Source organism: Callionymus lyra, chromosome 7 (assembly GCF_982586985.1).
Source record: "Callionymus lyra chromosome 7, fCalLyr1.hap1.1, whole genome shotgun sequence".
Lineage (NCBI taxonomy): Eukaryota > Metazoa > Chordata > Actinopteri > Syngnathiformes > Callionymidae > Callionymus > Callionymus lyra.
In genome coordinates, this window is record NC_141824.1 from 10,001,963 (window position 1) to 10,121,238 (window position 119,276).

The window sequence follows — 119,276 nt, forward strand, 5'->3', positions numbered from 1 at the left end:
ACCGGATTACTCTCTTCCTCCTCCTCCTCATTTTCATCCTCCATGTAGTCCAGACCTCGCTCAAGCTCATGTGTGCCCTCCTCCTCCTCTTCTTCCTCTTCTCCTTCGTCCTTCTGGTCCAGTGGACCCCAGTCCGCCAGCTCATCGTACGCCACGTTCCTCTCATCGAACATGTCCTCGTCCTCCTCCGGCTGCTCTTCGTCGTCTTGACGTTTGATCTTGGTGAACTTGTCCAGCTCGTCGAAGACCGACTGCAGAGTGGCCAGGTTCTGAGGCGTGTACTTCTCCTCCACGTTCTCGTTGGTGCGCTTGTAGGGGTTCCTCTCGTCCCCCTCATCGTCCCCCTCCTCCTCCTCACCTTCGCCTTCCTCGTCGTCCTCGAACATGAGCGGCAGCTTCTTGTGAGGCAGGATGTTCTGTGGCTTGGTTCCCGGTCTGGAACCGAGAGACGGGGCCGGTTTGGAGGCCTTCTCCGTCTGCTGGAGGGTGCTGAGGACCGCCTGGAGCAGCTCCTCGCTCTTGTCCTCCTGTCCTTCGGCCTCTTCCTCGCCGGCCGGGTGAGACGCCAGCCTCATCATGGCCTGAAGCTTCTCCCCGTCGTCCACAGGTGAGGCGTCATACTCGGCGCCCTGGTTTGTGGCTGCCGGGACGCCGGACTCCGCCCTCTGACCGAGGCTCTCGATGTACTCCAGGGCTTTCAGCATGTCCGCATTAGGAGGACGGCGGACGCTTCCCCTCTGGGGGTCTGACTCACTTCCCCGCAGTCTGTGGTCTCTGAGAGTAGCTCCGTGAGCGAGGCGGAGGAGGAGGAGGAGGAGGAGGCCGGCACAGCAGACGAGGGAGGGGTTTCCTCTGACGGACTTGCAGAAGAGTGACGCCATCGTGATGCCTGGAGATGAGAGGGAAGGAGGGACACGTCAGTGGTGGAAACATGATCACATGATGACTAAATTAAATCTAGTCAAGTAAATCTAAATGCAAGATTTCAATGCTGCGGAATATGAGAGTTTTCTGAGCTATTTATTTAACAATTATACAAGAAACCAATCAGATAACAATTAAAATTATTGATTTTTTCCGTGTCTCTTTATTTTTCATTCACGGATTGGGATTTGCATTTTTTTTGTGCACACAGAAAAATTGGAAAGAATAAATTTAATGACGGAGGATAATGACAAACGATCACTCAAGCATGTAATTATTTAATTTTAGAATTCAAAATATATATAATTTCTTAAATAAATAGTAATCAGAGGCCAGATCATAAAGAAAACAACTAACCAACCGTATTTTATTCATATATATGTACATATATATATTTATTGTGAGTGTAACCCTGACAAAAATATTCAATTAAAAGGGGTTTTCTTTAGTTTTAATTAGTATTATTGTATTATTATTATTATAATTAAACGGTCTCTCTATCATTGCCCCCTGCTGGTCACTGACGGGAGTGGCACCATTGGAGGCTCCAGCACAAATCTCATTAGTCTTCAAATTGCTTCTCCGTGAGTCACAGCCCTGGTTGTCACGGTAACCCGGTGGGGCTGATGTTTTTGACGGAGCTACATCCCTTTTGAAAACACATGAAAATATGTTTTAACCGCAACAGAAGACACGGTTCTTCGTGTCCGTGAGGAAATAACAAAACACTTTTATTTTTTTGTACGAGGAAGAAAGGAGCGAATTAAAAGATGAAATGACAAGAATAAGAATTATAAGGGTTTAAACGGGGTTTTTTGACTTTTTTTCTTGGTTCTGGGTTAAATAAAAAGGTGCCATTATATATAAATAAAGTGTAAAAGTGGGATATAAACACGAAAATAAGGCTGAAGACAGAACAAAAGAAGATCTTCGGTGCATCAGGTTGTTCCTCGAACACAAAGAAATCTCCTCTTAAAAGTCTCATCACGTGATTACAAATAAAAACCCGCCATCAGTGAGTCGAGAATGATTTTTTAAATTCCAAAGAAGTCTTACCTTTGAGCAGGAGTGCGAGGGTTGCGGGTTCCTCGGCGGGTCTGATCCAGCACCGCGGACAGCTCCTCGTTTATTATACACGCCACGTGACTCGTGCGTCACCGCCACACACGCGCAAGTTCACCCGAGTCAGAAAAAAAAAGGAGGAAAAAAAAAGAAAAAAGAAAGAAAGAAAAAGTGTTGCTGGTGTGAAAGGAAAGCTGGTTCTGACCCGGGTCACCACGTCTCAGCAGAACTCCTGGATTAGAACTTTCTATTTTTATTTATTATTGTTTCTATCTTTATTATTATTGTTTCTATTTTTATTATTAAATGGTGACATGTGATGAGTATACAACATTTAAACCGTATAATATCTATATATCTACATATATAAATACAAAAATAATATATTTATAGAGAGATAGAATGAATAATATTTAATTATTTATTTATATGTGTTCCTGATGTCAGCTGCTGTGTTGGACGTGACGTCAGAGGCGTCGCTGTGATTGATGCTTGTTATGAAAATTGCGGCAGAGAACGGCAGACGATGACTCACATATGGTTTCAACCGGAGAGGGGAGGGGGTCAGGATGAGGGGTGATGGGGGGGTGGGGGACTGCAGAAGTGTGTGAGAGAGAGGGAGAGAAAAAGAGAGAGAGAGGGAGAGAGAGAGGAGGAGAGGAATCAGGGCTTTTAACTAAAGCAAGTGCGCACTCTAATATGGTTTCTGGCAGCTGGCGTCGTCTGGCACGAGCGCCTCATCTTTTCATTCATAAAAACTGAAATCGTGAGTCGCATCCAAGACCCGAGCTCGTGTCCTGCACTGACCTTTGTTTCCTTCCTTCTTCTGTTCAAGAAAAACCACAACAACGACAACAACAGAGCCTGAAGTAAAAGATACAAGAACATCTGCCTCTGAGACTCACAATCATAACTTCGTTACTAAGAAACTCCTGGAGGGAGAAAAGAAGTTAAAAATAAATAAAGCTCTGAGGGTTCGAAACGTCTCTCGTGTGTTTTAAATCAAACAACGTGGTGATGATTTTACTGCGCAATGTTCTACAGTATAAGAAGAATAAAACTAGGACATGATAGAGAAACACATTATTTTATTATATCTATTGTTTAACATTGTATTTTAAAGGCATGTGGTTCAGAGAAGCTCAGTTTTGAAGATACAATGAAAAAAAAAACTGTTTACATTTACAAGGAGTTTTAGTGACAGACGAAGCATTTTTACTTTTTTATTCAGTTATTTTATACTTTTGATGTTCTAATATTCCAACTTAAAAGCTTTATTTGTCGTAGTGGATGGTTTTTATCTTGTTACTGTAATTCCTATTATTCCAACTTTTAAATGTATTATATTCCAACTGTTAATGTTCTTATATTCTGACTTTATTACCGTTTATTTTTCAAAATTCTAGCATCATGGCCACGTTTTGCTCATTAGCTTAGCTTTTTTTTAATTACAGTTACAGTTTCATACCTTGATAGCTTAGCATTCTTTATCAGAGTAGAAGTTTCTTACCTTTTTACAATAAACCATAATATTCCGACATTAAATCTTGTATGTACATTTGTATACATCTTGCATCCTCTCGTCCTCAGTCATCTTCTGGCATTCCATTGGCCAGAAGTTAATATGGCTACTTAGCTTAGCATTCTTCATAAGTTTCTAACTTTTATACTGTAAATAGTGACACTAAAAACAGCCTTTTTTCAAGCTTTATCTCGCACTACAAAGAGAAGAACAATGTTGACTGTAAATGACTTTAATCCTTTCTTCACACACATAAAAAAAGAGCAGGATCTGTCAGAGACTCGGAGTGGAGCTGCTGTTTCAACACAGAGGTAGAAAGTAATCAGTTATAATGACCGGATTGAAAATATTGGTCATTTCTGCTTCTTTAAAGGATAGTTGTGCGTCTTTGTTTCGTCACAGTCATGTCGTCTGTCGAAGCTCGTACAGTAACGCGTGGACGTCTCCGTCGGACTAATTATTCTCCCAAATGACACACAATGTGGCGCTTTTGTGCCGATACCGGCGCGAGCTGTCGGGCTAATTGCTTGTGGTCGTGTCCACGGCAGGATTACCGGTAAACAAAGACCAATTACAGCTCAGTTCCGCCCACTCGGCTTCAGTCTCCTCAGGTCACGCAAGAAGTTTCTTCCTCCTGCTTATCAATTTCCTGGTCTTCCTTCCGGCAGCAAATGATCGTCTGAAGTCAGGTTTTCTTTGCTTTGGTTTGACGCCACCACAGGTCGACGTGTCGCTTCGTAACGAGATTTTCAGTCACTTCAATTTAAAGCTCACGGGTTTCACTGTTAAAGAGAAGATGTGATCTATGAGTCAAATCTTAAATAACTTTTGTGTTTGTTCTACTCATGAAACCATGTTTTGACATTGAAATTAACCTCAGCAGTGATAATGGTGGAAAAAACAACAACATCAAAAATGTCCCTTTTTAAAGAAAATAATTGTTCAAATTCTTCACAACTCTATAGTTAAAATGATAATGTTATGTTCAGCCAGTCTGCTGACGCTAGAGGTGTATTGGCGAGAATCTGGCGATACGATAAGTATCACGATCACGATACATTGCGATACTGTAGTAACAAGAATATATTTGTAGTATTGTCAGAATTTACAGACCACTTGACTCTTGACGAAGTTGTAACTGATTTAATTTGTTTTGAAACCAAAATATGTCCAAACATTTGCTTTAAAAGCTGCTGGAGTCACTGTATCCTCTCGTCCTCAGTCATCGCCAGGATCACAGTTCATTTGTTATTGTATCGATACAAGGATGTGTATTGGCAAGAATCTAGCGATACAATACATATCACGATACCAGGGTCAACGATACGATATACAGTGATACTGTAGTAACAAGTATATATGTGTAGTATTGTCCAGTACTTGACTCTTGTGTTGCAAAATTTACAGACCACATGACTCTTGACCAAGTCGTAACTGCTTTCATTTGTTTTCAAACCAAAATATGTCCAAACATCAGCTTTAAAAGCTGCTGGAGTCACTGTATCCTCTCGTCCTCAGTCATCGCCAGGATCACAGTTAATTTGTTATTGTATCGATACTAGGATGTGTATTGACAAGAATCTAGAGATATAATACATACCACGTTACCAGGGTCAACAATACGATATACAGTAACAAGGACATATGTGTAGTATTGTAGAGTACTTGACTCTGGTGTTGCAGAATTTACAGACCACATGACTCTCGCTGCTTTCATTTGTTTTGGAACCAAAATATGTTCAAACATCAACTTTAAAAGCTGCTGGAGTCGACTGTATCCTCTCGTCCTCAGTCATTGCCAGGATCACAGTTAATGTGTTATTGTATTGTTACTAGGATATGTATTGGCAAGAATCTAGCGATAAAATATATATCACGATACCAGGGTCAACAATACCATACACAGTGATACTGTAGTAACATATATATAATTGTAGTATTGTCGAGTACTTGACTCTGGTGTTACAGAATTAGACCACATGACTCTTGACGAAGTCGTGACTGCTTTCATTTGTTTTCAAACCAAAATATGTCCAAACATCAGCTTTAAAAGCTGCTGGAGTCACTGTATCCTCTCGTCCTCAGTCACTGCTCGTGAGATTTTTATTGGCCGGAAGTTTAATTGAAGCACAAAAATGAATGTTAATTGTAACATATGAATAAAATATGATTTATATACTGTATGTTTGTATATATATTTTAGTTTAAAAAGAAAGAAAATCTATACAGTGCCGTTTAATATATATACAGTATTGTTAAAAAAGTATTGTGATATCTAAGTGTATCAATATATTCTTACTCCGCCAACTGACAATAATTGAACCAGCAACCTTCAGACTCGCTCGCAGAAGAGAACCTCCTTCAAAGCTCGACACCAACAATTCATCAGCTCCTGAGACTCCATTCATGGTTTTGATGAAGCTAATCCGCCCTTTTTTTTTTTACTTCTCTGTGCAGGAGAAGCGCTGAGGTCATCGTCCTCGTCTTCATCCGTCCACCGGCGACCGACCGGCGGCTCCTCGTCCCTCACGGCTCCGGTTGACAGCCAATAATTTGGCTCCTTAACTCAGGTTGTCAGGGGTTTGGCAGACGTAATGTGCAGCGAGACAGGCGGAGGCCGAGCTTGTGAATGGACCTACAGGGTTTGACGTCAAACACCACCCTCTGATCGATATGTGTGCGTGTGAGTGTGAGTGTGTGTGTGAGCGTGTGTGTGTGCGTGTCTGGAAAGGTGCGACGCATCAGATTTTGTAAACAGTAGAAAATATATTTTGTTTTATTATTATAAATGTTGAAAAAATGCAGAATATATTGAATAAAGCAAATATAGTTATTCATGATTATTTCAATAGTTGAATTAATGAATAAAAAAACATGTATTATTACTGTTAAAAGGATGATCTTTGCTTTTGTATGGATAGAATTTGAAGATAAAATGTGGGATAAAATTAGGATAAATAAAATAAACTGCAGGCGTAAGTAAAAAATAATAATGAATGATTATAAGTGTTTGTTTTGATTAGATAAACATCACATTGAATCATCGAAAACTGACTCTGACTGCTCAAGAAAAGCAAAATTAAAATAAGGAATAATATGGTTAGTATATTTATAAATTCGTCAAAAATGGTAAGTCTTTAAAATAAAAAACGTAAAATCCAGGAAACAATAATGAAACGATAAAAAATGGTATTAAAGAAAAAAAAGGAATTTCATTTCCTGTTTAGTTCACCAATGGTTACAGTAAAAAAGACAAAAATATGAATTTTTAGTTTCAAGATTAATCTTTTAAAGAGACCTCCAGAAATTATCAAATTTATTTCATAACAGAAATAAATAATAAAACTAGAAAAATCCCCCTTTCATAGAAGGTCATGTGATCGCTGCCTGTTGTGAGGGTCAACCAAACAAAAAGATATACAATATAATGGACACATTTTATTTTATTATATTTGTTTTAGCTCAATATAAGGTTGAATTTTGACTTATATTTTCTTTAATTTATTAAAATATTGTCAATTGAAGGCAGTATATAGCGGACGTTTATTTTGAAGGACAAGAAAGACAAAAAAGTATATCAACAAAAAGAAGGTAAGAAAACACGACATAAATATAGTCTTCGGACAAAATAACATTGTTGTGACTAAAGTAAAAAATAATTTAAATTAAAAAAAAACATAGATATTGTCAGAAACAATGAGGGCTGCAAACATACAGTTAGATCTGAACACATCATTGGATTTAAAGCACAAAACTCGGTGCAGATGTAAAAAAAAAATAAAAAAGAAAGAAAACACAAAATGCTGAATCAGCACTTTCATCTCAATTACTTTTTTTTAAATGATTTAGCAGAATTCTCACTCAAGCGTTGGCAGAGATTCTCTCACCGGAGCATCAGAGTGCTCGACGTCACAGCAGACATTATCACCAAGACAAACTGCATGATGGGATTTAAACAAAAAGACCTGCTGCAGTCGTGAGCCAGAGATTCGCTCACTTCTCTAACATTAGCTTCAATTGAAGGGTTTGTGAATTGATTCATCCACTCAAAGTCCAGACTGAGAGAGATGAACTTTTAATTTAAGAACTATAAAGAAATCAGGAAAGAAAGTAAAACACTGAGAATACATCTGCCAAGGAGCTTCTTAGAAACACAGAAAATCCAAGGACACAGTTTAATACTACCTTCAAACTGGCAAAACTCTCAATTTCGAAACGTTTTTTTTTTAAAATGAAAACAATAACATACTTTGTTACAAAAGTTTGTTTTAATGAATTAGTTTTAAATAATACTAGTTTTGAAATGGAAACCTTCAAATCATTCTTAAATCCAGATGGAGCATCAAATAACTATTAAAATCTTTGTAACTGCACATTATCCTTTTACATAAACTGAACTTTTTTCAAAAGAGCTAGTAAAGAACAAGAGCTAGTAAAGAACAAGAGCTAGTAAAGAATAAGGGCTAGTAAATAACAAGGGCTAGTAAAGAACAAGAGCTAGTAAAGAATAAGGGCAAGTAAAGAACAAGAGCTAGTAAAGAATAAAACTAGTAAATAATAAGAGCTAGTAAATAATAAGAGCTAGTAAAGATCAAGAGCTAGTAAATAATAAGAGCTAGTGAATTAAAATAGCTACCAAAGAATAAGAGCTAGTAAAGAATAAGAGCTAGTAAAGATCAAGAGCTAGTAAAGAATAAGAGCTAGTGAAAAATAAAACTAGTAAATAATAAGAGCTAGTAATGATCAAGAGCTAGTGAAGAATAAAACTAGTAAAGAATAAAACTGGTAAAGAATAAGAGATAGTAACGAATAAGAGCTAGTGAATAAAAAGAGGTACTAAAGAATAAGAGCTAGTAAAGAATAAGAGCTTTTAAAGAATAAAACTAGTAAAGAATACGAGCTACTAAAAAATAAGAGCTAGTGAAGAATAAAACTGGTAAAGAATGAGAGCTAGTAAAGATCAAGAGCTAGTAAAGAATAGGAGCTAGTGAATAAAAAGAGGTACTAAAGAATAAGAGCTAGTAAAGAACAAGAGCTTTTAAAGAATAAAACTAGTAAAGAATACGAGCTACTAAAAAATAAGAGCTAGTGAAGAATAAAACTGGTAAAGAATGAGAGCTAGTAAAGATCAAGAGCTAGTAAAGAATAAGAGCTAGTGAATAAAAAGAGGTACTAAAGAATGAGAGCTAGTAAAGAACAAGAGCTAGTAAAGAATAAGAGCTAGTGAATAAAAAGAGGTACTAAAGAATAAGAGCTAGTAAAGAACAAGAGCTAGTAAAGAATAAGAGCTAGTGAATAAAAAGAGGTACTAAAGAATAAGAGCTAGTAAAGAATAAGAGCTAGTGAATAAAAAGAGGTACTAAAGAATGAGAGCTAGTAAAGAATAAGAGCTAGTGAATAAAAAGAGGTACTAAAGAATGAGAGCTAGTAAAGAACAAGAGCTAGTAAAGAATAAGAGCTAGTAAAGAATAAGAGCTAGTAAAGAATAAGAGCTAGTGAATAAAAAGAGGTACTAAAGAATAAGAGCTAGTAAAGAATAAGAGCTAGTGAATAAAAAGAGGTACTAAAGAATAAGAGCTAGTAAAGAATAAGAGCTAGTAAAGAACAAGAGCTAGTAAAGAATAAGAGCTAGTGAATAAAAAGAGGTACTAAAGAATAAGAGCTAGTGAATAAAAAGAGGTACTATAGAATAATAGCTAGTAAAGAATAAGAGCTAGTAAAGAACAAGAGCTAGTAAAGAATAAGAGCTAGTGAATAAAAAGAGGTACTAAAGAATGAGAGCTAGTAAAGAACAAGAGCTAGTAAAGAATAAGAGCTAGTAAAGAATAAGAGCTAGTGAATAACAAAGGCTAGTGAATAACAAGGGCTAGTAAAGAACAATACGGATGAATACATTGTGTTTTATTTCATGATGATTATTGTTTAAGAATTCCTGTTAGAGCGAAACCTTCCCTCCGACGAACCAGATGCATGTTGATGTGAAAGAGTCCCTGGATGCTAACTAGTGTGTGTTATCTCAACGGCGCATCTGTTCAGAGCGGAACTGCTGCCACGATGATATGCAACAAAGACTCCTCGACCACGTTGGATCCTCAAATGTCAGCCCCGAGGTTTATCGCCTTCGTGTCTGTCGTGTTGCTACGACACAAACAGTCGCTGAAATGAAGCGATTCTTGCATGTTTAGTGGAAGATCTACTTGATTCAGGATCAAGTTTAGGGGGGGTTTGGGGGGAGGTTTATTTTAGGAGGAGGAGAAAAACAAATAGTCCCTCACGTGGCGACAACATCTGCTCAGTGACTGTTAAAAGAAAGAACAAAGGCGGCGATCAAAGGCAGCAGATGAACCTGCAGTTCTTGGAAGTCGACGCTCATCCTGGAGATTTGACAGAATGTCTCTGATTTGTCTTGACAGTCGAGAGTCGACCAGAAGTGAAGGAGAAAGTTGAACTAAAGTTGAGGAAACTGAGCGAATTGTTCAGAGCGAAGATGAATCACCTTGTTCTTTCTGACAGAATCAAATAAAAGCATTTCACGCCGACATATTGGATCTAAAAAGCTACATTATTGAGAGCGAAGGCTCAGGAGCAGAGAGAGTTTTGTTTTTATCTTTAAAAGCTTCAGAAGTGTCGGCTCAGATTTAACGTGATCTTTAAATCAACCCACCACATCGGCCGGAACTCCCTTGTTGGATGTTACACTGGTGTTTGTTTCTGAGTGGAAGAGCTTGTGTCGTCATTTGTGTTAAAAAAACAAACAAAGAAATGGAGGAAACAGATATTTTTTTGTTTTTTAAAAAAAATGTTCAATCTTGATTTACAAATGTTTTGAAGATTCGCTCATTCGTTTGGCTGGAGCAGGAATTGTTATATTGTTACATAATTATTTCCTTGATTTGACTTTACTTTTTAAAGTTTAAAAAAAATATATTTAGGAAAAATGTACCTCTGCCAAGGAGTGACAGGGTTTATGTGTTCGCTTGTGTTTTTTTAATAAAGAATAACCTGTGATTGAGTTTTTACAAAAGATTTATAAATGCCAACTAGGTATTATTTATAGTTTATTTATACAGTTAAACTGCTGAAAGTTGTCATATGATTATTTATTTGTGTCATGTGGATATTAATGTTTGTCTTGTGAACATTTATTTGCAATATCTGATAACTTATGTGTATCATGTGAACATTATGCATGTCATGTGATCATTTATTTGTATCATGTGATCATATGTTTTATCATGTGATCATTTATTTGTATCATGTGATCATGTATTTGTATCATGTGATCATATATTTTATCATGTGATCATTTATTTGTATCATGTGATCATATTTGTGTATTATGTGATCATTTATTTGTGTCATGTGATCATTAATTTGTATCATGTGATCATTAATTTGTATCATCTGATCATCAATTTGTACCATATGATCATTTTGTGTATCATGTGATCATTTATTCATATCATGTGCTCATTTATTTGTATCATGTGATCATATTTTTGTATTATGTGATCATTTATTTGTGTCATGTGATCATCAATTTGTACCATATGATCATTTTATGTATCATGTGATCATGTATTTGTATCATGTGATCATTTATTTGTATCACGTGATCATTAATTTGTATCATGTGATCATTAATTTGTATCATGTGATCATTAATTTGTATCATGTGATCATTAATTTGTATCATATGATATCAATTTGTACCATATGATCATTTTTTGTATCCTGTGATCATTTATTTGTATCATGTGATCATTTATTTGTATCATGTGATCATTAATTTGTATCATGTGATCATTAATGTGTATCATATGATATCAATTTGTACCATATGATAATTTTTGTATCCTGTGATCATTTATTTGTATCATGTGATCATTTATTTGTATCATGTGATCATTTATTTGTGTCATGTGATCATTTATCTGTTTCATGTGATCATTTATGTATATCATAAGTTCATTAATTTGTATCATGTGATCATTTATGTATATCATAAGATCATTTATTTGTATCATGTGATCATTTATTTGTGTCATGTGATCATTTATCTGTTTCATGTGATCATTTATGTATATCATAAGATCATTGATTTGTTTCATGTGATCATTTATGTATATCATAAGTTCATTAATTTGTTCCATGTGATCATTTATGTATATCATTATATCATTGATTTGTATCATGTGATCATTTATGTATATCATAAGATTATTGATTTGTATCATGTGATCATTTAGGTTTGTCACCTGAAAAAAACTTAAAAACTAACTTCACGCTTTTTCTCTCGACGAAAACAATGCCGAAGTGATTGAATGACTCCAGATGCACGACATCGTTCGAAACCTGCAGGACCGAGAGTCAAAACACTGTCACATGACATCGTCATCAGCTCCGACAGTTCGTGGATGAAGTGGGAAATTTAGTCGGAAGCAGGAGCAACACTTTGAAACGATCATAGTCTGAGACACGACGGATGAATTGAGGAAGACGTTCTAATCTTGAGATCAATTCAAATAAAATAAAAAAAACAAAGATCTCACTCATTATCCTCCATCACTGACTTTTAAAGGACTTCATAAAAAGGTTGCGTGTTGGTTCAATCCCGTCCCGGCTCATCAACGGTGACGGATCACTGCTTTAATTGCTGGTTAAACTGAGACTAGCGGTTGCTAAGTGCCCGGAGAAAGACAGGAAGCAGCATTAAGGCTGCTGTTGTCTGCTGCATCCATCTGTGACATCCAGCGGGTGAGGGCGGGGGAGACGAAGGGGGGGCAGCGCCAGGATGACTCATAGGTCAGAGTGATGCGAGTGTGTGTGCTGGACAATCACCCACTTTGTCAAACTTCCAGCCAAAAACTTTCAGGTCCTGCTGATGGTCGTAGAATCAACAGGAGCTTCTTTCACGGACGATTGTGCACATTTCTGTTCGAGTCTCATCGTGGGTTCGAGTCCCATGATGCTCGTGACCTTCTGCCTGATTCTCTTTGGGTAAATAATATCATTTGTGATATGAGATTAGACCACAGGAGCTTCTGCAGCAGCAATAATTTACATGTCTGACGATGAGCCACGACATTCTACGTCTATCTATTATTGACATTACAGAACAGACTTTGTTAAGGTCATGTGATCATTAATGTGTATTATGTGAACATTAATGTCATTTAAACATTGTTTTTCCTGTGAAAAGTAATGTGGAAATTATGTTTGTCATGTGATCATTTATGTGCGTTATGTGAAAATTATTTTTGAATGCTGATTTTGTGTTTGATTCTTTTTGTTATCTATGAGTGTCATGTGATCATTTATGTTAATCATGTGATCATTTATGTGTTTTATGTGAACATGATGTGTATCATGTGAACATTATCTTTGTCATGTGATCATTTATGTGTATCATATGATTTTTATGTTTGTCATGTGATCGGTAATGTGTAGCACATGATCATTTATGTGTGTCATGTGAACATGATGTGTATCATGTGAACAATATATTTGTCATGTGATCATTTATGTGTATCATATGATTTTATGTTTGTCATGTGATCGGTAATGTGTAGCACATGATCATTTATGTGTGTCATGTGAACATGATGTGTATCATGTGAACATTATGTGTATCATGTGAACATCATGTGTATCATGTGAACATTATGTGTATCATGTGAACATTATGTGTATCATGTGAACATCATGTGTATCATGTGAACATTATATGTGTCATGTGAACATTATGTGTATCATGTGAACATCATGTGAACATCATGTGTATCATGTGAACATTATGTGTATCATGTGAACATTATGTGTATCATGTGAACATGATGTGTATCATGTGAACATGATGTGTATCATGTGAACATGATGTGTATCATGTGAACATTATGTGTATCATGTGAACATTATGTTTGTCATGTGAGCATTATATTTGTCATGTGATCATTTATGTGTATCAAGTGAACATTATGTTTTCAATGTGATCATTTATGTATATGATGTGAACATTATATTTGTCGTGTGATCCATAATGTGTCTCATATGGTCATTTATGTTTGTCATGTGATCATTTATGTGTGTCATGTGAATATTGTGTTCCTGACAAAAACTGTCATAAATAGCTTTAGAGCTATAAAGTTTCAAGACGGTGAAAAACATGACTTTTACAAAATATAATTTACATTCATTACGTTTTCTTCTGTAATTATTCCTTCGTCTCTTGTTCGGCTAATGTTGACAATGTTTTTGTTTGTTTTTCTTCTTAGCGCGCAGTCATTTTTGTGTGAGGTTGTCATCACCGTCACGAGTGTGTGTCGATACACTGTGGATTCAATCGACTCCTCCGGCATCACCAGTGAAAAAACGGGTTTCACTCGTGTCGCGTCACGCTGAGGCGTCGACTTTCATCACAGCCTCAGTGTCACTGTGAAGATGAGAAGAACCCAGCAGGACATCACTGTGTGTGTGTGTGTGTGTGTGTGTGTTCTGTAGGCAACTTAAACACACACTCATAACATGCAGTAGTGCGACAAGCAGTTACACACAGAGTGTTCAATGGTTCGCTCAGGTGCTGATATCCATGGTAACCAGAGCCTGGTGTGAGAACAGAGCAGCCAGTGTGACACGGCATCACAATATAGTCAGTATTTAATCGGAGGTTCATCACCATCACTGACATACGGGGAACCATTCATCACTTTCGATCGCTTTAGTGATCCGACGACCGGATGTTGACATAACCAGAGATTATTTTGATCACATGATCACATGATAATAAAGTAATTGTAATCATCTTTTTATAAACTTTTTTTTGATTTCGTCTTTTCATCCGTTTTTACAACATCGAAAACATTTATACTTATTAATAATTATTAATATCATTAAATGGTTCTGATGAATTTATGGGTATTTATTGTCACTTAAAATGAATGTAATTTAATTTTCCTTTTAATATTGTTTTGCAAATGTATTTATTTCATGAACACCAGAATAACCAGAGATTATTATAATCACATGATCACATGATAATAAAGTAATTGTAATCGTCTTTTTATAAACAATAATAAATATATATGATTTATTATTGATGACTAAATATGGACTTTGTGTTGAAACCTTTGATCATCTATGTGTGTCATGTGATCAATTATGGTTGTCATGTGACTATTATGTGTGTCAACTTCAATTTTGTATATTAACAACACCTCAGACAAACATGTTTCGCTAAAACATCCTAGATCTTAAAATGTTGGTTTCATTTTGTTCCCTCACTTCCTGTTTGTCTCCCGGTCAAGTCATGGCCACAGCTGGACCTCATGAGTGATCAAGACCCTACTTCAGGGTCCGGACCCGAGTGCCAGATCGAAGATTGTCCTTCACTGGTTTGTAGTTGGTTTTGTCGTTCCTTTCCGTTCTTTATAAACAAGTTTTTTGAGTTCCTTGTTTTTTATTCTGTTTCCATGTTGCCTGATATTTCCTTTGTTTCCTTTTTTATTCCCCTATTCAGTGGACATTTTGTTTTTTGTACTTTTGAACATCTGGACATTTTTGACTGTGGAAATGATATCAGTGTTTCATGAAACCTCATCAACCCATTATTAATATTCATTTATTTTATTATAATAACAACATATTATAAAATTAATATATTTGATGGTTGAACAATAAGGTAAATTGTACCCAATTGCTTTTTTTTTCAATTCATATATGATATCATTATATTATTATTATATATAATTTAATAAAATGAAAGTAATTTTAAATAAATACTTTTATTGTTTTTGATTTCGTCTTTTCATCCGATTTTACAACATTGAAATATTTATACTTATACTTATTAATACCATTAAATGGTTCTGATGAATTTATGGGTATTTATTGTTACTTAAAAATAATGTAATTTAATTTTCATTTGATAATGTTTTGTAAATGTATTTATTTATATTCCGCTAATTATTTCTCAGTTTTTATGAATCAAAATACGGCATATATTCATAGACAGATTAAAGCAACTTTTAAAAAAAGCCCTAAGATGTTTGTAATAAATATATATATAATTAAAAACATATTAACACTTTAATCTGTGTGTATGTTTGACATCAGAAAACTTTAGTAAAAATAAATATGTTAGCTTCTAATAAGTTTAATTAAATATATATATATAGCCATATATATATATATATATATATATATAGCCATTTTTTCCTATATATATATACATATATAGGAATAAAATAGGCAGAATTTTCCATCAGTTTCACAACCAGCAACACCTCTTGTCTCCATACAATGTTGTATTTATGTCTTTATTAAAGCTCCAATTCATCTGAACCCCACAGCGCCCCCTCTCCTGCACCAGATCCATAGTTTCATTTCAGTACTTTAGTACTTTAATACTCCAGGATAAATCTGAGTTTCCGCCTGCATACGTCTCCCTCGTGAGTCCAACCACTTGAGGACTTATGAACGTATTGATCCTGGAGTGTCCTCGTACCTGCTGGAGATGTAACGGCCTTGAGCGTCAGGAGACCAACGTCTTCTCTCACGGCTGCATGAAAGCGCTGATGATGTCACTCACGACTGTCATAGTTCGAGACTTTCGATAAAAGCCTGATGTGTGAGTCTGTCGCACACGCAGACACACAACAGAGAGGCTGTAAAACTGTCTGAACACTGTAGTGTACTTAAGGTCGTCTGAATAAATATTGAAGGTTCAGCCTGACGATACTTTTCTTTGGTCTGAAGTATTTTTTTCTTCTATTCATTCATTCATTTATTCATGTTCTTTCCCAGTTACTCGGCGTAAGAAGCAGGTTTGACTCTGGACTGGTCGACCCTTAATGTTATCTTAACTAGTATATCTAGTCTAATCTAAAAAATGTGCTTATCCCTTGTGTTAACAAATATCAACAAATATGTTTGTGGTATCCCTTATGTTAATTCCGGTCAAGGTGACCCTACACATGTTTTTGGGCCTTAGGGTCAATTAACACAAGGGATACCACAAACATATTTGTTTCCCGGCCTTAGGGTCACCATGAGCCAAGAAAACACAAGGGATACCACAAACCCATTTGATTCCGGGACTTAGAGGCACCATTACCCAAGATAACACAAGGGATATCACAAACCCATTTGTTTCCGGGCCTTAGGGTCACCATGACCCAAGATAACACAAGGGATATCACAAACCCATTTGTTTCCGGGCCTAAGGGTCACCATGAGCCAAGAAACAAAAAGAGATACCACAAACCCATTTGTTTCCGGGCATTGGGGTCACCATGACCCAAGATAACACAAGGGATATCACAAACCCATTTGTTTCCGGGCCTTAGGGTCACCATGAGCCAAGAAACAAAAAGAGATACCACAAACCCATTTGTTTCCGGGCATTGGAGTCACCATGACCCAAAATAACACAAGGGATATCACAAAGCCATTTTTTTCCGGGCTTCAGGGTCACGAGGGTTAAAAAAAAAAAAAATCCAGGATTTTTTAAATCTCATTATATTTGAGTATAAATCTATTACCACATTTTCAAGAACCAATTGTCTTTTTCTTTGCATTATTCTATTTGAAAAATGGAAATGTTTGGCAATTTGGCCTTGGCTCCGACAGGAGTTTGAGTTAAAAATAATCACTGACTTTGTAAGAACCATTACAGAAGCTCTATCACAGTTACAGGGTAGTTTTTTTTTTTTCTTGAAAAGGACAATTTTTTCAAATAATTTATTTGATGGTAATTATACTGTATGTGGAAAAATTGTACATTTTCTTAGAAAATAGATTTAAGAAAAATAAAGTTTGTTTATGTCTCCACCAACATATCTGTTTTTTTGTAAATTTATGCTGTTTTGAGTAAATATTTTGCATCAGCAATAACAGTTAATGATTGTTTTTAATGGAATTAAGTTAAATCATAATTAAAACAAGTAGTTTAAATCTATATTTTTGGTGCAAATTTGATTAATTACAAAAAAGTGTCGATCTATATTCACTTTGACGTGAAAACATGTTTCATGAAATGTACAGTTGATTAAAATATATATATTTTTATTTAGTAAAACTAATGTTTTACTTCTATTTCTTAAACTAAAAAGAAAATTATTTTAGTATCATTTATTTAAATCAAAGGGAAATAATTACATAAAAATCCAGAAAATGATTTTTTTAAATGAATATGTTGGTGTTATTTATATGTCAGAGAGTCATTTTCATCACGAAACAAACATTGACTCAAACAAATGAATTGAAATGATTTTTTAGTGAGTACAAATACAGTGTTTTTCTTCCATGTCTTCTATTTAGTTTGGATTTGTGGATTTTCTTCTACTTCATCACAGGTTTCTTTTTGATATTTTTATCCTTCAAAAGTTCCCCTCATGAGATCAGTTCTCACCTCATGAAAGGAACCCGTGTGGTCCTCTAGTGAGAGACGTCGACACTTCACTCCCGAGACCTTTCCTTTGCAGAGGCGCGAGTCCGATTTCACAGAAAATGGTATTTCGAGAGCTCAGCCAAAGAAATCTTTCTTCTTTTTTTGAGAAGAGCCCAAAAGCCGAGGATAATCCTGAGATCAGCGCCGACTCTGTGTGGAGGCAGCAGAAGTTTCCTGGTTGCCATAGAAGTGGAATTTAACTTTTCTGCAGCTTAGAGAAGGTTCGTCAAACTCAGTCATAACACGGACCAAAACCTTTGAGCAATCAAGCGGGTCGAAGGAAACAATTGTTACCTTTCTGTGGTGAGTGTACTCCGGTTTCCTCCCACAGTCCATAAACATACAGAGGTTGAACGAGAACTTGGGGAAATTGTCCGTAGATATGAGTGTGTGTGTGAAGGATTGAGTGTCTTGGTGTGCCCTGTGATTGACTGGCATCCTTTCCAGGGTGTCCCAAGCCTCTCGCCCAAAGACTCCAAGAGCCCCCCCGCGACCCCCCATAAGAGAATAATCAGCAGAGAAAAATAGGTAACGTCTGATTGTAAAGACTATTTTTTGAAGTCTCTGTATAATTATGGATTGATCGTTCCTTCTCTTAAACACTGACATTTCCATAGGTCAACATGATCATTAATCTAATCTAATATAATCTGGCGGGGCCACATTATACGACTCGACGGGTCCAGATTTGTGAACACGTGAGTTAAAGCTTTGGACAAATATAAATCCATCTAGCTGAGAATTTTTTTTTTCTATCAGCAAATATGAGTCATTTCCAGGAAACATTTTGACCTTGAATCATAGATTAGCCTCACAGTGTGTCAGCCAATCAAACAGTTGTGTGGAGTCCCTCAAGGTTCTGTTCTGGGTCCTTTATTATTTTTTTGCTGTACTTGATTCCCCCTGGGTAAAATCATTCAGAGATTTCCTGATGTTTCTTACCAGATTCTTGCTGATGACATCCAGCTCTACTGCTCTTTTGATCCAACTGAGTCAACTGAGAAAAATCTTGGGAAAATAATGTCACGACATGATCTGGAGTTTATAATCCATGTGTTTGTGACTTCGGGTTTCGACTATTGTAACAGTTTATTTCGGTGTCTCGCCTGCAGTTGATACAAAACTCTTTTGAGCCGCTCTAGTAGAAGAACTCACATTTCCCCGATCCTTAAAACTCTGCCAGTTTCTTTTTTAGAAAAAATTTAAAGTATTGAAGATTCTTTCGATAGTTTCTTTTTGCACTTTTTTGAACTGTTTTGTTGTTATATATATTTAATGTGTGGTTCTGTTAATATATAAAAGACATACTTTTTGCATTGTTCTTGTTAATAAAAACGAATTATTTACATGTAGGGCTTGTTTTTCGGTTTTACTTGTTTTTATTTAACGAAAATGGTATTTGGTATTGAATAATTTCCGAAGAATGGTTCTCGAGTTGAACGTGTTAGTATCATGACTACACTATAAGTCACAAATATCAACCTAACATTAAACCTACTTACAATTTGAGAGTTGGAGACTTTAGAGTATTTATTAATCCAATAAGGTTGTCAAATAAAACACTTAAAACACGTAAAAAAAACAACTATAAATTCCTCATAAACTCAAGTTTCAAACGACTCACCTGCTCCTGTTATTTCGGGGTGCGTCGATGTTTTAGAAAAGTGACATCATCGACGGATGATTCGCTCCCTTTTGTCCCCGTCGTCTATAAATACTCGGAAGGGTGAGTCATAAATCTCAGCTTCTCTTTGAAGGCTGCGTCTCTCCGGCAACATAAACACACTTGTTTTGTCTCGACGGCACGAAAAATAATATTTCATCTCTCCTGTCCACGTAAATGGAAACAGGGAGTTTGATTATGAGCAGGACGCGTGATGGATGTTCCTTAGTGTTTGTTACACGTTTAAACATACGCAGGTGTTTTTATTTCCATCAAGATATGAATCTGACACTTGGAACATTTGTATTCAAGATATCTTGAGTAGCGTTTAAAACTTGTTTTAGATTTAAAAGGGAAAAGTTGAGATTTAAGAACTATTTGCGAATTAATTTTAGGCAACAACAGAAATTTCAAGAAACCAATTGGATTTGTTTTGTAGTTAAAAGTGTTTCAAGGGAGGAGCTAACATGGGATGCTAGCATGGGAAGCTATCATGGGAAGCTAGCATGGGAAGCTAGCATGGGAAGCTAGAATGGGATGCTAGCATAGGAAGCTAGCATGGGAAGCTAGCATGGGAAGTTTGCTGTTTGCTGATGATGTAGTGATTTGGAGTGAAGGCGGAGGAGAAGAAGCTGGAGCAGTGGAGGAGATATATTTAAACGAGTGTGTGACATGTAAAAAAAAGAAAGATATAAAATGTGCAAACGTATTATACACAATGAAATATGCATATTCAATATACAAATTCATTGTACACATTAGAATCTGCAAACTCATTGTACACACAAAAATGTGCAAACTTATTGTACACAGAACAACGTGCAAACTCCCCATACACACAAAAGTGTGAAAACTCACCATACACAAAATTGTGCAAACTCACCATACACACAAAAATGTGCAAACTCACTGAACACACAAAAATGTGCAAATTCATCAGAATCAGAATCAGAATCAGAATCCTTTATTGTCCCGCGAGGGGAAATTCGTTTTAACAACAGCAAGAGCAATATACAAAAAAAAAAAAACACCCAGAAATAAAATATTAAAAAGAAAAGAAAAAAATCTAAATAGAATAGAAAATAAATCTGCACTATATTATATACACAATCATATTTACGAAAATAACAAGAAAGGTGCAGTTAAATAATTATCTTTGTGTGTTCTTATTGTGGAGTCTGATGGCAGCAGGGAGGAAGGACCTGCAGTACCTCTCCCTCACACACCGGGGATGGAGCATCCTATCACTGATGGAGCTCCTCAATGCCCTCAGTGTGTGCTGGAGAGGGTGAGACAAGTTCTTCCTCATGGAGCCCAGCTTGCTCCGTATCCTCCTCCCAGTCACTTCCTCCACAGGATCCAGGGGGCGCCCTAGGACGTAACCGGCCTTCTTAATAAGGCTGTCCAGTTTAGCCCTATCCTTTGCTGTCATGCTGCTCCCCCAGCAGACCACACCGTTGAAGATGGCAGAGGCCACTACTGAGTCATAGAATGACTTCAGGAGTGGCCCCCGGACACCAAACGACCTCAACCTCCGGAGCAGGTAGATTCTACTCCGCCCTTTTTTATAAAGAGCAGCAGTGTTATCCACCCAGTCCAGGCGGTTGTTGAGGTGAACACCCAGGAACTTGTAAGACGTGACAATCTCAATGTCCTGTCCCTGGATGTTCAGTGGTGAGGGGGAGATGGAGGGACACCGCCGGAAATCCACCACAATCAACTCCTTAGTTTTGCTGGAGTTGATCTGGAGGTGGTTTTCCAGGCACCAGTCAACAAAGTCCTGGACAAGTCCCCGGTACGACCCGTCATCCCCGTCCTTAATGAGGCCGACGATGGCGGAGTCATACACACAAAAATGTGCAGACTTGCCGTACACACTAAAATTGTGCAAACTCACACTACGCACAAACTAAACACAAAACCGAGTACACAATCACCAGATTTTGATAACATTTTCCGAAACAAACAAAATCTTTGATAATACTCTGATCGTGGTGAAAAATGTAAGTAAGAAAGTAAGTTATTAAGTAAGTAAGTAAGTAAGTAAGTAAAGGTTATTTGTAAAGACCTTTCTAGACCAGGCTCACAAAGTGCTTTAACAACCAAAAACAATATGCAGTTAAAACTATAAACTATATTTCGTAAACCTTGAGGACGAGCGACGCTAAGTCTGAAAATATCTTCACAATAAAGGTCAGGTTTGTCCGACGGAATTTGTTTTAAGCTCTTTCTGGCATTTCCAACTTTTCCAACTTGTTTGTTTAAAGGTCTCATCATGAAATTGTTTTCCACGGTTGTTTATTTTGGGTCTTTTTGCCCTTTATTGTCATTTATACTAGACCCCTCCGACCAATCACAAGAGAGTAGGCGTGGTCGAGGTGACGTGTTATCTTAACAATCGATTTATTGTGTTAATAACTTTCATGGAGTATTTTAAGTGATAGAAAGTTTAGCTGTGGTAAAAATCCTATTATCAAAATGTGTTTTTCATACAATAAACACAAATTAACGATGCTGGGAAACGAGCCTATGACTCATTCTTGATTTTGTTGTTTTCGTTGAGACACATGCTCAGACGCTTTAATCAGTTTAGTGTCAATTAGATGTAATTAAGTAGCACATCTGAAAGGATTAAAACACTTAAGGAGCCAAGACCCAAAGGATGAATTAACAATGGAAAAAGTTTATAATTAAAAAAAAGTAGATAACAAAAAGTCAAATCACACAATGCCATTATATTAAAAAGTTATTTGCATTTGTATTTAACCTTATAAAAAGAACTTCTATGTTATAAAAAAAATCTATGTATTCTGTCATAAAAAAAATGAAAACAAGAGGAAATAAAATAGATACAAATTGGGATAAATAATTTGAAAACAATTATTAGTTTAATAGTTTTTCCTCACAAGGGGCCACAAATTAAAGTAAAAACCGAGCGCTCTTAAATCACATGTCGTAAATGTTGAAGTATTCCTTTCCAAGATGCAGTAAGAATTCTGAGCCGCTCTAGTAGGAGAACTCACATTTCCCCCATTGGAGATTCTTCCTCTCCAAGATGCAGTAAGAATTCTGAGCCGCTCTAGTAGGAGAACTCACATTTCCCCCGATGGAGATTCTTCCTCTCCAAGATGCAATAAGTCTCTTATCATGACCACGTTTTCAACTTATTACTTTATAAAGTTGCTCTGAAATGTGGGCGAATGAGAGGTTACGAGAGTCCATGATGACGTAATACCGGCTTCACTCCTCCTCCAGCCAGTTGTGATCTCGCCCTGCTTTGTTTATACAACGAGTCCCTTGGAGGTGGAGACTCCCGGGTTTGAGGACGCCCTGTGACAAACCTCGATGCTCGACCAATCACAGAAGGGTGGGCGTGGTCATGGTGAACAAGATTTAATCTCCAGAAAGTATTCAGTGGGCGGGGCCTAAAGATAGTTTATCATAATGTCGATATTTTAATGAAAATAATGGGGTTTTTTTTATCTGTTAACGAAACGTGAATCTTTTTGTAATTACAGATTGATTTTGTAAATTAGATTCATCAAAGCCATTATACACTGAGAGTAATCGAATCATCGTGTTTGGATCCCGTATCAAGGTCATCGCCAACTTTCAACGAGCGAGCACGAGCGACAAACTCGAGCGCTTGCATCAGGTGGTCATGGTAACGGCGTCCACAGGGGGACGTGTTAGCGGCGCTAATGAAGCATCTGAGATCCACTCAGATGCTTCATTAGCGCAGGTGTGTCCACACACAGCCCCGGAGATGTTCCTCCGGTTCCTGGAGAAGAATTCCAGGCACGAGGCCACCTTGGCGTTGAGCTGTGCTTTTTTTTTTACACCTCGAGGCGACACCTCCCACTGAATCTGACCAACATCTCCAGACCCCCCGTGGAGAGAGAGATGCTAAGTCAGCGCCGGAGTCGACCCACGTCCAAGCGGATCGTCGTGAGTCAGACTTTTATAAAAGGGAACAAACAGCTCACCAGGCGAGTCCAGGATTCAACTTTGAACGGAAGAAATAAAGTTAGGATTGGAAAGTGTTCCCCATACTTGTGTTTGTCGCTGTAGAACAATACCAGTCATCGCTTGGATCGAGGCCACTGATGGTAAATAAGTAAGTAAAGTTTATTTGTAAAGATCTTTCTAGACCAGGGTCACAAAGCACTTAAACAGAAAAAAACAATACATGGATAAAATATATACTTTAAAGCCTCAGAAAATCAGGGAAAAGCACAAATAAAAGTGTCTTCAGATGTTTCTTGAAGGAGTCAGTAGATCATCAAACACAGAGATGGTTCCAAAGCTTAGGAGCAACAGTCTGGAAGGATTTCTCTCCTCTGGTCCTGAAGTTCAGGAACCATCAGTAGATTCTGATCCACAGACCTCAGAGCCCGAGCTGGGGTGTAAGTCTGGATCAGATCACTGATGGAAGGTCTGACCATGAATAGATCTGAAAGTAAGAACCAGAATTTTATAATGGATCCTGAAAGAAACTGGCATATATTTTGGTTTTTGTTATCATATTTACATTTAGTTTTTGTTTACATGTTTAAAATGTTTTCATTTACATTTTCTTTTTGTTTCTCTTTTATTATATGTAAACGTTTTTGTTTACATTTTGCTTTTGTGTTAAAAAATAAAGAAATAAATGAACTTTATTCATCATCTTGGAATCAAATTCAGTCGTAATAATGAGTAATTTACAAATGTCAGTTACAGTTAATATAAATGACAAGAAAAAAAAGGCAACTTTATAAACACTTTAAATACCAACAGCATCGGGAAAACACAACAAGAAAACATTTTCACAAACATCACAAACCGCCGCAGGCGTACTACAGCTGGAGGGCTTTTTTTGAATTCTGAGAATAAAGAGATTCTTGTTCAGCATCAATGAATGTCAAAGTTGAAATCAAACTAAACGAAAACACCTTTTCATGAAGTCAGAACAGGTGCATAAGTCCCACATTCCCGTAACATGAGATGTGTACTCGTACTATTAAGTTGCATTGACGTCACTACATATTGATACTCGTAATCCAGAAGGCATGCAAGCGTGATTGAAGACTTGTACTCGTAAAAAAAAGAAAAAAAAAAGCGTTGACTTTACTTTCTAAGTGTAAAAGTACGAGTGACTAAACACGACCTCTTGAATCCGACCCATTTTATCAGTGATTGAGGTGCAAAACAAATCTGTGACTCACACCTGCAGATTCAAGAGGTCGTGTTTCGTAACTTGTACTCGTACACTTGAAATATAAATATAGAAAATATAGTCAATGTTTTCTTTTTTTTTTTACGACTTCAAGTCTTCAATTATGCATGCATGCCTTCTGGATTACGAGTATAAATATGCAGTTACGTCAAGTCCACTTCAAAGTACGAGTACAAATCTCATGTGACGTGTATGTAAGTAAGTAAGTAATATTTATTTATATAGCGCTTTTCCAGACCAGGGTCACAAAGCGCTTAAACAATCAAAAAAATATTCAATAAAGTATATACTTTAAAGATCAAGATAAAACTGATAACGCAACAGGAGTTCCAGAAAATCAAGGAAAGCCTGAACAAATAGAAACGTCTTAAGATGTTTCTTAAAGATGTCAGTATGGGACTTATGCACCTGTTCTGTGTTCATACTTTTTGGGCTTTAATAATATTGGCTTATATTAGCTTAGCAATTTTTTTTTTATCCCTCATAGAAATCTCTGTGTAATTGTTGACTCCCATCTCTGTTTTCTTATCTTATCTTAAACACTGCTTCCTTATAGAGATCACCATATCATATTTAATTTATTTTTATTTTAAGTTAAAAAAAACACCTAAAATATCATTGATTGCATTGAGCTCAATGGTAAAGCAGGTGTCGGATTCGTTTTAAAACACACATTAGGGAAAAAAGTGATGAATTCTTCAAAAATATATCTGGATCCAGATGGTAATCTGGAACAACATAAAAATTCCGATCTTGTCCCTTTAAAATCCGGATTGAAGCCCTTTTCAGATACAAGTAGACACTCGCGTGAACTGAAAAACTTTTTTATTTTTTATAAAATCCCACGCTCGGCTAATTAGAGTCAATCTGGTGTCTTTGAACTCTCGTCTCCTGACTTCCAGCCGCCGTCCCCCCGGACCCGCCGCCAGGATGTAAATTACGCTTTGGCTTCAGTTTCCATGGCAACACTTATTAGGTAAAAGGTTGGTGCCGGTGGTGTACGAGGGAAGGGCGGCCCCGGCGGTGAGTCGTTGGCTGAGAAACACATCTCCAGGGCGGACGAGAGAAACCAGCGTTTGTCTTTCATGTGGAGAGAAAACTGGACGAGAGGGAAAAGTGTAAACACGACGCTTGTTAGCGGCGGCGAGCTCAAGAGTCTGGTTATAACTCGCACTTTTTTTTATTTTCTCTTCTGAATTAACCAATAAAACGACAGGTTCTATTACCTTTCTTTTCTACTGAGAGGCAGATTCACTCAAGCTTTGGACGGAAGTTTTCGATCCGTTTGCAGCAGCTTTTCACCGTTTCTAGTCATGTTTTTTTAATGGAATCCAACGACGACATGAATCTAAAGTGCGACCCGGGGGGCCAATGTGGACCCGTGACTGTAAACATGGGGTCACAGTGAAACAATGAAACTAATGAAGAAACGTTTTGACCAAACGTTTTATTTTGCACTTTTGCAAAACAACAACAAAGTGTAATGTTTCCCTTTTATTTTGTTTTCACTTTGCTTTCTCACTTTTTCAGCTTCTTTTATCCTTGATTGTGTTTTTTCCCAGTTGGTTTTTAGACATTCTGTGTCTGTTTTCTCCCCATTGGCTGTGTTTATTTCCTTTGTAATCTGTGGGGTTTTTAATGGACTTTGTATTTTGTCTTTTTGCCTTCGGTGTTTGAAGTTATTGTTTTTTTGTTTCCAGAGATTTTTTAACCTTTGCAATTTCTGTTTTATTTTTAGATTTCCCATTTGTTATTGTTTCCTTTCCTGCTTATTCCCCCAGTTGGTTTTCAGACATTCTGTGAGGTATTGGACTCTTGTCGATTGTGTTTTTGGACTTGTGACTAGTGTTACTAATGTTATTTTCCCCTTTTATTTTGATTTCACTTTGCTATTTACTTCCGGTTCTCTCCCTCCCTCTCCCCCCATTGGCTGTGTTTATTCCTCTTGTAATCTTTTTTTTCTTGCTTTTTTGCCTAAAGGTTTTTAGTTATTGTTTTTTTGTTTTGTTTTAAGAAGTTCCCCTCTCTGTTTTATGTTTTATTTTCAGCTTCCCTGTTATTGTTTCATTTCCTGTTTATTGAACATACTCTGAGGTATTGGACACCTATTTGTGTGTTGAGATAATGGACACTTATTTGTGGGTTGAGATATTGGACTCTTAATTGTGTGTTGAGCCACTGGAGTCTTATTTGTGTGTTGAGATATTGGACTCTTAATTGTGTGTGGAGATATTGAACTCTTATTTGTGTGTTGAGATATTGGAGTCTTATTTGTGTGTTGAGATATTGCACACTTATTTGTGTGTTGTGATATTGGACTGTTATTTGTGTGTTGAGATATTGGACAATTAGTTGTTTGTTGAGATATTGGACACTTGTTTGTGTGTTGAGATATTGGAGTCTTATTTGTGTGCTGAGATATTGGACTCTTATTTGTCTGTTGAGATATTGGACACTAATTTGTGTGTTGAGATATTGGACACTTATTTGTGTGTTGAGATATTGGACTCTTATTTGTGTTGAGATATTGGACTCTTAATTGTGTGTTGAGATATTGGACTCTTATTTGTGTGTTGAGATATTGGACTCTTAATTGTGTGTGGAGATATTGAACTCTTATTTGTGTGTTGAGATATTGGAGTCTTATTTGTGTGTTGAGATATTGCACACTTATTTGTGTGTTGAGATATTGGACTGTTATTTGTGTGTTGAGATATTGGACAATTATTTGTTTGTTGAGATATTGGACACTTATTTGTGTGTTGAGATATTGGAGTCTTATTTGTGTGCTGAGATATTGGACACTTATTTGTCTGTTGAGATATTGGACACTAATTTGTGTGTTGAGATATTGGACACTTATTTGTTTGTTGAGATATTGGACACTTATGTGTGTGTTGAGATATTGGACTCTTATTTGTCTGTTGAGATATTGGACTCTTATTTGTGTTGAGATATTGGACTCTTAATTGTGTGTTGAGATATTGGACTCTTATTTGTGTGTTGAGATATTGGAGTCTTATTTGTGTTGAGATATTGGACTCTTAATTGTGTGTTGAGATATTGGACTCTTATTTGTGTGTTGAGATATTGGTGTCTTATTTGTGTTGAGATATTGGACTCTTAATTGTGTGTTGAGATATTGGACTCTTATTTGTGTGTTGAGATATTGGACTCTTAATTGTGTGTGGAGATATTGAACTCTTATTTGTGTGTTGAGATATTGGAGTCTTATTTGTGTGTTGAGATATTGCACACTTATTTGTGTGTTGAGATATTGGACTGTTATTTGTGTGTTGAGATATTGGACAATTATTTGTTTGTTGAGATATTGGACACTTATTTGTGTGTTGAGATATTGGAGTCTTATTTGTGTGCTGAGATATTGGACACTTATTTGTCTGTTGAGATATTGGACACTAATTTGTGTGTTGAGATATTGGACACTTATTTGTTTGTTGAGATATTGGACACTTATGTGTGTGTTGAGATATTGGACTCTTATTTGTCTGTTGAGATATTGGACTCTTATTTGTGTTGAGATATTGGACTCTTAATTGTGTGTTGAGATATTGGACTCTTATTTGTGTGTTGAGATATTGGAGTCTTATTTGTGTTGAGATATTGGACTCTTAATTGTGTGTTGAGATATTGGACTCTTATTTGTGTGTTGAGATATTGGTGTCTTATTTGTGTTGAGATATTGGACTCTTAATTGTGTGTTGAGATATTGGACTCTCAATTGTGTGTTGAGATATTGGAGTCTTATTTGTGTGTTGAGATATTGGACACTTATTTGTGTGTTGAGATATTGGAGTCTTATTTGTGTGTTAAGTTATTGGAGTCTTATTTGTTTGTTGAGATGGTGGACTCTTATTTGTGTGTTAAGATATTGGAGTCTTATTTGTGTGTTGAGATATTGGACACTTATTTGTGTGTTGAGATATTGGACTCTTATTTGTGAGTTGAGATATTGGACTCTTATTTGTGTGTTGAGATATTGGAGTCTTATTTGTGTGTTGAGATATTGGACACTTATTTGTGTGTTGAGATAATGGACTCATATTTGTGTGTTGAGATAATGGACTCTTATTTGTGTGTTGCAATAAAGGCTCTTAATTGTGTGTTGAGATATTGGACTCTTGTTGGTTGTGTATTTGGACTGTTATATTAAATACTATCTTTTAGTAATATCTGTGTCCGCTTGAGACTCACACTTTGCATGCACTCAGAAAAATTTGACTAGAAGAAATGGTCCGCAGAATACAACGTCACGGGCCGCAAATGGCCCACGTGCCGCACAAGAACTCTGGGTTATTTTCTCGTCCACTTAAGTTTCAATCCAGTTTTAAAGCAGTCGTGTGTCACTGCGACTATAAACACACCTGAAAATGTGGTTCGAAGACATCATTCGGATTCTTTGGGATATTTTTCTTTAAAAACTCTAAAAGCATGTATTTCCAGCATCTTCTCGTCTGGTTTCCTGTTTGGTGAAGACAAAAAAAAGAACCTCTCACAGATGTTGCGATGACTCTATTAATAACTGCACGCCCTGGTTCTGCAGGAGTGACGCACTAGAGCTGCTGTAATAGCTTTGATTTTCACACTATAATTATCTTGTTTCCGTGACCCAGAAGCAGCAAAGTCTTGTACTTTCAAACAGAGTTTTATACCGGAAGACAAAATATGAAATTAAAAAACATCAGTGAAGGTCAAACGTTATAGTCACAAGTAGAATCGTCTGAATGAGCCGGTTTTATTTTTTTTATTTTTGGTGTTATTTTTATTATTACTATTTTTGGTTATAAGGTTATTTTTATTTGTATTTAACATATAATTGTGTGTTTTTGGTGTCATCAAATTATGTTTGATTTTTTATTTCATTTTTGTCAATATATTTACACTTTGTTTTTGTTTGCATGTATGTGTTTGCATTAATGTTTGATATTTTTGTTTACATTTTTATATTTGTATTTGTTTACAGGTTAATAGTTCATGTTTAGTTTAAATTTTACATTTGGTTTGCATTTATTCTTTGCTTATATTTTAGTTTTGTAAACATGTTTACGTTTAATCTTAAATTTACATTTTATTTACATTTTTACTAAAATGCTTAATTTCTTCTTTTTTATATTTAATTTCCGATTTTGTTTACATTCTAGTTTTTGTCACATGTTTACATTTATTTTGTTATCATGTTTACATTTTAGTTTTTGTTTACCTATTTCCATTTTAGTTTTGTTATCATGTTGACATTTTAGTTTTTTACGTGTTTCCTTTAATTTTTTTTTTATTATGTTTACATTTTTTTTGTTATCATGTTGGTATTTTAGTTTTTATTTTAATATTTAAATTTTGGTTTTTGTTATCACGTTTTCATTTTAGTTTTTGTTTAAAAAATTACATTTTAGTTTTTATTATTATGTTTACATTTTAGTTTTTGTTATCATGTTGACATTTTAGTTTTTATTTAAATATTTAAATTTTGGTTTTTGTTATCACGTTTTCATTTTAGTTTTTGTTTAAAAAATTACATTTTAGTTTTTGTTGTCAAGTTTACATTTTAGCTTTTTGTTTTAATATTTAAATGTAAGTTTTTGTTATGATGTTTATATTTTAATTTTTGTTTAAATACTTACATTTTAGTTTTTGTTAAATATTAACATTTTTGTTTTTGTTTAAATATTAACATTTTAGTTTTTGTCTACATATTTACAGTCTAGTTTTTGTTTAAATATTTACATTTTAGTTTTTGTTTAAATATTAACATTTTAGTTTTTGTTCAAATATTTACATTTTTGTTTTTGTTTAAATATTAACATTTTAGTTTGTGTTTAAATATTTACATTTTAGTTTTTGTTTAAATATTAACATTTTTGTTTTTCTTTAAATATTAACATTTTAGTTTTTCTTTCAATATTAACATTTTAGTTTGTGTTTAAATATTTACATTTTAGTTTTTGTTTAAATTTTAACATTTTAGTTTTTGTTTAAATATTAACATTTTTGTTTTTGTTTAAATATTAACATTTTAGTTTTTGTTTAAATATTTACATTTTAGTTTTTGTTTAAATATTAACATTTTAGTTTGTGTTTAAATATTTACATTTTAGTTTGTGTTTAAATATTTACATTTTAGTTTTTGTTTAAATATTTACATTTTAGTTTTTGTTTAAATATTAACATTTTAGTTTTTGTTTAAATATTTACATTTTAGTTTGTGTTTAAATATTTACATTTTAGTTTGTGTTTAAATATTTACATTTTAGTTTTGTCATCATGTTTTCATTTTAGTTTTTCTTTAAATATTAACATTTTAGTATTTGTTGTCACATTTATTTTGTTTAAAATTTTGTTGACATTTACATTTTTTTCCCCCCAATGTTCACCTTTCTATTTGCATTACATACATTCATTTTTGTTTACATAGACTTTCGTTAAAACGATCATTTTGTCTTTAGTTTGTGTTTCTGCTCACATGTTATGGTTCAGGTGGTAAAGAGACACGCGTGTAGACCGTCATCCTCACATCATCGACGCGTCAAACGCTCGAAGTCGTTCACGTGTTCGACGACATTGGATCCGAACGAGTGTCGACAAAAACTCACATGTGACACAAAAACAAACCAAGACGTGTGACGACGAGCAGTTGTGGGAACGAAGACCAGTGGAGCGAGGCTTGTTACACAGTGTCTGACTCACTTCCAGACTGATTATTGGAGTGTGTGTGTGTGTGTGTGTGTGTGTGTGTGTGTGTGTGTGTGTGTGTGTGTGTGTGTGTGTGTGTGTGTGTGTGTGTGTGTGTGTGTGTGTGTGTGTGTGTGTGTGTGTGTGTGTGTGTGAGAGTGTGTGTGTGTGTGTGTGTGTGTGTGTGTGTGTGTGTGTGTGTGTGTGTGTGTGTGTGTGTGTGTGTGTGTGTGTGTGTGAGAGTGTGTGTGTGTGTGTGTGTGTGTGTGTGTGTGTGTGTGTGTGAGGCCTGAGGCAGGACTCAGACCTCAACATTGACTCCCACTGGGAGACAATAATGACAAACATCCTGTTTTATTGCTGCAGCTCATCCTCGTTTTTTTTTTTTATTCTCACCCTCAACTGGAGCTCCTGAGAAAACAACACACACACTCACACACACACACACACACACACACACACACACTCACACACACACACACACACACTCACATGGTCACACACACGGACCTCTGAAGGCATCACGGACGACTTCCTGGTGGATAAGAAGCAAAGATGCGGTTCCGTGTGTTTGTTCTGCATGAATTATTCAAAGGCCTTTAAGTCGGGAACAGGATTCTGAGCTTCTGAGATACTGGAGAAGATCTCGCAGTGTTTGCTTCACAACTTCCAGGTTCTCCCTGGAGACTTTGAAATCGTCTCATCAACAGTTGGTCAAGTCACCTCCTCCCATGATGCACCTCTCCGGCGGTAGAACCAAGGGATGTAATAACACGAGTCTCCTGAGGGGGTCACTAGAGACGACGGCTCCTGCGACACAACAACAATGGAGTTTAAGATCCTTTTTAGGGAAGAAGTTTTGTCCAGAATTAAACTCAGTTTTAATTAATTTGATCTTTCGTGATGTTCATTGAAGTAGTTGCTCAAAGCTTAAGATCGTAGAGCGCCACCCAGAGGCGAGTCACTTCAAAAATGTTATCGTCTACGTTAGCGACTTTAGCTAAGAGCTAAGAGACGCTAAATTGCAGTGTTACTGTTAGCTTAGCTTGTTGCTATTGGTTTGTTTGCCTTTTGGTACTGGCATTACGTTAGCATGGCGCTACGCTAGCTATTTTGTTAGCAAGTAGTGAAATACTTTAGTTTGAGACAAAAATGTGATTTTTTAGCACCTTAATCTAAACTTCTATTGCATAACATAAAGGAAATATTTATCCTTTTTTTTGTGGTTGAATTTGTGTGAAAACAAAATTGCTTTTATATTATATTTGTTAAAGCAAAGAGCAACAGATACTTTTGTAAATTTGTTCTGATTTGTAGGAAAATAAATCATCTATTCGTTTATTTGGGTTCAGTGATCTTTCAATTTTAACAGTTTCATTTTCTTTTTAATCCGAAGCCATTGATGTGTAATATTCTCTAATAACTGAAAGGTCTGGGTTGTGTATTTTTTTTTTCAAGCTGCTGCTTTTGTGTTGTTCCCTCAAGTGTTTTCTCGCAATGTCACTTGTCGAGAGTTCATGGAGTCTGCGAGAGAAAAGTGTCGGAACACTCGGCGTGTGGTGATCCTGCGAAATGTGAGTTTATAAAACAGTTTCTCGACTGCAGTTGTGTCTCGAACTAAATCTTTTCTTCTCTTGATGTACTAGTGAAGCTTCGTGAGGCTTCATTTTCATGGCTGAGTCGGTGGCGTTTGATAAATGATTTGACGTTTCATTTAAAATAGTTGCTTTTAGGAACATGATTGGGAAGCAAATAGTGCCGTATAGTGGGCTCTGGAAATGAGGCTTCATGAAGCTTCATCAACCAATCGATAGTGAAAGGGAATCCACCAGAAAAGACGTCTTTCACTGCAGTTGTGTCTCAGAACTAAACCTGTTCATCATGTCTTCCACCGTTGACTGGTGTTTGTTTCGATGAAGCTTCATGAAGCATCGTCTTCATTTTCGGGTCTCAGTAAGTTACTTTTTAAAAACCTTTTTCTGGCGCATATAGTGCCATCTAGTTGACTCTGAAAAATGAGGCTTCATGAAGCTTCATCAACCACTCTGTAGTTAAAATGTATCTACTACAAAAAGGAGTGTTACACAACAAGAGTTCTTGATGTTTTCTTGCCTATTAACAGCTAGGGATGTGTCTCCATACATAGTCCAGAACTAAAATTGCTCATTGGTTCTTCAATCTTTGACCGGTGATGTTTCGGTGAAGCTTCATGAAGCATCATCTTCTTCTCGGGGCTTGTAAAATTATGTTTTTAAAGTTTACCTTGAGTTTCATTAAAATAGTTGCGCTTAAGAAAAGTACAGTGTAGCAAAGAGTTCCTGTAAAGATGAAGCTTCATGAAGCTTCATCAACCCATAAGTAGTGAAAAGGAAACTTCCAGAAAAAGTAGTCTTAAACTGCAAGAGTTTTCCTGCCTATTAAAAGCTACAGATGTGTCACGATACACAGTCCAGAACTAAATCTGTTCATCTCTTCTTCCACTTTTGACAGGTTGTGTTTTGGTGAAGCTTCATGAAGCATCATCTTCATTTTCAGGGCTTAACAAGTGGCTTTTTTTTAAATGACGTGAGGTTTCATTACACAATCAACACAATTGTGGAGGAGAGTTGAAGTTCTCTGAAAATGATGCTTCACGAAGCTTCATCAACCTGTCACTTCTTTGAAAAATAGCGAAACAGCAACAATCCATTTGTATATAGATATCAATAACTAATAAACTCTACTGTATAAGAGAACACATTTGAAGAATAGGTTGCTGGTTCGCTTCCAGGCCGAGCCAACTTGTGACCTTTCTGTGGTAAGTTTGTATATTCTCCCCGTGTCGCGTGGGTTTACTCCGGGCACTCTGGTTTCCTCTCACAGTCCAAAACCATACAGAGGTTGATTGAGACCTTGGGGAAATTGTCCGTAGGTATGAGTGTGTGTGTGAATGGTTGTCAATCTTTGCGTGTCCTGCGACAGACTGGGGTCCTGTCCAGGGTGTCCCCCGCCTCTCGCCCTATGATACTGGGATAGGCTCCTGTTTTCCTGCGACCCCCACAAGGGATACAGCAGTAAAAAAAGTGAATAAATGAATTTGAAGAAGACATTTTAGATTCTCAAAATACGTTTTTGTTCCGCACTAACATAGTTACCATATTGTTTTTATCACCGGTTTAGTCTCCAGTCATCACGAGGCGCTCGTTCCAAACCCCTCTCTTGAGTTTGCTCGATGAATCAACCTTTGTGAGGCGTTTTTGGCAGCAGGACTGTGTGAAGAAGCTCAGGGACCATTAATTAGAGATTTATTTACTGACGCCATCAGGCCTGTCGATACATCATAGAGTCTGTGTTTCGTCTCCTCCCCGAGCTTCCGATTGTTGGATCGCTTTTACGTTACGGTTAAAACTGAACCATCTTTAAATGTCACGACGACCGATGCAAATCAACACAATGTTTGTTCCTGAAAATAAACAACTATCTTTCTTTTATGAAGTCGACAAACAAACACTGCCCTCTGCCGGCGAGTCAGACTACAACACACCACTGATATAAACAACTTTTATTCATTCATTTTCTCATCGTTTCTTTAAATAAAAAAAGGTGGTGAGACGAGCACGAGTAAACCTGCAGCAGGTGTGTATGGACAGTGTCTGGAGCTACAACACACACATGTGCAGTCATTCAAGTGAATTCCAGGTTCTTTCTTTTTTGTCTTTCCATCCCTCGGAGAAAAAGAAGAAAAAAAAAACAACAAAATCATTGAGGTCTCCCTGCAGGGTGAGTCATCAAAGCAGAGGGAGGAGGGGGGAGGAGGGTGCCTCACCCCCAAGTGGTGGTCTCGCTAGGAAGGAGGGGGATCATTAGTTTCTGCTGCAGTGTCACAACAACTCCTCAAATTTTTTTTAGTTTAAAATGTGATGCACAGACGTCGTTTCATGGACTCCAGGTGTCGGACAGATGACAGAGCTCTCGCTTTATGGTGGTTCTAAGGCAGGGGTGACAGGTGGACGTCCTCGAGGGCCACGTTATGTACTGTGTCGGGGGACGTCAAACCAAAGAGAGGAGCCAAGGGCCAAATATGATGGGGAAAAATACAACTAAAAGTTTAAAAATTAATAAAAAGATAAACATATAAAATCTAAAGATGCCAATGAAATATTTATGAACCTTTCGGTTTATATAAATATAATTATACACTTAAAAGTATTTTCAGGAGTAAGAAATAATATAAATTACTTATAGTCCTTACATAAAGGACAAAGAAAAAAAGGTGGGAAAGAGGTAAACAAAAACATAAGGAATTTGCCATTTGATTTAATATAATCACTAAAAAAATAAAAAATGTAATTATTACGTAGTTTTAAAAAGTTTGTCAGAAACATCTTCAACTTATACCTCATGAGGGCCCCGGGAATACAGTGAAAGGGCCTCACTTTTCTCATGTCATGTCGTTGGTCAAGATGCGGCCATTTTTGAATTGATGTTCGTATAAAAAGGATAATAAAAAAAAAAAATAGCTGTTTGATTTTAGGGATATTTAAAAAAAACACAAAGTTAATATATTAGTAATATTGAGTTGTATTTGGGCTCATTTGAATTCCAGAGATGAAGATGTATTTAAAAAAAAAAAGGTTGTCGAAATCCCCTGCAGGATGAACTTCAGTCCCTCGTTTGTCCTATAAGCTCTGGTTTCCTCCCATTGTTCACAAACATGCATTCAGGGTGTGACTCTGAAATGTGGCTCCATGATGTCCAGGCATCAGCTATCCTGGCTAGCTGGGACGAAGCGGTAGGGGGAAAAAACGAGCGCCATCTTGTACACTTCAATCTGACGAAGGGAACGTCTGCGGTTCAAGGGATGGATTGAAGAGATTTATTGATGCTCGGCGCGTCCTTGTGCCGCTCCCCGCTGCTCTCTGGCGCCCCCTTCAGGATCTCTTCCGGACCCTCACCCGTGCCGCTGTCAGACTCCTCTTCGATGGCGGTGCGCGTGTCCGCGGAGGAGCACAAGGAGCTGACGCTGCTCTCCTCCGCGCAGAGCGCGCACGCCAGCGAGCAGGCGGCGAGGTTGCCATGGCTACCGCAGAAGGGCAGCGTCACGTGCACGGAAGCGGCGGCGGGGAAGGCCAGGCTGTGCTTCTTCGGGAGCGCGCCCCACTCCCTCTTCTCCTCCTCGTGCACGAGGCGCGTGAACACGTTGGTGCGCCGCTTCTCGCGCCTCTTGGACCGGAAGTAGCCGAAGATGACGCCGGACAGGAAGACGCCGTAGAAGCACATGACGATCAGGATGTACAGGTGCGCGCTCCCGTCGCTTTTTGCCGCCGGCGCGTCCACGACTCTGCGCTCGGTGGAGTTTCCCGCGAGATCCATGTCTCAGGAATGATCTGATAAAAACATTGATTTAATACACAACTTATTAATCCATATTAAAATGAATCAAAACTCAACTAAAAAATATTAATTAAATTTATTTTGACGCAAAAATAATATTTAAAATTATTATTTTGTTCATAACATTATGGACGTGTCTATTATTTGATAAAAATAAAGAATAAAATATGATAATTTTAAAACATTTGCCCCTCGTGACATCAATCAATATAAATAACGCTTTTTTCATATTAGGTTCTTGGTTGAGAAAATATAACTCTTATTTATATTGTTGCTAATGTTTGTCTCCATGTTGTCTTGACCTATTATAGTATATATTTTAAAAGTTTATTGTTTTTGACTTTTAAAGCTCTTTGTGACCCTGGTCTGAGAAAAACACTTCATAATAATAAATAAATAAAATAAACAAATAATTACATAACTTAAATAAAGGTAATTCATTATTTTGCTGTTAATAAATCTAGATTTCATCACTGAAAAATATAGTAATAGTTTGAAAAAATGTGCTTTGAATGATAAAAAAAACATGGTCGGGGATAGTTTTACAGACGTGGAACCATGCAGGAAAATAATTTTAAAATGTATACTAAACTTCCATTAAACTTCTCTCTCACAAGATTTTATTTTTAGTTAAATAAAGCAAAACAATCTGACCGGTGTTTGAATAAACATCGATCAAAATATTAACTTGTATATCATTTTTATAAATATATTATAATATATTTCACTTACATTAAATAATAATTTTAAATAAAATAACAGGAGATAATAGACAAACATTAGACAGATATAGCAGCAAAACATTTAAAATGTTGGACTCACCGAACACAGGGACAAAAACAAAACAAAACAAAAAAAAAGTCACATGTGCTTCTTCTCAGCCTCGAACTTGTGGATCCTCTGGAGTTCTGGTGTCGACGGGAGTTTTATACGGATTTGGGGAGTCGTGAGTCACATGGTGAGTTTTGTGTGAAACATGAGTCCACTGATGGAAACTCCAGAGGAGGGGGGAGGGGGACAAAAATGTGTGAGCTGATGTGTTACAGACACTTGTTTGTGAAAGAAAAAAAAAGATGGGTTTTAAGATAATAATTCAGAAGGTGGAATCAAAACCTCATCAATTCAATATGAGTGAAAACAATAAAAACGTACTGTACTTCATTTTCACTCATTCTTAACCACCTTCCTCCAACAGTTTCACCGCGTCTTCACTCTCTTCTTCGCTTCCTATCTTTTTCCATTGACCCCAAATACTACTAATATATGAGCTGTCACAATATATTTATATATATATATATATATATATATATATATATATATAATAATTACAAAAAATTATCTCTTACTTCAAATATTTAATTCCATACAAAGTATTATGAATATTTTAAATGTATGTTCATAAATATAACAGACACATGTTTGAATTAAAGAATCTCTTCCATTTTTTCCAAAAATTAACTTTTCTTTTCGCTCTCACCGAGTAAGTTCTTCTTTAATAAAAACCATGAAAATATCAATATAAAGTTACCTTTTTTATTTTATTTTTTTAATGACAGAATAAACCAAATACATGTTGCAATTAAAACTGTCCTCTTCACTAGCTTGTATATACAGTATTTTTTTTAATTTTTTTTATTGAATATAACAAATATTTAAAACTCTTCTTGATCTTTCCTCTACTTTCTGTCATTTTAAATTTAAACACAAACAGCAAAAATAAAAATTTGAGGACAGATTATAAAATAAATTATTTAATTCGTTATAAAGTATTCAGAACATTTTACACTCCTTTGATCTTTTCTCTCATCTCTTATGTTTATAAATATAAACTCAAACAGACATAAGATTGAATTAAAAAAATCTCTTCCATTTTTTCCCAAATATTACTTCTCTTTTCACTGAGTAAGTTATTCTTTCATGTATATTTTGTATATTTTTTTAATATTACAAATATTGTAAACTCCTTTGATCTTTGTGACCCTGGTCTAGAAAGGCGCTATATAAATAGAGATTATTATTATTATTATTATTATTATTATCTTTCTTCTAATGTCTGTCGTTTTAAAAATAAACACAAACTGAAATAATAATAATAATTTGAGGACACATTTTCTCTTTGGTGTATTATTCTTTCATTTGACCATGAAATTATAAATCCTGTAAACCAGCAAATTAAAAAATGTAAACTTATATTCAATATTTTAACTCCTTTGAATTTATCTTACGTTTTTTGAATACAAAACTTAATAGGACAACAATAATAATGTGACAACACAAGTTTAAAATCAAAAATCTCTTCCATTTATTCCAAATATTTCTTTTCACTGGACTTCTTCATCACACTTGACAAATAAATAGTGCTCAGACAACTGTACACAGATATGATAGTTAGAGTTATAGAGTGCAAGTTAGATTCTTCAAATAAGGCCACGAGTGTCGCACACATTACTTCTGTCGTCTACATTAAAACATGAGATTCACGGTGAGTGTTTGTGCAGCAGGATGAAGTAGAAAGTCGTGTTAAAAAAAACACTCTCACCAAGTACACGCTGGACTCGCCCTCGGATGACTTTGTAGTTTTGGTATGAGGCGTCCCAGCAGGAGTTTGGAGGTTAAGATGGCGGATGATCAAATAAACAGTTTAAAAGTCCAGAGACTGGAGGAAAAGGTATCTCTGAAGATCAGGTGTGTTCTCAACACATTCACAAGACATTTTAATGCACTTGAAGAGCTTTAAGTTCATGTCAATGTTGCAACAAATAACACTTTATTCTCTCAAATATTAACTTTTCAAAATAAAATCTAGTGTTTTTCACTTTGCTTAAATCTCTTGAAGTCTTCCTATAGCATCGTTCCATGTTTCAAACTACACATGTATCATGTGTCTCTATGATCATCATTAAGTCTTCATTATAATGTCTTATGATTGTGCTCCAGAGGTTCATGGAAAGATAATCACCGACACGTTTGATTCGTCGTCCCCACTCAAAGGTTCACAGTTTTTTTTTTACACATTCGTCTCCCCTGACGTCGCCCTTCGATCACTTCCCACCGTACATTCTCTGGATGTCGTCCTCGTAGCGCGACTTCAGCTCCTTGCGCTTCAGCTTGAAGGCGTCCGTCACCAGCCCGGTCTCGGGGGTCCACGGGTCCGGACTCAGCCGGATCTTCCGAGGGATCTCGAACCTCGCGAGGTCGGCTGTGACACACATAACAAAAATAGGATAAAGACGACGTCTTTGAATTCCCAGTGGAGGCACCAGGATAGTTTTATCCACATTATATTGTCTTTTTAAGTTAAAAATCTATATACTTTAGAGTTTATGATGAAATTGTGACATATAGAGATGTAGGTGATATATGTGTAGTATTGTTGAGTACTTGACTCTGGTGTTGCAGAATTTACAGACCACATGACTCTTGATGAAGTAGGAAATGCTTTCATTTGTTTTGAAACCAAAATATGTCCAAACATGAGCTTTAAAAGATGCTCAATGTATCCTCTCATCCTCAGTCATCACCAGGATCGTATTTATATTTATTTAAAACTGAAAATTGATACAGTGCTGTTGAATATTGATAATAATAATATAGGGTATGAAGAAATATTATTAAGATATTTAGTCATACTGTTTCATTTGTTTTGAGTCCACTGTATCCTCTCATCCTCAGTCATCACCAGGATCTTATTTATATTTATTTAAAAATAAAAATTGATACAGTGCTGTTGAATATTGCTAATAATAATATAGGGTATGAAGAAATAATGTGGAGATATTAAGCGTTAACTGATTTTATTTGATACGAGTACACTGTATCCTCTCGTCCTTAGTCATCTGCAAGATCTCGTGGGATTTCATTCTCACTTTAGCTCACTCTAGATGCCATCTAGCGGCCGGAGGTTTAATAGCAACACAAAAAGCTGTGAATATTTGTTAATTCTAAATGAATAAATAAATATATAGATAGATAAACATGTTTAATTTTTTTCTCACATCCCTGTAAAGATGTCACACATTTGTTCTTCCCACAACCTCATTTCCTGGAAGATTGTTGTCCCTCGTATAAGTTCAACACCTAATCTCTCCTCACCTGCCTGGGCGACCCCAGTGAGGACCTTCAGCACCAGCTCCTCCACGGCTCCGTCGTTGCAGAGCTCCTCGAACGTCCCGCGGATGTCGTGTTGCTCAGCGAGAGCCTGCAAATTCTTCTGGTTCGGCACCAAGAACCCGATCACGAAATTCTCTTCGCTGTCGGGGAAAAAAAAGGCACTTTATTTTGAAAGTACGTCAGCGATACAGAATATTGAATTGTTGTAAGGCTGCTTGATATATCGAAAAAATGATCGGTATCGCGATATTGGCACGTACGATATGTATATCAAAAACATGTGCGATAATTTATACTTTTTATTGTATAAATCAAACATTTCTTAAATGTGCACTTCGACCAATCAGTGTCACGTTCTGTAAAGTTGTCATTTTCTACTTCCTCGCCCGTTGTCGTTTACGTCTCCGTCTGTCTGTGATCTGTGAGGCGCAGCTTTCTCGGTTGCTATGGCGACGCCTCTTACCGGCGCACTGACTTAGCTCAGTATATACACAAAAGTAATACTAACTTAAGATCTACTCAAACACTAGTGATCCAGTCACTCATCTCTTTTCAACCTCCTTTGTTAAAGCAACATATTGTAAGAACTTTTCATCTCGTCTCAATTGTTTTCTTATAAGATCGTGAACTTCCAAACAAGAGTAAACCTGTCCGTCTTCGCCGTATGCTAATGAGCTAAGTTGTTAGCATCAGGTCATTTATAAAGTGTTATGTGTGCGTGTACAAGAAGGTGGATTTATTATTAAATTGGTGATATATCGTGACGCGCCGGCGGCTCCTCTCTGATGTCGCTCAGTTTTGCTGGAAACTGATGCAAGTCCCGTGAGACTGAGCTTTATAAGAGCGTTTTCTTTCTCTAATCCCCCAGACCTCCCCTTTAGTACTCGCGCACGCCGCAACATTTTTAGGTGAAAGAAAAAAATATCGCATTAATATAGATATCGCACTTCATGCACATATTTCCAATATCATGCAGCCCTCATGGGTGAATTTATCATTTTAAATGTAAAACTTTTTTTTTTTAAACCAACATTTTTACATTGAATTTAAAAAAACAAAAAGTGATGACACTGAAATACTTCCATACTTCAGATCAGTCTAGAAGAGGGGCCGTCGAAGGCCACATATTTACAGTCAAAGGGCCCCCGGCTTCACTTATTCCGGTCCAAAAATGTGACCGAGACGTGCTGGAGCTCACGAGAAAATGTACAAATATTTGCTCGACGGTTTTATCGTGAAGGTTTTTAAGAGTCTGGAATATTTTCCTCAAGAGGTTTTGTCTCCGAGATCTGATCCAAGAAATTCTTCCCGGTGGGAGTCACGCACCTGTTGGCGTACACGCAGATATTGTCCACTAGGGGACAGTTCTTCAGCGCCGCCTCCACTTTGCCCAGAGACACGTATTCTCCGGCCTGGAGCTTCACCAAGTCCTTCTTCCGATCTAGGAAGACGACACACACACACACACACTGTCACGTGTGGGTCTCCACGTGTGTTTATATCTTCAGGACCAGGATCACACCAGAGAGCCATGACTCATGTTGCATTCATGCCTGACCAGAGCCAGAGAGATAATAGGACTCAGACCCGGCGGAGGGGAGTTTATTTCACCTATTATCTTGATCCCTCCGTCCTCCTGGATCTCCGCTATGTCTCCAGTGCAGAACCAACGCTGCCCGTTTTCGTCCACGAAGAAGTTATTCTGGTCCTCCCGGTCCCGGGTGTAGTATCCCATGGTGACGTTGGCGCCTCCGATCAGAACCTCTCCCCTGGGATGCGGCGTGTCGGTGCTGCGATAACCACCTGGAGGACGGGGGGGATATTTTTCCAAGTCAAGGATCACTATCATGATCTTAAGATGAACAAAGTAGAGGGAAGTGGAATGATGTCCTTACAAGGTTACAAACACGACCTCGGAGAAAATACTGGACCATGTGTGTGCGACTAATGTGGGTCAGAGTGTGTTGTTTTTAACCACCTCACTCACCCTCAGTCCAGTCCTTGAGCTTGATCTCGCAGCAGACCAGCGGCGCTCCAACTCTCCCGGTGCTGTAATCCCAGGCTGCAATAGACGCACACGGGTGTGAGGGAGAGCATCTTGTCCGTCGCCGTAGCAACGCAACCTCACATGCTCCCTCGCCATGGTAACCCCCCATCCCATAGGAACAGCCCGGATAAACAGAAATGTTTGGCAGAACATTTAGTCTCGGGGAAGATTCTCAAATCTTGGATCGTCACTGGACAAGCATGTTTTAAAAACACAACAAACACATTTCCATCAAAGAAATTTTCCTTAAGTTTGAGATTAAAAAAATTCAATTAAGTATATTTATATACATTTAGTTGGATTTAGAAAAAGTCTCATAAGTGTTGGATTCATACTTAAAAATATTTATGATACATGTGTCAGTATAATTATGGGGCAAATCTTTGGTCAATTAAAAAGTGAGTTACATTCTGTCTAATTTAAATTAAACTTCTACTTGAAAAAAACTGTGTCTTCGTAATAGCCAGAGCTTGTAGGTGTTATAGGGTGGCATTAGAAAAACAGCAAGATGGTGAATAATCAGGATTTAAAATTCAAATAAAAAGTCAACCCTGGTGTGTATAAAATATCTTGTCATGCTCTAGATTTAGAAAAAGTCTAAAAAGTTTGGGATTTACTTTATACTTGATAATGATGATATTGAAACAGGTATTTTATATTTCAACTCACAGTTTTGATTTGAGTTAGATTCTGTCAGTAATGTTTTGGGGCTCAATTCGGTCCATTGTAAAATACATCATTATAAGTTACATTCCATCAGTAAATTTAAATTTGACTGATGTTACCTAAATAAACAGTGTCTTCGTAATAGCCAGAAATTGTACATGTTATGGGGTGGTATTTAAAACTGCGAGAAAAGCACAAATTGGGATTAAAGAAAAAAAAATTGACCTGGTAATTAAACAAACCCAAGATTATAGAACCACATTATGTTTGCAACCATTTAATTTAATACCCTCTTATCTTAACCATGATTATCTTAAACTTTAGCATTTAGCATGTTAGCTAGAATGGTGTTTTAACATAAAAAAAAGAAGTTTTTTCTACCCTGGCTGATGCTTCCTGCGCCGCACGTCTCCGTCAGGCCGTAGCCTTGACCGATGGAGCAGCAGAAGCAGACGTTCATGAAGCGTTGGGTGGTGGCCGACAGTGGCGCTCCACCCGACAGCAGGATCCTCACCCTCCCGCCGATCAGGGCCCGGATCTTCCGGAAGATGACTCTGTAAAATATATGAAGGTTGAGCGAGAGAGGAAGTTCGTCGTGGAACGTCCCGGGAGTGAAAGACCTACTTGTCGCACAGAGGCGTGCTGTGTCCCCGAGACATCTGCTCCAGTTTGTAGTTGTAGGCCATGACGAAGAGCGTCCTCTGGACCACGTTCATCTCCCGGACCTTCACCATCACGTTCTTGTAGATGCGATCCATGATCTCCTGCAAAGAGACGACCATTGAATTAACCATCAAATAACGTCTGATTTTGAGGTGGTTTATCTTTTATTAAGGTTCTCTGCAGAGTTTTGCCAAGACATTTCCTGAGGAATGTGGGACACATGTGCTACAACAGTTGAGTTACGCAAGTAAACAACTCCCTGATGAATTACTTAGAAAGTGTGACCCACATAAACATACAAACAAACCAGAGAAGATCCGGAAAAAATGGCTGAGCAATGTTTCAGCAGAAAATTAATTGAGTTAAGTTGATGTGATTCTTTTTTTCAACTTATAAAGCGGAAACTTCTTTAGTAGGAGGTTTTTTTTTTCTCTGCGTTTCATTCTGTCGGTATTATTTGGGGATTTAATTTTGGTGATTGTAAAACAGTTTGTGGTACATTCTGTGGACCATTGATAAATATCTTGCCTTTCATGTTGTAAATATTATTCTGGGGCTACATTTGTTCAAGGATAAGTTCAAGTTCAAGTTTTTCTATTTTGTCAGTATCAATCTGAGCCTGCAATTAAAAAATAATTATAGTTTCATTCAGTCAATATTATTCTGGGGCTCCATTTTGGAAATTGAAAAAGGCTTTGAGTTAAATTCTGTCAGTAATGTTTTGGGGCAAAATGTGTTAAATTAAAAAAAAGAAAATGGTATGTGTTGCATTCAGTATAGTGTGTGTATGTGTGAGACTGTGAGCATTATGGGCTTTACCAGGTGAGATCAGGGGTAGAGAAAGAATGGGTACAAAGATCTGACAAAAGTATTGTTTACTTTTTTAATGTATGCATTTAAGATAAATACTTGCACTTCGTTACTTTGTTACTATTGGCTTTTGCAGAAACTAAACAAATGTTCTTTCATCTTACGTGAAACGTTTCTGCGAAGAGAACAAACAAAACAGAAAACAGCTGTTGGTGTGTGTGTGCGTGTGTGTGTGAGGAAGAGGAAGCCAACACATCACATCAAATAGCGTGAGTGTGCAGATGCATGCGTGCTCTTTGTGGGGATGGTCACATGAGGCGTTCTCACGTTCTGTTCACAGCACTGAATGAGTCCAGACACTTCTGACCTTTCGCCTCGACCACCACTGGAAGACTGAGCTGGTCGTGGTGAGACCGACACAGCTGAGGACGTGAGGCTGTGTCGGTCACAGACAAGACTTTAACATGTACTTCTTTTGTATAAACAGTATGTATTGTATACTTAAGAAAACACGATAAAGAAAATAATATTTTTTGTAAAAAAATCTCATGATCTCATACATCATGCAGGTTTTAAAAAAGTGTTCACAATAAAGAAAAGCTTAATATCAACTGATCTATTTAAGTTTTTTTTAAAGTTAGAATAAAGCAATAACTTCAAAGAGCTTTGAAAAAGCATCTTTTGGTTTTTAGTAAATATGATGTGGCTGGTTTCTGCTTTTATTTAAGTAGAACATCTTATATAAGAGACATAACAAATGTTCACAATAGCTTCACATCAAACCATTGCATTTATCTGTTAATAAATGTACTTATTAAATACTTTTTCAAAGAAAAAAAACACAAAAAACTTGGCCCACATTTTTTTTGTAAAGATTTTGACCAGATTCACAATATTGTAAAATCTGATTTAATTATCTTCTCTATAACACATGGTAAAATCTCCGAAAGACCACTACATGCTATTGTGTTATAAGTATAACTAGAAACATAAATCTGTTAATTAATTGTTTAAGGTATTTTTCTGCACCGCTGTGGGAGAAACAACATTTATAGTGTTAAATATATATATATATATAGATATATATATTTATATATATCTATATATATATATATATATATATATATATATATATATATATATATATATATCTATATATATATATATATATATATATATATATATATACTGTGTGGACCTCATGAAGGAAAGCATCCAGGGCAAATGTTCACTCTGTTGTGTAGAGAAGGTTCTGGGTCCAACCCTTCCATCATTCATCAACGCGCAAACACAAACCGTGTCACAAATCCGAGTCAAAGACGGGATCCAGAGAGTTTCCACGTCACGCTGCTCACATGCAAACTCACACACACACAGCGAGACGACAACCAGACCATGAGCTTGACCTTCTGCACGACCCCTCGCAGTTTCAATGAAACAAAGATGAACAAAAGGAATGACGGGTCGGGTCAATACTGTAGTATGATGCAAGTCTCTGTGTAAGTAAGTAAGATGTACGTACTGGAACCGCCGCCATCAGAGTGGGCTGCAAAACGCTGATGTCGCCTCTGCTGCCTTGCTTGATCTTTGCCGACTGTGGACGGAAGAAAATTCAAATATTTTTTATTTAAAAAACAACCACATGCCATTGTGTGTACTTCATGCATTGTATAATTTAAAACCAGGATTTCAAACTCAATCAGAAAAGAGGCAAAAGTATTTTATCTGTCAAAGTTACGGGCCGAACAAGACGTTTATTCTTTAACAGAAGAAACTGATGCTGTTTTTTTTCCATTTTAATTCTTAGATTTATCTCAGTTTACTTCATGTTTTACTCTTATTTTAAGTCTTGGAATAAGTGTTGAAATCCTAAATCCATTTTTTCTTATCTTATCTTAATAACTGCCCTCTTTATATTACGATGCATCAGCATGAACATTAATCTTATACGTTTATTTAGAACATACCCGGTCGCTTAAAGTCAACGGGGACGAATATCCGATCCTGCAGCCGTGAGCAGACGCCAACAGGTCCGCGCTCAAGCCCAGAACATGCGCCATCGGCAGGTAACTGATGTAGGTGTCGTCCTCACTGTAATAATAATAATAATAATTGATTAACGAAGCAACTTTTAACAGTCATCAGTCAAACTTACAAGCAAGTCTGCAGATACAGTTTCAGAAAGCTTAAGGTTGCCATGAAAAGATTACTTAGAACACAACTGGGAGTGGGGGGGTCAGGGGGGAGTTAAACTTCTAAGCTGTTGACCTCAACCTCCTGACAAGAGATCCCATAACTCCCTCAGATTCCCGTTTCCTCTCGTACCCCCGCCAACCCTCTTGGGGGCAAAAAAAAGACTAGTTTTCAATTGAATGTAAACAATCTTGTTGCATGAGGAAACTGGACCCTTTGCACATGCACAGATTTTGCCAGGAAGTCTGCCTTATTGATAATAAAGCGAGATTAAAAGCGGGAACATAATAAAAGCAAAGGAAAATGCAGATGATAAGATAAATTAATTGTAGAGAAATCTGCCTTTAAAGAAAACTTGGACACATTTATTTTTGTTTCTCCCCCCCATCGGACACAATGGGAGCTCCATATTAAGGAATAATAAAAGGATTAGGGTTCCTGTGTGTCTGGGCCACATTTGCCCCCTAAACTGTATTTAATTGATAAAAATGATCATGTCTAAATGTTTGCTAACCAAGACCATGTTCTTGATACACTATAATTCATATTTTTACCCTTCTATTTTGATCAAATACTGTTAAATCTCTCTTTTTTCTAACAGAGTGTAAAACAGAATTGTGCTTTTAAGAGAAGACTTACAACAGGTTTGGAATCCGATCGGCCATTCCAGTGATGCCGGCGATGAGGTTGCTGTGGGAGATCATGACACCCTTGGGGTGTCCAGTAGATCCGCTGGTGTACATGACGACTGCGATGTCAGACGGTAGAGGCGACTCTCTTTCGCGTGAAGCTGTGTGAGGTGAAAAAAATTGCATTAAATACCTCATTATAAGATTAAGATTTGTGACATTTGTATATAACAGACATAATGTTGCATCAACCATAGCAGTGGTAACATGTTTAAAGTAAATTAACCAGTCAGGCCTCGCTCTGCAGTGACATTGAAAGTTTGAAGTGCTTTTTTTTCCATCCCTGCTCATGATTTGTGTGCTTTTATTTCTTCATCACTTCTATACTCTTTTGTTCTGACAGCTCATCTTGTCCTGCTGCCTTTCTTGACAGTCGTTTCATCTGTGAGCTCCTGCTGTCATCTACTGCTTCAATGAAATATATATATATATATATATATATATATATATATATATATATATATATATATATCTTTGGTCTTCCTTGTGCCACCTTTCCTTTGACTATATCTAGATCCCCTTATAACCACTGATCAGAAGTCTACAAGACAATTTCCAATCTTTTTTATCTCCATACCCCCCTTAATGCCCCACTTGTCCCCCCTTGCCCTCCTGATCCACAATGAAACTAAATTCCCCCGCCCCCCGTAACCTGCACTAACAGATCTACATGCTAAAATTCAAGCAATTGTCATCATCAGAATTGGAAGTGGTTGCAATTTTGATGGGGTCCTTCCGCCCCCTTTTAATTTTTGCTGATTTTTGTCTTACCATGTAAAAACTTAATTTAAATTGGATGTCATTTTGACGGGGGTCTTCGCTGATGGCGAAGATAAGTTTCCCTGCCGTAAAAAACCTTCACTCAGTGGTCTGCATCATTATTTTTAACCAATTTTTCTGAATCAAAATTGGATATTTCCAGGGGATCTTTTGTCCCATCTTGTCCAGTTTAGGATTGGTGAAAGGAGTGAAAAGTAAAATTCTGTAAATCAATTTTCATTCATTTGTAATGCATTTGGTTTAAATGTACTATAAATGCACATGGTTTTTTGGGGTCTTTTGCCCCCCTTGTGCCCCCTTTCTCTTGAAGTCCCCCCCCTTAGAACCTTTGTCAGTACTCTATATGGTCATTTTTAAATTTGAATTTGTGCAGCGGTTTGTGAGTCAATAAGGCATTAAGATGAGGCGGACACACACGCGGACAGACCAAAATATTTGATATACAAGATGATTTAATTATTCAGAATAGAACAAACCCACATTTGTACACAACTTGACATGGGAAGTCTTTCATTTTACTGTGTTCAGCATTAAGAAAAGAAAGCAGCATGGGCCCCTGAAGTGCTTACAAAGATCGAAGGGAGGCGTGACAGAAGGAAGTATGGCCTCTTCACTTCCTCCTCCTGAGAGCTGAATGTAAACATTAGCCTATTCCACCAGCAGCTCTCTTGACTTCTCCTGGTCGCGTATTAATGTCTGTACTTGACTAAGAAGTCAACTTGTGGAGGAGGCAAAGAGGCAGCAGTGTTTTCTTTTTTTTTTGTCCCTTCAATCCATATTCTGAATGATATGGACCTTAATCTGACACAGATGTGAGCACATCCTCATTCACACGACCTTTAGGGGGTCAAACCACCACCAGCTCCTGCAAGACAAGCTTCAATGTCAATGTGACGCTCCAGAGCCCAGACTTCTACCAAGACAACCATCTACACCCGTATTTGGATACGATTACAGGAGTGTGTATCGGCAAGAACCCGGCGATCAGTACATATCATGATACAGGGACAACGCTACAATATATCGTGATATTTTGTGATACTGTAGGAACAAGAATATATTTGTCATATTGTCGATAATTGTCTGATACAGACCACACTACCTGAAGTCGTAACTTCTTTTATTAGGTTTGGAACCAAATTATCTCCAAACATCAGCTTTAAAAGCTTCTGGAGTTGAATGTATCCTCTTGTCCTCAGTCCTTAACAGGATCTCTCAGGATTTCAATAGTCATTTGGCTGCGGAGGATGCGAGGACTGCTGCCATCTAGCAGCCACAGATTTAATTGCAGTCCAAAAATGAACACAGTGTGAAAATGTTAATTGTAAATAAAAAATATATATATAATTCTATTTTTTAGCATTTGAAATATTGATTCAAAAAAAAGAAAAAAGAAAAAAAAAGAGCACCAGTGCCAGAAGGAATCCAAAAAATTAAACCTATGACACACAACGTAGACACAAAGAAGAGTTGTTGTCTCTTTTTATCAAGTTACAAATCCTTCAAATGATGTGTGGGTCCAGATGGTAAAACATCAACACCTAATCATCTGTCTTTTTGTATTTATATCGACCTTACCTTAAAGTATACATTGACATGTGTTCATCCGTTTTTTTTCCTTCTGCGACTGTCACATAACCTCCTTGGCAGATGTAACAAATTGATATCTTTGCAGTAAATGGAAGATTTTAGTGTCAAAAGGATAATGCAGTAGAGAAATTCCTGATTAAAAATGTCCAATGGATAGAAGATGTACTTAAGGTTGAGCTTGGAAAAAAGCTTGTGATTTTTTTTTTTCAAGTTGTTGCGTTTATATAACTCGCGACACTTGCTAGAAAGTTTTCATTAGATATTCCTGTAAAATAACCTCAGGGTTGATGTTTTTATTGCCTCTGAAAAACCACAGACACCATCATTAAACGATGCACGTGCAGGCGAGACACTTCCTCAAAACACCTTTGAGCTTCAAACTTGTTAAAACGTCACAAGACAGAAACACGTTTGCTACACGTGAAATTCAAAGAAGGTTTTGGTTTTCTCTGGCTTGGATTTGTTGGATTGAAAACATTCATTATGACATTATTAAGCTTGGTTTGAAATGGGCTAATTCCGATTTGATTAGGTTTTCATCACATTTCTTCTGCATAACCTGGTACTTTTTGAGGATCTCTTTCAATTACCAGCGTGGCTTCTAACTGCTGGTTTGTCTACATATACATCTAGCTCTGTTAGAAAAAAAAACACTGGCAACACTTTGCTTTGACAAATGATTCCCTTCGGTGGAGGCATGTGACGTTCTCGTTTACATCGTTATTAGATTAGCGATTACTTTATTGATTCGTTGGACAAATAACATTTTCAACTTTCAAAGAGAAGATTCAAAGAGAAGCGTTTGAAACTGAAATGAATTGAATGAAATAGTTTATTTTTAGTTTTGTACGAAGGTAGGATTTATAAATGTATTATTCAATTAAAAAACAGTTGTTTTTAATAAATGGGAAAATAAATCTAATAAAAAAAACGACCTTTAACACTTCAATAAAAAATAAATATGACTTCATTTATTTTTCTTTTCAAACAAATATATTACAATTGAAAACATTTATTTGATTTAAGGAGTTTTTTGCGATTGAATAATTAAGACACCTATAATTTGGCCAAAAGACCAAAAAGATGACTTAAATGAGAATGGATTATTCTTATTCTAATTGTTTTACCCTTAAAAAATAAATGGAACTACAGAAAAACAGCAACATTTCATCAGATGTCCTACTATCCAGGTTTGCTGAACATTCATCATTTTTTTAAAGTTTTTTTCCCAGTAATTTCAATGATATTCATTCATCCATAGTCATGTAAATGTCATTAAAATGTATCATTTAACCAACCGTTTTCAGCTCCCAGCTTCCGGACGGCAGCCATGTTGTGAACAGTGATGCCTCGTGGGTAACCGGGCCATGAGGTCGGCGTGTCGTCCACCACAATGATATGCTGCAGCCTGGGAACTTCTATGAGGATTTCCTATAGAACACAGGGACACTGTCATATACGGAGCATTTGCTCACAATGATGGAAACCAGACAAAGTTTTGAATCACAGCACATGTTTGTTATGAATATTTGGACTTGCTATGGGATAATATTTATGCTTCTCAGATAAAAAAAAGGGGAAGAAGGCGATAGAAACAAAGAGAAATACATGTCTCAAAATCAAAGTGTTTAAGAGTTCATGTTGACCTATGATGACGTCAGTGTTAAAGATAACAGTGTTAATGGATGTCAAGAATTATACACAGACTTCCGGTACGAGTAAAACTAATGTTAAAAGAAAGAGAACAAAGACAAGTGAAAAGACATTATTGAAAGTAGACTCATACTTCCGGTTTATTAAATACACATTCTTTTATGGACACCTAACTTGACTGCGAAAAAAAAAATGTTGCCCCTTTGGTGTTAATAAGTTTGACATCCCTGATACACACAATATAGTAATAAGCATTTTTCAGGTTTGGTAAAAACATAATGTGTCACATCTTGGGATGGAAACCAAAAGAAAGAGCTTTATCTGAAGGACTGAAATCAACACTTTCTCTCTCTTTGCGCTTGATGGAGTCTACTGAGTCCTTCAAGAAACATCTTAAGACATTTCTATTTGTGCAGGGTTTTCCTTGATTTTCTGGAACTCCTCTGTGTTATCTTGACCTTTAAAGTATATATTTTATTGAGTATTGTTTTGATTGTTTAAGTGCTTTGGGACCCTGGTCTGGAAAAGCGCTATATAAATATAAATGACTTACTTACTTACTTTAAAACACACAAAAGGACAAGAAGGTGAATCTCTGACCTTGAGTTTGGTCTCCAGGAGGACTCTGCTGGTGATGATGTGAGTAACTTGGGTCTCGTTCAGGCCGTGAATGATGGCAGTTCCACCCAGGGTTGCATACAAGGTCACCACTGCGGAGACAACCAGCCATTTCAGACGTGAACTTCAGAGAAATAGATTGATACAAAAGATGATAGAAAGAGACAAAATAATTGAATGAAGGAAGGCATTCATTTTCAAAGATGGCTGGAACGGCATGAAATAGAATATATCATTAACAATAGGAAATCAAATTAAACAAGGAAGCTGTTAAACGTTTCTTTTTGCTACTTCTTCTAACAGAACCATCTAACTTCTCTAGAGGACCTGAACCCATGAGGTTTAGAGGAAATCCCAGCTTGACACAAACTCCATTGTTTATATCTAAACATTTATCGTCATTTTTTTTGTCAGAGTGTGTATTTAATACAAATATATACCATTAAAGGACCAGAGTTATCTTTGTACTATTAAATAAAAAAACAAATATATTAGACTATCTTTTATTGCTAGCTGACAACTCCCAAAAAAAAACTTAAAATCGTTATTCCATGATTATTTATTTGCTATTTAAAAAGGTATTTTTGAAATGAAAGTTTTCTTCAAAGAGAATGAAAATTCACAGAATTTCAAGAAAAACTAAATCCTTACTTTAAACTCTTATCAAAGTAAATCTTAAAACACCTCCTCTTGTCTTGTCTACATAATTACATGTCTATGCATTTATGGAACAAAATTGTTTTTTGTTATTCTTTCGAGAGAAATATAAAACATCTGAAAAATTCACTTAAAAAGCTTTCAAATCTCCAAAGACTCTTTAATAAAAGTGGTTGATAACAGGAAAACTAAATAAATGCAACCTGGAAATTCTCTTTTGGATATTTATCAAAAACAACTTTTAAAATAAAAGGATACTATTTAAAATGTTATAATCTAATAATACTTTCTGTTCTCTTTAGTGATTGTCCGAGTAGATACAAAGATTGCCGAGCAAAGGAAGGATTATTTTTTGGGGGGAAATTATGATAGGAATTTTTAAATAAACTACTTATTAAATCTAATCGAGGAAACATAAAGAATCAAAATGAAAAAATAAATATAAATAAAATTTGTGTTTATTGTCAATGTTTCCGAATTGTGTTTTCTATTATAATGTTCTGTAAATAAGTGTAAAAATATTATAAATTAAATAATAATGTTACACTATACCCAAAATACATGTTTATGTCCCTCACTTTAACATTATTAAAGTACTTGTTTTTTTTATTATAAAGTTACAGAATCCTCTATCAGGTGTTGAAAGTATTAGTTTGCACCTCCTCTTCAGAAGATCTAAATCCTGTTATAAGATAATCATTTTCAGAGCAATAGAATGAAAATAAATTAATCCAAAAGAATGTGTTGAGATGGAAAGTCGGGACAAAGAGTCAACACATGGAGAGAAAGAGACGGATGCACTTTCACAGAGGCTGAGGGTTTGGTGACATCACATGCTTGCGTCATGGAGTTGGAAACATTTCCTGCTCCGTGTCCATGTCCAAGAGGGCCATGACACCTCCAAGCGTGAGATCTAAATACGAGGAGGACCGCCTAAGAACGGATCCCCGGCTAGCACGCCCCAAATACAGCATGTGTCAGGACTGAAGAATTTATTTTTTAATAAACGGAAAATAAAGGAGTCGTTTACTATGTATATTTAAGCTATTTATGCCATTATTTGATAAGAAACTACTACTATAAATCATATAGACTTGACAGAATGGAACATCGATGCAGCCCAAGCATGTACACACAAACAGTGTTTGAGTTCATCGGGGTCTTTGGCTGACTCCTTGAAGCCTCTGTCAACATCAAATACTCACGTAGACTCTCTCAACCCCCCCGCCCCGGTCGTCCTCCCTCTCTCAATTCAACACTCTGCACCAAGGACTCATTTTCACTTGTGTCAAACTGCTAAATATGCATCGGGATCTCGTTGGCGCGATTCTTTAACGGAGCATGAAGTGAAGCACTTGAGATGAAAACAAGTCCCGACGAGGCCAAGATTCCGTGATATTTCAAAGCTGTCGTAAAATAATTTTCGGCGCAGCATCCCAGTGGGAAATCATGGATGCTCGAGAGATCCTCAATGTACTCAGACCTCCTCACGAGGCTGCCGAGATGTGAGGATGTGCAATAAATTAAACGATTACATAACAGCGAACGATACGGGACAGAACGACCCTGATATGTCTCAGCTGGACTTTACATGCTTCATCTGGAACATGATTCGTTTCAAGTCAGGCTGGAGGAAGCTTCGTGTTAACTTGAATGTAAAAAAGCATTCGTCTTAGGCGTCAACGAGAAGAATAACTCAGCAAGACTGTCGTCATATTACTCCCTCTTTGCTTTGGGCTCCCCGTTGAAAGGAGAACATTCATTATTATTCAATGACTTTGCTCATCCTGACACATCCCAACAGGCAGTTTTGTCAAACTACAGACGATTCTCTTTTCATCACCACTGGGGACAAAAAGTAAAAATATGTTTCTTTTTTCAATAAAAACATGATATTTCTTATGTGTAAGAAGTAAGAATTAAATATATTCAAGATCCAAAACAAGTTCCTATATCTCTATGAAATGTTAGTCTCTTCGGGTTTGTCCTATATCAAGTGTGAGGAGAAAGATATATTTAATACTAGCTGAAATACGTGGTTTTGCCCCGGTATAAAAAGAAAACCAAATAATCTAAAGGACTATAAAGAGAGAGAGGGAGGAGATCGGAGTAAATTCAGGTGGATTCTGGGTCTTAAAATTGCCAAAAGGAGCCAAAATGATGGAAATTAACCTTATTTAACGTGTTGAGCATCTAATGGTCTTCTGCCTTTTCGTCCCCTTATAAGAGAGGGAGGAGCTGAAATTCTGGATCTCCCTTACTCAGTATGTAATACAAGATTATCATTAAAATTTCATCAAAATTGGATGCATTTTAATTTTCATTGGGTTCTTCTGCCCACTTTACAGCCCCTTACAATTGAGAAAATGGCCTGATTCTCTGGAAACATTGCTCACTCTGCATGAAATGCATATCACCTTCCATTGAAATTGGTCATATTTGTATTTAGATGTGGGGTCTTCTGCCCCCTTCTGCCTCCTTTCCCTTGACCTGATCAAGTCCACCCCCCTACCTTGACTGATAGTGATGTAGTCTTTATGATCATATGAAGCATTTGAATTTCCCATGGGGGGGTTGTCTGCCCCCTTACAATTAACAATCAGGCTGATTATCTTGAAACTACCTTACCGTGTATGAAATACATATGGTTATCTTCTATTGAAATTGGGCAAATTTTAATTTACATGGGTGTCTTCTGTCCCCCTTGCGCCCCCTTATCCTTTGACCCTAATCAAGTTGTCCCCATCCCCTAAAATCTTCACTGAGAGTTCAGTAGTCTACATGATCATTTCAAGCTATTTAGTCTTCATCAAAATATAATTTATTTTAAATTTCAGGAGGGGGGTCTTTTGGCCCTTTTTGCCCCCCTCACAATAAAAAAATGGAGCTAAAATTCTGGATGTCTCACTTACTTACCCTGCAATACACATGGTTTACATTTTATTGAAATTGGACGCATTTGAACTTACATGGGGGTCTTCTGCCCCCTTTCCGCCCCCTTACAATTAACAATCGAGCTGATCTGGAAACAACCTTACTTTGATTGAAATAAATATATGGTTATCTTCCATTTAAATTGGACAAATTTGAATTTACATGAGTCTCTTCTGTCCCCCTTGCACCCAGGGGGGTCTTTTGGCTTTTTTTGCCCCCCTTACAATTGAAAAAGGGAGCTACAATTGTGGATGTCTCCCTAACTTACCTGGCAATACATATGGTTTACATTTTATTGAAATTGGACGCATTTGAATTTTCATGGGGGTCTTCTGCCCCCTTTCCGCCCCCTTACAATTAATAATCGAGCTGATGGAAACAACCTTACTTTGATTGAAATAAATATGGTTATCTTCCATCTAAATTGGGCAAATTTGTCCCCCTTTTCTCTTTGTCCTGATCTATTAAAACCATCAGTGAGAGGTCAGTAGTTTACATGATAATTTTCAAGAAATTTCAGAGTATAAAAGATAACAAGTTACTGAATTAAATTACACTGAAACACACACATGCACAGACTTTCTATTTTACATACCAATTTAAAAAGCGAGTGATCAATGAGAACAACGTTAAATAAAATACACTTTAAATGACATTCCATCATAAGAATTAAAACATTTGTAAATGTGACGCAACTTACGGGGGAAGTTGTACTTCAAACAAGCTTGTGCTGATATGAACCACTCGGCACGAGTTTCACAGAAAATGGCGATGTTCTTCTTAGGGTGTTGTCCCAGCGATGCCAGACCGCTGCCCAGCTCCGTCGCTGCTGCCAGGGTCTCCCCGTAGGACCGCCAGTGATATTCCCCCAGAACCACCTGAAGGAAAGATCCATGTATTCATTATTTAAAATAAATCACTTTCCTAAATATAATTCAGTAATAGACCATCAATTATTATGATAAAATAAAGTGTTATCTATATTTTGTTTATCATGAGACGCAGAAAAGATACATTGGTGAGTCCCTAGCGCCGCCCTGTGGCCACTGGAAGCACAGCACGGACAAATGGAACAGTAATCGTGACTGTACAGGTTTGAAACAACAGAGCTCAAGAGCTGAGACGTGCTCTCTTGCAGCAACAAGTGTTTCAACAGTGAGGTTTTAGGGCAGATTAGGAGGATCAGTCTTCGGTCTGATTATTGTGCCAACAAGAGAAAGAACATCCATGATGACATTTTAGCAACAGAAAGTTTTTTAGAGCAAATCAAACACAGCTTTTTGTAATCTATTTTATGGTGTTTGCACTGTATCAATTCCAGTTTTCAAACCCTTTCCCTCTTGTCTGCTGTTCAACAGTTCAGTTTGAATGTAGGTCACTTTACTCACTTGTGACATTCTTGGTCATAATGGTATTAAAGTTTCAATGAATGCGGTCAAACAGGTCGACGTGTCCTTATCCAGTCTATCTTTCCATGGAGAACATATTTCATCACATGACATACTGATACATAAACGATAACATGACTTTGGAAAATATCAGCTTTCAGTAATATCAATAATGAATATATATGATGATTGAGTATTAAGTATGTAATAAATGAATATGTTCAGTGAAATGAAAGAAATGTGAATAAGTGCCGGACAGGACAAGAACCAATCTTTTCTCTGATCCTTTACAATCTCAATAACCGTTTTATCAGCTAAAAAACTGCAGTTGAAATGGTTTAAATACAGTTAACAATTGTTATCATAACAGGCAAAAATTGGTTGGATTCCAGTTGAAAATGTATTAGATTTTAAATTGATTAAATTGTTTTGAATCGGGTGTAGGATTGAATCCAAATTACAAAACATACTGTGAATCTATGTATAGGACAAGATTAAATTGATAATTTGTTGAGGTGTATAGGTCCTGATGATCAGATTTTTAGATATAGGTCAAAAGCATGCAAGTCTTCGATGACATTTGTTAGCCAAATTTAGGAAGACAAGTTTAACATTGGAGCTGCTGTCGTTGCCATCTCAGCAACCTGGAGAATTTTAAGTAAATGAAGCCGCATCTTCGATAAAATTAACATCAATAAGTCACTTTTTTTATGAACAACTAATCATTTTAGTGGTTTTACAGAAGTCAGGCTCTATTTCTATTTTTTTCCAGTATAACATATTGTTCAATCTGCAAGAGTTCTGATCCGAGGAGGATCAACTGCCCATACATTCGACCTTTACTCATTGTGGAATGTTTATTTTGAGCTAGAATGACAAGGTTCAGTGAGCCATTAAAGAGAACAGTTACACAACACATTGAAGAAAAAAACAAAAACTTCTCTGCTAGATGTGGGACACAAAACATTGGCTTTATCTAGACCAGTGGGTAAAATGTTAAACCATATATATATATATATATATATATATATATATATATATATATATAAACGATATCTTTTTGATTTGAATTTATATTCAACTGTATTTTTATATTGTTTTTAATTAAGAGAAAAATATGAGTATTAATTACACATACAGAAAAATAATAGAAACCAAAGAAAAAAACACTCAGGCAACATACCTTTTTGAAAACCTTCCCATCACTTTGAATCTCCTCCTCTTCACTGATCATCTCTCTGGTGCCGAGACATTCTCTGTCAGGGAACTTCTTCACCGCATACTCAAAGAGCTTGTCCAGCGTGTCCACGCCAGGGTAGAGCGTCGTGACCAGATTCTTGGAGGTTCCCAAAGCCCTGTACGGTCCTTCGGGTCTTCCTAGAACCGAGATGCTCTTCAGTCTCTTTGCCCTGTCCTGCTCCGACCCGTAGGAGTCGCCCCCGGAACCGGTAACCCAACTGAGGACGTAGGAAGGCAGGAAGGAGACGCAGGTGTAGATCCCCACCACGAGTTGGAAGATGAGCGTCAGCATGGGGTTCAGGTCCTCGTTCATTTCCATCCTGATGAGTTTGCAGCCAAAACGACAAGGTCTTCTATCCCTTCTTCGGTCCCACAGATCCACAACACTCCTATGAATTGAAATGATCGAAGTATGAAACAATATGCAACAATATGGTATATTGCAATACTGTAGTAACAAGGTTATATCTGTAGTATTGTCGAGTACTTCACTCTGGTATTGCAGAATTTACCGACCACATGACTCTTGACGAAGTCATAACTGCTTTGATTTGTTTCCAAACCAAAATATGTCCAAACGTCAGCTTTTAAAAGCTGCTGGAGTCGAGTGTATCCCCTTGTCCTCAGTCATCACTTGGATCTCTATTTCACTAATATATATATAAATTAAACTTCTGCTAGACAATGAAATCCTGCAAGTGTGATGACTGAGGGCGAGAGGATACAGTGGACTCCAGCAGCTTTTAAGGCTGATGTTTGGACATATTTTGGTTTCAAAACAAATTAAAGAGTCATGTGGTCTGTAACTTCAGCAATACTTCATTTCCACCCTAACAAAGCGGGAGAGAACCCCTCGAACCAAATTCCTATTCCAAACACACTGAAGTGTCCCTCACAGCTTTCATGAATAAATTAGAGGTTTTTTAGCAACTAACTATTTCCTGCAGGGATCTCTTGACAAAAACTTTTTTATCCAGCCCAATGAGGATCACTTTCTATAAGCGTCAACATCTACACATTTAAATTACAGGGATATAAAGTTATTATTAACGTTTGAAAAAAAACAATAACCAATTTTTTTTTTTATTTCCTCGTCCTCTGTATTCATTTAACTCAATAGAGTAGACTATGGTGTTGATAAAATGTAATAGCGAAACAACTCTATTCACACATAAGTGTTAATATACAAATGGTTAAAATGTTACATCAAAAAACATATGACTTGCAGAGTAATACTATGTTGACTAGCAGTGCGGCTCCATTGTTTACATTTTGTAAGATTTTTTAACGGACATAAAATTGTTTCTAGGTCAGTAGTCCGAAAAATACGGCTAACTACGTTATGTGATGTGTAAATTTACCTATTTGAAGTGGGTCTACATTAATAAAAAAAAAAAGTTATCTGATAACTACTGGAAGGGCTTTGCTGCAATGGGATTAAATGGTGATTAATTTATACACAACAAACATGAGATATCTGAATATACTAATACCTATAATGTGTCATTATCCCTCTTTAATGCTGCAGTACAAACTAAACAACTGGCTTTAAGGTTAGTGTAAAATTTCATTTATCAATCACTGCATCACTGCGGAATATCCTGAACGTCTATACATAAACAAAGCACGAAAACCTTAAAATGCTCACATTTGGGTGAAATTCAAAATGCACTCTGTGTCAAAACAATGAAAGAATGCATCCAGATATATATTTAATTTAAAACTATCTTCCTCAACATTTGCATGTACAACAATAACCTGCTTAAATTCAGCATACAATAATATTCAAACCATCTTTAAAAGCAACTTAAGTTATGCGTTAAATTCCAGTTAATAATGCACTGCTCATGATCCGGACTTCAACACTGCAAAGTCATGACATTTCAAACTGACCTTACGCAAATCATCTTAAAATATGTTGAAGTGAATCCAGTCAAGATAAGCTACTTAGCAACCCACACAAATATGTAAAACGAGAGTCTGAAGAAATAAACACTGATAAAAAAAATAGGATTATAAACATTCATAAAACATAATTCTGAGCTTGAATACTGACAATAAGACAGCTGTTTATCGGTGCAACTCAACAAGGAGGTTCTTTGCAGGGCAGCTTTCTCCTTATAGGATTAATTGAGCAGTGACATGGTCTACATACTGGTGGTGTGAGAAGGCGTGTGTTTGTGTGTGTGTGCGTGTGTGTGTGCGTGTGTGTGTGTGTGTACGAACATTGCTTACTCTGGAGATTGAGTGAATGGATTCCATTGTGTGCCAACGTCATCATGCTCTCACCCATCCAGCTAAACAGGCAGTTGAACAGTAACATACCAATTGTGGAGAAAAAAAACACACCAGAAGACACACCTTCGAGCTCAGGGCAATAAAATTGTGGTTTTGTGTTTGTCTTTATTGTATAAAAATATGTAGCTTGACAGGCTCATGCTGGGGATAGAAACTGAACAGGCTTATGGCCAATTCAAACAACAATTATGCAACCAATTTAATACGTTTTAACTATAATTTAAATGTCAAAAATGTATGTTTTTTGTGAAGAAGCTAGTAGATGCAATATATGTTTTTTGTGGAGAAACTAGTAGACGCAATATATGTTTTTTTTTGTGAAGAAACTAGTAGAAATAATATATGTTTTTTGTGAAGAAAGGAGTAGACACAATATATGTTTTTTGTGGAGAAACTAGTAGATGCAATATATGTTTTCTGTGAAGAAACTAGTAGACATAATATATGTTTTTTTGTGGAGAAACTAGTAGACACAATATGTTTTTTGTGAAGAAACTAGTAGATGCATTTGTGTTTTTTGTGAAGAAACTAGTAGATGCAATATATGTTTTTTGGTGAATAAACTAGTAGACACAATATATGTTTTTTTGTGGAGAAACTAGTAGACACAATATATGTTTTTTTTGTGGAGAAACTAGTAGACACAATATATGTTTTTTGTGAAGAAACTAGTAGACACAATATATGTTTTTTTGTGGAGAAACTAGTAGACATTATATATGTTTTTTGTGAAGAAGATAGTAGACGCAATATATGTTTTTTGTGAAGAAACTAGTAGACACAATATATGTTTTTTTGTGGAGAAACTAGTAGACGCAATATATGTTTTTTGTGAAGAAACTAGTAGACGCATTTGTGTTTTTTGTGATGAAACTAGTAGACACAATATATGTTTTTTTGTGGAGAAACTAGTAGACGCAATATATGTTTTTTTGTGGAGAAACTAGTAGACGCAATATATGTTTTTTTGTGGAGAAACTAGTAGACGCAATATATGTTTTTTGTGAAGAAACTAGTAGACACAATATATGTTTTTTTGTGGAGAAACTAGTAGACACAATATATGTTTTTTTGTGGAGAAACTAGTAGACATTATATATGTTTTTTGTGAAGAAGCTAGTAGACGCAATATATGTTTTTTGTGAAGAAACAAGTAGACGCAATATATGTTTTTTGTGAAGAAACAAGTAGACGCAATATATGTTTTTTGTGAAGAAACTAGTAGACGCAATATATGTTTTTTGTGAAGAAACTAGTAGACACAATATATGTTTTTTTGTGGAGAAACTAGTAGACGCAATATATGTTTTTTGTGAAGAAACTAGTAGACACAATATATGTTTTTTTGTGGAGAAACTAGTAGACGCAATATATGTTTTTTGTGAAGAAACTAGTAGACACAATATATGTTTTTTTGTGGAGAAACTAGTAGACACAATATATGTTTTTTTGTGGAGAAACTAGTAGACACAATATATGTTTTTTTGTGGAGAAACTAGTAGACGCAATATATGTTTTTTGTGAAGAAACTAGTAGACACAATATATGTTTTTTTGTGGAGAAACTAGTAGACACAATATATGTTTTTTGTGAAGAAACTAGTAGACATTATATATGTTTTTTGTGAAGAAGCTAGTAGACGCAATATATGTTTTTTGTGAAGAAACTAGTAGACACAATATTTGTTTTTTGTGAAGAAGCTAGTAGACGCAATATATGTTTTTTGTGAAGAAACTAGTAAATGCAATATATGTTTTTTGTGAAGAAACAAGTAGATGCAATATATGTTTTTTTGTGGAGAAACTAGTAGACACAATATATGTTTTTTTGTTGAGAAACTAGTAGACGCAATATATGTTTTTTGTGAAGAAACTAGTAGACGCAATATATGTTTTTTGTGGAGAAACAAGTAGATGCAATATATGTTTTTTGTGGAGAAACTAGTAGACGAGATAGAGTTAGATAGAAAGGATGGAGAGGAAAATATAGTAAATAAGCAGAAAAAAAAAGGAAGACATAAGATAGATTTTCAATGATATAAATTAGATCAGATGGTTGAAATCATGTATCCAGTAAGAATGCCACCGTGTTACATTCTTAAGTTCTGGGAGGAGACCACGGGGCAAGCCTAAGGGCGATAGATTTATGTATTTATTTCCCTGTGTTGTGTTGTCTGCATTTACACGGGAAACAACATATACAGTACAATATGTTAAATATATTACAAAATATTTTATTCTTTTGTCGAACAAAAACAACGTGAATGACACTGTAAATTCAGTATACTGGCGGTCAAAGCTTTATGAATCTTAATTTCAAAATTTTGTAGAATTTTGCTGTGATTTTATTTTCTTTCTCTCAGACACAACATGCTAACATTGTTCCCGAGTAAACATCAAATAAACCTTCTCGTTCCTCTTAAAGCATTTCCCAAAACTGCTGAACCTGTTCAACACGTTTAAACAGGTGCCTCTGGAGAGACACACAACCAGCTCTTCTTCAGACACACAACCAGCGCTTTTTGAGACTCACATCACACCTAAAAAAAACTTCCACTGCAGCGACAACAACAACCATCTTTACTCGTCGTTTGTTGTCGCTTTTATCAAGTTTAACAAGATGTCGGTGGTAAACAAGACGCGTTTAAAGTTGTTTTTTGTGTGTTATTTTCTTCAGGGTTGCGTTTAGCTTCGGACTAAGTTGACAGACGCACATGTTGTTGAGTCATATTCACGCTGGAAGAAGGTGAGACTCACCTGAGAAGAGGCTCCGTCAGGTGAAGAAGAAGAAGGAAATCCTCCTCATCACTTGCAGCGTCGAGCTGGAGGAGCCCAGGGTCGGTGATTGACGTGGCGAGGTCGCGCTGTGATTGGCTGAAGGAGGTGGTGCGTGTAGGGGGCGGGTTTAATGAAAAAAGCGCGCGCCGGAGGAGAGCGTAATGGTTACGGTAACGCGCAGAGAAATATTTCGACTTGAAAATCTTAAAAACGACAACTTATTTGTTTCTTTACGAAAGAGAAAAATAGCACTTAAAAAAGGCAAGTTTTGGTAATTTAATGGGGTGTAAAAAATGTCATTAAATATGTATTTTGTTTTTATTTTTATTTTATTTTATTTTATTCTATTTTATTTTGGTAATAGTGTTAAATTTCTAATTTTGTAAATAATATGTATATTTTTAAGATCGTTTTTATTTTATTTTGTATTATCTCTTCTATTATTCTTTTTTCCCTGCACTTTATTTATTTTTTTCTCAACTATGCTGTTGTAAAAGTGTGTTTCCCCTCTGGGGATGAATAAAGAGTTTCTATTCTATTCTATATTTTTAGGGAATTTATTGAAATTCTAAATTTTTAAATGTAAACTTCGCAATGTATCAGTTTTTTCTGAATGTGTTAACCGAGATGTAAGTTTAACAAGCAAGTATAAATACAAATAAATAAATAAGCAGTCATTATGCCATTGAACTGAATCAACTAAATCATTGATAATATTGAAAAAAAAAACATTTTAAACATATATAATGAATAACAATAATTAATATGCAGTAAGTAAGTAATTTATATTTATAGAGCGCTTTTCCAGACCAGGGTCACAAAGCGCTTAAACAATAAAATATATACTTAAAAGGTCAAGATAACACCGAGAAACAATACAGGAGTTCCAGAAAATCAAGGAAAAGCCTGCACAAATAAAAATGTAATAAGGTTACAAGATAGGACATTTTCCATTAATAAAAACCTAAATGTTTCTATATTAATAAAGACATACATGACACACTGGTCATACAATCACAATCTAAAAAATAAACGTTTTTATAACGCTTATGAATAAGTATATTTATTTTCTAGGTTAGGTCAAATTATAGTGATTCTACATGGCAGGAAATAATGCAAAAGCAAATGATTTATTCGTCCATAATGTGTTGTTGGATGTTGGAAGCAGAGAAAACATGACAATCCTTTGTTAGATAAAGTGTTTGTTTTTGGTATTAACCTGCTATCATACTGTCTTGACAGATGAGTTGTTTTGTACTACATAGAAGCAGTTATAATATTTGTCCTCAAGTTTAGGTTATCATATAATCCTATTTGACAACAACATTCTTCCGTAATGAATGCAACAAACAATTTAATTAATGCACAATATACTGTATGTAAAAACTGTCAGTATTAAAGAGAGGATGAGTTCGAAAATCAGATAAAAATGGAAAATATTGTTTTATATGATACACTTTAAATCTGCAGTTTATATGCAAACCTAACCTTTAATCAAAATAAATAATAGATTTAAAGTTAGAGACCATAGCAGACGTTAAAAAAAATCATAAAAATATTAATACAATTAAATTTCATATAACATTTGAAATTGTGTATTTTAGTAGACTAAAGTTAAAACATTTTTGAGTGTATTTGACAATTCTATAATGTGTGTTTCACCCAGATGAGATTATACATATATATATAATATATATATAAATAAATCCATAATAACATTTGCTTTTGTTGATGCATTTATTTCAAGAAAACCTAAGGTAGTCATTATAGAATAAATACAGAAATATTTATGAAAACACATGTTGAAGTAAACATGGAAATGCTTTTTTAGCGCTTAATATGCATCAATATCTGTTAATGTATTGCATATAAATCCTTTGTTTAAATACTTAATAATAATTTTAACCTATAAAACTTCCAAAGATTTCTGAACAAATAAAACACATTTTCACATAAATGAATATCTTACCGCTAGATATGTGGCTAAAACAAGTAAAATAACGTGGATTTTTTTTAAACGATAATGAGCCCAATTTTTATTTTATTTATTAAATATAAATGTTTTCTTTTGTGTTTTTTTTTTTTATTTTACATTAAAATATATTTGCGAATGAATTTTAGTCAGGCATATCTCGAGGACGCTTCTGCCGGCTTTGGTCCTCTTTCACGGGGCTGAGCAGCTAACAGCTAACATGCCGACCGTCGGTGTTAAAAGGGACCTTCTTTTTCAAGCTTTGGGAAGAACATACAGTGAGTTATATATTTACACTTTACTCCCTCAACATAAGACATGTTTTGAAAAGCGTTGAAGCAAAAATATTTATTCAATGTTTCCCTGAACACGTAGTCAATGAAACCAATGGCAACTTTACGTTTGTCTGTGAAGCGACGTAATAACATTTGTATTTCCTAGTACGTGTACAAAAGTACATAAACAAATAAGCGAAATAATATTGGTCAGATATTTTCAACTTATTAAAACAATAGTTGTCCAATTCCGTTTTTGAGTTTATGTCACAGTATTGCGTCATCTTTCATCAGCTGTCAAAAAAACACTTTACACTTAACAAACGTAACTTAAATACTATTGCCTATATTCAATAATACATTTTTAGGATTGTGTATTTTTGCACATTCACGTAAGGATTTGTATTGTATCTGCTTAGTTTACTATAGTAAAATCATGTTAGCCAAAAGTGTAACCTTATTTTTAACTCATTCGAATGCATAAATATTTATCACATAAGAAAAACAACAACAACATTTGGGATGGTTCAAGGGTCAACGTGATGAATGTAAAATTAAAAAATAAAACGAATAAAATGATCAATTACCGAGAATAATATCGAGATCTGACACTTGTTTTTCAGCTGATGAAGAGTTTGATGAATTGTGCTTTGAATTTGGACTGGAACTTGATGAAATTGTGAGTATTTTTCTTCATTACATTTACATGTGGTTTTTGGAAACTTCTCTCTCTCCACCTCTTCTTGTCTCTCTGCCTCTTTCTTTCTTTATTGCCTGTTTGAAAATCTTGGTCTCAATTACCTAAACTTCATTATAACTGCATTTTTGTTTGTTTGCATCTGTTTATAATATATTACTGAACATCATTTTGGAGCATCATCTTTGTAAACAAGCTCTCGTTTTTTTCAGACCTCGGAGAAGGAATTGATCAGCCGCGAGCAGGGAGACTCGAAGGCTGCTCACGCTTCAGACGTCATCCTGTACAAGCTCGATGTGCCGGCCAACAGATATGACCTGCTGTGTCTGGAAGGGTTGGTCCGTGGACTGCAAGTCTTCAAGAACAAGTGAGTCAGGATGGACAGCTTTTTATTTTCACACTGGAATGATTGACAAGTTTCATTGTCAGTTAAAAAAAAAAAAGAAGAAATATTGTTAAGTGTAATGGAAGTTTTTTTTAAAGTAGAGAGTTGAAGTGTTAAATAAAGTGGTTTAAAAAAAGTTAGTTTATATTATTATATAAAAGGGAGCAGGATCCTCTCACGAGAGAAACTTGTTTAGAGAGAACTGCTTTAGAATCATCTGACTATTGTTTTAAATTACTTTTTTGGCATTAAGCCTGTTATTTAACGTAAAATATTCTAGAATTTTTACATCAAATCAGTCCATTTTCCTCCCGACAATCGGTAAGTCTTTTATTTTAAATTTTCTCATCTTTATAATATGCATTTTAGGATCGACGCGCCACGATACAAGCGTATCAAACCTCTTCATGGAGAGCGTCAGAAGCTGATCATCACTAAGGAGGTAATTTCTTCTCCCGTGTTTATATCAACCGTTGTAATCAAGGTTTAAGTCACTAATAACTTCTTCACTTTTACTAACAGACGGCAGCCGTGCGGCCTCACGCTGTGGCTGCAGTGTTGAGGAACATCACCTTCACGCAGGACCGATATGACAGCTTCATCGAGCTGCAGGACAAGCTCCATCAGAACATCTGCAGGTCAGAGTTCAAGCTTACACCTTACACAACCTTTTTTAGCAATTGAAAAGACAAGTTCAGGTAGAATTCCTTTGTCATAAATGTGTAATTTTATTGTAGCTCGCTGCTTGATGCTGTATTGAAGTTTATATTGACAATATTCATGATGATGCATATTGAAAATAACATTAAACTTGCCTACTGTGATGCTAAATGTTTGCCTTGTTAAAAATCTTTTTTCTCAACTGTTATTCTTGATGATTATGACGTTATCCCATCTCTAGTTTAGCAAATTATCATATTTAATATATTTCAATTGTAGGAAGAGAAGCCTGGTTGCAATCGGGACCCACGACCTGGACACCATCTCGGGTCCTTTCACGTACACAGCCAAAGCTCCAGGAGACATCTGTTTCAAACCTCTTAATCAAACCAAAGAGTACACCGCCACCCAGCTCATGAGCCTCTACAAGGTGAACATCTAAGCATAGTATAACGGAAATTTTATTCTGTGAAATGTGTTGAATAGTTGCTTGTATTAATCGTCACTTTCTGTTGTTCACAGACCGACACCCACCTGAGGCATTACCTCCACATCATTGAAGACAAACCTGTCTACCCCGTCATCTATGACAGCAACGGCGTGGTCTTGTCCATGCCTCCGATTATCAATGGTGGGTGTGTTGTTTGGTTACATGAAAAGATCGTCTGATAAGTTGTAAATGTCCACATTTACCATAATGTCTTGTTTTGCTAGGCGACCACTCAAAGATCAGTCTGAAGACAAAGAACGTCTTCATTGAGTGCACAGCTACAGACTTGACCAAGGTACCACTTTGTGCTAAACTTTCAGATTTGTGCATCTTCAAATCTCCTTTCTAACATGTATTTTCTTAGGCTAAGATCGTGCTGGACATGATGGTGACCATGTTCAGTTGTTACTGTTCACAGCCTTTTACGTAAGTGACGGACATTATCGGTTGTTATTGTGTTAAATCTTCTTTTTTTATATGTATATTATAGATTGTTACTGTTATATAGGGTTGTGTTTTATCTTTTATTTACTCTGGATCACATTTTTGCTTTTTGTAGATGAATATTTTCGTATATTATCAAACGGTAGCAAATAATAAGTGGATGTTATTGTCCAAAATCTATGACTTTTATTTGCAAATGTATATAAAACACATTTTTGCACAAGAAATTAGTTTTTTTCCAGATTGGAGCGAAGGATAAAATGATGATATCTAGTCTTTATGTTCATTATACAGCCTTTTAAAATGCACGATAATCTATTAAATTTTGTTAAGACGGGCATTAAAACGGGACAAAGAAATGAGGCAGTGTTTAAAGTGACAAGCGAAATGTCACCTGACTTGAAAAGTGAAACCCGTAATTTGATTTAAGAGATAATGTGAGGACTATAGTCATGCAGCAATTGTAGAGCTGTTTTCCCAGAATCCAATTGGGGAAAAATACGTCCTCAATCCTGTAGAACTATCTCTGCTCTAGGCAGTGTCCATATATTAACACTATTATGGTCAATGAGAAGAATTGCATTTCAAGAAGAAAATGCAGTGTCAATGCTGAATCTGTAAACTGAAATGCTTAAAAGTATTAGTATTTAAAGTAAAAATGAGTGGAAATGGTTGAAATGATGGCATTAAGAATAAAGACTTTTGTGAAAATGTTGAAAATAAAGTGAAAAAGGTTTAGAAGAAAAGAAAGAAGAGGAAAAAGAAGAATTAGTAGAAGTAAAATAAGCAGTAGAAGTAGTATATTTAATAGAATTATAAGTACTACAATACACGTATAGGTAGTAGTAGAAGTCGTGGTAGTAGTAGTATATTAGAATAGTGTTAGTAGCAGAATTGGTAATAGAGGTAGTAGTAGTCGAAGTAGTAGAACAATGACTGTAGAAGTCGTCGTATAATAATAGGAGTAGTATTTCTGCAAAGTATTTATCTATCTAGTAGAATGAGTAGTATGAATTAAAAAGAATGTATACTGATGTCAACCAATCTAACCTTGGACAAGTATAAAGCAATAATAAGATGATAAATCGACAAGGCACTGACCGTTTGGTGTCTTGCAACAACCTCTCTGTAGTATTTGATTTATCCTTGATTGAAATGACTTTGCTTTAAATAAACAATCTCTTTAAGATTAACGTCATTTTGTTGTTACTCCTGTACCTCCTGCAGTGTCGAGGAAGCTGAGGTGGTGTGTCCGAATGGAGAGATCTGCATTTATCCGGTATTTTAATATTTATTTATTTTATTAACTTTTTAGATGTAATGGCCTTTTATTAGATATTTATTAATAATCACCTTGTTTTGATGTCCAGGAGCTGCCATACAGGACAGAGATGCTGTCTGGTGATTTTGTCAATCGCAAAGTTGGTATCAAGTAAGTAAAATGGTCAAATTAATCAAGTTCTATTGTGAAGAATAGTTGATTATAATGGCTGTTGATCGTCATGTTTTTAGATTTGTTAAATATTAAAACCATCATACGCATCAAGATAAAGATTTTAAACCTTAAAAGGTTTGACAGGCCAATATTATGCTGACTTCCACTTTGTCTGGTTGTAGTTTTGACATTAGTGTTATTTTGTGTCCCAGAATATAATATAATTATCATTTAATAAACAAAATAAAATCATGACTAAATAGTGACAAATTTGTGAAAGCGGCCTGCAGTGCCGTTTGGTCTGTTATCTTCAAAGATAATTGGTTAATATTTGTAGATATTAAAGACTGGACCTAAAATGCCCTTGATCGTGTTTTATGGATTAAATAAATCCCTCAAAGAACTTAAAATTCCCCAAAAAGATGCAAACCCTAGAAAGCGCATTTTATTTTAATCATTAAAAACAAATATGTATTCAACAGTGAATCGACCGATAAAATCGCACAGCTTCTGACCCGCATGTGCCTGCGCTCGTCGGCGACGGGCGTGGGTGACGAGATTGAGGTGGAGATCCCGCCCACTCGCTCCGATGTCATCCACGCCTGCGACATCATGGAGGATGCGGCCATGGCGTACGGTTTCAACAACATCCCCCGCACCACGCCACGGACGTACACCGTCGCCAACCAGGTATTATTATAGCTCGATGGCTCGCTGTGTTACCGTCGATGCACTGGATAACCGTGATGTTGTTCATCTCCGCCCACAGTTCCCTATAAACAAGTTAACAGAGCTGTTGAGACAAGACATGGCTGCTGCTGGATTCACGGAGGCTCTTAACTTTGCTCTGGTGAGACTCATTTAGCACTATAACTTCTCCTGTTAGCAGAAGGTCTAATGTGTGTGCTCTAACAGTGCTCTCAAGAAGATATCGCTGACAAACTGGGCAAGAAGATCTCGGAAACCGGAGCCATCCACATCTCCAACCCCAAAACTGCAGAGTTCCAGGTAACAAGCGAGCACATAAGTTATATTTCAACATTAAAGCACATGTTGTAGGTGTATAATTCAGATCTATTCATGGTCAGACCTTCCATCAGTGATCTGATCCAGACTTGCACCCCAGCTCGGGCTCTGAGGTCTGCGGATCAGAATCTACTGATGGTTCTTGAACACAGTTCAGGACCAGAGGAGAGAAATCCTTCCAGACTGTTGCTCCTAAGCTTTGGAACCATCTCTGTGTTTGATGATCTACTGACTCCTTCAAGAAACGTCTTAAGATATTTTATTTGTGCTTTTCCCTGATTTTCTGACATTGCTGTTTTTGTCTAATGCGTCTTGATCTTTTAAAGTATGTATTTTAACTTTGGATTGTTTTTGATTGTTAAAGCGCTTTACAAATGACTATTACTAACTAACTTACTTACTAAGCGATAAACACAATTATTAGAGAAATAGTCACTCAATCTATGAGTTTGTTCTGATGCTTATAATTTATTGTTTGGTCCAATAACCCCCTTAAAAAATTTAACTGATGAATGAATAATACATTTTATTGTTGATATATATAATTGTGTGACTATTTGTCATGCATTCAATACGTTAAATAGTAAGAAATAAATAAATTAAAAAAAATTAGAAAAAAACCTAACATAGTTTGAAACTAATGGGAACGATTTAAATTAATACTTAATACAGACTATATACATATCAGAACCTCTAGGAATATCAAAATATAAAAACAAACGTATACATTTAAATTAATGCTGCACTTACAAACACAAATTAAAATGTACTTTTCTTCATTTGTCTTTTCTAACTCTATAACTTTCTGGCCTGATTCCATTTCAAATGAACAAAGATTATGGTTTAAAATTCAAATTTTACATTAAATATGATGGTGGGATTTCATTCAGTCATTCATTTGGGCTCATTTGGAAAGAAATGTGTGTATATAGTGTACAAATAAATAAAACTTCTTCAATCGTATCAATTTTAAGATCTTTCTGTTTTCCGCTGTTTCTCCACTAGGTGGCGCGCACCACTCTGCTGCCAGGCCTGCTGAAGACCATCGCAGCCAACAGGAAGATGCCTCTTCCCCTCAAGCTGTTCGAGATCTCTGACGTGGTGCTGAAGGATGACAGTAAAGGTGGGAAGTATAGGAGTTGAAGAGTGAAGAGAATCCTGTTCATGTGTTGCATAACAATCTGGAAGAATCACTCCTGGTGTACTGTAGAGAAAAGTGAAATCACAGTATGTAGACAAAGGGAAGATAAAGTATGATGGTTTCAAGATAATAATCTTTTTATTTTGTCGCTAAATTTCTTGGTCATTCGTGTTTTGTTTGAGCAAATGTTGCAACTTTCATTTTGATTTTCATCCACTGATTTAATTCCAACTCGTAGACGGATAAGAAGGACGACGAATAAAAAACAGTTTTTTTTTAACTATATCTTATCTCTACTTATTATACTCTTGTGTGGTTGGAGTGTCGTTGCTTTCTAACCCCCCCCTCCTCTCGCGCCGCCAGATGTGGGAGCGAGGAACAGTCGGCGCTTCTGTGCCGTCTACTACAACAAGAACCCGGGCTTCGAGGTGATCCACGGCCTGCTGGACCGCACCATGCAGCTGCTGGAGATGAAACCCGGGCGAGGCGAGGGATACCACATCCAGGTCACGGACGGTAAGATCAATGAATGCTCATGTGAAAAATCCATTTAGTTCAACATAAAAAAAGGAAATATTCTACAGATTAAATCTGATCTGAGCTAAAGCTGCTTCATGGTTCCACACACAAATCCAGGTCGTTGTGTTGTTACCGTTATTTCTGTCACCTATACATGATGGATTTAAATTAGTTTAAATACCTTAATGTTGATGAGTATTGTTTAAGCAACCTGTATTTCATTTGTTTTTTTACAGTTTATAATACAATTATTTAGTTGGTTGCTTATTTCCCTCGCATCCGTTTATTTTTTTTAATTCAATTACCGACGATAATTAATGACATTTTACCAAGAAGTTGAAAGAGAACAGGACTAAGAGTTCATCTTATTATCACTTTTTCTTTCCTGTTGCTGTTCAAAAAAACAAACAATCAAGTTGCTTATATAATGGAGCACTGTGAGTAAAAATAAATTATGAGCCAACGATCCTCGGAATAGCTGAAGAGGATTTTGAGACCAAGAACCTTTTCCCACTCAATGTGTGCCAGCAATTGTCTGAACCCTGCAGTTTTGAGTTTTTCTTCTTTCATTTTTTTAATTGAGACAAAGCAATTAAAGTGGTTTAATGTCACCTTATACTTTAACCAAATATCAACATGTAGTGGGACATATTTTATTGCATGACCGATATTATAAATGTAAATGTTAAAGTCCACAGATCTGAGCAGCATGGTGGTGCGGTCGTTGTTATTCCCCTTATTATTCAAATCTGAAGACCACAGAGTATCAAGAATGTCGTTGTTGGGAGAATCCAGAATGAGCAGCAAAGTATAATTTGAAAACTAAAATCGGTTTTAAATGAATAAGAAAATTGTCTTGCAAATTGTTTAGAAACTATTTTAGTGGAAAAGTCAATCATTTGATGTAATGGCTAACTTTTAGGTATGTTCTGATCCTGGTGTGAGTAGATAGTTGAATCTATTTATCTTGATCTGCACTAAATATATACAGTTTTAATTATGCTTAAGGCTAGGGCTGAATGATTATTTAAAATAATTTAATTGACATTATTTTCCGAAATATTGTGATTGCAATAACTTTTTCCATGTCCTCTTTTTTATGCATTTTTTAAATGTAATGGAATAAATGATTCACTTTACATTACAATTTATTTCTCTTTAATTCTCAAGATAAAGTTCTTAAGTAATTTTTATGATATTTTATGATACAACTTAAGCACACCTTAAAAATAAAGGGAATAAACCTTCTCCCTTGATTTAGTTACTCTAATTATTTAGTAAAGAAACCTAACATATTCACTGCAAATACTAACTATTTTTAAAAGTGTGATGTAAACATTTATATTCATGAGTCAATAATAAATCATACAAACTTCAGAGTAAAGGAAAGTGAAAACACTAGTCAGTCATTCTTCTTATTACTGCATGTTTTTGCACAGTTTCTCGTGTGTTTAAGTGCATTTCCTGTCATACACAATAATATATGATTATTTACACAATTTGAATTGTGTGATTGCATAATGTAACTTTGATGAGCACACACAAACACACACACACGCACACAGGCGAAGACTAGTGCAGCGCGCACAGACGGATATGTCATGAGATACACTTCTGGATTCAAATCTACAAACCGATGTCAGGATGAAAAAGTTGTTGAAAGCACCATCGTTTGTTTCTTCTGCTGCTCTTTAGCTTCTCTAGCCGTCACTGATCAACGGGTTGAAGCGTCTCTCTCCGCTTTCTGCGCTCATTTTTACGGCTCGAAAATTAAATGAACATTCAATAAAATCGCAACCTCTGCGATAGAATAATCGCATTTTTGAATATCACGACTATATCGCGATTAATCGTTGAGCTCTAAAATCTATACAGTTTGAATTATGCTTAAGGCAACTATTTAGAAGAATCTACTTCAAGGTCATTTTTCTGTCTCCTTTGATTCAAGATGGCTTTTTGACAGACCATCATTTTCCCCAAATCACCCTTAAACACTTGTGAAGGTCTTCATAACTCATGTTCTAACATTTATTGAAAAAAATGCTTTTGAAGTGTCCTCTGATGTTTTCAGTCCACTCGCTGAAGGTCACTGTGTGAAGAGGCTCTTTTTCTAGTCTAAACGTCGAAACCTCTCGTCATGAATGAGAAACAATGAAGGGGCAAAGGTCAATGTAATTGATTAAACTTAAATGAAACTTGAGTATAGTTTTATGAATACAAGAATATGATTTATTTTGTTGATTTTTGAGCTGTAAAAGATGTATGAAAGGAGCACTTAAATGTAGAATTTACCTCTTTTTTTTGTTTAATAAACTTTGTTCATCTATTCAAACACAAGATTACACAATATAACAAAACAGTTTTTTTTTAATTGTAATTATATTCAAGTTTATTATATAGTTTACATCTTTTTGACGTATTTACCTTCCTTCCCTGCAAGTGTAAAAACTAGTATCAGTGACAAATGTATCTTCTAAAATAACTGGTTCATTTAAAAAATAATATTCCTTCCATTCTTTTTAGTCTAAAATGAATCTTAATTGTATTGCATGTATACATTAAGTGAGTTAAAAAATGTAATGTTTAAAAATGTTATTGTCAATGAAAACAACGCTATAATTAATGTATATAATGAAGTAAACATAGGTGTTTGTCTGTGGATGAACCTACACTGACTTGTTGGATACATTATCTTTAAAGAAACTCATAAACAAAGTGATTTTTATAATCCAAGTTGTCATTCCTAATTATCTTTAAAATGAATATGCCTGAGTTATTTTTTTTCTCCACGATATCGGTTCAGCTCCGTGTTTGGTCGCGTCAGCACCTCCATCGATGGCACATAATCAACAGCAAGAGTTTAATGTTCTCGGTCTGTTCACCTTAATTCATGTTGACGTGGGAACGGGAAGCCATGAACTCCCGGTGAAGGCGTGGTCGCACGGAAATGTGACGCCTGTCACGTCTGGTTTACTCTTCGGCTCGACCGTGTTCGGCTTCGGGAGGAGAATGTTTTGATCCTATGAGGTCATTAATGCAAACGGTTCTGCTGGTGAATGTGAAACAGAACTTTGGTCTTTTGTGTTTATTCTATAATCAATAAGAACATTTCCGAACGCCTGCTGAGCTATATGATATTGTGTAGTATTCTCAACTTCTCCTTTGACTATTTGTGCAATAACTGAGTCAAGAGATGAAAAAAAGTGATTATTTTTTATTTTTGAATAATAATTCTTTTTTTAATGAATGAGAAAAGGTCTCAAATTTGGTTGGATTTTTAAATGTGAACTAATTTTTGTGTCAGATCAAAAGATTGACAAATAAAAATAAAGGCAGGTCGTGGATACACGTGTTGTTTTGAGTCTCAAATGCAGCAAAAGGTAGAACTGCATCGTTGCTGCAACCTTTAGTTTCCACCAGCAGGGGGGGATAATCGTGTGTATTCTTAAAATCATTAAAAAAAATGAACCTCAAACTTCAAGTCTTTAAATGTCCTGCAAGTTAAACCATCAATAAAACAAATAAACTATTGACCAGAACAATGAATATCTACTCCAGAGTGTGAATGACCATCGTTTTCACCTCGACAACTCAAACAGAAGAACAGAAACGCCCCAAAACAACAGATTGAAAAAAGGCAACTTGCAAATGGTAACAGTAAAATATAACATTTAATAAATATGTTATAAATTAATTGTAGTTGACGTGATCATTTTACTGTTCCAAGAATCTTTTTGTCTACATTAATCTGTTGATTTAAATTGATTTATATTCTTTCTGGTTCTTCTCACGTATGCTTACTAAGGATTAAAAAATAAAACTCTGAGTTCCATTCATTCTTTGCTGACAAGTCCGAGTTGGTTTTGAAAAGGGGTCAAAGAATCCTCTCTGGAAGTTAAGTTGTAAAGTTAAATTAGATGCCAGCAGAGAGTGATATTGACTGTTTGTCCTGAAAACCGACTGGTGGATCAGATTGAATTTAAAAAAAAGAAAACCTCTTTTTAAATTGTATTTTTTAAGCATTTAAAAATAATCGGCACAGATTAGTAATCTGGAGGTGACCCCAGTCCCCGGTGTCCAGATGAGCATTGCTTTATAATCGGACCCGGATAATGAAAGATTTAGATTCCCTCGCTGCACTTTCTCTCCCTCCATACTCCCTCCTTTTTATACCCAGACTTCCTCTTGTCTCCATGCGCCAAGGTCACGCTGCAGAAAATCTACTCTGCAATCCGTTCGGACTGCAAATCAATGTGCTCAAGTATCAGCCAAGAGAGGGGAGGGAGGAAGTCAGTGGAGCGAATGGATTTAGACTCGGGGAGGAAAGAGAAGGGTGAGACCAGAATGACAGTGTGTGGCGCTGGGATTACAGTACGAGAGAACAGGAATCGTTGGTCGACCTGAACACACACCTCTCTTACCTTCTCCACTCATCACACACATTAGTCTAATCCACCTCCACATATGTCACCATGTCCTCTAACCCCATTACGAGGCCGTGACCCCTTTGCCTGAGAGCTCACCGGACACACACCGCTGGACGCGTCCATCACCGCGAGCGGCCTAAGAGGGGCCGGAAGGTCATCCAGGGTTTTGGCGGAATAAGGAGTCTGCGGTAGGAAAAGTCATTTAAGAAACAGATGCACACGTTCCACTTAACAAGTGTGTCCAATCCAGGCCGGCGTGTCCACTCACTCGCGGGTTTTTCCGATAATTGACCTCCGAGTGTTGAGCCTTTATAGATTTATTTTCTAAGTGGGGTTAAGTGACGTCGGCTCATCCAAAGTTACCTATTCAACAACATAGGTGTAGTAGCGTCAACCGCAAAAAGAAAGACTTTCGTTATGAGATTCCAGAGCAATTCCTGTCAATCATTTGAACACAATTTTAATTGGATTTGAAGACGCTGCGACTCGGAGCAATATTTAATCATGGGGACGTCGGCCAGACCCGACACCGCGGCAGACGGGATGGAAAAGTTGCGGAAGGTTAATTGCTTATGAGGAAGCGCAGGAACAGAGGTGGGAGGTGAAAGACTCTCTCTCATTTCCTGTCAACGCCAGTCGTGTTAGTGCTTTGAATATATCGGACGACCAGGCGTGACGGGAGATCTGAAGTTCCACGGAACGGTTTAAAAACGTGAATATTTCTAGATGGTTTTTCAAAGCCTAATATTTGACCAACATGAGTGATGGAGTTATCGCGTTTTACAAAGCACTTGTAACTTTTTGTGAAAGGAATAGTGACAAATACCTCTTGTTTAAAGTGAAAACTTCCACTCATATTTGAGTTGTATACGTCAGTGGTCCCCCAACCCCTGGTCCGGTTGTATTTATTATCACTACCTTAACGGTGTTTCATTTAGAAAAAGGGGAACATCTTTTATCTGAAATAACATTAGCGTGTGACTCTTGACTAGTGAAAATGAGTAAAACACAAACTCTAGAAACAATACTTCCTCATTCCATATAAGTAATGCATTGTAGTAAACATTGGCACAAAGTCTCTAACATCATCAACTCGCACATACAGAACATTATCGTCGTCATACAATCAAACAAACATAGATGCAAATACACATTTTGTTGTCCAGAGCTTTTGCTGATTCAGCATTATCGTGAGATGTTTTTTTTTCCATGCATCTAATTGTAGTTTTTTTGCAGGTCATGCTATTGTGTTTTTACTGTTATCTATCTGAGCATCGGCTCGTGAATATAATCCCGACATTGAACCGGCAAAAAAAGTTGGGAACCACTGGTATACATGTTCATCTGCGATATGTTTTGTCTAGAGGTTTGAGTGTCCAAGACATTAAGATCAGGTGGACACGCGCGTAAATATTTTCAGAATTTTACAGTATATCTGGAAAGTATGTAGTGCACTTCACTTTTCCACATTACCACCTTATTGCAAGATTTAACTAATCTATTTCTATCAAAATTCTACACACGACACCCCCATAATGACAATTTATTATTTATTTTTTTGCAAATGTATTAAATCTTAACCTTTTAAAAAAACTAATAGGAATACTTTGTTGATGCCTTTTTACCAGCAATTACGGTTTCAAGTCATTTTAATAAGATGCCAGGTGCGTCCCAGTTTCGTCCGTTCCTCTCTGCCGTACGTCTCGGGCTCCCTTCCGGTCGAATGGGAAGCGTCGATGCTCAGATCTCTCCAGAGATGTCCACATGGATTCAGGGTGGGGCTCTGACCGGGCCACTCGAGGACAGTGAGACGCTCCGTCGATATCTTGGCTGTGAGCTTAGAGTCGTTGTCCTGTTGAAAGATGAACCGTCGCCCCACTATGAGGTCAGGAAAGGCTCCTCGATCCGAGACGTCTCTGTACGTTCATCTTTAGTCGAACAGTTCCTGCATGAAACGTATCCATTACATGACTCCGCCAGCACCGTGCTTCGCTGTAGGGATGGTATTGGCCTGGTGATGAGCAGTGGTTTCCTCCATTTATGACGCTTGATACTCACAAAAGAAGTACAATTCTTGTCTCATCAGACCAGAGAATTTTGTTTCTTATAGTGTGAGAGTCCTTTTCGTCAAACCATTTACTGTCCGGCCGCTCTACTATATAGGCCCGATTGGTGGATGCTGCAGAGATGGTTGTCCTTCTAGATGGTTCCCTCTCAAGAGAAAAGATGGAGCTCTACGAAGAGGTCCTGGTGGTTACAAACTTCTTATACGTCCAGATGATGGAGAATATTGTGCTCTTTGTCGACTGACTCCTTCAAGAAACATCTTAAGACATTTTTATTCGTGCAGGCTTTTCCTTGATTTTCTGGAACTCTTGTGTTTGTCTTGGTGTTATCTTGACCTTTTAAAGTATATACTTTATTGAATATTATTTTGATTGTTTAAGCGCTTTGTGACCCTGGTCTGGAAAAGCGCTCTACAAATACAAATGACTTACTTACTTACTTTGGAACCTTACAATCAGCAGAGCCTTGTGCCTCGAGACAATCCTGACTCTGAGGTCTACAGAAAATTCCTTAGTCTTCCTGCTTTATTTTTGCACTGTCAACTCTGGGACCTTGTAAAGACCGGTGTGTGTGTGTGTGTGTGTGTCTTTCCAAATTGTGAATATTGAGCTTTAAGACAAAGGCTGTGAAAACTTACGTACACGTGATTGTATCAGGTTTTTTTATTTTTAAATACATTTGCAACAATTTTAGAAACTAACTTCTTTTTTTTTTAACATAGTCATTATGGGGTTTTGTGTGCAAAGGATGCTCTGATGCTGGTACAGCGAGCCGTCCTCTGGGTGTCGGAAGAGAATGTGTGACAGATGGGAACAGTAATTTAATTCGCCGCTCGTTACACGCTCGGCAGACGAGCAACTTCGACAACAAGCCACTCGGCCAAAGTCTGACGATGTGTTTGCGATGCAGAGGATCCACCGATGAGCGGCAAGACCTGTTGGCACGTGGTGGAGAAGAGATGAATATCAAGTCAAGTTCTTTTATTGTCAAATATGCATGTATTAAGACGTACAGCATGAATGAAATAGTTTTCCTCTCTGACCCATGATGCAAAACATGAATACTTAACAACAGACATTAAACACTTAAAACAATTAAAGACTTAAACGGACATTCAAGAAAATAAATAATCCACAAACTTAAATAATTAACTAATAAACAGAATATAAACAAAGAAAAAAGTTAATGCACAGATAAAAGTTAAAGCAGAGGTGAGATTGATGGTCGGACATTGAGGGATATCAGTTATGTGCAGATGTTACACAACTTTGTGCTCATCTTTAATTATATTTTATGACTCAAAAATGATGTTAGTCTTTGACTCCGAGAACCTTATTGATTCACAAACTCAAAATGCAATGTTTAAGGATGGTTTGTACAACAACAATTCCATTGACAAAAACGTTTGTAGGTAACAATATCTACATGAACATTCATCTAATATGATTGATCATCTGTCGGGCCACGGAGAAGGACTTTGCTGAATGAATGAAGCTTTTTGTTTGTTCTATTTCAAGGTTTTATTGTAAATTAGGAACATGATCCAGGTAACAAATGGACATAGTTAAGTAACAATTCTCTTTAAATCTTACACGAATCACATCTATTTGTTGACCGTGAAAGTCTATTCATGAGCGGGTTTTTCCACATTTTTCAATTCCAACCTGTCGGCCGAACAGAACGTTCTCTCTCGGTGCGCTGTGACGTGCTCGGGCTCCACTGATTGGAAAGTTAAGATGTACCAGCATCTATTTATATAGTTGCCATGACATCCTGCTCATGACACAAGTCGGTGACGTCCGCTCCAGACGTAAGCAAAAGCCAGTTTGATGAACTCGACTGGCACAAAGGAAATGAGAGAAGATAACAGATCTTCAGTTTCTCCGTCTTCACACGTGAGCTCGGAACTCTCTGCCCTGCGTTTGCTCAATTACATCCATGCAGCGATCGAACATCCCAGAGTTTGGATATGGAACTTGTCGGCGTGGGAAGAAGCGATGCACTATGGGAGATTTTTGCCTCTTTTGTGTGCCATTGTTGTCATGGCAACCTCTTGTATCTCGTTAAATCTGTCAAGTCTGTCGACGCCTCTCGCATGAACACGAGGGTTTTCACCGTCCGCGTGTGGAAGCTCGCTTCATCAGGCGGCTGTCTGACAGACCTCAGACCAGTCCGTGTCGGCAGGAAACTGTCAGAAGGTTTTCAGACTAGAACTGGTGGAAAGTAAAACTTGCCGAAGAGTGACGGAGTCAGAAATTCTATGTGATACTTCCATCCGTGACTCCCAACGCATCGTTGAAGCTTTCTTTTGTTGAGTTGAATTCTAGAGGCGATGTTATGATGTTTGTCCGACATTTTTAATTCAATAATTAAAAGAAAGATAACGGTGCTTACTAGTGATGGGTTGGTAGCGGTTTAATGTAACGGCTGATGCGGTTTTTCATTTTTTAAAAAGCTGTTATATGTTACTGTAGTCATAAACCCTTTATTCAATAAAACACCATCATCTTTAAAATGACAGCGCCACCTACTGAGCTTTGAAAAATAACACAGTATCATGAAGCCTCAAAAATCCATCTCAATTGCTTACATTGTTACCTCAAGAAGTTTGTCTGTTCACCAAATAATTGGAAAAACAAAATTAAGGAAATGTTGATGAAGTAAGAAAGCCATCTGGCTCCAGAAATATTTTGAAGAATTTCACTGTAGATTGTATCAGATAAAAAGTCAAATATAGTTTGTGTTTTCCTTATTTTCCTTGATAATCAATAAAACAAAGTTATTTATACACACAATTTAAGTGAATTAACGGTTATTTTTATGACCTTTTACTCGTCGGCCCGTTTGCTTCTCTATCCATTGAGTAGTTAATTTACAAAAAAAAACATCTATTGTCAAAATTACAAGTTCACTTGATCTGTAACTGTCGAGTGTTTACACTGACGGACAAATACTGTATGTGAATCTCATGTCATTTTATGTGGTTGGTTGAAAGTGGATGTTTCATAAATTCATGTTGATATAATGTGACGTATAAAGAAGCCAAGTATTGAAGATGAGGTACAGCTTACCAATTGCAACATTTACTTTAAATAAAAGTAAATCTGAAGTAATTTTGTGGAGACAAAGACGGAGATAATTAAGGTTGTCAAAGTACGAAAAAATTATATCGCTATGAGACTCTATTCTACGTCTGTGATTGGTTGGCTGGGCGGGGAGCCGTCACTGTAACTGAGCGGGTTGTTGAGATGAGATGAAATGAACAACAAATAAATTGATAACTACTTTGATGATTTTGTTTAATGCTGGAGTTTTTCACAACATAACCCCGGCGATAAATGAAAGGAACCACCGTAGACATTTTGTCAAAAGTTCTTGGCCCCTTTTATGATGTAATTTGAAACTCCTGCTCCGCAATCTAGTTCAGTGTGTTGCTCATGGAGATACTGCGGCGAGATTTTGTCTGCGTGATGCAAACGCGCCTCAGGGAATCTTCGCTCCTCCTCTCTTCCCGCCGCAATCACGGCCTCTCTGCTTCCACTTCCAGATTCCGCCTTCTTCCCGGGCCGCTGTGCCGAGATCCTGGTCCAGGGGAAGAGCGTGGGCCGCCTGGGAGTCCTGCACCCCGACGTCATCAACCGCTTCGAGCTGACCCTGCCGTGCTCGGCCCTGGAGATGGACATCGAGCCTTTCCTGTGATTTGCTTCTTTTCATCTCAACCATAAAAAGGCTTGCATGAGAGAATCTTGTGTCTTGTGTTGACCCGTTTTTTTTGTTCTGTGAATGAAAGATGAAGAACTAACGGCGTGAGATTCCAGTCTGCGTGTGGGCGTGTGCCTATTGGAGTGAGTCCACGCTAGTTAGAGTGTATGACTCACTTCCTGTTCCTCTGTTGCCTTGGTTCTTTCAGTGGGCACACGGCAGAGACCCTGCTCACGCATGACGTCCCCCTGCGGGAGGCGACGAAGAAGAACTTCCGACCAGCACAAGAAGCTTCCCGTCCGGTCTCCACCAACACGGTGTTTGGAGACATGAGCGCCGACGCAGGTCTGAGCGCGCTGGACCACTTCCTGGCCGATAAGAGCTACGTGGAGGGATTCGTGGCCTCCCAGGCGGACATGGAGTTGCTGGACTCCATCCCTTCGATTCCGTCCAACAACTTCTGTCACGTCCTGCGCTGGTACAACCACGTGAAGTCTTTCCAGAGGGACAGGGCGAAGCTCCCCGGCGCCCAGAAGAAGTACCTGCTCCCGGCCGTTTCCACCGACGAAGACGACGACCTCGACCTGTTCGGCTCGGACGACGACGAGGAAGAGTCGGCGGAAGCGGAGAAGCTGAAGGAGCAGCGTCTGGCCGAGTACGCCGCCAGAAAGTCCAAGAAGCCGGCCATCGTCGCCAAGTCCTCCATCCTGCTGGACGTCAAACCGTGGGACGACGAGACCGACATGGCCCAGATGGAGGAGAGGGTGCGCGGCGTGAGCATGGACGGGCTCCTGTGGGGTCAGTCCAAGCTCGTGCCCGTGGGCTACGGGATCAAGAAGCTGCAGATCGGATGCGTGGTGGAGGACGACAAGGTGGGAACCGACCAGCTGGAGGAGGCCATCGTCGCCTTCGAGGACCTCGTCCAGTCTGTCGACGTCGCCGCCTTTAATAAGATCTGAAACTCTTCGACCCTTCTGGTCGATATCCGTGAATCCATCATGTCCCGAAAACTCAGGTCACAGTTTTCAAGCGAAAAAGTTAAAACATCAAATAAAGTGATTCTCTTTAAGTCATGTGGGTCAGATTTTTGTAGAGCCACAGTCTTTCCTTAAAATAGGTTTTTTTTTTTATTGTTATTGTTTGCGTAAAGTGATGCAAGTTTAAATTATTTGCGACAAGTCTATGTCGAAGTCCTACTGTATGGATCGACCCACTGTGTTTTGGGTCAGTGAATGACACGGTTCTGTGTCTGGCCGAGTGACGTCATGGCCTGAAACTGTAGGTTTTTTTTATTGATTCCTGATCGCTTTCGCTGTTTTAATGTAGTGTTGATCACAGTGAAGTGTTTCTTTTCTTCATGCTTAACGTTGAATTTATCTCAAGCCTCATGTCCAGTAAACGTTTAGCGCCTTCGACATCCGACGCTGCAACCAGGTGCCAGAGGAAGACGAAGGTTTACGTTTCAGTTCGTAAAAGAAAGTGGAATCAGCAGCTCTAAAGATATTTCACGAGGTGAGTATTCATGACTCATTTTCTGTTACAATGATGCAGGTTTTTAAGACTGTTTAAACCGTGTGATGTGGAAAATGTTTATGACGGATCAGGAAAGGTTTATGAGTGAAAGTAGGGATTATGAGGTCAACATGCATTTGAATAGTATAAAATAAAATGGTTGCCGTTTCGTTTATTGCTGGGTTTTCAGATCGTAACTCCTGCAATAAACGAGTACAAACGTATCTTCCGTACCTTCGGAAATGTTCCTTAAAGCCGCAGAACAAAACTTTTTGATGAACTGCTTTACTGCAGTGGGTAGGAGACGGCAGTTGCATTCATTTGAATCCATGCTGAGGAGAATATTTTGAAGATCACACTGTTATAACAGTGGGCGGAGCCAAAATATGTATTAGTTTAAAGACACTTTGAAACTAGAAAAGCTTTTTCTTAACTTGCCCTTCATTGAATCTGAAAATGTGTCTTAATATTGGAAGAAATTTCGGCCTAAATCACCATTTTTTTCAACGCATTTAAACCCGAATAAAAACAGACCAATAGTGTTTCAATAAAAACTTTTACCAAAACTTTAATTGTAACTCAATGAATCACCATTTCTGCTCATGACTCTGACAAAAGTAAAACATGGACTTATGAGCAGATAAAGTTTTGATTTTAAAGTCGATTAAACACTGATGAGCTGTAAAACGATGATACGTGTCAAGGTGTTGTTGATGTAAAAAACATCTTGACCTGTATTTCAGACCAAAATTCTGATGATTTAAAAAACTGATAATAAATAAAAAAGCCATGTTGAGGTTGTAGACCGGGAATGAAACGGGCGGTCATAATGTTAAGGCACATTGATCAGTCGAGTGTACCTTCACGAAGGTGTCCAGTTCTTTCACATTGTCTGGTCATGTGATCACAGAAGTCCTAATAAAACGTAGATCCTGCTGACGAGCATGGAGTTGACGAGTCCGACCGACGTGTACGTGAACAGCTTGTACGGAACTTCGATCTCTTTCCTCCTCGTGGCGGCCTGGTGGTTCTCACGGACCCGGTTCCACCAGAACAGAACCCGCAGACTCAGCGTCTTCATCACGTAACGCGTCGTCAGCAACGCCACGATACCCACGAGGCAGCGGGCGCCGCCCACCGCCAGGCTGAGCGCCGTGAGTGAGGGCAGGGGCGCCGGCAGGACCTCGGGCTCGAACGTCTGCCCCACCTGATGGTTGACCCAGTACCCGATGGAACTGCCGATCCAGCAACCCAAGATGGTGGTGGTGTCGCCCCTCGTGGTGCTGTAGTGGCCCAGGTCCGGGTACGTGAAGCTGAGCAGGATTCCCAGGGACAGGGTCAGGAAGGGGGACATGAAGCTGTTCAGCTGGAAGTGGTCGATGGCTTCCCAGTAGGGGAAGGTGATCACCAGTAGGAGGCCGGAGATCAGGAGGCCGCAGACCACATCCTGGGGTGGAGAAGATAAAACATGACTTCATTATGAGTGCTTGACCGATGAGGCTTCATGACTGTCCTCGGCCACTCGTGGGAAACTCTCTGTTCTGTCGGCTCTGAACCACTAAGTCAATGAGAAGTAAGAGCGTCTGAAAACAAAAGCACCGTTTCAATATTTTGTATGAATATATTTGAAGTATTGTCGAGTACTTGACTCTGGTGTTGCAGAATTTACAGACCACATGACTCTTGATGAAGTCGTAACTGCTTTCATTTGTTTTGAAACCAAAATATGTCCAAACATCAGCTTTAAAAACCTGCTGGAGTCACTGTATCCTCTCGTCCTTAGTCATGGCCAGGATAACAGTTAATTTGTTATTGTATTGATACTGTGATGTGTATTGGCAAGAATCTAACGATACGATACATATCACGATACACAAGCAATGATAAATAGTTGTACTGTAGTAACGAGTATATATTTGTAGTATTGTCGAGTACTTGACTCTGGTGTTGCAGAATTTACAGACCACATGACTCTTGACAAAGTCAAGTCGTTTCATTTGTTTTTTAAACCAAAAATATGTCTAAACATCAGCTTTTAAAAGCTGCTGGAGTCACTGTATCCTCTCGTCCTCAGTTATTGTCGGGACCTTGCGGGGTTTCTTTGTTCCTTTAGCTGCGGAGGATGTAACGACTGCTGCCATCTAGTGGCTTGACTTTTAAATGTAACACAAAAATGATGTTAATTGTAAAAAATATTATACTGTTCATTTACTTAAATTGCATTTTTAATCAATACTTTATAATGAAAAAAAATATATTGTGATATTTTGGGTCTTTTCAAACACACACACACACACACACGTGAGTCTCACCAGGACTGAGTGCATGCCGGTGTAGAGGCGACTCAGCGACACCAGGGTCGACAGCGTGGTCGCCGTCACGAGGCCGAGCTGGAAAGGAAACTGCAAAAAAAACAACAATAACACGTCGATCTGAGACGGAATCTTACGGCGGAATGTTGCTCGACGACTGCTCATCTTCACCCTTCTAACTTCCCCTCCTCCTCCTCCTCCTCCTCCTCCTCTTCTTCCTAACACGCCGCCATCCCTCCATCGCCTCGTCCATCGTGCTCAAGACGACGCTCCATCCTCCCTCCTTCACCTATATCCACAGGTTTTGTTCCCGGAGCATTTCAATGACAGAGGGAAGAGAGGCCTCCTGTATTCATTCACCCCCCCCCCTCATCCCTTCTTCTTTTACTGTGTCTTTTCCTCTCTCTTGCAGCTGGAAGTCTTTTCACTGGTAGTTCATGAAGGGAGGTTTTTTTTTTCAATGACCACAAAGGATGCCCGGGACAGGAGGGGGTCACTCTGTGATTGACTGTCACGACCTCTGACCTGACCCGGGGACTGTGCGAGCTGCCCCGAGGGCCTTTTTTTTTTTTCGGGGAGGACATTCTCGGAGATCCTCATCCATCCTTTGGTCCGAGGTCGAGGAATTTTACTGTACCCGCGACAAGTCTGTGAACTTGGACGTTTTGCGGTCCCGCCGCAAATCAAGTCCGACAGCTGCGAGGGCCGTAAAGCGCTAACGTGAGGCTCGTGATGGAGCCTCTCTTTATGGACTCGGCGCTGGAGATAAAGGGAGGAAGAGTCCGGAGGAGGAGGAGGAGGAGGAGGTGGGAGGGGCGGCCGCTGACAGTCATTGACTCGGGTCGAGTCCATCAGAAGACCAAACGCCGGCCAGAAAGGTGTGGCGAATATTGACTGATGGCCACTCCTGGCCCCGCCCCCCCGCCCGCCCTGACCATTGTCCGTGCGGCTCGGTGACGGACGGCGTCGACCCTCCTTCCTGCCCGCCTCGCTGCATCATTTACAAGCGGGTCTTGATGAAGTTATCAGGACTGGATCTGTGCCAGACCAGGAGAAGATTCAACCACAGTGTGATCACTGCTCCTGACCTGGACTTCACCTCAGACCACTCTGGTGCAGTTCCTCGTCATCTGAAGTCAGACGTATCATTGTATCAATGATACGTCTGACTTTCCTTTTCTTAATCATGGATCTAAAATTACAACTTGATTCTAGTTCAGATTAAATCCTTTCTGTCGATTAATACTGAATCAATTAAATTATTAATTATCTTGTTTAATTACCTTTGAATTACCTGCATTGAAGAAGTGACACATTTATTATTAAACACATGAAACGGTTGAAACTATTTAACTGTAGTCAAACATTTTCAACTGAAATCAAACAATTTTCAACTATAATCAAACAATTTTCAACTATGAATTAAACAATTTTCTACTGAAATCAAATAATTTTCAACTATAATCAAACAATTTTCAACTGAAATCAAACAATTTTCAACTGTAGTCAAACAATTTTCAACTGAAATCAAACAATTTTCAACTGTAATCAAACAATTTTCAACTATAATCAAACAATTTTCAACTATAATCAAACAATTTTCAACTATAATCAAACAATTTTCAACTGAAATCAAACAATTTTCAACTATAATCAAACAATTTTCAACTGAAATCAAACAATTTTCAACTGAAATCAAACAATTTTCAACTTTAATCAAACAATTTTCAACTGAAATCAAACCATTTTCAACTTTAATCAAACAATTTTCAACTTTAATCAAACAATTTTCAACTGAAATCAAACAATTTTCAACTATAATCAAACAATTTTCTACTGAAATCAAACAATTTTCAACTGAAATCAAATAATTTTCAACTTTAATCAAACCATTTTCAACTTTAATCAAACAATTTTCAACTGAAATCAAATCATTTTCAACTGAAATCAAATCATTTTCAACTTTAATCAAACAATTTTCAACTTTAATCAAACAATTTTCAACTGAAATCAAACAATTTTCAACTGAAATAAAAAAATCAACTATAATCAAACAATTTTCAACTATAATCAAACAATTTTCCACTATAATCAAACAATTTTCAACTGTAATCAAACAATTTTCCACTAAAATCAAACCATTTTCAACTGTAATCCAACAATTTTTAACTATAATCAAACAATTTTCAACTATAATCCAACAATTTTCAACTATAATCCAACAATTTTCAACTATAATCAAACATTTTTAAATGTAGGTGGAAGCTAAAGTAGATTTCCTTCCCAAACAACTAAAACACCTTCAAAGTTCAAATATATTTTCCATGAATAAACAAGCCTTCATCAATAAAGCAACATCTCACCTGTAACCTGGAGGGTGAGCTCAGCAGCAGCGTGAAGGAGATGGCGGTGGCGGCCATGGCGTGGGTGGACGGCAGCCCGTACTCCGCGTCCACGCGCTGCTCCAGCTTGACGACCGGCGGCGAAGGAGGTCGAGGCAACTTGAGGACGTCCTTCATCACCTGACCGATGTACATGCACAACTGCGGAGGGAATTCAACCTTTTATTTCCACCCTCGGCTCTAAATAAATAAACGTCATGAAGAGAGAAGCAGGAAGACGACGGATTATTTGAAGAAGTAAAATCATGGTTTATTTTGTTACTCCGGAGCGAAGCGGCCATGAATAAATCAGGACTCGCAGGAAATACACTAAAAAAAGCACCTGCGGTTGCTGCAGTTTCAATGAAACCCAATCCAGCAGATAAGACTCGCTGACGCGGCGTCTTTACTAGACGGGATGATGTCACCGTCAAGGCCGGGTCTGGGGTGTAGTAGTGAAAATAAATACAATAAATATTACAATATTTTTTGTGTATACATTATTCATTTTTTTCATTGACAATTAACTTGATAAGTGTTGCAATTAAACGTCCTGTTGCTAGATGGCAGCAGTCATTACATCCTCCACAGAAATCCTGCAAAATCACAGTGATGACTGAGGACAAGAGGATACAGACATGTAGAGCTGATGGAGTCAAAACAAATGAAAGCAGTTACGACTTCACCAAGAGTCAAGTACTCGACAATACTACAAATATATCCTTGTTTCTACCGTCACCGTATCGCAACCCAAGAGTCAAGTACTCGACAATACTTCACATATATCCTTGTTACTACAGTATCACAACACAAGAGTTAGGTACTCGACAACACTACACATATATCCTTGTTACCACACTATCACAACACCAGAGTCAAGTACTCGACAATACTACAAGTATATCTTTGTTACTACAGTATCACAACACAAGAGTTAAGTACTCGACAACACTACACATATATACTTGTTACTACACTATCACAACACCAGAGTAAAGTACTCGACAATACTACACATATTCTTGTTACTACAGTATCACAACACAAGAGTTAAGTACTCGACAATACTAGACATATATCCTTGTTACCACACTATCACAACACAAGAGTCAACTACTGGACAATACTACATATATATACTTGTTACTACAGTATCACAACACCAGAGTCAACTACTGGACAATACTACACATATATACTTGTTACTACACTATCACAACACCAGAGTCAAGTACTCAACAATACTACAAACGTATCCTTGTTACTTCAGTATCACAACACAAGAGTCAACCATTCGACAATACTACAAATATATCCTTGTTCCTACAGTATCATGATATATCGTATTGTTGCCCTTGCCCCTGACTGAGGACGAGAGGATACAGTGAGTCTAGCAGCTCTTAAATGTGATGTTTGGACATATTTTGTTTCAAAACAAATGAAAGCAGTTACGACTTCGCCAAGAGTCATGTGGTCTGTAAATTCTGCAACACCAGAGTCAAGTACTCGACAATACTTCACATATATACTTGTTCCCGCAGGATCACGATGTATCGTGACACGTGTCGGACCCTGCGATTCTTGCCAATACATGCTGCACAGGTAGGCGTACAAAAGTTCAGGTTCCTTTTTTTCCCCGAGGTCCCCAGCGAGATGTCGGGGGGGCCGCCTGCTCCAGAAGCAGAAGTTTATTTAAAGCCCCGGCTTGTATATTTAATGAAGGGCTGTCATGGCGAGGGCGCTGGAGGCGGCGAACACTCCGAGGGACACTAATGTGTGTGTTTAAGCACAGAGGTGGATATTACCGTCCTCACCCACACCGTCATTAAGATCCATGGCGACTGAGATAGAGTCTTTGAAACGGACCACAAGACCACGGAACAAGCCTGGAAACGACACCTCGTACCTTGGATATCATCGCCGTCACGAGACTGAAGGGAGATTAAACTTGTAAAGTCAGAGCAGAGAGCTTTAAAGAGCCATATTTGTTACTCATTACGGTAAAATGTGACAAGTTTATGCAACTAGATCAGTGCCATCAGAATTTTGGAAGGTTGAATTAAACATTACTTTAAAGTTTAATCCATTATTTTTCATAAATACATACATTTAATAATTACTTTATTGAAAGTTTGAATTTGTTTTTATTGAACAAAAAATATGTAATATTTTCTTAATCATTTTTTTTTTATCGTCTTGTGGCACAATTATACCAACACTTTTATATATTGAATTTAAAAGACTTAAATTAAATTAATTAAAAAATGTTGAATTTAGAAAAAAATGTTTTCAATTATTCGAATTAGAATATCAAACTTTATGTAAAAATTCATTCATTAATTTTGAAAATATTTTAAAGGTTTTATTAAATCATTAAAAAGTAGAAAATACATTTTCAACTATAATCAAACAATTTCCAACTGTAATCCAACAATTTAAAATGATAATCAACAATTTTCTACTATAATCCAACAATTTTCAACTAAAATCAAACAATTATCAACTATAATCCAACAATTTTCAACTATAATCAAACCATTTTCAACCATAATCCAACAATTTTCAACTATAATCAAACAATTTTCCACTAAAATCAAACAATTTTCAACTATAATCAAACAATTATCAACTATAATCCAACAAATTTCAACTATAATCAAACAATTATCAACTATAATCCAACAATTTTCAACTATAATCAAACAATTATCAACTATAATCCAACAAATTTCAACTATAATCAAACAATTATCAACTATAATCCAACAATTTTCAACTATAATCAAACCATTTTCAACCATAATCCAACAATTTTCAACTATAATCAAACAATTTTCCACTAAAATCAAACAATTTTCAACTATAATCAAACAATTATCAACTATAATCCAACAAATTTCAACTATAATCAAACAATTATCAACTATAATCCAACAATTTTCAACTATAATCAAACAATTTTCAACTATAATCAAACAATTTTCAACTATGATCAAACAATTTATATAGAAAATACAGACTATTTCAACCTATTATATCAAACAATGATGAGAAACTGTGTCGACTGTTGATTTAAAGTGTTTACGTCAATCATGGGATTTGTGTTTCCAAACACAAGTCGTCAACAAGTCATCGCTCACTTACACCAATCTATACTTTCATGAAGGAGTCGACGCCACTAAAAGCAGCTCTTTTGTCACTAGGTTTAAAAAAGCAAAGTATATCCTGAGATCGGTCGCTCGTCTTCTTCCAGCCCAAGACTTTCCTCCCCTCAGCTCCATCGTCCAGCTCCTCTCAGGGGACCCCAAAGGGGTCACCCCAGAACTCGTGAGGCGATCTTGTGGGAGTCGCGCCGATGACTCTTTAGCGACGTCACTCTCCGACCGCTCAAGTCACTTGACGGTCTGTCACCTCTTTAAGTGCTGGCTGGGCTCGCTTGGAATCAGAGCGGAGCAGCTGCTAAAAATAGAACCTGTTCCGATGTGCTGTGCTGGTGGAAACAAAAAAAAAAAAGCGTGTCCTTCCTAGTGATCTCCAACACATAACATCGCACCAGCACGACGTCCAAGAGGTACGCTAACACCGTACCCCCTAATCTTACTAGCCTCAAGGGAGTGTATCTCCCAGATGACCAGGCTTCTCACCTCCCATCTCTTAGGGAAAGTCCAGCCACCTTGTAGGAAAAATTATTTCTAACACTTCTTGTACACGAATGCTCCTACCCAGGTGCAACACTAATAGACTCAGGGACTCATTAATCCCTCGGGCTATTAAATTGTACAATTCTGAGTTCGGGGGCAGGAGTGGAGTGAAAGTATCTGGATGTTCTGTTCCATGTTAGTCTTTGTATCCTTTGTCTTTGTTGTTTTTCTTTGACCTATGTTCTTTGTCTTTATCTTTAGACTTAGATTGTGTCATCTTGTTCTTCCTCTTTATGTTCTTGTTCTTATTTTATTTTTTATGTATTATTTTTTATTGTTTATGAAAAATTGCTGGCTATTGGTAAAAAACAATTTCCCAAAGGAGACCTCCTGAGGGATCAATAAAGTTTTACCTTACCTTACTTTCAGTCGCTACATCACTCGCGACTATGATGTGCGATTGTGTACGTTTGTCTTCCTATAGACTGTGACTTATGTAGACCTAACTTACACACTAATCCACTTGATCAAAGTCCATCTACACACTCAAACAGTACATTCATTCATGACACACACACACACACACACACACACACACACACACACACACACACACACACACGGCCTCTCCCAAGATTCCTATGATGAGACTGGTTTGTGTTTTAAAGGCAGATGATGGCGGACATGCAAACACAATGTTGTGAGTCTGCAAAGTCGTGCTAAATGGACACGGTCAGCACCGGTGTTGTTAACGACGACATCGTCCCTCATTATTGTGCGTCGGTGTGCAGACAGAGTGTCTCGCAGGCAGATGTAAATCCAGAGATAATTTGCACGTGAAAGAGGCGGAGATGCAAAACACTTTTTGGTGTTTGTGAACCCGGATCATTTGTGTATTTAGTTCTAGTTTGGTTTCTGCGTCGGCCAACATTAATTTATCATAACACAGGTCGTGAACAAAGTAGGAAAACTGTTGGTCATTTTTTCTGCAAATAAATCATCTTTTAGGTGTTGTAGTAACTAAGTATCGGCAAGAATCATGTAATACACTATACATGATACAGGGACAATGAAATGATATATAGTGATACAGTAGTAACAAGGATATATTTGTAGTATTGTTGAGTACTTGACTCTGGTGTTACAGAATTTACAGACCACATGACTCTTGACAAAGTCGTAACTGATTTAGTTTGTTTTCAAACCAAAATATGTTCAAACATCAGCTTTAAAAGCTGCTGGAGTCACTGTATCCTCTCATCCTCAGTCATCGCCAGGATCACAGTTCATTAGTTATTGTATCGTTACTAGGATGTGTATTGGCAAGAATCTAGCGATAAAATAAATATCACGATAAAGGGGCAACGATACAGTATATCGTGATACTGTAGTAACAACGATATATCTGTAGATTTGTCGAGTACTTGACTCTGGTGTTGTAGAATTTACAGACCATGTGACTCTTGGCGAAGTCGTAACTGCTTTCATTTGTTTTTGAAACCAAAATATGTCCAAACTGTATCCCCTCGTCCTCAGTCATTGCCAGGATCGCTTTGGATTTCAATGTTCCTTTAGCTGCGGAGAATGTCACGACTGCTGCCATCTATAAGTTTAATTGAAACACAAAAATGAACAAACCCTGTGAATATTTGGGTGTTAATTGTAAATGATTGAATAAATCGATTTTTTTTTTTTTCGAAAGCACAATTAATTGAAATATAAATTATTTATGATTTGAAAGCCAAATATAAATTGACAAAATAATCAATACAGTGTTGTTGAATTTAGTGTTTGGATCTTCTTACACACCTAGTAATGATAAAATAATGATTAATGGTTTACATCAGAAGACATTACGTTCATAAAGGACCATTTTCAGGCGTGCGTTTGTCTCCGGGTTGTATTTGAAGTCATCGTGTGAATGACTGAACTGGACTTTTAAGTGTGCCAGAGACTAAAGCGAGTCCCCCCCCCCGTGACCCCTGGGTAACTTCGCAGGCAACAATGGAAGGTCCCTGTTAAGAGGCGCAGGACGATGTCCCCCCTGAGGGAACCGTCGTCCAAATGGTCAGCGAGAAAAAAAAAAAGCTAGCGCCGCCGATGAGGCCAATAAAACACTCTGGCGTTGGACTGAGGGGGAGTGGGGCGGGGGGGCTGGTAATGCCTAACTAGAGAGAGGGGAGGCTCGATGGGAGAGGGAAGACAGCGTTTATGTGTCTTGAAAGGAGTTCACGTGGTGGCCTGGTGCGACCAGGATGCCAGAAGAATGCCGTCTCCTGCCCTCTGGGCGCTTGAGAGGGAGTTCAGTTGCAGGGCACACACCGCGCACCCTGGAGTCAGCGAACAAAAGGGTATAAAAACACGCTCGCAAACACACACTGTGTTTGTGTGGGCGCCACCAGGAGCGAGTTTGATGTGTTTGCAAGCTCCCCGGGTTATTCATGACAGATCTTTTTGCCATCGCTGTCACGAGGCCTTCAGTCTCTAATGTCAGGAGTCAGGTCGTCGTGGGTCCCCCCCCCCCGGGCCAGACATGGTAGTGTCACAGACGGGTCAGCGCCGCCATGAAAGGAGGTCGAGGGGAAGAAGAGAGGACACATTGTGACGCACAAAAAACACACACTCACCGTCCACATGTTGACCAGGCGCCGGCAGAGGAAGGGGTCCACGTTCCAGTGGATGCCCGGCAGACAGGTGATGTAGAAGACCTCGTGCCCGAGACCGGCCGACAACAGGAAGAGCAGGTGCAGGAACTTGTTTTTGACTTCGTACTGTGGCTTCTTCCCACAGGCCTGGAACGAGACGATCAACACTGTTGACAAGGGCTCGGTGTGTCACGGCCAGTTTCCTTAAAAAATCCATTTGATGTTAAGGTTCTGACTCTGGTGTTTCAGAATTTACAGACCACATGACTCTTGATGAAGTCGTAACTGCTTTCATTTGTTTTCAAACCAAAATATGTCCAAACATCAGCTTTAAAAGCTTCTGGAGTCACTGTATCCTCTCGTCCTCAGTCGTAACTGCTTTCATTTGTTTTCAAACCAAAATATGTCCAAACATCAGCTTTAAAAGCTTCTGGAGTCACTGTATCCTCTCGTCCTCAGTCGTAACTGCTTTCATTTGTTTTCAAACCAAAATATGTCCAAACATCAGCTTTAAAAGCTTCTGGAGTCACTGTATCCTCTCGTCCTCAGTCGTAACTGCTTTCATTTGTTTTGAAACCAAAATATGTCCAAACATCAGCTTTAAAAGCTTCTGGAGTCACTGTATCCTCTCGTCCTCAGTCGTAACTGCTTTCATTTGTTTTCAAACCAAAATATGTCCAAACATCAGCTTTAAAAGCTTCTGGAGTCACTGTATCCTCTCGTCCTCAGTCGTAACTGCTTTCATTTGTTTTGAAACCAAAATATGTCCAAACATCAGCTTTAAAAGCTTCTGGAGTCACTGTATCCTCTCGTCCTCAGTCGTAACTGCTTTCATTTGTTTTCAAACCAAAATATGTCCAAACATCAGCTTTAAAAGCTTCTGGAGTCACTGTATCCTCTCGTCCTCAGTCGTAACTGCTTTCATTTGTTTTGAAACCAAAATATGTCCAAACATCAGCTTTAAAAGCTTCTGGAGTCACTGTATCCTCTCGTCCTCAGTCGTAACTGCTTTCATTTGTTTTGAAACCAAAATATGTCCAAACATCAGCTTTAAAAGCTTCTGGAGTCACTGTATTCTCTCGTCCTCAGTCGTAACTGCTTTCATTTGTTTTGAAACCAAAATATGTCCAAACATCAGCTTTAAAAGCTGCTGGACTCACTGTATCCTCTCGTCCTCAGTCATAACTGCTTTCATTTGTTTTGAAACCAAAATATGTCCAAACATCAGCTTTAAAAGCTGTTGGACTTACTGTATCTTCTCGTCCTCAGTCGTAACTGCTTTCATTTGTTTTGAAACCAAAATATGTCCAAACATCAGCTTTAAAAGCTGTTGGACTCACTGTATCCTCTCATCCTCAACCATCACAGTATCCTCTCGTCCTCAACCATCACAGTATCCTCTCGTCCTCATTCGTAACTGCTTTCATTTGTTTTGAAACCAAAATATGTCCAAACATCAGCTTTAAAAGCTTCTGGAGTCACTGTATCCTCTCGTCCTCAGTCGTAACTGCTTTAATTTGTTTTGAAACCAAAATATGTCCAAACATCAGCTTTAAAAGCTTCTGGAGTCACTGTATCCTCTCGTCCTCAGTCATAACTGCTTTCATTTGTTTTGAAACCAAAATATGTCCAAACGTCAGATTTAAAAGCTGCTGGAGTCCCTGTATCCTCTCGTCCTCAGTCATCGCCAGGATCCCAGTTAATTTGTTGTTCTATCGTACTAGGATGTGTATTGGCAAGAATCTAGCGAAACAATACGTATCACGCACGATACAGGGGCAACGATACAATATATCGTGATACTGTAGTAACAAGGATATATTTGTAGTATTGTCGAGTATTTGAACCATTTTGATTTAGAATCTGCTCTTGAATAAAGAAAAAAGCAGGTCAGTTCAGTTAGAGTGATTTGCCCTCTAAAGGCGGATCGCCGAGGTTGCTCGGGAGGTAGCACACATTTGTAGATCCAGGGTTACAACTATAACCCGTCTGGGGCCTTTTATGTCGCAACCAGATGTCACTTTTCTTCGTCCAAAAAGACACCTAAAAAAGCCAAACTGCTCGTCTACAACGTCCCTCATATAATGAAGCCCCTTATGCGACTTGGCCTTTTTATAGTATATAGTTTTAACTGTTTATTGTTCTTGATTGTTAAAGTGCTTCGTGACTCATGGTCTCTAAAGGCGCGTTAGAAGTAACTATTACTTACTTACAAGAGAAATCCTTCTTACAAAATGAGAGTCTACTGTCGACACTGGGAGATTGCGCAATATTTACTCAGAGTGCTTCCTGTGTAGCGTTTTAGCATTTTAGCTTCTGCTACAATTTTTTTTTTAAATATATACTTTTTTTCTGAACAATTTCTTGTGTATGGGCTTCAATTAAAGACGTTACAGAAGAGCATAATGGAGGCATCTTTATGTTTTTAAGTTTGTACTTAAGCGCCATTTGTGACCATCATGGACACATATCTGCCTGTAACTATGAGAAGTCAACACTCACTATTACCCTTAAGTCCATAAGTGTAACAGCAATATTATTATAATATGATGAGTGATGTCCCCATGATGTGTCACATGTTACAGCGACTCTATCGACTAAATGTATGTTCATTAAAACCGTCACATGTTCATGCATCCGGAGAATTAACTGTTTAAGTCACATGTTTACGTTGCAACATGACGTAGTTTGAGCCGTTTGAAGTCTTTTTTTCCAATACCAACACCAGCATACTTTTAATACGGCTTTTAAGCTTCAATCTGACGTAAACACACTGATCGACGTCATGTTTTATTAATCAATATCCTTAAAAAATATACTGCTAATGTCTTCTGCTACCTTTTACAGAAACGCTGGTTTAGCTTCGATCCGATTCAAGAAGCTTCAAAGATCTCCATTAGAGAATTTCCGCTCAACTCAGCCATCAAAATGTCTTGCTTTTTCCCAACCAGAGATCAGACGGTGATTATAATTTAACAAGTTTCCACAAGTCAATGTGCCTCAAGGCAGAGAGTCTGGAGGCTTACGGGTAAATCTGGATGGACCAGGAGTCACTAACCGTTTTAGAGCGGCGAGCTACTTGTGACCTGAGGGGCTACTGTCAGTGTACACACTACGCAACAAAAAATGACATGCGTTAATACAGATTAGGGTCAACAACGCCCTGCCAACAGGTACCAGACACTTGGGCCTGTTAAAAAAAAAAAAGCATTAATAATAACTTTGTGTTTCCACATTGGTAATTATTGAAGAATTGTTTAAGTGGTTCGAGGAATTTCATTTATCAATAATAACGTTGTTGAGTTATTTTAAAATTGTGTACCCAACGGATGCACTGACCACTTGTGTAAAACATTGATCAAATATTGCAAGTAGTATGTGAAGAACCTTCACCTTAAGCTAAAGTGCTTTATTTCTAAGGTTAAACTTGGTTATTACCAATTATGATTCAATAATACAGTTTTCCATCTGACATCGCACAAAAAGGAACATAACTTTATTTGGCCTGTAGTGACGGGATACAGACTATTATCGAAAGAGTATCTGGGAGTTTGAAGTCCATGAACTACGTTTCAATATTCGTTCATATTTTTTCAACCAGGGGTGTCCAACCTTATTTTGAGAACATTTTCAAAACGTTTGAAATCCCCGTTATATTATAAGTTACATACATATATGTATCTGTGACTCTGCCAAATATCTTTTACAATAAACGATCCACACACATTTTTTGGAGCCGCCGATCACCTGGTGGAGTCTGACCAACAATGTTTACTGAAGTTTTCTGTCACTTTCAACGCTAATTTTATGAATTTAATCAATAAAGACACATCGTACCTTTGTGTGTCCATTATTATATATTTAAAAATATATTGCGTTGTTTGTTTAATCTATTAATTTTCTTTTTCCTCTACATATTTTGAGAAACAAGTTTTAAATAATTAAAATAATTAACAGAGTTATAACATAATGTTTATTCAGCAAGCTTTTCAATGATGTCGACCTTTTCAATAAAAGGGAAGATATTAACCAAGTTATGACATTTTCATAGTCAGATTTAGCAAAAAGTATAACAATATTGAACTGTATTGACTTAGTATTAAGGCTGTTCACCAGAAATTAGTGAATTTTCACCCTGTAACACTGTACACTGTCACACTGCAGGTGGACAATCAGGTGAAAAATCACACACATGGTACAAAAAACTCTTTTTCTTGGTCTATCTCAAGTTAATATCAATAACTGACTCAGATCTAGTCTTGATAAATCAATAACTACCCAAGTTAATATCAATAACTGACTCAGATCTAGTCTAGATAAATCAATAATTATCTCAAGTTAATATCAATAACTGACTCTGATCTAGTCTTGATAAATCAATAATTATCTCAAGTTAATATCAATAACTGACTCAGATCTATTATAGATAAATCAATAATTATCTCAAGTTAATATCAATAACTGACTCAGATCTATTATAGATAAATCAATAATTATCTCAAGTTAATATCAATAACTGACTCAGATCTAGTTTTGAAAAATCAATATCTATCCCAAGTAATATCAATAACTGCGTGGGCTCTAGTCTAGATAAATAAATAACTATCCCAAGTTAATATCAATAACTGCGTGGGCTCTAGTCTAGATAAATCAATAACTATCCCAAGTTAATATCAATAACTGACTCAGAACTATTCTAGATAAATCAATAACTATCCCAAGTAATATCAATAACTGACTCAGATCTAGTCTAGATAAATCAATAATTATCCCAAGTTAATATCAATAACTGACTCAGAACTATTCTAGATAAATCAATAACTATCCCAAGTAATATCAATAACTGACTCAGATCTGGTCTTGATAAATCAATAACTATCCCAAGTTAATATCAATAACTGACTCAGAACTATTCTAGATAAATCAATAACTATCCCAAGTAATATCAATAACTGACTCAGATCTAGTCTTGATAAATCAATAATTAACCCAAGTAATATCAATAACTGACTCAGATCTATTCTAGATAAATCAATAACTATCCCAAGTAATATCAATAACTGACTCAGATCTAGATTTGATAAATCAATAACTATCCCAAGTTAATATCAATAACTGACTAAGAACTATTCTAGATAAATCAATAACTATCCCAAGTTAATATCAATAACTGACTCAGAACTATTCTAGATAAATCAATAACTATCCCAAGTTAATATCAATAACTGACTAAGAACTATTCTAGATAAATCAATAACTATCCCAAGTTAATATCAATAACTGACTCAGAACTGTTCTAGATAAATCAATAACTATCCCAAGTAATATCAATAACTGACTCAGATCTAGTCTTGATAAATCAATAACTATCCCAAGTTAATATCAATAACTGACTAAGAACTATTCTAGATAAATCAATAACTATCCCAAGTTAATATCAATAACTGACTCAGAACTATTCTAGATAAATCAATAACTATCCCAAGTTAATATCAATAACTGACTCAGAACTATTCTAGATAAATCAATAACTATCCCAAGTTAATATCAATAACTGACTCAGATCTAGTCTAGATAAATCAATAATTATCCCAAGTTAATATCAATAACTGACTCAGATCTAGTCTAGATAAATCAATAATTATCCCAAGTTAATATCAATAACTGACTCAGAACTATTCTAGATAAATCAATAACTATCCCAAGTAATATCAATAACTGACTCAGATCTGGTCTTGATAAATCAATAACTATCCCAAGTTAATATCAATAACTGACTCGGAACTATTCTAGATAAATCAATAACTATCCCAAGTAATATCAATAACTGACTCAGATCTAGTCTTGATAAATCAATATTTAACCCAAGTAATATCAATAACTGACTCAGATCTAGTCTAGATAAATCAATAACTATCCCAAGTAATATCAATAACTGACTCAGATCTAGTCTTGATAAATCAATAACTATCCCAAGTTAATATCAATAACTGACTAAGAACTATTCTAGATAAATCAATAACTATCCCAAGTTAATATCAATAACTGACTCAGAACTATTCTAGATAAATCAATAACTATCCCAAGTTAATATCAATAACTGACTAAGAACTATTCTAGATAAATCAATAACTATCCCAAGTTAATATCAATAACTGACTCAGAACTGTTCTAGATAAATCAATAACTATCCCAAGTAATATCAATAACTGACTCAGATCTAGTCTTGATAAATCAATAACTATCCCAAGTTAATATCAATAACTGACTAAGAACTATTCTAGATAAATCAATAACTATCCCAAGTTAATATCAATAACTGACTCAGAACTATTCTAGATAAATCAATAACTATCCCAAGTTAATATCAATAACTGACTCAGAACTATTCTAGATAAATCAATAACTATCCCAAGTTAATATCAATAACTGACTCAGAACTATTCTAGATAAATCAATAACTATCCCAAGTTAATATCAATAACTGACTCGGATCTAGTCTTGATAAATCAATAACTATCCCAAGTTAATATTAATAACTAACTCGGATCAAGTCTTGATAAATCAATAACTATCCCAAGTTAATATCAATAACTGACTCAGATCTATTCTAGATACTTTAATAACTATCCCAAGTTAATATTAATAACTAACTCGGATCTAGTCTTGATAAATCAATAACTATCCCAAGTTAATATTAATAACTAATTCGGATCTAGTCTTGATAAATCAATAACTATCCCAAGTTAATATCAATAACTGACCCAGATCTAATCTAGATAAATCAATAACTATCCCAAGTTAATATTAATAACTGACTGGATCTAGTCTTGATAAATCAATAATTATCTCAAGTTTATATCAATAACTGACTCAGAACTATTCTAGATAAATCAATAATTAACCCAAGTTAATATTAATAACTGACTCAGATCTAGTCTAGATAAATCAATAATTAACCCAAGTTAATATTAATAACTGACTCAGAACTATTCTAGATAAATCAATAATTAACCCAAGTTAATATCAATAACTGACTCGGATCTAGTCTTGATAAATCAATAATTATCTCAAGTTAATATTAATAACTGACTCGGATCTAGTCTTGATAAATCAATAATTAACCCAAGTTAATATTAATAACTGACTCGGATCTAGTCTTGATAAATCAATAATTATCTCAAGTTAATATCAATAACTGACTCAGAACTATTCTAGATAAATCAATAATTAACCCAAGTTAATATCAATAACTGTCTCAGATCTATTCTAGATACTTTAATAACTATCCCAAGTTAATATTAATAACTAACTCGGATCTAGTCTTGATAAATCAATAACTATCCCAAGTTAATATTAATAACTAACTCGGATCTAGTCTTGATAAATCAATAACTATCCCAAGTTAATATTAATAACTAACTCAGATCTAGTCTAGATAAATCAATAACTATCCCAAGTTAATATTAATAACTGACTCGGATCTAGTCTTGATAAATCAATAATTATCTCAAGTTAATATCAATAACTGACTCAGAACTATTCTAGATAAATCAATAATTAACCCAAGTTAATATCAATAACTGACTCAGATCTATTCTAGATACTTTAATAACTATCCCAAGTTAATATTAATAACTAACTCGGATCTAGTCTTGATAAATCAATAACTATCCCAAGTTAATATTAATAACTAACTCGGATCTAGTCTTGATAAATCAATAACTATCCCAAGTTAATATTAATAACTAACTCGGATCTAGTCTTGATAAATCAATAACTATCCCAAGTTAATATTAATAACTAACTCAGATCTAGTCTAGATAAATCAATAATTATCCCAAGTTAATATCAATAATTGACTCAGAACTATTCTAGATACTTTAATAACTATCCCAAGTTAATATTAATAACTGACTCAGATCTAGTGTAGATAAATCAATAATTATCTCAAGTTAATATCAATAACTGCCAGAGTTATTGATAGTAACTTGGGATAATTATTGTAATTATTATAGACATCCGTCTTGAAAAAAATAGTAAATAGATACTTTATTCATCTCCTTAGAGAAATCCAAATAAATATAAAAATAAATCTTATAAAAGTTCTGGATCCATCTCGAGGTCAAACCCAAGAACCTGGATGAGGAACTTTGAAGGTCCCTTCTCTTCACACAGGAACCAGTCATGGCTCACGACAGGAATGTAAACATCCTTCATGGATCTCGACAAACTAGAAAATCCAGTGTCTTGCATGTACATGAACCTACTACTAGTACTACTACGAGCTCAGGTGTAGAAAATGTTTTTTTTTAATCCAAACCCAAAGGTTCTTCTCACCTCAGGTGCGCATCCGTTCCGTCCATATTTATAGTTCGAGTTCGGGTCTTGGCCTCGCGCACCTGCACGACTCTCAGGACCGCCGTCCTCGACCAGGACCAGTCCGCATCGTCTCTGGAAGTCCGCCACGAGTCGCGGGTCGTCGAGGCGCGCCAGGAGCCGCAGCATGACAGGTGAGGTGCGGCACAGGTGAGCGCGCGTCTGAGGGCAGCGACAAAACCAGGACGTTTATCTCGGGGGTGGGGCTGCTTTGTGGCTCAGGTGAGCGCGGCGGGGCGGTGCTTCCGGTGGGAAGAACCTGCCGACGACTCGCTTGACCTTTGTACTCTGGGTGTCAACGTTTCTCAACCGTTTTATGACGGAACGAGGGATTATTGTGTTTTTCCGTGACTGTAGGTAGTGTCTGCCAGGTGTGTTCGCTCTTGAGCGGGCTTGCCCGGGACACGCCGTGGATGATAAACTCACAGGTAGCTATTAGCATCAATGCTAGCTTAGGTTAAGTAAACACTTTATTATTTAGTGTTTACTACTAAGCATAATATGTTATTCTACAAAAACTATTTATTTGAAAATGCCGTCATTTTTATCAAAAGTCTTTAATTTAACATTCCATGTCACGAAAATGTTCGATTTATTTGCTAAAAATGTGTATAAAACTATGTAGGCAATGGACACCCTGGAAAGGTCACAAGCAACAGACAGATAAATCAATATCCATCCCAAGTTAATATCGATAACTGACTCAGAACTATTCTAGATAAATCAATAATTATCCCAAGTTAATATCGATAACTGACTCAGAACTATTCTAGATAAATCAATAATTATCCCAAGTTAAAATCAATAACTGCCTCATATCTAGTCTTGATAAATCAATAATTATCCCAAGTTAATATCAATAACTGACTCAGATCTAGTCTAGATAAATCAATAATTATCCCAAGTTAATATCAATAACTGACTCAGATCTAGTCTAGATAAATGAATAATTATCTCAAGTTAATATTAATAACTGACTCAGATCTAGTCTTGATAAATCAATAACTATCCCAAGTTAATATCAATAACTGCATCATATCTAGTGTAGATAAATCAATAACTATCCCAAGTTAATATCAATAACTGACTCAGATCAGGTCTAGATAAATCAATAATTATCCCAAGTTAATATCAATAACTGACTCAGATCAGGTCTAGATAAATCGATAATTATCTCAAGTTAATATCAATAACTGACTCAGATCTAGTCTAGATAAATCAATAATTATCCCAAGTTAATATTACTAACTGACTCAGATCAGGTCTAGATAAATCAATAACTATCTCAAGTTAATATCAATAACTGCCGCAGATCTATTCTAGATAAATCAATAACTATCCTAAGTTAATATCAATAACTGTCAATGGACACCCTGGAAAGGTCACAAGCAACAGAGACACCACTGACACACACACAGCACCTGACAATTAAACCTAACCTCTGTTTATTTTTGTTCTGTAGGAGGAAACATCAAGCAAACACAGGGACTAGAAACTTACTTCATGTCTTGCCTGAAGTGGGATTCGAACCCAAACCTTCCTTGCTGAGTGGCCCCGAGGACTACCTTGCTGTGACGTACTTGGTAAATATTATTTACTATTTGTTTTATCTATATGTTTGATGTCTTGCAATTAAACCAGAAAATATATATACACTGTATATATTGTAAATGTACGCTCATACTATTATATATTCTATCCTATCTCTGTTTTAAACGTGTTGATGGAAATGTGGGACAAAGAGTAGAGCCAAAAATCAAAAGTTTTTATTCAGAAGTCTATACTAAGAACAAGAAGGATCTGTCTCGCCTGCAATTAATACAAAACTCTGCAGTGAGAATTCTGACCCGCTCTAGTAGGAGAACTCACATTTCCCCCGATCCTGAAAATTCTGCATTGGATGCCAGTTTTGGAGTAATGAAAATTAACGAAATACAAACCCAATATGATTTATGTGTGCCGTTTTCATCTAAGGGTGAGTCAGTGCCCACAAGTGGTTTGTGTCACATAAGTGATGTGCATGTCTGTGGCCGGGCCTGTGATCGTCTTATTATCATCCCAGATCACAAGGTTTTTTGTCCTCCGTAAGAATGCTGAAAAACATTAAATACATCGTTTTAAGACCTTCTTCTTCCGACGGCTGATATGAACTGATAATAGGCCGTCTCCTTTCATCTGACCCAAATGTGCTTCAGCCACCGCTGCAATAATTCATTGATCCCCGGGGCGGAATTGAACGAACATTAATTCACCCTCGGCAGACGCCAACATAAAAGGCGGAAACTCGTTCATCATGGACAGAAAAGCGATTCATTTACGGAGCTCGCAGGCATTCTGGCTCTTTGGAGGACTTTTTCATACTTATTTTCCTTTTTTTTGCATCTTTCTGGGGCGATAATTAGGAATTGATTTAATGATTTAAATGTTCATGTTGCTGGGAACAAGGAAACTTATGAAGAATCCATGTGATCCAGCAGGTTAACAACCAGTGAGACAAAGGTTTTACAATGTCACGCTGAAGAAACTAACTCGTAAAACAGTTAAATGTTGAGAAAAAAAGAAGACTTTGTGACTCATCTCAATCCCACCCTTTTCACTGATTTTTACATCTTTTTATGATATAGTTAAGATGGTTAATGCTTCATTAAGATTGTTGACACTTGCCCTTTTAAAATAAACAACTGAACTGAACATACAACAAATCAAGAGTTAAACGAAAGTTTAACATCGAAGCTACGTACGCACCTCCGCTATGTTAGCATTTTAGCTAACGTTGAGATAAATAAATCCAGTTATAAAGATGTATCTTGTTATAATACCTTAATGTAGGTAGTATCTTACATTTATTACATTTAATCCTCAAGTCTTGCGTGTCATTCTACTCCTAGACTCTATATTAAACAAATGCAAATAAAAAGCTGATAAAAGAAACATAATAACCCACAGAAGGTTTACTATTTATGTTTCCTTAATCCCCCTTATTTATGTACCACAGGTACACAAATGATAACTTCTAATGCATGTAACTGTCATGACTAGTTTTGATGACAGTATTCAACTGTGTTTATTTTGGTTTCGGCGAGACTACGCATTTAGAAAGTAATCCTGTATTTCAAGAAGAGGTGAGGAAAGCAGTTTAAGTATTTTGTAACTTGAATCTCATCTCATTTGCACCGAAACTGTGTGGAAGGTGTTTTTGTTTTGAAGAAATACTATATTTTCTCCGAGTGTGACTCTTGACACGTCATGGTAAACTTGTAAACTAGTGAAAATGGGTAAAACGCAAACTCTGTATCATTTATTTTGACTGTTTCCTAATTTAAGGTCGGACCATGAATATAATTCCAACATTAAAACTGCTACAAAACAAGTAAGGGACCCCTGATTTACATTAGCTCACACTATATACAATCCTACACTTTAAAACTTACACCGTTTATGTGTTTTTTTTAGGTTATTACAAGTCGTGTCATTGAGTTTAAAACCTTTGGTCAGATTTCATAAACGAAGACTGAGACGAAGCATGAATTATTAGAAGTTCATGTTAGACATTCTTTTAGCTTCAGCCTCATAAAGTTTTAATCTATCTTCTCATATTCTCCCTATACTCTGGCTTCTTCGTGTCCTCCTTCTCCTCCTCCACGACCCTGCTCGTCTCCATCAATACTTCCAAAGACTTTACTTCATTCATTCATTCATTCATTTATCTACCGCTTTATCCCAGGGGGACTGAAGCCTATCCTAGGGCGACAGGCAGGGGACACCCTGGACAGGAAGCCAGTCTGTCGCAGGGCTCACACAAAGACAGACAACCATTCACACACACACTCATACCTACGGATAATTACCTTAAGTTTTCAATCAACCTCTGTATGTTTTTGGACTGTGGGAGGAAATCGTAAACTCAATTATCTATGTAAGGTAAGGTAAAACTTTATTGATCCTCAGGAGGTCTCCTTCGGGGAAATTGTTTGTTTTTTTCCAATAGCCACAGAAAATACAGCAATATTTCATAAAAAATAAATCAAAATGAAATAAGAAGAAGAACAAAGAGAAGTAAACAGATGATGTCATGATAACCAGAATGGAAAAGCTCTTTATTGACCAAGTATATTAACAATAAACACAGAATCTTGTTGTGGATGTACATGTTTGTGCAGACAAGAGATGAAAAAATAATAAATTAAAATATAACAGTATCAAGAAAATAGTGCAAGAACATTCAATGCAACATGGAATTCAACCTAAGATCATGATCATGCCTTTTTATTTCCTTTTTTCCCTTAATAATAAAAAGGGGCATCTTCAAACAAAAACCTACTGCTGTTGCTCAAAAAAAAGATGAGGCTGCCTTATAGGAAGTGACGCGCCACGATGACGTCACGGACCTCGGTGTGAGGAGACGGATCAGCTGCTCCCTGTGGACCCAGATGCCTGAAAAACAACAACACTCTCCCTCTCCCTCTCTCTCTTTAACGGGACTCTGAGGCGACGACACTCCCCCTCCCTCCCTCCCTCCCTCCCTCCCTCCCTCTCTCTCTCTCAGTGTGTCGTGTGGGATGCTGGTCGGATGAGTATATTCTCTCCATCCTCTCCTCCATTACATCATCATCATCTCAAAAAAAATAAGATTTTTTTTTTGGGGGGGCGTCTTTTTTGTCTGGCCTTGGAGTAGGAAAAGGACCTCATCGTCAGGGTCGGATCTACCGGGGTGGTGGGTGGGGTGGTGGGGGGGGTGGATGATGGCGCTTGAATGAGGGAGGGAGGGGGGGAGAGGAGGGGGAGGAGGTTGCGCCGTCATCAGCATCTGTTCCACCGCCAGCTCCTCTTTGTGTTCGCCCCGGAGAGAACCGTGAATGGCGAAAGATGACATGGCAGAGGTAGACCTGGCACCACCGCGGGGACCACCACCACCACCACCACCGGACCCCCCCACCGCCACGGCCTTCCCCTACGAGGAGTTCGAGTGCAAGATCTGCTACAACTACTTCGACCTTGACCGCCGGGCGCCCAAGATCCTGGAGTGCCTGCACACCTTCTGCGAGGAGTGCCTGAACACGCTGCACCTCCGCGAGGAGCGGCCGTGGCGCGTCAGCTGCCCGGTGTGCCGCCACCGCACCCCGGTGCCGGACTACCGCATCCGGAACCTGCCCAACAACACCAAGGTGACGGAGGACTTCCCGCTCTACATCGACTCGGACCCGCTGCCCCAGGACGCGCTGCCCCCGCAGCCGCCGCCGCTGCACCCGGCGCTGGTGGCGCTCCGGCGCGAGGATGCGGCGGCGGCGGTGGCGGCGGGCGGGGGGTCCTCCTCCCTCTCCTCCCAGGCGAGCCCGTCCTCCACCACCGTGTCCACGGCCACGACCCTCTCGCAGGACTCGGCGCGCTACGACAGCTGCCAGAGCTGCAAGCGCGTGGCGCTGACCACCGGCTGCGTGTGCGTCATCTTCTCCTTCCTGTCCATGCTGGTGCTGCTGTTCATGGGCCTCATCTTTGTGCACAGTCACAGCATTCCGCCCTCGCCCGCCGGACCCATCTGCCTGTCGGTGGCCAGCATCCTGGCCATGTTCTCGGTGGTGGTCACGTGGCTCATCTGCTGGCTCAAGTACAGACCGGATCACGAGACCGGGGGCCGCGCCGCGTCCGCCACCGGTCACTCCCGCAGGAACGCCTGAACTTTTAGTAGTGTGGTCATTTCTGTCTCAATCCTCCTTTTTCTAGGAATAATCATGATCCCCGAATGGCCTTTTTTTTTATTAGTGTAACAAACAAACAAACACCCAAAGGGCCTTTTTTTGTGTTTGTTTGGAGCAAAAATAGGCCGAAATGAGTTTTTCTTTTCCTAAACTTGTCAAAAAACAGTGTGAACTCTGCTGTGGACTTGAAAGTGCTTGATATTTCCCATCTTTCCTTCGAAAAACGATATGCATATTCCACCAAATCACTCTTGTTAAGCACCAGTGGGTTTGTACAGAAGCTTGGCAACGTTCCTGTGTCAGGTGGTGGATTTTCTTTTCTTTTTCTTTTTTTGTCGACACTTAAGGAGTTATAACCACGATCCGAGTGTACATAGTCCACGTTTACTGTAAATGGTACCAGTGGTTTTTCCTTTTATTATTATTATTATTATTATTATTATTATTATTATTATTATCCATGCGCTTTAAACTGGTCCGGGTAGGACACGACGGCACTGTTGATGAAGTATTTAATTTAATCATCTAATCTGTATTGTACTTGACCTTTGTTTTTTTGGCTAACCATGTGCACGTCAGACTACTGAGACGTCAAGCTGATGCCTTGTTTTTGTTTATTTAAGGAGACTTTGAGGCTACATCCACACTAACCTGTAGTTTAATCCTGATAAACCCTGAAAATCTGCTTCTGTAATCTAGTTTGAAAATATAGCAATTATAGCAATTTAATTCTGTTGTAGACTTGATGAGACCCAGAGAGAGACAGACTCAAAGTAGATTAAGGTTCATGTTCATATGGTGACACATATGAAGATACCACTGTTTTAAGACAATATTAGAAACAGAGGTTATAAGTCAAACTAATGTTGAAGGAAAGGAAGTTTTGTTTGGCCCCTCGACTGAAGGATTTTGGCCCCCTAGTGCGATTAAGTTTGACAGGAAGTACCCACGATTTTGTGGGTACTTCCTGTTTAGTAAAGTTCTATTGGTGTCTCGCAAACTGTTTAAAGACCAGTACACAATGGGATACCTTTTAATTTTTTCTCAAAACCATTTAATTCGTCTGAACTTACAACAAGAAAAAATCCAAATTCTGACTCTACATAGATATTACAATGAAATTCCATCCCAAAATGTTAGTTGTGTACATGCACAACCTTGTCACCACTTAAATAAAGTTAATACTAGTTAAAACTTTAAATATATTTATCATATAGCCATGTCAATATATTACTTGAGTGTACTTTAAGAGGTCAATATTTGAGAGGTTAAATTAAGCTCCAAACTAAATATCCAGTTAAAGAACCCATCCAGCTGGTGATGCTTCTAACTTTGTCGAGTGAACTCATGGTGGAAGTGGATGTAGCCCCGAATCGTGCGTCCCTGTATCAGTAAAAGCTGATCAAACTGGAATCCATCACAGGAAGGGGAAGTGACAAACGTCGTCATGGTAACGCTGGTTTATCGTCAAACATTTCTTTATAGAATCATCTTCATGAGTCTAATAAGGAAGTGGTTCTGGCAGGGTCACTGTCCAGAGACAGTCGTTTAAAAAAAGAAAAAAAAGTCTTTGATGCAATTATATGAAGCGATGTCTATCTCGGACTGGAAGTGAAACATGTGGTTTCTTGCAAAGCAGCGAAGGAAGTCGGCGTGTGAAACACTAGAGATTTCTTCTTGACATACTTTTGAATGGACGGAACTACAATCATGGTTTTTTGTATCGCTCTTACATCCGGCTCCAGATGATAAAAGGAAGCTGAGGTCAAGGATCTAGAGCAACAATGTGAACGTTGAAGAACGTTGAGAGCACTTTCTGAGTCGTCTTCTGACCTGTATTAATCAGCATTTAGTGGGAAACCAAAGTCATTTCCTTTTGTAATCGATGCACTTATCGTTCCTTTTTTTCAGTATTTTTTCTATTGGCGAATGCAAAAAAAAGAAGGAGAGGAAGATGCTTGTTCAAATCTGGGCTGATGAGTGATGCACTTTCACCCTCTTTTCTTTTGGGGCGACAAAGAGGTAGATGAGTTGGAAATTACTGTATTTATTATCCAGGACCTAAACATGATTATTTTGATTTTGATGAGACTCTTGTGATTGATGTTAAAGTACCAAAACGTATTTGCACAGAGAGATGTTCTTTATGTGCTGTTTGACATACATAAACACATTTCTGTAATAAAGGAAACGTGGAATTACACCGTGTCGTGTCCAAACAATGAAGGTCTTTTTTTTTTTTTTACAGACCTGCTGTAAAATAAGATTGGATTAATCCCTGTACTGTCAACCAGATGATCCCATTGGACACGATTGGTCTCCTGCTGTGAATCAAATATGCCCCCTACTGGGTGATGAGTGACGTTACATGCAGCGTTTCTTATGCTCGCTCCATTTAGATCTTTTTAACGTTGACTTATGTTGGATGAATATATTCTGTGCTATTCACAACGCTGGGCTACCGGTGGTTCTTCTCCTTCTCCACATAATCTGAAAATAGATGAGTAAACATCAGCTGACTGAGTGTCATGTCAACGAAGTAGCTCAACACTGCAGTCCATTGTGTGCCTTAGTTTGACTGTTTTTTACAATTATTCACAGTTACACTGATTACTGCCGATAGTTTGGGACGTGCTTCAATCCAAGATGACAAATGGCAGCAGTTTTTCGGAACATGTCGGACTCTGAGAGAAGACATTGTAGTGACTTCAGGGGGAGACGACGAAGGAAACACAAACCAAAGATATGATGTGATAAGATAAGTGTCCATCAGATAAATCATCATCACTGTCACTACTCTACTCATGTTGTTAGATTCTCATTTTCTACGTACGAAACACTTCTAGCTGTGGGGCACTCGTAGAATTCGAGGTTAACCATCAACACTTTTCACGCTTTGAAACAAGTAATAACTTCAAATTCGAACCTTGTTCTTCCGTCTCAGACAAAAAGTCCTCCACTCGATTTGGGAATTCATCGTTTCTCCCTCCCGGGCCTGGTCACACAGCAGGAGGCCGTTCACATCGAGTCTCGTTTTGTTTGAGGATTCTGCCTGTCAGTCATAAAGTCTTTCCTTTCCGCTGTCGCTCACGTTGATTCGCTGGAACCAGTTTTTCTCTTCTCTTATGAGGCTTGAGATAACTTGTAGATAAACTTGAATTGTAAATTGTTGAGAAAAACCAAAGACATTTCACACCATGCTTTTTGACGCATGTCTCGTAATTGGAAATCATCACCGGGACTTCTTAGGAACCACATAGTCTTGTAAAGGTGCACCAATCAAGCATCGTAATGCATGGCTTTGCAAAATGGATCCGTGTGATCGAAACAAACCTCAAATCCTTCAAACCAACTTTTCACCACAATCTAGTCCACTGGTTATCTTTTGTCCATTTCTAATCTTTTCCTTTCCAGTCTTCTGTCTGGAGTTCCAACATCCTCAATGTCTTGCTGGACTTTCCTGGTACTACTCTTTAATGAAGCTGCCATTTCTGGTTTTGTATACCTCTATGGTATGTTTCAAACTTGAGAATATTAACCTACTTCCTTTGTCCCAAAGGTTTAACCTACATTTCTGATATAGATCAGTAGAAGAAAGTTCTCTTTTTATGTCCATTTTGGGAGCATTTAAACCCCAAGTCCTCATGTTACTGGGATCGATTGACGAAGACCAGATGTGTAGCTTCTTTAAAACCCTCGGTTCTCGAATCATTAACAAACCTTCTCGCACGATTAGCCAAAACAATGTACTACTAGGAGATATCATTGCAAAAGAAGACTTGGGGAAGCCTGACATTGAAAACCTACTTGGGTTGACAGAAAATAAATTGAGAAACTCTATAAAAGTAAACGAAAAAAAAAGGTCCAAATACAGTGCTGAGGGTTTGCCACTTTGGGCAAGTATTTGGGCAATTATATTCTATAAAAGGGCTGTATTTAGTTTTGTCACGATGCGGTAAATAAGAGGATTGAAACGCAAAAGAACAGCTCAAAGTCTTTTTCTTTAAAAAAAAAACAACAAATTGAACTAAACCAGTTCTTTAAACACAAAATACAGGGGATAAAAACGGGATCCAAAAACTATATGACAGAATGCAGTGAAACACGGATGGTATGGGTCAAACTCCTCAAAAAAACACAATCATCTCAGACGTGCACACTTGTCTGCCTACGTCAAGGGGGAAAACAACCAGGAATCTGACCAACAAACTAAAAAAGAATTTCCAGGAATTTTCCTACGTTTGTCCTTATTGAGCCAGTGATCTTCCAGATGTAACTCCAAGAGTGATGGAGACAAACATTCATTCGAGAAGCGAATCATTTGAACAGAAAAATAATCATCAGTGTCGATGTCGACACAATCGTCTGATCCACGCTGGACCTTTGCTTGTTGAAAGAAAACTTGACGGGGAAAGCCCCCGTTGCTATTTCTAGATACCGATCTGGTATTAGCAGACGACCGAAGGCTCTTTGGCTTAAAAAAGTGTTTTTCTACGTCGAGATGCCTCTGGAGCTGTAGCCTACTCAACGTACCTCATGATTCAACATTTTCCCTGAACTTCATGTAGTTTGCTGCAGGAAAGTTCTTCTATTATTGGTTCTCCAGTCAGGCCGGCGTCTGGATCGGACTGTTCTTCATCACACGGGACTAGCAAAAAAATGTTCCTTTTTGCTGGTTCTCTGGACGTCTTATAGCCGGAGTTATGTACCTTATCTTCGGCTAAAAGGACAAAACTCCAGGTTGAGAAACTGTTTTTTTTTTTTTTAAACCACACAGGAAGATAACCGTTTATTAACCAGCATTTCTATCCGGTCTCAAGAAGCCGAGCTGCTGAATTATGAAGTTGTTTCCCTGTCGAGTGTGTTGAACGTCTTCTCGCAGTGGATTTGTTTTGATTAACAGAAAGTTGAGTAATGCAGCTTCGGTTGAATGGAGTGTAGTGGGTGAAATGAATCTAAACGGGACAATAAAATGGGACATTGTGCAGTAATTTTTGCAGCAAAGGAGTGACATTTATACTTCATTCATTGCACTGTTTGACGGTTTTTGCATTGTGTTTATTACTATTATTATTATTATTTCTCTTGTATATTTTGTTATATATTGTTTATCCCTATTCTAATTTTTTTCACCAATTCCGGAGTCGTCCACAACACGGAAAATTCCATGTATGTACTGGTATACCAATATGTACTGGCGAGTAAAGCTTCTCTTGAATCTTGAAATATGTTGTTAAAAATCTCAAGCGGGGACATTTTTTTTCACTGCACATGGAACCTTTACACTCTCCCAGACTTTTCCCCCGAATTAAAATCCAATAACTAAATTGAGATTACCCATTGTGTCAAAGGAAAATACGTTTCTTCTTTATATGGGGTAAGTATTGTAAATGTTATAAACCAAGTCTGTCTGTAATGACGGCCAGGAAACCACACTTTCTTCTTCTCTTTTTTTATGACCTCATATTTTCACAATAAATGTGTTTTACGAGACCACGTTCACCATCACTGTGGCTGAATTCAATTCAGAAGGGTTTGTGATTTTACTACATGTTACTACTGAAGCGTGAACAAATCAAATGTTTGGAGTTTAATCATTTATAAATATTAATACTGCTAAATTGATATAAGGTTTTTTTCAACCTTATTATTATTATTTTTTTCATCAAAGTAATATGATCAGGATGACACACATTTTCCAAAATCCATGTATATTGTTTGTGGACATGATAAATAGAATAAAGCAATTGAATAGGTTTACATTTAATTATCCTTAAAAATAAAAACCCAACTAATCATGGAAGGTTCAGCATGTTTAGTTGGTTATTTAATTGAATCTCAATTCAAGTTCAATTGGTGAACTGTATATTTACATTTTTTTTTAAATCAGTCATTCACATCAGAGCAAACTATTTTAAACTATAATAAAACAATTTTCAACTATAATCAAACAATTTTTAACTTTAATTAAACAATTTTCAACTATAATCAAACAATTTTTAACTTTAATCAAACAATTTTCAACTATAATCAAACAATTTTTAACTTTAATTAAACAATTTTCAACATTAATTAAACAATTTTCAACTACAATCAAACAATTTTCAACTGTAATCAAACAATTTTCAACTATAATCAAACAATTTTCAGCTTTAATTAAACAATTTTCAACTATAATCAAACAATTTTCAACTATAATCAAACAATTTTCAGCTTTAATTAAACCATTTTCAACTATAATCAAACAATTTTCAACTATAATCAAACAATTTTCAACTTTAATTAAACAATTTTCAACTGTAATCAAACAATTTTCAACTATAATCAAACAATTTTCAACTTTAATTATACAATTTTCAACTATAATCAAACAATTTTCAACTATAATCAAACAATTTTCAACTTTAATTATACAATTTTCAACTGTAATTAAACCATTTTCAACTAAAATCTAACAATTTTCAACTAAAATCAAACAATTTTTAACTAAAATCTAACAATTTTCAACTAAAATCAAACAATTTTCAACTATAATCAAACCATTTTCAACTATAATCTAACAATTTTCAACTTTAATTAAACAATTTTCAACTATACTCGAACAATATTAAATTATAATCAAATATTTTTTAACTGTAATAAAAATATTTAAACTGTAATCAAACAATTAAAAAAAAAAAAAAAAGTTTTTTATTATTAAAATAATAAAAAATGTTTTTTTTTTTTATTATTTAAAAGGAGCAAAGAAAGGTTCTTATTATATTTTCTTACGCGAGAATAATGCATTTTGCTTCCATATATGTATTTAAATGCATCATAAGGAACATGATCAAGACAACAGTTCTTAAAAATATTAGCTAAACAATAAGATGATAAATTCCTACTTTTAATGTATTTACCTTTCAACACGATCTCTTCTTCTTGACTCATGAACTCAGCGGCTGCGACAGAACACGATCCATTAGTCCAAAAAAACGACATGTGATGCAACTCATTTATTTCTCATCAAGCCCCAGTTCTGACTTTGAATTTCATCCTCCGGTAATGGATTGGATACGGAGATTCGGTGTCGCTTAAAAAAAAAGAAGAAAAAAAAGAGGTTCGAGGTATGCACCAAAGACTCTCTGGTTCTGATTTGGCCCCTTCTGTTTTCTTGGCTTTTGGGCTCCAGTTTCAGTCTCTCCTCAGGTCTCCTCACTTTCCAATCTTGCTCTCTTGAACAGAATATTATTTAAAAAAAAAGTACAAGTTGATATCTGATGGCCTGTGACGTCACCCAGAATACAAATGTCAAAATCTGTCCAAAAGCAAACTCGCGTTTCCCTTCTCTTTGAAGCCTTGTTGTGACAACCCGCGGGACGGATGATGTGTGAGGTGATAATCATCTTCTGACAGTAGATAATGACGGAGCCCCTCAGCAGGTGGACGACCCCCCGTCCCCGCATCTTATTTTAAACCCGGCGACCTTTTCCTTTTCTGTCTCCTGCGCAAAAGACAACATTTGAAGTGCGCGTCTGGCCTGAAAAGGACGCGCTGAAAGAACAGAATGATAATTGAGAGCTACTGTACTTAAAGCCAGCGGGGGGTCTTCTCTGACATAGAGGTGAATGACAGTGGCCCCCAGTTGAGACCCCTGAGAAAAAAAAAGGTGAATGAGCAGGAACTTGAAAGACGTGAAGGTGCTTCAGGCGCTTCCATTTGAATATAAGACTCGATATAAAACGTGGCTTTTGTTCGATGTTATACTTTTATTACGCTCTTGTTATTTATGGTTTGTCGTTTAGATTCAGTATATAACAACAATAAAAGTTCGTTGATAGATACTACTAATAATAATAATACCTAATTTGAATTAGAGTTTTTTTCTTTTACGTATTCATTTTGAGACTTTTTTTTCCCATCGTTGAATGTCTCTAAATCTGTTCCTTGTTTTTACATTTATAATTTTTCTCTCTCCCATTAATGCTCTTCATATTACATTTCTACATATTTAAAACACAGACACACACACACACATATCTCTCTCTCTCTCTCTCTCTATATATATATATATATATATATATATAAAATCGCGTTGCTTTTGATTGTTGTACTTTAGTTTTACTTTTATTTTCAATAAATATCAAAATATCAGTCTTGTGATGTTGGGGAAATACATTATATTATAAGATAAGTGAAATAAATTAAAATAAAAAGAATATCATTATAGTTAACTAAACGTTTCTACTCATGGAAAAGTGTATTCAGTTGAATTGTGTTTGTTCTTCTGCGACACTTAAATTGATTAAGTTTTGCATTTCTTATGTTATTTTCCATGTTCTTTTTTTTAGTGTAATGACAACTTAAGTACTAGATTTGACTTTTCCTATTTGAATAATAATTGTGACGTTAGAATCACAAACTGTTATCTCTATTGTTGTTAACACAACACATTATTTTTTTGTGTGTGTGTTGGCATTAAAATATTATGAGTGAAATAAAAATAAATAATACAATCAATTAAAAACTAAAATAACATAACGTAAATTACATATAAATAATGAACAATAAAAAAAATCATTAAATTATATTTAATAATATGATCCGATATTTAGTCGTATAATAAAATACTTTATAAGAACACGTTTCAGATAAATTATCAAATCGTAATAAAGTTTCCAGTGAACTCATAAACATGAACTTTTATTTTTCATAAATGAATCAATACAATTAAGAGACTAAAAACAACATTTCCTCCTGCTCTCCTCCGATTTCCTCTTCTCTTATTTCCATTATTTAACATTGTGTTATGGACAGAAACACGCTCACAGACAGGATTTACGGCCGCCCTGGCGTCGTCTCCTGCTGGGGAGCAAGTCCTCCTCAGACTGGTCTCGGCTGCTCCATGTTCAGTCTAGAAAAAACCCGCAATAAATTCCTCGAGTGTCGCCCACTTTAATGCCATTTGTGTGGAATATGAGGGCGTGGGGTGGAGACAAATTAGTGTGTGTTTGCTTCATGTTGTCGAGGAGCGATCATGAAGAGTAAGTGAATGAGCAATAAATTAAAGAAATGACACACTTTCTCCGTGAAATGTTGATCAATAGAATTAAAAAGAAAAGTGAATTAAAGTGGAAATATATTTACTATCTTAGTGAGATGCTCTTGAGTGTTTGGAATTTAGATACATTTAAAAAATGTAATCATCTAATGAGGGAGAAAACACGTTTCTTTTGATAATTTAATTTAATAAAAATAATTGCTTGAATGTCATTTTAATTCGTGTATTATACCTTTTATTACAAACTAATTTATACTTCAATACGTTTGTCAACGAGTATTATACACAATTAAAACAAAAAACCTGATTTATATATGATTTTGGAGTATCACTTTCGCTTTGTTTTCCCTCGAATCTTATAATAATAATAATTATAATACGTTCATTTTAATAACTTACTTACTTACTATTTTTAAATAAACC

The 119,276-nt window shown here is 37.0% G+C and overlaps 6 protein-coding genes across 6 annotated transcripts in view; 2 read left to right on the forward strand and 4 right to left on the reverse strand.

Annotated features, from left to right (window-relative positions):
- The window catches only part of scg2a (secretogranin II a), a 3,277-nt gene extending 1,096 nt beyond the window's left edge, over positions 1 to 2,181 (reverse strand). The window contains exons 1-2 of the mRNA XM_087795563.1: positions 1,981 to 2,181; positions 1 to 889 (exon numbers count right to left, since the gene is read on the reverse strand). The exon at positions 1 to 889 is cut by the window's left edge and continues 1,096 nt beyond it. Of these exons, the coding sequence (XP_087651689.1) occupies positions 1 to 881 (881 nt within the window). The 5' untranslated portion in view covers positions 882 to 889; positions 1,981 to 2,181. The remainder of the gene's footprint in view (positions 890 to 1,980) is intronic.
- A 32,923-nt stretch (positions 2,182 to 35,104) lies between these two features.
- On the reverse strand, positions 35,105 to 38,068 carry kcne4 (potassium voltage-gated channel, Isk-related family, member 4). The gene is made up of 2 exons (XM_087795664.1): positions 37,718 to 38,068; positions 35,105 to 36,888 (listed from the first exon to the last, which is right to left on the reverse strand). Exon 2 carries the CDS (start codon positions 36,872 to 36,874, stop codon positions 36,356 to 36,358), a length of 519 nt encoding a protein of 172 aa, XP_087651790.1. The 5' UTR covers positions 36,875 to 36,888; positions 37,718 to 38,068; the 3' UTR covers positions 35,105 to 36,355.
- A 1,105-nt stretch (positions 38,069 to 39,173) lies between these two features.
- acsl3a (acyl-CoA synthetase long chain family member 3a) lies at positions 39,174 to 64,082 on the reverse strand. Its single transcript, XM_087795609.1, has 15 exons — positions 63,987 to 64,082; positions 58,877 to 59,321; positions 57,006 to 57,183; positions 52,697 to 52,806; positions 51,742 to 51,874; positions 48,024 to 48,174; positions 47,159 to 47,282; positions 46,714 to 46,785; positions 44,343 to 44,482; positions 44,100 to 44,272; positions 42,993 to 43,067; positions 42,617 to 42,808; positions 42,332 to 42,446; positions 40,988 to 41,145; positions 39,174 to 40,094 (listed from the first exon to the last, which is right to left on the reverse strand). Exons 2-15 carry the CDS (start codon positions 59,249 to 59,251, stop codon positions 39,937 to 39,939), a joined length of 2,154 nt encoding a protein of 717 aa, XP_087651735.1. The 5' UTR covers positions 59,252 to 59,321; positions 63,987 to 64,082; the 3' UTR covers positions 39,174 to 39,936.
- A 2,069-nt stretch (positions 64,083 to 66,151) lies between these two features.
- farsb (phenylalanyl-tRNA synthetase subunit beta) lies at positions 66,152 to 84,316 on the forward strand. Its single transcript, XM_087794971.1, has 18 exons — positions 66,152 to 66,257; positions 66,878 to 66,933; positions 67,164 to 67,318; positions 67,706 to 67,778; positions 67,859 to 67,974; positions 68,276 to 68,426; positions 68,519 to 68,627; positions 68,711 to 68,781; positions 68,851 to 68,912; positions 70,158 to 70,209; positions 70,301 to 70,362; positions 70,848 to 71,055; positions 71,135 to 71,215; positions 71,281 to 71,373; positions 72,397 to 72,514; positions 72,896 to 73,048; positions 83,093 to 83,240; positions 83,456 to 84,316. The coding sequence occupies exons 1-18, from the start codon at positions 66,200 to 66,202 to the stop codon at positions 84,204 to 84,206; spliced, it is 2,517 nt and encodes an 838-aa protein (XP_087651097.1). The 5' UTR covers positions 66,152 to 66,199; the 3' UTR covers positions 84,207 to 84,316.
- A 985-nt stretch (positions 84,317 to 85,301) lies between these two features.
- sgpp2 (sphingosine-1-phosphate phosphatase 2) lies at positions 85,302 to 104,287 on the reverse strand. The gene is made up of 5 exons (XM_087794973.1): positions 104,079 to 104,287; positions 95,721 to 95,885; positions 89,435 to 89,614; positions 87,072 to 87,161; positions 85,302 to 86,206 (listed from the first exon to the last, which is right to left on the reverse strand). The coding sequence occupies exons 1-5, from the start codon at positions 104,244 to 104,246 to the stop codon at positions 85,664 to 85,666; spliced, it is 1,146 nt and encodes a 381-aa protein (XP_087651099.1). The 5' UTR covers positions 104,247 to 104,287; the 3' UTR covers positions 85,302 to 85,663.
- Positions 104,288 to 108,916: 4,629 nt separating this feature from the next.
- Positions 108,917 to 112,014, forward strand: rnf228 (ring finger protein 228). Its single transcript, XM_087796310.1, has one exon. The coding sequence runs from the start codon at positions 108,974 to 108,976 to the stop codon at positions 109,790 to 109,792; it is 819 nt and encodes a 272-aa protein (XP_087652436.1). The 5' UTR covers positions 108,917 to 108,973; the 3' UTR covers positions 109,793 to 112,014.
- Positions 112,015 to 119,276: the final 7,262 nt, after the last annotated feature.

Coding starts and splice junctions, on each gene's coding strand:
- sgpp2 (XM_087794973.1), bottom strand. CDS start 104,246: ATGCTGCGGCTCCTGGCGCGCCTCGACGACCCGCGACTCGTGGCGGAC. Junction 89,615..95,720: donor GCCTGGTCAACATGTGGACG/GTGAGTGTGTGT, acceptor TTCCCTCCGCAG/TTGTGCATGTACATCGGTCA. Junction 86,207..87,071: donor CCGGCATGCACTCAGTCCTG/GTGAGACTCACG, acceptor TCTCCACCCCAG/GATGTGGTCTGCGGCCTCCT.
- acsl3a (XM_087795609.1), bottom strand. CDS start 59,251: ATGGAAATGAACGAGGACCTGAACCCCATGCTGACGCTCATCTTCCAA. Junction 57,184..58,876: donor ATGGGAAGGTTTTCAAAAAG/GTATGTTGCCTG, acceptor TCTTTCCTTCAG/GTGGTTCTGGGGGAATATCA. Junction 52,807..57,005: donor TTTGAAGTACAACTTCCCCC/GTAAGTTGCGTC, acceptor TTGTCTCCGCAG/TGGTGACCTTGTATGCAACC.
- kcne4 (XM_087795664.1), bottom strand. CDS start 36,874: ATGGATCTCGCGGGAAACTCCACCGAGCGCAGAGTCGTGGACGCGCCG.
- rnf228 (XM_087796310.1), top strand. CDS start 108,974: ATGGCGAAAGATGACATGGCAGAGGTAGACCTGGCACCACCGCGGGGA.
- farsb (XM_087794971.1), top strand. CDS start 66,200: ATGCCGACCGTCGGTGTTAAAAGGGACCTTCTTTTTCAAGCTTTGGGA. Junction 68,427..68,518: donor AGCTCATGAGCCTCTACAAG/GTGAACATCTAA, acceptor TGTTGTTCACAG/ACCGACACCCACCTGAGGCA. Junction 71,374..72,396: donor CCAAAACTGCAGAGTTCCAG/GTAACAAGCGAG, acceptor TTTCTCCACTAG/GTGGCGCGCACCACTCTGCT.